At 35.5% G+C, this 131,399-nt stretch overlaps 3 protein-coding genes across 9 annotated transcripts; 1 reads left to right on the top strand and 2 right to left on the bottom strand.

The window, feature by feature from the left end:
- Positions 1–2,148: 2,148 nt before the first annotated feature.
- Positions 2,149–109,772, bottom strand: LOC123544851 (uncharacterized). Of its 7 annotated transcripts, none has more exons than XR_006685186.2 (7): positions 109,618–109,772; positions 34,278–36,029; positions 30,093–30,213; positions 25,321–25,490; positions 8,947–9,088; positions 6,806–6,983; positions 2,149–5,453 (listed from the first exon to the last, which is right to left on the bottom strand). XR_006685186.2 is itself a non-coding variant. In XM_053541237.1 (6 exons), the coding sequence occupies exons 2-6, from the start codon at positions 35,982–35,984 to the stop codon at positions 5,422–5,424; spliced, it is 2,172 nt and encodes a 723-aa protein (XP_053397212.1). In that variant the 5' UTR covers positions 35,985–36,029; positions 109,618–109,772; the 3' UTR covers positions 2,150–5,421. The 7 variants fall into 7 exon arrangements, 4 of the variants coding, with proteins under 4 accessions (XP_053397212.1, XP_053397205.1, XP_053397220.1 ...); XR_008370601.1 differs by having other exon boundaries at positions 6,453–6,983; XR_006685177.2 differs by having other exon boundaries at positions 2,150–5,550; positions 6,453–6,983.
- On the top strand, positions 75,471–77,675 carry LOC123524176 (uncharacterized protein F54H12.2-like). Its single transcript, XM_045302175.2, has 2 exons — positions 75,471–75,789; positions 77,221–77,675. The coding sequence occupies exons 1-2, from the start codon at positions 75,471–75,473 to the stop codon at positions 77,673–77,675; spliced, it is 774 nt and encodes a 257-aa protein (XP_045158110.1).
- A 4,725-nt stretch (positions 109,773–114,497) lies between the features above and the next one.
- LOC123544853 (GRIP and coiled-coil domain-containing protein-like) lies at positions 114,498–117,141 on the bottom strand. Its single transcript, XM_045330925.2, has 3 exons — positions 116,687–117,141; positions 115,332–115,424; positions 114,498–114,825 (listed from the first exon to the last, which is right to left on the bottom strand). Exons 1-3 carry the CDS (start codon positions 117,103–117,105, stop codon positions 114,756–114,758), a joined length of 582 nt encoding a protein of 193 aa, XP_045186860.2. The 5' UTR covers positions 117,106–117,141; the 3' UTR covers positions 114,498–114,755.
- Between the last annotated feature and the right edge of the window lie 14,258 nt (positions 117,142–131,399).

Below are 131,399 nucleotides of genomic sequence, written 5' to 3' on the forward strand. Positions count from 1 at the left end.
ACTTCGGATGGCAAATACGTCAGTTGGTGGAATAACGATACACAATCTACTGGAAACAAATGCCAGTGATAACACACAAAATGCAGAACCTACGTTAGATGAAGTAGTCATATATACTCCCCATGATATACATGGCTTTGAAGCAGCTTGAGGTAAAGATACCGGTACATATTTGGTTCTTGGTGTGGTTACAAGGAATATCCCGGAAAATCCAGTGATTTATTGATACAGGGATGGACAGGTTATAAATGTTGGACGAGATTTGCATACTAGTATGCCCCCGACACAGACAGATAGTAGGCTACCCCAGACACAGACATACACTAGTCTGTCTCAGACACAGACATATACCAGTATGCCCCAAACACAGACAGATAGTAGTCTGCCCCAGACACAGGCATATATCAATCTGCCACAGATACAGACATACACAAGTATGCCCAAGACATAGACATATAACAGTCTGGCCGAGGACAGAAGTTAGTAATTTATGTCCAGAATAGACATATACCATCATGTCCAAGACACAGACAGACAGTGTCTGCCGCATACAAAATATACCAGTCAGCTCAGTACAGACATATCCAGTTGCCAAATCAGACATTACCGAATGCCCCAGACACAACAGATATTATCTGCCCCAGACACAGCACTATTACCAGTTGCTCAGCACAGACATGTACCAGTTGTCCAGACACAGACAGATAGGGGTATCAAAGACTCAGACAGATTAGAGGGCCACAGAGCAGATAAAACATGTTTGGGCCAAGAAGTCATTCAGATTAAAGTCTATCCCAGCCCAAGACAGTCACTAGGGAGGTGAAGACTTATCTTTTGATGAGATATCAATTGCACATATTGATTTGCATGATACTGTCTTTGGAAATAAGATTGGAGAAGGATCATTTAGAGAGGTGTATAAAGGCAGTTGGATTGGCACTGATATCGCTATTAAAAATTCAAAGTTAAAAGAATGAGGTGTTGTAAGAAGCTTTGCGTGAAATTGATGCACACAGCAGAATAAGACATCCCAACATCAAGCCAGAGAACATTATTTTTTTAGAGAATGCTGATGTTGTGAAACTGTGCGATATAGGTCTTTAAAATTAAATGCATTAAACAGTACACTGACAACATTCGCAAATCAAAACGAACTTCAGCCCGGAACACCTGCCTACCAAGCACCTGAAATTATTTTGAACCACTCACCTGCTTGTAACAGCACTGATGTTTGGAGCTTGTCATGCATCATATCTGAGGTATTTTCAGAAGAGCAAGTATGGCCTCTAGAGGGAGATTCTCTGAAGGAAATCACTGAACTAATAGAAAAGAAGGAAACACTATACAGTCTCAGAAAAATGTTTGGAAGATCAGGCTATTCCAAGAGTGGTAAATGTGGTCAGTCGCGGCCTGAATTACAACAGCGAAGAGCGGCAGACAGCTATTGAATTTATTGCAGAGTTTAAATCTAGATAAATCTCAGTTGTATAGGCTCACATGAGTTTAGTGTCATTTATTTATTTTGTTGGGTTTAACGTCGCACCGACACATGATAGGTCATATGGCGACTTTCCAGCTTTAATGGTGGAGGAAGACCCAAGGTGCCCCTCCGTGCATTATTTTATCACAAGCGGGCACCTGGGTAGAACCACCGACCTTCCGTAAGCCAGCTGGATGGCTTCCTCACATGAAGATTCCAACGCCCCGAGTGAGGCTCGAACCCACATCGATGAGGGGCAAGTGACCTTAACCACTCGGCCACGGAGGCCCCCAGCTTAGTCTCATGTTAGATTTAACGATGTCTCATAGTTGATTGAAATTGTGTGTGATTTTAGCTCACCTGAGCCAAAAGCTCAAGGTGAGCTTTTGTGACCACACCATGACTGTCGTCCGTCAAAAATCTTCTTCTTCCAAACCACTGGGCAAATTTACTCCAAACTTCACAGGAATGATCCTTGGATGTGCCCCCCTTTTAAAATTGCTCAAAGAATTGAAATCCATGCAGAACTGTGATTGCCATGGCAACTGAAAAGAAACTCGTTAAATTTCTTCTTCTCGGAAACGTCAGCTTATTTGAAAAATGTTTTGTAGGTATGATTTTGGATACTCTCTAGTATAATTGCTCCAGCCGTTCTATTTCGATAAAAACATGGCTGAACTTATTTTCCCTATATGTCTCTATAGTAAACTTCAAAAATCTTCTTCAAAACCACTTGGCATATTTACACCAAACTTCACAAAAATTTGTTCCTTAGGTTGCCCTGCAATTTTCTCTGGATCTTCATGAAATGTGGTCAGAATGTTTGTCTTGATGAAGTCTAGGTCAAGTTGAAATATGGGTCATCTGGGGTCAGAAACAAGGACAGTCGGTGAAATAAAAAAAAACTTGTGTATGCAATAGGGGCTGCATTTTACACTGGATCTTCATGAAATTTAATCAGAATGTTTGGCTTGGTGAAATCTATGTCAAGTTTGAATACGAGTCAGCACGGGTCAAAAAGTAGGTCACCTGGGTAAAACCGTGTGTATGCAATATGATTGCATTTTACGCTAGATCTTCATGAAATTTTGTCAGAATGTTTGTCTTGATGAAATCTAGGTCAAGATCGAGTATGAGTCACATACTAGGTCATCCAGTCAAATAAAAGAAAAACATTCTGTATGGAATTAGTCCTCTCCAGGCTGTTCTTCGCACAAATTCTTCAGTCACATTTAAGCAAGATTATTCCAGGCGTTCTTAGGTGAGCGGCCTGGGACCATTTCGCCATCTTGTCTTAATTTCTCAGTGCAATTTTGATAATATTCCTTTGTGGTTTAAATATTGTAAGCATTATTCTTTCTTACTTTTTAAAGTTTATAGAGTCTTACTGAAGTTTTATAAGTTTATCTGGTTTTATTTGCTCATTTCAGCTACATTAACATTTGCTTCTTTGTTGTCCAGAATTGTTAGCACTGTTCGCAATTTCTCAAGCTGTAAAATGTGTCTATGTGGTTGTTTAAGCTCACCTGAGCTCAGTTTTTGTTAGATTTAATGAGGTTTTCTCTGGCAAGCGAAAGTATACACATACGTGTGTACACTTTCACAGTCATTTGAATAGTTCTAAAGTTTGTCTCGTACAAAATGTGTACAAAAATAATTGGCCGCATTTCTGATAACTTAATTTTTGACTTTCAAATTTGTTTAGAAATGATTCGATTTCTGTGTTTAATAAAGTTAAAAATTGTTATTGATATATATTGATTACTTTGTTGTAATATCTCCACTGGATTTTTTGTTACTTATAATCTAGGTTAATGATGACTGAGGCAGACTTTTTAAGTAAAACAAATTGCATGCAAAAGTTATTTCCCTTTCACTGCCAAAATCTCTACCAACATCAACAACAATAACAATATAAGGGTGATTACTATCAAGAAAGGAAATATTACTTTAATAGTCCGATTTCTTTATTTCCGAAGCACCAGCCTCAAATATTCATACGGCATTATCTTCACTTAACACATTGAAGTGCACAGCAACGGAAAACTGTCAACCAAACATACATGCTATCAGGTAGTAATAGAATTATACTGCATGTCCAAGTTTGATAATTTTGGCATATCTTTAATGGAAATCAAAGCAGCATGTTAGACCAACACAAACCATTATGTTCAGAAGTAAACATGCGCTTGCACAATGGATTATGGCTACTGACTGATACATTATTTTAAGACTCAACGAGATAGGAAAACTAAGCTTAGGGCATTGACTGTTTCCTGCAGAACAGTTTTCCAGATATTCCAAGGTAATGTATTGTAGACAATTTTCATTGTTGTCCATTTCGTTTATAAGTTTTAACATAGTTGTAAACGAGTTGGAAGAGCTTCTTCCGCATTTATAGTTACAGAGCAGTTTGAGAACTTGTTAACACTAAAATTTAAAATATCAAATCTTGCAATTTCATATATTTTATGGATTATTATTTGTGATACTTAAGTAATGGTATTATTAGTGGAAAGAGGATGGGAGACGTAAGAATTAATAAGATTTATGTTTGTGTTACAAATTGTACATCTTTATAAAATTTCTAAGCTCTAAAATAATGTTCTAAGTTGTAACGTCTAAGTTCCAAGTTGTAAGTTCTAACTTTTAAGTTGTAAGTTCTAACCTGTAAGTTCTAAGTTGTAAGTTCTAAGATTTAAGATTTAAGTGGTTTCTCAAAATATATGAACATATTTCTCGTGCTCAAAAGTGCAATTATATCAGTCTGAGCTCTGGGACTACTTGCAAAGATACTCTAGATTATGAACAGGACAAAACTAAAAGTTTATTTATCCCCCGCAAATGCGAGGAGTGATATTAGAAATTGTCCCAGTCTGTGCGTCAGAGACGCTTTTGTCCGGAGCATAACTCCAAAAGTGCTTGACGGATTTCCCTCAAATTGTATACACTGACAGAGTACATTGGGGGAAGTGAAGTTTGCCAGATCAATAACTCTACATTATCGATTTTTTTAAATTATTCCCCTTTATTATATTTACTTTAACATTTTGTCCGGAGCATAACTCCAAAAGAACTAAACGGATTTCCTTCAAACTTCATACACTGAGTAAATTAGGAGCAAGTTTAACCTTAAATTCACGTTTCCTGACGGGGGATTGGCCATGTCTAACATGGCTCTTGTTTTAATACTGATCTTAAAAACAATTGTATCATCTATTAACATATGTAAGTACCAGTATGCAAACAATTCATTAAATGTCAGGAAACAAATACATGTACATAATTATTTCAGCGCTACATGAGCAAATTGATCGAGGGTAAATAATATGATAATATGAACCAAAATAATACTCCAGATGCGAATAAATTACTCAAGACATAAGAAAAGTATAGTTTAATTTGTCTTATTTGTCTCCTGTTTTAAGAACACTGCTTATTTTCGCCTTATACGTAACGCTTAAAACACTTAACAGTTTCAGAATAGAGCTTGTGTGTACAAAACTGAAGCTTCTTCTGCAACCGTAGGTCTTACATGATCCAAAACAACAGCTGAAACAGTTCTTTTGTTTCGTCTGAATATAGCTGCTTTTGTTCTCCATACAACTCCATGCATATCTCGATATCTTCCTGGTCAACGTTATGACCAAAGTCGTGTCCGCCATATATTTCAAGTACAAAAATCATAACATTTGGCATTCCACACGGATTATCATTCCGGGACATTCTATTGTTGTCTAATCATATCGAGTACTGCTTGGATTAAATCCATGAAGCAGTATTTCAAACATTCATGTGCACCCTCTTTGTTATATCAATAACATTCGCATCCACCATGCCATTAAAATACGAAATCCACTAGTGAACTCCTTGTCTACGCAATATTTCCCACCAAGATTCTATTCGCTGGTTAGATACACTCTTCCCATACATAAAGCTTTTCAAACCAGAAACACTGTCTGTACCTTCGTATCTGAAAAAAAATGGCTGCAGCAATGCCTTTTTTGCATTTTCAGTTCCTCTGTCACAACGAAGTAGCCTTGGCACAATACCTAATTCCTTTACTGTTTCTAAAAAGTATGAAGCTATTACTACGGAATCCTGTTTCCGCCATCGACTTTTCGACCAGACTGATACGCGAAAACTTGAAATTAAGCATCTAATTTCAACTTTTCGCGCTTAAAATTTACCGCGAAAAGTCGAAAACTTGTCGTGCAAACGTCAACTTCTCGATCTAGAATCAAGCGCGAAAAGTAGAAATTTAAAAGCCTTAACTTCAACTTCTCGCGCAAAGATGTCCCACGAAAAGTAGAAATCTTGAAGATTTTGACCCGAGAATTGTCGTGCAAACATCAACTTGTGCGCGAAATGTTGAACTTAAGTGGCCTATCTTCTACTTTTCGTGCCAGTTTTTTGGCCGATAACTTCGCGATATTATCGCTTAAATTTCGACTTTTCGTTCTGGGACTAACTAACTAACCCTAACCCCAGCCCTAACCCTAAACTAATTAGCCCTAACCCCTACCCTAACCCTAGAACGAAAAGTCGAAATTTAAGCGATAATATCGCGAAATTATCGGCCAAAGAACTGGCACGAAAAGTAGAAGTTAAGACTTAAATTTATACTTTTCGCCCTACAAATTCAGTCGATAAGTTGACATTTGCACGACAATTGTCGCGTTACAAACTTCGACTTTTCAACTTTTCGAGGAAATATCTTAGCACGAAAAGTTGAAATTAGCTCTCTTAATTTCTACTTTTCGCGCTTGATTCTAGGTCGAAAAGCTGACGTCTGCACGACAATTGTCGGGTCAAAAACTTCAAGATTTCGACTTTTCGTGGTAAATTTATAGCACGAAAAGTTGAAATTAGATGCTTAATTTAAAGTTTTCGCGTATTTGTCTAGTCGAAAAGTCGATGGCGGAAACAGGATTCCGTATATTACAGATAGTGAATTATTACTGTTCGCTACCTCAAGCCATAACATTCGTCGGCTGTAACCATTGATTGCCCAATGTATACTAAACCCATATGGCTTAAGTTTATCATAACCATCTACATGCCATACGAAGTTTTCGCCTTTTCAGCCGGTGTGCTTTTCGTATGGATCTTTGTCTCTCAAAAGCCTTAAGACTTGATCTCACGATACCATTAGGCGATAATCTTTCACTAACTTTTGCCACAAAGATCGATAGCTCATATATTGACCACTTCGCTGGATTGTTGCATGAATATGATACCTCACAATATCTTCTGGTGTACGATTTTTACGTCTAGATAGATTATTAGCTTTTAAAATACGCTTTAGCTGACGCAATTTAATACCATTTAAAACGTATAGCATTGCTAGTATATCATTGTGTGGGAAGCAACACATGAAGTATGTTCTAATACATTCGAGTCTTTTAAGATGTGCTCCATTAATGGCATCGGTGATACCCATTTACTGTTGTTATATAGACGAACAGCACTCCAAAAATCATTGTGTAGTAAGACGTCATGGCTATTGTCCGAAGAAAAAAACAACATAAAAAATGACATTTTAGTAAAATCTGTAAAAGTATAAAAAAAAAATTTTTGTAAATACTGAAAACAAACCATAAAGATGTTATTTTGTAAACTGCAACTACTACTATCTTATGATAAGAAATTGAAGAAGCACGCCTGATAAACGTGCCGAAATGCAAAATGCACTACGGTACCAGATATCTTTAAAAAGTTTGCTCTAAAGGGTATTACTAAGTGTTTATATCCCGTAGTATTGAAATTGCATTATAGTAAGTTCTTGATGATTGAACATCCCTGTTTTATGTTAATGATATTCCTCTTTGTGCCAAACACGAGTAAATAAACCTACAGTGCCTTATCAAGAGCTGTTGACCTGCATGGTCTGTCATACTTAATGTCCAAAAAGGGGACCAAACATCGGTTAAAAACTGTGGAAAAACTATGGAACTGCAACTGTGCACAGCTGAACTTAACCACAGTAAACCTGCGAAAACTGGAAATTTTCCGAGTGCTGAAGTTTTTATGTGGAAGACAACCCTTGGTTAGCCGAGTTTAACTGTATAGGCATACACATATTTTAAGTATAGTACTATCCGCTAGTATATGGCTGAAAACGTGTTGAAAACGGTCGTTAAACTAAAGAAAACAAAATTAAAAACATCAAAAAATAGAATCTGAATTTTTACCTTGTTCTTTCTCTTTCGGCCCTCACTGTGTTTTCCTGTAAATTCGCGCTTTTTTATATTTCTAACATCTAAGATCTAAGTTCTAAGGTCTAAGCTTTAAGTTCTAAGTCAAAACTTCTAACTTCTAATTGTTTTCATCCAAGTTCTAACTCAAAACGGCCCTATTAGGCTTCCGTACTTTTCAATTTATGTGAAGGTACAGAAAATTGCGTGGACGTCCTCAAATGCTTTTCAGATTTCACTGGCCGCAGGGAAAAATCGAGACCACTTTTCTGTCATGTCTGTGGTACAACATGCATGTTACATCCAATTTTTAGGTGTATTTTGACCTATCTCTACCTGATAAAGAGTTTTTTTGTGGACTTACAGTAAATATATCTTTTTCTTTAGGAGAAATTGCCATTTGCTGTTACTATAAATAACTATTATGATAACTTTTTTATAAATGGCCGTAAAAATATCCATACGAAAACAACTGTAGGTTTTTATATTCATATATTCAAATTTTAATCCAAGTGTTTTGTCATAACATATTGTATATACAGTACAATATTGTTTATACTTATTGACAGATATCAGTTCATTATGTTATATTGCAGTAGAGAAAATTAGGTGCCTTCCAGTAGGGGATTTGTATTGCATGGCAATACTTCATTCACTTGTTTGTAGCTGTTTTGGTAAGTATTAGATATAATCTTTAGAAATTACTTAAATATTTTGTGAACTGGTAATCACATACAGGAAAGAAAGGTTTCCATTTGTTCTTATTTTTTCTCAAATTCCAAATCGAAACAACCTTACTTTTTTAGTAAATGGAGAAACAAAAAATCAATTTGTTGAAGGTTAGGCAAAGTGCAGTCTTTGTATTTTTTCAGATTTTTGACACTTTTAGCATAAGTTAATTCGTATTTCTTAGTTAAGGTTTTGTTTAATTCTATTTTCGATCGTTTTGGTTGTAGTTTGCAACAGTTTATTTTCACAACATGAGGAAATGGGTCAGAATCATGGCTCGTTTCTTTCTATTTGTTTTCAAATTCAAGTATGGCATTCATTAAAAACTGTACATGTATACTACTCCATATTCATACGGTGGAACCACAGTGCATTGTTTGGTAACCTTTGTATTCCCAAAATGCTTGAATCCGCGGAACTGACACTTTTTCTCGTACTGGCCCTGGTGTTTTCATATTGATCCTGATTTTCTTATATTGGAGCGTACTTAGGCCACACATGAATATGTTTGTATTCTAGTCAAAATAGCCTTCGACTTACCAATACAAATTAGAGAGCAGCCTACAATACCCGCGATTATGTTATTTGAATTTTCCCTATTGCCTTTTTCTGGGTCTGTGCAAGCATGTGTGTCACAACAGCATATTTCAGTCTCCGTTGCTTTGTTACTCTCATTGACATGCTGAAAAAGTATCAATTAAAACAACTTGAGGAATACATAGACATATTGCCTGGGCGTCATATTACAGTCAATATACTTTACAAGTAAAGAGAGGGTATAGGGTAAGACAACATTATAGATAACCTGTTGCACACTGCTTACCACATTTATCAAATAAAACCTAAACATATCGTAATACTACAAGTATCTTTTGCAAAATCTATTCACAATATCAAATATTCTGCTGTGCAATGATAAACATATTTTCAGTCAAATTCATGTCACAGTTAGCGCAATATATCCAACCTTATAGTGCTGCCTTACTGGAATATCACACAGTAACACGTGCTAAGAGACTCCATCCAGTTCCATTATATTGACACCAGTCTGTGAAGTCCTATTACTATCTGAGCGAGAAGCGAGGAAGCTGCTAATATCATTTATGACGCGGACAAATGGGAACTCACAACCACCCATACTCGAATTGGGCGAGGTAGACAGAAGAATAGGCATTGCTGACATAAAAACCTTTTCATATAACGAAAATTAAGACGGACGAGGAATGATTTTTTTAACTTTCTGTACCGAATTCGCATCGCTGATGATTCCGATAATTCTAGCCGCTATCTATTAATGACAAATAATTTTGGCAACTTCCTCTTACAAAGCAAAGTAAGTTCAAGTTGAAATGTGAACTAGACTAGACACCACTCTGTATCATGGGGTGTCAGTTTAAAGTTTGAGATAAGGGGCTTATATCTGTGTCTGTGCGTAAGGCTTTAGTAACATGTATAAACCTTTTGAAATAGTGGTGTCGTAACAGTGAGGTATTCTATAAATTGTTTATCGGATTTGGTCTTCTTACCCCATTCCTAACTGAACATTTTGTGAGATGACCATTTTGCTATTTCCTATTTTTTCGAAACAATTCCCTTGTGCTTGTTTTAGATTTAACGTCGCACCGACACATGATAGGTCATATGCCGACATTCCAGCTTTTATGGTGGAGGAAGACCCCAGGTGCCCCTCCGTGCATTATTTCATCACGAGCAGGCATCTGGGTAGAACCACCGACCTTCCGTAAGCCAGCTTGACCCAAGCAACCCAAAATAAAGCTAAAACCATGGTCTCCATGCAATTTTTGAAAATGCCAAGTTTGGTGGATATATCTTTTTCCTAACTGAAGATTTTAGTATTTTATTAACAGCGATTGTGACCTTGAACCAGTGATGATAACGCATACTTCAGTTTCAAACAAAGCTAAATACGTGTTAACCTTTGTCGCAATATATTACAGGAAAAATAGATTTTTGCCATTTGCAAAGAAAGAACCTGTATGGTAAACATTATTTACGTAAAAAAGAGGAATCACTATTTAAACATTATATATAATTACACATAGGTAAGAAGAGCGATAAATCTTGTCTTCCGCAAACAATCTGACTGAACCTTTTCTGGCCGCATTCGCTTATAGTTTATACCGTTTGTACAATGTTTTATTAAAATCATTGTCTGAATATGACTTCAGACGGACTGTAAATTGAATAAAACACTGTATAATGTATTATATATACAAAGACAAAGGGCAATAAATCTTGTCTTCCTCTACCCATGTTAATGAAAATTGCAGAGCTGCATGTCCTTAACTGTTATCATTTCTATTACATTTAATTGAAACTTCTTAATTGTGCGTGGGATATATGACTCCAAGCGTACACAAAATGGAATACAACAATTCATAATGAACTATAAAAAAGATTGTTTGAAAAGACCTTAAGCCTGAACATATAACATATAGAAGAATAAAAGGTCATAAATCTTGGTTTTCTCAGGCAATCCGATTGAAACTTACAGGACCGCATTTTCTGATAGTAGTTATTACTTTTGCACTGTCCTTCAAATCATATTTGACATAATTGACGCACCATGTCATTTTGGGTCCAAATTCTGCGGTACGTATTTGGGAAAAAAACGATTAAACTATGTTGCACCTCAAATTGGTAGAACGCGTTTTGGTAGTCACTACCAAAATTCGGCCAAGTTTTGGTAGTCAATACCAAAACGCGTTACACTCAACGAATTTTGGTAGTTGAGAACCAAAATGCGTTGGATATGTACACATCCAACGCAAAACGGTACTAAGAAAAATCTAATGATTTAAAAAAAGAAAGAATATTTTATGACGAATGGATAATATTATTTTAAAGAGAGTCATAATGGAACTTAATCGCTCATCTGACCTTGACCTTTTAATCTTGAGAATATATACAGTCAAGCAGGACCATTGGCATACACGTGAGTCTAACGTTGACATATATCAACAGATATTGAAGGAACTTGACACAACTGTTTACCACAATTATTTGATATGTCTTTCGCATGACCCGGCCCTGGGACAGGTTTCACAAACGTCGATAAGTAAGTATAGTCTGTCTAAGGTTAAAAGTCAGGCGATTCAGGAAAAAAGTTCACATAATACGGTTTGTATAATACCTTTGAAAGTATATACACGGTAAACATGCAACATTTATCCGGCAAAAATGTTTAGAATTTTTCAATTTAGTTTTATGTATTGAAATGCAATTAAATAATCCAACTTCGTAGAGAATTTAATTCCGAGAGTTACTGATTAATTTATTCATCGAGAGTTACCGAGGTTGACCGAGTAAATATCAGGCACTTGTATTTTTGTTTACCGGACATAACTTTCTCATATTTTCACGTGGTGCTGGAAGAACTTTTCGTACACCCCGGGATGTAGGATTGCCTTTGGATTGAATGCACAAATGTACACTCCTGAATTGTTACATCTGTTTTAAAGTTGAGATTCAGTTGCACATTTGCTAAGGGTGTCCATTACTCGACTAAATGTTGGTACCTTGGCTAAAATGAACCTTATTATCATAACTGAATGTTCAGGATAAATAATTATGCGACTTGGAACGAGAACCATATATCACATTAGCACATCCACAGAGCTTTTGGATATTTTAACTTTGCAACGATTAATTGAAAGACGGCGTCATAAGAATAAAAATACGCGTACTCCTATATTTCGCTTTGATATGCTACCATTGCACGTACAAATTCAAATAGTGAAAAATTGTCTGAAGGACAGTCCTGCAGTACGATTTGTTTTAAAAAATGTAGAGCATTGTAGAGAAATAATTAAGTTAACAGGAATTATAAGACCCAGCATCTACCTTTCTGAAGGCACATTAGAGGAAGTCCCGCAAAGAATCAGCATTCGGAATCTTCTTTTAAAATGTGGAAGAAATAGCGGTGTAGTTTTAGAAATAAAAATGTGATAAAGAAACCAAGATGGTCAATAGATTGGCTCCGTTTACGTGCATGTGAAGATCATATCAGGTCAGGTGGTATGAAATAGTTGACATTTGGCATCTACGATAGAAGGAATTAATTGGCCCTTGATAACAGATTTGATTTACCAAAACAGACTCTGTTGATACTGTTAGATATTTATTATTAAATCCATATATATAATCTTTTCCATTGGTCTAAATGTAGTCACATGTTCAAAGATAAAAAGCCGTATTGACTCGAAGACTGGGCCAAAAAGAATGCGACGTCATATTTAGTGCGAATAATTACCAAAGGCTGCAGATATTTGTATTAAATTTTGATACTTATTTAATTAGGCTGGATTTAATAATAAAACAATTGGTGCCTTTTAGGTCCAGTCTATATGTGGATTTATCGATCTGATAAAAGCGATATCAACCTCGGGCTGCGCCCTCGGTCAATATCGCTTTTATCAGGTCGATAAATCCACATATCGACCTTACTAAAAGGAAATAATTGTATATTACGTATATATGTGTGATTCATAAGTATGCAACCAACCCCTGTAGTCGCTACAATTCTTGATTGTGTTTTACAGATATTAACGTCTTAGACTTGACAACTTATATACCCTACAATTGATTAAGCGTTTTGTAATCAAACTAAGGTCAACTTCGCTCGCGTTGTGAAAGTAATTAACTTTCAAAGAATAAGTTAAACCACATGTTCAGCATTTCTCTATTTCTAAGACTATTGTAATCAAAGTAACCTATACTTTGCTTGCGTTGTGAAAATGATTAATTTTCATAGAATTATACATATTAACCACATGTTTCAGTATTTTCCTATTTCTTACGATTCTTAATTGAGCCGCACCATGAGAAAACCAACATAATGGCTTTACGGCCAGCATGGATCCAGACCATCCTGCTCATCCGCTAACGGTTTCTCTAATTGCAATAGACTATGAAAGCGATCAGCACGGATCCTGACCAGACTGCGCGGATGAGCAGGCTGGTCTGGATCCATGCTGGTCGCAAAGCCATTATGTTGGTTTTCTCATGGCGATGCTCAATTGTGTTTTGCATACATTTTTATATCTTAGACATGACAGTGCATACCCTACAATTGTTTAAACGATTTGTAATCAAGATAACTTATATTTTGCTTGTGTTGTGAAATTGGTTAGGTTTTATAAAATTAAACATTTTATTCACATGTTCAGCTTTCCAAAAAATATTTTTACTCCATATCAAATATAGAGAAAGCTGTTATACGTCTCAAAATCACCATCCAAACACAAATCGTAAAACAGTGGTGAAAATAATGTTGTTGACGAAACTGAAAGTGTTAAAAATCAATGATTATGTTGACAATGAGGACGCATGAGTCCAGCCCCTGATGTGGTCGAATTTTGGTAGTACTATTAAAATTCGGCCGAGTTTTGGTAGTCACTACCTAACTGTGTTAGCCTTAATGCGATTTGGCAGTAGAAAACCAAAATACTTGGAACTGACATTTTATCCCATATTCTGATCAAATTTATGCTAGAATTATAGAATAAATAACATTCCATAAGAGGTCACTTTATAATTCGAAAGAATTCAAAGTATTATGTCCGGGAGCTTCTGGGAAGCCTGCATATAATATAAAGACCTTCTGTCAAAATTTATAAAACGGGCATTATTATGACAAAAGGTAAGCCAGGGCTCAGTTGTTCGAAACTTTAACAGACTGTTAAACTAATCGCCTGTTAAAGTTTGATTCAAAATACCAGTCTTGGTGGGAAACACTAGTACGATGTTTTAATATTACTGAAAAGACGTTTTTGTGTTCATATTCCGTAAGTCATAATTTGTTTTTCTAAGTTTTCTAAATTGTTGAAGTATTACTTTAAAAGTTAATCAGCTGTTAGCTTAATCAACTGTTAAAGTTTCGAACAACTGGGCCCAGAGCTACGGTCCCTGTCCCGTGAGATCATCGCACGTTGCCAAAGACTTGTGTGGAGTTTGAAAGTATTTGGTATGGAATTATAATATATTTGGTTCAGGTTTCATGACAGGAAAGATATTTATCTTTTAGCGAATAAATAAGCTAATAGGCCTACTTCAATGTGAAATGGACTCTGGCACAAAATGATCCCTCGGAAATAAATAGAACAAAAAATAAAACAATAAAATGTTATTGCATAGGAAGCGTCGTGTGAGGACCCTTTCTCACTCTCAGGAATCGTTTTGGTTGTTTTTATACGAAAACTGTATTTCGGGAGGAGAACGCCGAACCCCCTCCGCGACCATTTTTATAGGATGCATTCACTCCTTTTATCTCTCTCTTTTATGCATAATGTAAAATGAGCTCAGCCCCCGGTGTAGAAAAACCCTACCAAAACACGTTCCATTCCATGATCCTTAACACATCATATGTATCATTGCAACGTTCTTTGTCGCTACCAAAACCCGGCCGAATTTTGGTAGCGACTACCAAAGCGCGTTGCTACAATTTTGAGGTGTAACCAAGCTACGTTACAAAACATGTTAGAGTTTAGCACGTGTTCGCGGCAATTAATGCAGTTTCGTTTTCAATAACACTCTCTCTTCGCACGAGAAATAAATGAAAAGACAAACAATATTTATCAAGTATGTATTTTAAATTTGCCGTGTGTTGCAATTTCGTTTCTTTAATCAAAATGATTGATAATTTACCGTCCTTTGTATCAATCCGCAATTTGTAAACATCCAAGATCGTGGAGAATATGAAACTACCTTAACAGATATTTGATGGTTTACTTTAAAGGAATGACAGTAGGATTTTCAGATTACATGTAGTAAATATTTAAGCGATATGTAGGGATTAAAAATATTATTTGAGTATATATCTATTGTTTTGCCCAGTACGTGCTGAGATTGAGAAACATACTTTGTCAACATCAAAATCCAAAATCTAAAATCTACCCATGTATAAACATAAAATATAACAAGAGGATCATCATGACCCTGGATCGTTCACCTGAGTTATATGAGCTACATGTTTCAAATGTCAAACTGATGCTTAAATATTAAGAAAGTAGGTCAGTATGTCAAATTCCTGGTCACTGAAAGTTAGGTTTTTGATCAGTGTGCAAAACTGCATATGTCCTCCAAATTTTAAGGCTGTCTCTTTAAAACAAGAAAGTAGGTCATTAGGTCAAGATCAAAGTCAAGTGAGCCTTACTTGCGGTCATTGGGTATTTATAAATAAACAATCTAGGCAATATGATCAGATAATTTTTAAAGGATTTTTACTACACAATGCATATAACTCGTATAACAAGTGACCCCGAGGCGGGGCATCTTTTCACCCCAGAGGCATAATTTGAACAATCTTGATAGAGAACTACTAGGCAATGCTACATGCTAAATATCAAAGACCTAGGCCCTGAACTTTCAGAAATAAGATTTTAAAGTTGTTTCCTATATAAGCTTATGTAAAACTTGGCACGCTAGGGAGGGGAAATTCTTTTCATCTCAGGGGCATAATTTGAACAATACTGCTAGAGAACTTCTAGTCAATGCAACATACGAAATATCAAAAGCCTAGGCCTTGCAGTCTCAAACAAAAAGATTTTTAAAGTTTTCTTTTCCTAATAGAAGTCTATGTAAAACTTGGGACCCGGGGCGGGGCCTCTTTTCAACCCAGGAGCATAATGTGAACAATCTTCATAGAGGACTATTAGATAAGGCCACATGCCAAATATCGAGGATCTACGGCTTGCAGTTTTGGACAAGCAGATTTTCAGTTTTTCCTTTCAGTTGCCATGGCAACCAAAGTTCAGTGTGGCATTCAATTCTTTTTTAAATTTTGAAAGTGAGCCAACCATAGATTACTCCTGTGAAGTTTGGTGTAAATTGGAATAGTGGTTTTGAAGAAAAAGATTTTTTAGAAATTGTTGACGGACGCACGACCCAAAGCGCCCGACGGTCTTGAGCCTTTGGCTCAGGAGAGCTAAAAAGGAAAATAACTCCAAAATGCCAATTTTGACATTTCCATTCTTCGCTAATGTGCTCATATGTACAACAACACACGTGTAAAGCCATACAATTTCAGAACAAAATATACTTCTATCACATCTAAAAGTGTCCAAAACTCATAATTGACAATTTTCTACAAAATATGTACCCGTCGTACATGAAGTCGTAAAGCGTTGACATGTACATGTACCTATAAAAGTATTGCACGAAATATCGAGAAATGTTATTAAATCTGGTCATAGTTTAAAAAAAAGCTACTAAATTTAATAACTACAAAAGATGTCCCACCCCTGCAAGCCTTGTTAACATTTCTCTTCTGACTGATAAACAATTCTTTTTTCCGCCATGACAGGTAAGCAGTAGATACTGGGAAAACCCGGACCACGGAAAAACTGAAAAGCCGAATCAATCGAGCTATATATCTATCTAAGATGACCCGGGCCATGCTTCAGAACATTCTGGGTCACCTGGGAAACGAGATCACACTTTTTAATGAAATGTGTTTTGGAATTCCTAACGTACAACCGCATAATTTGTGAATCGTGTCTTTTTCTCGTCCTTAACGGGGCTGTACTGCAGCAGATTTTGACTAAAATATTTAAGTAACAATAGAGTTTGGCGATGTTATGAACATTAGAATACGAGTTGTTTCTAAACTATTTCATAGAGCGAACACGAAATGCCCAACCTCTTGTTGATGCATTCAGTAATTGCACAAGGAACAGAAATTATTTGGTCACTGTACGCAAAAGTTCTATTGTGTTCCGGGTCACTGTGACCTTGACCTTTGACCATTCTGGCCTTAAAATCAATAAGGGTCATCTGCTGGTCATGATTAACCTCCCTATCAACGTTCACGACCCTAGGCCAAATTGGGGTCATCTGCTGGTCATGACTAGTCTCCCTTTATATTGTAGTGCCCCCGCCGTTACTGTACTGTACTTGGGTTGTTGTTAACTGTTAAAATAAATAGGGCAAGGGCAAGGGCCTACAGTCCAGGGACTAACTCCTCCAATTTCAATATTGTATGGGTTTACTTGTTTTATTTATTTGGGGTAATCAATAAGTTGATTAAACTAGGGTCTGGTCGAGACCCTATAGGCTGGTAGTGCCTAAGACAAGGCTGGTAGCGCCCAAGTTATAACGGCTGGTAGCACCCGAGTTAAAATATTTCTAAGTTCAATAAACTACAGACAACGTTCCTTTCGGCTTCAAACAACTTTTATTCCAGTGAAGCCTTAACAATAAATATTAATTAAGTCTAAATAGAAATCGATAAAGAACTATCGGCGAAAGTCGCGAAGCAGACGGACCGAAACTCTAGAATTTACAGTTTTTTTTTTCTAAGAGAAAAACAGCTAAATACAGCTAATAGATAAAACTGTATAATTTGATAGTAAAATGTACCTTGATGTTTCAAAGACTGAACACTTTGTACAAGTTTTTGAAGTATAAGATTTAAAATATCGGAGAGCGACCGAAATTATAGTCTAACTAGCCGAGAGACGGAGGCAAAGTGATGATTCTTGAGTTCTAAAAATTAATATTTTGGTATGCAAATGAGGATGAATAGCAAATCTAAATAAGGCCAAAGTCTGATACCCGGACAGATCCGTATCCGAGTTGAGGCTACGAACTTACTTCGGTCAACCATGACGTCATTTGGAGTACGATTTTTTCTTTATATGCAAATAAGGCGGGACTTAACCTCTAAACTAGTGTAAACAGCCTAAGTTGGACAAAAATAAAAAATAGAATAACACAGAACGCTGCGAACGCTGCGAATAATCACTACATGCCAAGTATTAAATATCAAACACTTGACAATAAAAAGCTACTATTAGTATGAAGAGTATTAGAGTTTGAAGCGATTTCGGTCCTCCTATACAGAGATTAGTCACCCGGTGCATACTTACAAAAATACAAGATGGTTAACAACTGTCAAAATTTCAACTGACAGAAACTTTTCAAAGTTAACAATGGACATTACATGAAAACATCGATTTAATGTTATACAGCAGGTAATTGTTGACTGAACTGTTGAATAAGCTGACATTGCGTACTTTTATAAAGAATCCCTGCGAAAGCTATAATTACAATTTACAGCTTCGCTAACTGAACAACCGCATAACATAAGTAAAGTTCTAATATTTTGGAATGTAATTTAGTAAACAACAATTTACCAATGCGACTTGTTATCTGTCAATACCTGGAATGTTACAGAACAATGAACTGTGATTTAAAAGTAGTTGACAGATAGCCTAACAAATTTAACATCAAAATGAAAAACAACTGGTAGACCGTAAAAGCAATACAAAACAATTGCATGAAAACAAGGTCGTGAGGCATCATGCCTTACACTATATTTTCATGATCCTAGGTCAAAGCATTTATGAGTAATCGTTAGGAAATCGTTTAAATATTCTGGGTCACTGTGACCTTGACCTGTGACATACTGACCTCAAATTTAATAGGGGTCTGCTGGTCATGATTAATCTCCCAAAATCTTTCGTGATCCTCGACAAAAGCGTTCTTTAGTTATCAACCGGAAATCATTTAACTATTCCGGGTCACTGTGAGACCTTGACCTTTTGCCTACTGGCCTCATATCAATCGGGGTCATCAGCTGCTTATGACTAATCACCCTATCAACTTTCATGATCCTATGTTTAAGCATTCTAGAGTTATCATCCGGTCCCCGTTTATCTGTTCTGGGTCACTGTGAACTTGACCTTCGTGATCTCAAAATCAATAAGGGTCATTTACTAGATATGACCAACCGCCCTATCAACTTTCATGATCCTAGGCCTAAGCGTTCTTTGGTTACCATCCGGAAACAGAATGGTCCACATACCGACCGACCGACATCTGCAAAACAATATACCCCTCCTTCTTCGAAGGGGCGGGGGTGGGGGCGGGGGCATAAAAATGCAAAATCAATAAAAACAAAAAGTTCTATATTTTGCCTTTACCCTTATGATTACAATTTGTGGAAAAAATGTAGGTAGGTTTTACTTCTGCCCCAAGATTATTTTTGAATGAAGTGAGCAAAATTTAAAACAGTCCCACAGGACTCGGCCATAATTTTTCAACGTTGAAGTTAGAATTCTGTCTCATTAAATCCGTTTACTTGAGGCACCCGAGAAAATGATATTGACAGCTTTATTTTGTGTTTTATTACTATTTACCAATAGGTTGGTGTTTCTTTTATTAAAATTGATGGTACAATGATTTTTCCTGCAAAGTTTTAGGACAGTGGCTATCACTTTGCAATTTATCTCTAAATGAGCTTGAGGAAATACCATTATCTATACAAAATTTATAAAAACAGCAAAGTAATAGTTGTTTAAAATTTGCAACACAATGCAAAACACAGTCAGCTTAAAGAATATTCCTAGCAAATACCATTTTTAAACATTACAATTAGGGGTCTAATACCTTAACGACTTCTTGTAGGACCAGTATACATTGTGTAGAAAATAGAAAATTATGACTTTTGAATATTTTATAAGGTGATAAAATTAATCATTTTCTGAAATTGTTTGACGTTACACGTGTGTTGTTGCACATATAAGCAAATTATTCGAAATTGCGGTGCGATCGAATGGAAATCTGTAGCACGATATCACATTTGGCATTTGGAGTAATGTCCCTTTTCATATTTTATGTTATTATATATGGGGAGATTTTTTTAGATTTTGGATTTTGATGTTGGCATTTTTCTCAATCTAAGCATGTGCTATACCCCTATGGTTTTGCCCAATATCTTTTTTTTAAACAAAAAAACGTTCGGAAATTAAACGCGTTTGACACTAATGGCAGCTTGAAGGTACTACAATTTATATTTTTGTCAATATGTCTAAGACTATATAACATTAATTCTATCATGAAGTGAACCTTTTTCTCAAAAAGTTTCGACCCAGTATGCAAGACCAGTATGCAAGACTTTGTGACCCTGATACCAGAAAAAAATCACAAGTCAGTCACATGTTTATTACATAATATAAGGCCTAATCATGTTTATATCTAACATTACGCATTTGTTACATGAATTGTGTGTCTTGTATGTCAGAATCTTAACTAGCTTTTGTATTCTTTAAAAGGTTACAGTTTTGTTCTTGGATGCATTGCAACTTATCAGTCCTGCTTTCATTCAGTTTAAACAAAACACTTTCTTTAAAAGATGTTTTACCGTCTTATATTATGTAACCGTATACTTATCTTAACATTTAGCCTGCTAAATGTCTATAATAGACTGCATCATTATTCTGTTTATGCTGTACCATGTATTCATCGAAGAGGTGTTCATTGAAAATTGACTGGTGCAGACCATTATCAGCCTGCACGCTGATCTTAGTCTACACTGGTTGCAAAGGCGGAATGATTTACCGCCAGCAGGCTTAAGGTAAATTACAAAGTGCTAATGTTGTTGTAATTTTGTTTTGCAGTTAAGTCAAGAAATAGTGCTTTATGAATATGTGAATGGAAATGAAACAAAAGGAATTAATACATTCTACTCATCTTCCAGTTGAAATCATGCCTATGGAATAGTGTACATCTTACAAATAGACCTTTTTACACAAGCTATTGTTTGCTATGCTATTCCACGGATGTTTTGATTGTAACGCGGGTGCGCTCTTTACGTGTGGCAAAAGAATTTTCAACGATAAGAAAACCTAGATAAAATTATCATTTCCTTACGAATTGTTTTGCCACTATAAACATAATTTCTGTCAAGTAATTCATCGTACAGTATGCTTTGGTTAAAGACATGTATGTCATTAATCATAACTTAAATGAAAAGCCAGCTTTATTCCTATTTTCGTCAGAAAAGAACAAGTAGTTTCAGTCTATTTCCACATATCATACAAATATAAAACTTGTTCCTTACATTTAAAAATGTCACATTTTTCATTAATTCTATTTTTCCCACAACTTCAAATAGTTGTTGTAAATATTTTTCCCAGACTTGAATGACATCTACATACTTGGAGGTCGCGGCTCCATGTCACTGAAGTTTTTAGTGATATACCGGAAATCATTACGAAACTATCGTGCACATGACATGATAAAACATAGCACATTTAGGTAATCAAGACCCTAACTTAATTTCGAGAGTGTCCCCTAAACAGGGCGGATGATAAAAGTTACTGAAGCATATAAGATGGCTTTGATGTGATATACTTTAATGCCTTCGGTCATCAATGCATTATACGAACGCACTCGGTTTAATATATCACGTAGCGGGGCTGTTTTGTGAATCAAAAATAAACATTTCACGTGATATCTAGTACTTTAAAATCTATAAGAATACACTTTGGAACTTAAATGAATATTTCCTTTTAAAACGATGGCAGTGTAGTTACAAAAATTCTAAATTCGTAAGATATGAATCAAATCAAGGACTATAACTACATACTGAAGGAAAATACCTAACATAAATCTCTATTATTTTTTTTTTTATTTCTTATGTATACATGCTGGATCATTTTCATATCGAAAATGTATCGTGCACAGAAGTCATTATCCATAATTTAATAGAATAATTATGATAAACTTGAATTCCGCAAAGAATAGAACAGATAAAGAATGTAAGTGTAGAACACCCCTCCCCGCTACCCGACCGCTCTCTATTAAATCTGACCGCCGCATTCACCATTCATACCACTTTCGTACTGTCAAATAAAACCTTTCAAATTCGAAGAATAAGTAGAAATGAAAATTGACAATTTTAATACGGAATGAACTGATCCCCATTTGTGTATAATTGGATACAAAATCAAAGGCTGAACTTTGTTAACTGAACATTTTATTTCAACTTCGACTTTTAATAATATTTCAAGTATCATGTAAGCTAATTGCGACAGGTGGTAAGTTATGTGAGACCACGTTAGGATATAAAAGAAAATCATTATTATTACTTTATTAATTCATGGAAAATACCTTTTTTTTCATTTTTCTTAACCTAAATTTGTCGAGATGAAAATTGCTGTAAAAAAAAAGTTTATTAATTCAAAATCATCAATGATAATGCGCATTAGTTAAAGCTGTGGGTTTGCAAAGATCCACATATAGTTTCCTTTGTCTTTCGGTGGATATTTACTATAAAAGAAACTCATGATTGATTAAATTGATTGAAATACAATATAACTGAAACGTAATTCATATTGTACAGCCATATCATTTTGTCCTAAGTAGAATGCTCATGCGCGAAAATTGTTTCCCGTTGCTAAGGAAATAGCTCTCTGTAAAAAGGTCTTTACTGAAAAGTAGTTCAATATTGCACAAATAAGGCCAACCTTCCTGCCCTCATGACCTGAGAAGCACAATCCTAATTGTTCTAGCACTACAGAAGTTAATTTTATAATCTTTCCTAAACTGCACACATGAAGTACAGCGACTTACCGGATGGATGAATCTTAGTTGTTTTGAAACTACATTCTGTGTGACCTTAAAGCATAACCTTTGGAGGAAACATTTTAACAATCAAAACCTGCCTTGCCAATGAAGGCAGGATTTTTCTAGAAATGGCCATGAAAGAAAACTTCCAATGTTGCAGAAAATATTTGTTACTGGCTAAATGTTATGCATTCTCTTTCAAGAATTAATCAGGTAAATCCATGTTTATGGGGCTGATTTTTGTTGCAAAATATTGTGAGTTGCCATGGTGGCATAAATTTGTTTGATTATGTAGACAGCATATTTCTTTTTCTCGATCATTATGTCAAATTATATTACATGAAATGACGTCTGCTTTTTTCATACATGATCATAACAGACCGTTTTGGTGTAAAACAGATCTAAACTGAACAGTTAATTTGGATGTTCTGAATTATTTATCATGAAAATTTACAAAAATATTTTTTAAAGAAAAATGTGCATTGTTGCTATGGCAACGTTCATTTGACATTAAATTATTTTGCGTATGTAAACAACACTTTTTTCGTTTATATGTTATATTCGTTAAGATGTAATATGTAAGTGAACATATTTTTATATGTAATAATTGCATTAACAAAACATTATGTTACCACATAAAATCTGTCTTAATATGGCAAGAGTTTTAACTGAGATAGGTGTATCAGAAAATCATGCATTTTTCAAACAATCATATTAATTTGCATGAAATGATGCCACACACTTTTAAATAAGAAAACAGAAAACTTTTGATGTAAATATATGAAAAAGAAACACATCAAATATTCAAGCTATTACAAAGAACAACAGCTGAAATTTCAGCTAACTCACAGTTGATAATATGTCTAATAATCATATCTACTTGCCTGACTGTCTTTCTATCTGTTTGATAAATCAGGTGTCTTTAACAATAAGGCTAATGTCCTAGTTTCGGGATGGTATCTAACTCAATATCCAATGTTATTCAAAAGAATGTCATAATCGTACATAAAAACAATTGTCTGTGAACTATGTCTATACACTTGAAAAAGTTATTTGTATATTTATTTCACATTCTAAATGTAAGTTATGGCTGGAATCATTAAGGGACTATTAAAATAGGGTTGAAAAAATGCTTTGCTGTAGAAGCGATTTTAGAACAAAACAAATTGATACTAAAATGAGAGAAAGAGACAGAAAGAAATAAATTTCATTAATTGCATGTTGTAGCACATGCTTCGCACTGTAGCGGTGGAACCCATACTTTAAAAAAAATGAAAATGAATTTAAAAGAATAACGTTGCTAGAAACATTGTAACATTGTTTAAAGCTGAATAAAATTATTGTATTGTATTGTATTGTATTGTATTGTATTGTACATTTTTAACAGTTAAGACTGAGTATAATACTTGTCTTGATTTGAACAAAACGAAGCACGTTATTAGAGGTTCAGAAACTTTTTATTTAATTTCCATTTTAGAGCGGCTCTTGCAGAAAGTCCTATTTATCAAGCCATTGATAAATCTTTAATCCTCAATTATAACTGATTATTTTACTGCAAAATACATGCATATTGTATAATAACAAAAATGAAATGCTTTCAGTCTACTGAAATGAAATAAATTCAGATCCGCTAATTTACTTGAATTTAGATATAATGATAAATGTACTATAACTTAATTGACATTACAGTGAAATGACCTGTCACTAAGTTTTTAACCACACAAGTACTTCATTATTCCTTTTAACTTGTTTCATACAGATACATATGTAAATGCTACGTAGAATTATTATTGGTGTACTATATCTTATCACTGCATATGTTTATATATAGAGAGCACAAAGTGCCATAATCATATTCATTAAACAAACAAAAAAACGTTTTTAGTGGTTGGCCTTGACCTTTGATGTGTGTTATGTTATGTGATATGATATCAATATGTGTTTTCTCTCTCAATTGAGTCTATTTGACTTTAGAAAACACAGTGATTTGTAAAACCGTGCCTTAACTACCTGTAATAATCAATGTTAAAACAATATCCAACTCGAGTAAATTTGCGCTTTACGATACCTTAACGTTAACAACAGGATGCTTTATGCGCAATACAAATCCCCTTGTGCTGGTTTGTGACAACTTGAGCAGTTCTTTGGAAAACAATGGTGAAATAAATTATGAACTTAGCAATAAAACACTGACCAATACTTAAACAATATCTGACCCCAGTGACCTTGTCTTTTTTTGGTGTAAATACATAATTATCTTGTTCAGCTCCTTAAGAAGGCCGACTCTCATACCAGGTTTAATAATGATAGCGGTATACGGGGCAGGAGTAAATAATAAATAGTGAAACCGAAAGTCATTACGATTTAACATGACAGTAATGGAGAAAGCAACGCCACGCCTGGACCAATACAATACCATCCTTATCATCCTTATTCAGCTGCACCAGACACACATGATAAAACTGAAACTTGAAATTAAAACACCAGCTGAAATGTAAACAGTTAAACAAGCTCGATTTCGTTAATTACTTAAGCTACTATTACCTGAGACATGTAGCAACACAAATGCATTATTTCTTTCGAGAGTGTCGGCATACAGGGTTGGTGTTTATTACAGCCAACTGCCTTTTCATTCACAAAAAGTCCAACACCAAAACGTCTCTTCTGTATATTCAGGCACGCTGAATCCGTCTGCAGACAGGCTAAGTGTCGTCCTGTGAAATAGCAGAATATATTGCTAAGCATAAAAAGTCGAAACAAAAACTAAATTATATAACAAGATCCTTCAGCAGCATTGAATGCAGACAAGCTGTTCAGGACAGGTTATGAAAACTACAACACCCTCACCGTAACCTAGAACAGGCTTAATCGGAACTCGATCATACGAACTTTAAATAGACTCCATGATCCCAAACGGCAAGAAAATATAGTAGCAACAGACAATATAATTTTATCTGTTGCGCATTGTTTCACATATTAACCACAGTTGTCGGAAGGTTCGAGTGGGTTTAGGTTTAACGCCTTTTCAACCAACAAATTTTCATTCATATAAACGACGGTGTCTACTTGCAGCAGTGAGCACAGTGCCCGACTTTATAGTACTGCCTTACTGGAATAGCACGCCGTAGACACGTGACATGTTATCCCACCCAGTCCATATTATACTGACACTGACTGAACAATCCTAGAACTATCCACTTCATGCTGAGCGCCAAGCGAGGAAGCTGCAAGTACATTTTTACGTCTATGGTATGGTACGAACCTAGGACTTTCCTAGCTCTTCCACTAGGCTACCGAGGCGGTTACTGTTGGAAGGACAATGCTCTCAGTCACATAATTTGAAAATGTTTGTGCATAGAGAATTGAACATGTTAGAAATAGTGGATGTGTAAATATTGCAGCTAGTCTTTTCACTTTCGAACGAAGGGTCGAATGAAACATTATGAAGATACAGGAGAATGAGGAAAGAACATTATTAAGGTTGTTCTCCACGTTAGGATCGAATTTTTTTTCTACAATGCAGAATTTGATAAAACTTCAGAATATACCTAGAAAATTAAGCAAATAAAAAGGACGGGTCGTGTGCCTGATTTTTTGCTAGACTGATTTGAAAATATTGGACCTCACGAAATTTTTCATAATGGGAGTCAATGGGAAAATAGCAACTTTCATAACATTTTCGCAAATAGAAAATTTTTCACAATGTTGATTTTCATGAAACTTCTCAAAATCGTAAATAAACATATGGCCTATAATATAGTGAAATAAAATGTACAGGTCCGTGTGCTTATTTCTGAGATATTTGGCCATGATTAAAGTGAACCGCCCATTTGAAGCTAATTTTAAGACATTATTTTGCGTGTCAGACGTTTTAATATCATATTTTAACTTAGAAAGATAGAGACTGTTACAATTTAATAAATTTATGCACAGGTTGCCTTTAATTCATAAACGGATTTTCATTTCCGTGCGCTGAATCCAGGCTTTATTCTACGTTTTCCGGATAAATGACGTTAGGCTATCAGTTCCGGTTTAACAAACGTGCAGCACTACCTTAAGCGAAGGAATTATATATAAATACACTAAGGAAGTGGTATTATCGGAAAGGTAAAAGTGCGTCAGTGAATGTATACTGCGATAACATAGAATCAATGCAACTGTTACATAGGACAACGATGAGGCATGAAACAAAACCTTATTACGGGTGTTCAATCACATCTGAGCAACATTTTATGACAAAATTTCAGTTTTCATGTATTCTTTTAGAGCATTATTTAAGCAGCAACAACAACAACAAAAAAGCTACATTACATACAGTTAAATCCCTTCTTGAAATTTATACTTTAATACTTTCAATAAAATTTTATAATTACTTCCCTTAATATAAAAGAATGTAAAAATAGACTATTACTTTAGATTTCGATATAATTTCTAGTTTTACATTTGCACTTGATAAATATTAGAATATTAATTTTCAAGTACCTGAAACAAAAGGCAAGTTATAAAAACAGTGTATAGCTTCGGAATTCATCTATTTTCAATCAATCTTGGTTGCGAAACCGAGATAGGAAAAGGGAGGTAATAACAATTTTATAAACTTACAATTCTAAGTTAATTTTGGCACAAATATGTACTTGTAAATGTAAATCTTTGACTATTTTAATATGATAGTGCTTATATTAATATCATCCATTAGGCAAAATATGATTATTAAATTAATACATATGCTAAAGTAACGGTTTCTTAGTTTGGCAACTAGATTAGGAAAATCAAATTTTATCAATATTTCTAGTGAAAATCTAACATTGATTTAGAACTTAGTGAACACAATTAAGTGTTAATGATTAGTTGTTAAAGTTTTAAACAAATCCATTAGCTGACCAAATGCTGACTAACCAGCTTTAAGAATTATGAGCTGTTCACAACAAATTGAAAGAGCAATGAAACCAAAAAAGCAAGAAACAAAGGAGGGTTGTAATAAGAGAGAGTCATGAGGGATGGGTGTGTATGAAAAAGAATAAGAAATTATATTTATCCTGTCACTTGCAGTATTTTCGACCCGATATCAGGGTGCCGTATATCTTTCTTGATATACCGTCAGTTGATCATGTGACCAGTGATATACGGTCAGTTGATCATGTGACCTTATGGTCGATATTGTTGTCATAAGAAATTTTGCAACGAAACCATCATCATTGTGTTGGAAATGTCCGAACTAAGAAAATGAGTGGTCAAATAATGAGTTTTCATTCAAAAACGAAGAAGTTATTGCGATTTTGCCGGTAATCACGTCATTATATAAGTGACGTCATTACGAATATGACGTCATTAAAGCGGTTGTCGCACACTTGTTTTTGTAAAATAAATTGCCAAATATCGGAAAATGACGTAATGACAAGATAAATAGAATAATAGGTTAGTGCCTAAGATGGAGAAAGTTTATCTGGCTCGGCTCCGGACGTTATCAGGTTCGCCTTCGGCTCACCTGATAACCTCCTCCACCTCACCAGATAAACTTTCTCATCTACGGCACTAACCTATTATTCTCTATATAGTAACATAAAAAAGTGCAAAGAGGTACTATGCCCCAACAATAACTTGATGTTTACAAACATGACAAAAATAGATTAAAATAGAACATAGGGAAATCAACATTTTTCTAACATGTTAAATTCTAAATATTTCTAGTTTTAGTACTAGTTACAAATTAGCTCAGAGGTAAAGCATACGTTCCATGTTAAACATATCTTTTGCCGTGTGGGTTTGAAACTCAGCATAGACATTTAATTCTTGTTTTATTTTTGCATAAAATGTTAGATTCCTTCATGTGCTCTGTGACAACACGACAGAGAAATATCTAAAGCCGATATGGCAGATGAGAAAAGTTTAGCATCATGTCAAAGATGATATTAATTAAATGCATGCACTTAAGTGAATAATGAACATTATATTATGTTATATAAAGACATATATGCAAATACAAACCATCAAAGAAAAAAACGAAAATATGGGAACAAAAATGAAAACGAACAGGAAAAAAGATCTGAAAAAAAAATCCGCATGAGGAATCGAACTCACAAAACAATTTGCTTATATCCAGTTGTTATCTGCATTTTCGACCCGATTGAGCTATGTTGCAGTATACTAGCCTGATAAGTAAAATGAAACAAATACTAATATCTACTTGTCAAGTAATGTGCAAGCACTATGAATTGTTATTTTAAAACTTATCATAAAATGGACTCTTTCTCGCGTTTCGGCGGGAATCACTTTCTCATTTGGAATTAGCATATGGAATAATAAAAACAAAATTCAGAGGAAAACATAGGGGAATAAAGGATCAATAGGAATGAAAAAATAAAACAAATTTTGAAAGAAGTAGAAGTTTGAGAAATATGTAAACTTCTTTTTGGGGGGAAACAATTGGGAGAAGAGATGACTGTGCATGGGATACTAATGTACAAGATGGAGCTCTAAAAGAAATGGTAAGAAGCAACCCGTCTTACATTCAGTGTAAATGGGAGCGAGGGAAGGGAGAGAGGGTATCAGACAGGGTGGTGCTTGTGTACTTGGATAAAAATAAAATATAATAGAATAAAACGAAAAATGACAGCGTTTAACTGTTACTCCCAGTGACTTTGATGTTTTTGGGCATATAAACCAAAGGCTGCATTCCACTTGCTAGAAACAGTCCCACCATGTGAGGTTGAAGGACAGTAGGGAAAGAATTGAAAAAGAAACTTCGAAATAGAAAACTGTTCCCCAAAAATAATAAACACTTATACAATATCCGACTCAAATAACCTTGCCCTTTCGGTACCTATTGTTTAATCAAGAGAAGCTTGCGCTTGACAAACAGAATTGACCATATAAGGTTTGATGATAATAGGGGCAGTACTTAAGATATAATTAAGTAGGAAAGTTTCATGACATATCTCACGCTATGGAACTGAATCTGTCGGAAACTTGACTCAATAGATATCTGCATCTTACCAAGTATCAACACCGTATGGGATTTAAAAATCATAGGGACAATACCTACGTACCGTTTCATAAAAAGGTTAACCTAAAACAACACCAAAGCCGACACCGAAGCTGACTCCAGACGATTACAAAAGCCTTCCTTATCTAACGACTAACCGAGCTAAAACATTTTTTTTATCATTTGTTTAACGACATGTAACTGCATATTTTTAATATAGCAAAAGATATAGATCTATGTTTGTATCTTTAAGATTCGATTCTTCATATCACTATAAACTTTACACATAGTAAAATGAATCATTTGCCATATCTCAAAATATATACATACATACCAGTGTTCTCCATACCATTTTCATTATTAATAATATCTGACAAGAGGTAATCGTTTTCCATCATGCTTTCAATATCAAGGGCGCTACAAACGAGTTGTTGTTCAATCCCTCTACTGAAGACCTGTCAAGATAAAAATCTGCTAATAGAATTATCATCAGTCTACATGTTTCTAGTGTAAGTGTCGTAGGGTAAAACAATTGAATGAAGTATTGCCATGTAATATAAAGTCCCAACCGGAACGCAATTAATTTTCACTACCGCAGTGTTACATAATGATCTAATATCAATGATATATAAACAATAGTATACTATATACAATATACAATAAATTTAACACAACATTTGGATTTAAAAAAAAATATGCACAACAATCAACAGTTGTTGATTGCTTATAACGCCTATATTTTATTTCATTGTATTTAATTTCAATTTTGATAAAATTGCATTTTGAAATTTGGGAAAAAATATTAGAATAATGTAAGAAATGCTCATTCTGAAGAAACTACACTAACAATTTTTTTCAGCTGCATCCATATGACACATGAGCTTGTAAGACTGGACAGGAAAAGATCAATGTTGGTTTTTCACCTTCAAGTGTATCTTTGACCATAGGGATGTCTGTTTCTAGAGATAGGGACAAGGGTGTTGCGTAAGACACATTGTCTCATTATGGGACACGTCCATAACTCCGATGTTACTTGGGTAATCTGAAACTTTACGTGCCGCATTTCCCTATAGTGGCGCACACGTATATGAAGTTTCATTTAAATATTCCAAACCATTTCCGAGATATGGCTCCGGATGAAAGGAAAAACAAGCGGCCTTCGGCGGGGGAGTATTATCAAATTTCTCACACATTGAAACAAATATGTTAAAATACTTAAGATTTCAACAAGATCAGTTTGTGCAGAAACATAACTGTATTCATTTCTGTACCTCTACCCATTTTTACAAATTCACAAAAGTATACACAGAAGTAGTGTTTATCAAGGATACAGAGGTGTAGATATTTACTGTACATTAAAATATGGTCAAATTCCAAACACAACTTTTTGCATTTCCCCCAATATCGGACAGTATAACAAAATTACTCCAATAATAGCTCATTTGTTTTAGGCACAAAACATAATATACTAAATATATTATAATGTATATGGTTAAAACAGGTTTTGCTTATTATATATGTCAGTGGTCAAAATTAGAAGCTATAATTTTACCGCGCTAAGAAGTTTTTTGAAAAACAAAAATATAACAAAATTCTGTCAATAAAGAAACTATCTGGTTTACTCTGAAGAAGAAATTCTATTCAGATTTTGAACGAAGTATCGGGCTGTCATTCACAGCAAAAGATATCCGGCCCCAAGATAAATCCCATGAGCCCCCAAAAAACTAAAATGGTCAACCCCCTGTACTGAAATCGGACTGGACGACATAATGATAGAAGTAAAGGTTCGTACTTAATTTGAACAAATTCATACAATATTTATTATCATAAAGCTGTTTCTGACCTAATCTATGAATAGTGATGATAGTAAATACAACATATAATTATTGGTACTTTTAAAGCGGCATGCTTCCAGATCGTTCGACAACAACAACAAAAAATATTTTTTGTAGATATCTTGCATTAAATGCTATATTTCTAAAGACGGCTTTAAAACTTAATTACTGACAAACTTTATGTTACGGAAACACAGGAGAATTGGCTGTTTTTCCTACTTTTTACGATGATAATCGAAAAGCGTTTGTCACGCTTTTACTCCAGGTAAACTGTCTCGATTATAAATATCTATATTTTGAAGTCATTATTCACTACTTCATCTATAGCGCTATTGGTTACGACGACGGAAAAAATGTCTTTATTGCCGCGACGGTTCGGGGTTCGATTCCGATGCGGTAATCTTTTTTTCTTGATTTGGAATTTTTAAAATATTTTAGAAACAAAAATTCCTATTCTAATTTTCATAATATGACCAAAACTTCAATTTGAAAGAAAAATTATTTTTAGCCAGATCTGGAGGCATGCTGCTTTAATCAAGTGAGGACTCATATTAAGTTCAGTATTTTTTTTTTGGGGGGGGGGGGGCGGTTTATGCCGTTTTTCAACACTATTTCAGTCATGTAACGACGGGCAGTTAACCTCACTAGTGTTCCTGGATTCTGTACCAGTACAAACCTGTTCTCCGCAAGTAACTGCCAACTTCCCCACATGAATCAGAGGTGGAATGATTTCAGACACAATGTTTTTTCTTAAATCGCCACGTAGAACATACGTCCCGCCCGAGGATCGAACTCACGACCCCGCGATCCGTAGACCGATGCTCTCCCTACTGAGATAAGAGGGCGGGTAGGTTCAGTATTAACATTTTTTCAATTAAATTGATGTATTGAAACAGGATGGCTGTTTGCTCAACGGGATTTAAGAAAGTTATGCCAGCCTACTTTTATAATACAGTTGTATGGAAGACATTGGTTATAGCCCTGCTCCGCGGGTATTTAAAGCCCTGCTCCGCGGCTATTCAAATTCTTTTGTGTGTATGCAACCCATTATTACAATAGGTAACAGTTAACGGCCACGTGCCAGACTTGTGCATGCAAAACCACAGGTATTTCATAAAGAATTTTATATAAAATAGACTCTATTTTGACAGGCGTCACTGTTCATAGTCAGGATTTTCATGCTTTTTCTATCTATCTATCTTCCATAACCGTCGAACCCCTTGCGGGGACGTAGACGTTTTGCGCGTCAAAATCATAAAGAGAAAGAATATAGTGATAAAAATTTAGAGTGGAAGAAACTAAAAAAAGTAACTTTAGTGAAATAAAAGGTTAAAACTTGAGTTAGCAGGATAACTAAGGCGAGACATGTTCAAGGCTGCAAACTGCGGCACTGAACTGCTCTAGGGTAGGGAGGTGGGCGACACTGGGGGAAGTTGGTTCCAATGGTACACTGTTCCCGGAAAATAAGAAAACTTGTAATAGTCAGTGGTTGCAGTAATTAACCTATAACTTAGGGAATGGCCATAGCGGACACTTCGGGTCATTGGGGTAAGGTAATCTACGATTGGGATAGCAACCAGATCATGATGAATCTTACAGAAGAGTGATAACCTAGAATCTATACCCCTTAAATCCAGTCGACGAAGGTTTAGGGAGTGTAGCATATCTGTTACACTAGAAGTACGACCGTAGTCAGTCTTGATCCAACGGGCGGCTCTCCTTTGGACGCTTTGAATTTGGTCTATCTGGGTTTGGGTGTGGAGTGACAATTCAAGGTTAAAAGGTAGGACGGGAGCAGGGCTTTTAATTATTTCGTGTGTATGCAACCCATGATTACAACAGGTAACAGTTAACGGCTACGCGCCACACTTAAGCACGCAAAACCACATGTATTTTATATAGAATTATATGTAAAATAGACTATTTTGACAGGCGTCACTGTTCAAACTCAGGATTTTCATGCTTTTTCAGTCACAATTTAAGGATAAAAGATAGGACTGGAGCAGGGCTTAAGCATGACAGGGCATAGAAATGAACCAAAAGATTAAATTACTATGTGGACCTGTTTTGTCTCTCATCGTAAACGATTTGGAAAATGAAGGCGCACTTAGTTTTACCTATCTTTCAACCGAGTTATTTATGTTCTTTGTTTTCGACACCACCATGCACATGGATACGATCTCATTAAATCTGTGTTTTTATACTCTCCAAAACAGTTTACTCGTAAAAAGAATCAATAGCAGATGTCTTTTTGAATATACATTTACACTATTTCGCCAAAAGAAAGTCTTCTGATAAAGATCATTGCTGACCGCCCATTTGTGTTGCATTCTACATGGTTAAGTAAGCATCAATACTATACAAAGCCGCAAGTGCGAATTCAATTGTATGACTATAGTCTAGAAAGCAATGTTTGAGATAACCCCTCACTTTTGATTCAAATGTCAATCTGCTAGTCCTTGTTACTTCAACAGAGAAGAAAGCGATGCGTTCGCCGGATTACATAACAAAACAAATTTGTTATGCGTTGCTTTCATTTCTAGAATATGTAACTACTAAGTCAGTAGTAAGGGAAATCCCTTGTTAAGATCTGTTTTAATTATATAACTAACTCAGTTCTTCATCAATCTCAGAAATATACGAATGTGTTACATTTCTGATAAAAAAAAAATGTTATTTCTTACCTTTAATTGGTATATGTTGTCTTCAGTATTGTTGTCTTCAGTATTGCAAGACCTTGTATCTCCACAGTAGTAGATTCTGCTAACATTTGCCATTGTCATGTTAGCTTGATTTTCCTGTGACAAGATATTATTGTATTCTATGCAGTGCATATTTCCAGTACTGATGACTGACGGAGTCTTGCCCTGATCAACAGTGGACATGTCAAACATATTCAAATTAGAAGTGTTAGAAAAAACACTAGATGTATAATTCATATAATCGGTTCCATTCCAACACAGATGCATCTGAACACCATGTTCTGCTACCTTAGAGTCAGTGTTTAACACTGTATATATCACTGAAGAAACACAACCAATAACTAGGATAGCGTATATAATGACATGAAATAAACTTAAGTTACGACAATTTATTTTTTTTTTCATCATATGTTTTTGTACAACAGGTACCATCTTTTCTGCCAACGTTATTTGCTCAGTCAATTGAATTTTCGAAATGTCATCTCGAATCTCCTTTAGATATTCCATAATTGTCAGAGATGAATTGTAATCATCAGCTATCTCAATCATTTCTCCTGTCATGGTCTTCACCGAAACGGGAAAAAACGTAATTCCTTGACGAAAGCTTTGTGATTTTACTCTTTTGCTTTGCTCCGATTTGAATAGGTTCAAAATGAAATTGACTACACTCAAAACACAATCTGATATCGTTTCCGAACTGTTGTTACAACAAAGACAGTGATGAAACATCGAAGTCTTAATCACATAAGACGAAAAATCATACACAACTTCTGAACGTAAAAGCATAAATTTTATAACCCGTAAGTTGTGTCTGCCCCTTATAAGTTTTCGTAATTTCTCTTCTTCCGCACCGTTGCTTAGAAGATATTTTAAAAGTCTATACACCTGTTTATGTTTCTCGGACATTTCCTCCGATATATACTGATGCTCCGATTCTGCAATAGATATTTTTATATTGGTTTTACGTTTTGGATGCCCTGCACTAAAGAACTTTAGAAGCAGAAAACTGCCTGTTGCTTGAACACGTTTCTTCCAATCGGGGTGTAGATCAATGTCAAACATTTTACTTGAAAAATTGTTCTGTGTAAACACTTTTAAGGCAGGGGAAATATCAACGAAAATGCTTTTTTTGTTACCTCTAGCATTTACACTTTCATAACGAAATTCAAGTTTTGCCGCTGGGCCATGTTTGCGTACATATCCTACAAATTCTATGCATGTCTCGGCAAGGAACGGTTTGACAACGGCCTTTTTCAAACAATCGTGGAAAATGTCCGCCATGGTTGACAGTAACTCTTTCATGATAACAAATTCATTTTCTCTGCATTCAGCAAATACATATATAAAATCGAACTCATCAGGATAACAATTCTTGGTATTTTCATAAAAACTTCCAACTTTCAGCAAATTGTTGTCATCGAACGCATAGGGAATATTGGGTGGAGTTTTGAACGATTCAAGTGTGCGCATGATTGATTTACCAGAAACAATTAATTCGCTGAAAGAAGTGTTCTCGTATATTGTCAACAGCAGAAATCTAACCATAAACTCTACTGCATGCTGGATAAGTGTAACCTCGTCTTTTGGAATAGAAAATAGACATTTCTCTTCATAAAACTTGTGCAGAGAGTCATCATTATTGCTTATCAAACTCTGCATTTCGATGTCTGTTTCTAGATTTGAAGCCATTATGTCAAACGGAGTTGCTGCGACAATGCCATCTCAGTCTGAAATCTGTAATCAATTTCATGTACATGTATAAATTATTAAGACAACAAAACAGCTGTAATTAGTAAGGGGAGACTAAAGTTCCATGGCTGGTAACCAAGAGTTGTTCTAGGAGACAGTGCACTCGAATATCCGATGCTGGATATTGAATTGGACATATATCTGAGGAATCAAGAATCGAAATGAGTTATTCCTACGAAATACTGCTATAATAGAGAGAAAACATTTTTGAATGAAGGTAATTCAGACAAAAGGAATTCATTTATGTGAAGAAAATTAAATTTATTTTAACAAATAATCCCTTGGGAATCACATGATCAAAATAATCTTTAAACCAAAGTTAATTTACGAATAATATGGGATAATGCTGAATTATTAATTCCTAACTTCTTTATCACGATTCTATTTTCAGACTTAATCAGATCTATAAACTTCATCATGTTCGGTCTATTCAAAAAGTAAGACGGTATGACTCGTTTTCGTAAGTCATTGTATAATGGACATTCAATTACAAAATGAAATTCATCTTCAAGCAAATTACAAATGCAACATTTTCTTTTATTTACAGGAATACGCATTGGTTTTATCCATCTTCCAGACCCGATTTGTAACCTATGCGAAGAAACTCTTAGCCTAGCTAATGCTTGACAAAATTTATTTACTGAAAAGCAGTCTAAATATGTTTGAAAATTGAAAGACGCAATATTTTTGTAAAACAAAGCTCTACTAGAATCATTTAATCTACTATGCCAATTTTAAATAAATTGATCTGTTAATCTTTGTTTAACTAAATTTAAAAATAAATCTACATCACCAACATTTTGTTCCAACCACGCTTCATAAAAACCAAGCGTACATAGTAAATTTTTAACCATAGAACACCAATTCACATTTCGGTGATCACTTTCAAAATCAGCTTTTAACACATTATATACCATTCTAATATATTTGTTTTCTGGTGTTTGTACAGTTTTCAACCAATATTTAATAATTTTATAACCATGTGTAACTTTCACAGATGTTCTGCCCAACTCATCATATACAAAATCATTTTGTGTGTAGTTTTTTTTCACACCTAAAAGACTTTTATAAAATTGTAAATGCACTCTTTCTAAAAACAAATCGTTTGCGAAACCACATACTTCACTACAATAGCTCAATATTGGCATTACTAGTTTATCAAATAACTCCAATTTATGTTTAGGCGGTATATATGCAAATTTGTACAAGTATTTGTTCAACTTAAATATGGCCTTCTGTGCCTGACCAGCTAAAGTACTTTGGGCTGTACTTATTATTATTATTATTATTATTATTTCTATTATTATTATACCAGATTTATATAGCGCCCTTTTCATGATCAATTTCACGTTCAAAGGCGCTTTACATAGTTCAATTGCAGCCACACAGGGCGCATAATTCATCCTCTACTAGTACAGACACAGAGCTATCTGACCAGAGGGACAGAGTGAGACAAAGCCGCCACGACAGAGAGATCAGAAATCAGATACAGGCTTGTCCGGCTAACTTAGTCTAGCTCGTTGCGAATAGACAGCCTGGTTCTTTAACGTGCCCAGTGTATAGCACTGATACACGCAAGGATTGCCTGGATTCCTGACCAGTACACCTCTAGTTGGGTGGGAAACACTGAAAAGCGTTTCTGAAAATTCAGGAGTAGCTGCCGGGGATCGAACCCCCGACCTCAGGATTGGAAGGTCAGTGTGCAAACCACTGAGCTATTCGTCCACCTACTTAAGGGACCGCCACATGTAAATACTACTCCTAGATATGAGAATTTATTAACAATTTCAATTGTTTCACCCTTATAATAAAAACATATATTTCTTGGTAACATGCCACCTTTTCTGAAAATCATAACTTTTGTTTTTGCTTTAGTTACTTTAAGTTGCCATGTTTAACAATAATAGTCTGTGCCGAATTGTCCGAAAATATGAATTTGTGAATTTTTTTTGCTATATTTTACGAAGTTGTGTTTTTTGAAAGTTTAAACACCCAACCTCTTAAAATTTATCGGTAACATTTTTTATCATATTATTTTGGCGACCATCTTGATTTCAAAATGGCCGCCTAAAATTACGATTTTTTCCATTTTCTTACCAATTAAATTCATCTAAAATGTACTGTATGTACTTTGTATGTTACATAAATGCTAGAGTGTATTAAACGAGTTTAAATGGAATATTTAATTCCATCTTGAGCTTTTAAAGTGGAGTAATGTGTGCTTAAAGGGAGACTATTCACTTTTAATGTTAATAAATTTAGTATAATAATTTAGTATAATTTGCAATATCTTCAAAATACAGATATGACATGAACAAAAATATATTTCTTTGTACAAAATGTCTAAATCAACCAATCTTTACAATTTAAAGCATAGCGATAACATGATAGACAAAATAAAGGCAGGTAAAAAGCAAAAAGATGTATTTGCTTCTTGGCATCCTATATATTCAATTATCGGCAAAGTGATTGCATTTATTACATGAAATAGGTCAATGTAAACTTTGTGTGTAATTATCATTATTTATCTTTTTGCTTTAATAAAAAGGGAAAAATACACAATGTGAGAACTACATTTTGGACCTGCAGTTATGACATATAATGCTTTTGTATAAAACTTTTAACTTGAATGAATTAAATAGGAAATACTGGGAAATAATTTTAAGATAAATTGTTGTTATTATTATCAAATATTCATTTTGTGGTGTTACACTTTTACTAAATGGCGACTGTCTCAGGGCAATGCATAACTGAGTGGTTAAAAGGCCTTCCTTTGCCATTCAAAGCTGGACATTGACTTTCAAATCACTTTTCCATTACTTATGTGGGGTTGAAATCCTTCAAGTGACGTAAAATTCTTTCAGTTAAGTTAGCAATGCAGCTATTTACCAAAGATTATAGGTTCTACCCGGGCATCTATAATGGCGAGCTCCTGGGCCTTCCTTTACCATTCAGAGCTGAAAATTGACATATTCCTAAGTTGTTTTGGTGGGACATAATCCCCAAACCTTCATGGTCTATTTCTTGAAGACACTCTTATGCTGTACATAATTATATACAATGTATGTTTAAAGTTATACATCACATTGACACAGTGCAAGATAAATGGCAACTTTCTATTTGTAATTGTTGAAAAAGACTCATATGCCCTTCTGTGCATTATTTCGGGCATATGTGGGCACCTTGTTGAACCGCTGTCCTTCCGTAAGCAGGCTGGATGACTCACATGATGTACAAAGCAGAGCTCGAACCCTCAGAGACTATGATCTAGTGATTTGGGACCGACATCCTTCACCACTTGGCTACAGTCTCAGGTACCTTACTAACTGTACTAGTTGACCAGTTAGATTGTCAAAAATAAAACCTCAATGAATAGAACATTTACATTTCTGTGCAATGTGATGTGTTATTCAATGAGTGAATTATGATTTCTTAAAAATTAAGGTTCTACATATTAAGTAGAAAGGTATTTTTTTCCAGTTTTTAATACATGTAGTAAATTATTTACATATAACTGGGTATTCAATTTGTATGTCAATAACATCTTTTTAAAATGTAGAAAAAGCTCAACATTAACTGGACCAAGATGAATGAAATATGGTCATAAGGGAGGACCAAAGGCATTGAAATTGGGAGAACAAAGCAAAGTACCAATGTAAAACTCATCTTTTAACTAGAAATGACAATATTTGTACATGTCAGCATGTTTAGTTAAAATTTTCCTAATCTCAGGAATTTCATACTATACTAAAGGCACCTTTTACCTGTGGTTGCTTACCATTTCTTGATACCACAAGAGGTCAAGGAAGTAAAGGCACTTCAGTTTTGTTCTGTGGCATTTGCTTTTGTATATTCAACTCTAGTCTCATCAGATAGACGACATTTCAAGAAATAGTTAAACCAAACTGATGAAAACAATATAGTACGCAGATTTGAACAAGCTTACTAAGGTCTAACCATGTTATTGCAGTATCTACAGTTGGCAAGCCATTAAACTTGCTTTGTTGAACAAATGTTTATATTTAATTAAGAGGTAGTGCTCAAAATGCATTTTTCTTAAAATGTTATAATTAGGCCTTGTTAAGGACTCATTCATTGAGTGATTGTAATACTTAAGTTCCCTTTTTGCAATTGTTAATACTCAGTCGGCTGAAGATATTGAATTAAATAAGACTGAACTCATCAGATCACGAAAGAACACCTATCAAATGTTTATGTGTATGAAATATATATCATTTTGTAGTTATACTGCATGTATTTATTTACAGTTTGCCTGTCAGTGATATCTTCCATAGCATAACAATGGATTTCTAATTCATATAGTTGTCTGGGACTATAATAGATACAGTTAGAATGAAATAGTTATCAAATACAGCGAGTATGTGAGGGAAAGAGGTTGGATGGAATTCTCATATTTCATACAGATATGCTTATCTTTATCCAAATTTAGATGCACACATGTTACACCAATAAATTCATAAGCTGAAATTTGTCTATAAATTAACAATGCTTGATTTTGTAAAGCTGCAGAAAGTTTGTTAAAGTCTTATCTTACTATTATACATAAAAAAATAAATCAAAACTGCTATTGCTAATTCATGTTGCCATCAACAGCAGTATCGGAGTTTATGACACTGTCCTATTCTATTTATAACAGGGTTCCTGCATCAGATTTTGGAAAAGTTGTACTCTTACATGAAAAGAGTGTTCTAAGTTACAATGATGATGTTTAAATGAAACGAAAATCTGATAACAACTCTAATTTCGTCACCATTATCCATATTTGTGCTTTCTTACACTATAATAGGTCTTCATTGCAACAGGTACATCTTTCTACATCCTGTCAATCAAGATTTATAGATAAAATTTCTTTAAATGATTGATACTATGTTTAAGATGAATGTCTTAAGTTTGTATTTGAATAAATATAATATTTCTTTTAAAGAATGACCACATTTTACCATTTGAAAATTAGATGTATAAAAAAGACGATTTTCTACCTATAATTTCATTTGAAAACTATATTTTCATGTATATAAAATCAATTCTTGATTAAAACTTTTAAGAAACCTTATTGATACAATCCTTTACTATTTAGAAATATAAATTTCAATTTATTAATTAGAAAAATAGGTGTATTTGAAGGCTAGATTGAATATATAAAGGCATACTAACTAAAATATAGCCGCCATTTTGAAACTCAAGATGGCTGCCATGATGATGGCCGAAAAAAAATGTTACCAATGGAATTCTTAAAAAGTATCACATAAGCTTTCATAAAAACATAACTTTTCAAAATATAGGGAAAAACATCACAGGATTACACTTTGCCACAGACTATAATCACTTAAAACAAATAGACTATGTTGTAATTCTTCTGCTGAATTAGAAAAAAATAACAATGTCATCTGCATATAATAGGAGAAATATCTTAAACATATTAACATCAATCCCCTCTGTGCCACTGCGAATAAAGAAGTCTTCTAGATCATTTATGAAAAGTGTAAAGAGAAAGGGAGATAAGCACTCCCCTTGTCTGACCCCGAGAATACAAGTATATTCTTCACTAACTTTATTTAAATAACTGACTTAACTGACTGGTACATGGATTTTATGATATCTAAAATTTTACCACAAAGTCTTAATTGTATCATTTTATACCATAAATTATCTCTACCAGATGATCAAACGCTTTTGTATAGTCTATAAACACTGTAAAAAAGTGTTTCCCCTGATTCAAAACATGGCTGATCAAACCGTTCAATACAAAGACATAGTCAATGGTACTCATATTAGGTCTAAATCCAGCCTGTGTCTCTACATATACATTGTAATATTCAGTCCAACTTTTCAATCGGTTATTAATGATACGTGTAAAGAGTTTCCCAAGACAACTCAACAATGGTATACCACGATAATTATCAACAGTATTAATACTACCTTTCTTGTGTAGCAACATATATATATTCTAAAACTACACAGATTCCATTCACAATCACCTTCTGATTGTTTAGAACACTTCATGAAACTAAGGCCTCTGATTTTCTAAGTGTTCGTAATTACCAGAAATCTAACATAATTATAAACTATATAAACATTTAACAATTTTCGTTCGTCATATGTTAGGCTATGTTGAGATTTCATATCTTATTAACTGTAAGAAATTCATTCATGTTCTTCAGAATGGCACTTTCGTGTAGAGATTATTTTAATCATGTGATTCCCCTCACTGGTCATGTCAGCAGTGCATTATTTAAGTTAAAATAAAAACATTGAAAAAGCAATATAACCCCCAGAAGTTGTGTGATTTATTTAACATAGCTAGAATATAACTAAAGTTTTGCCTAGAAAACGTTTGTCCACTCTTTTAGTTTTTATCATTTTCAAACAGTGCATTAACAAAAGCTTTCAAAAATCTGCTGATTACAGAACAGCCGAAAGTTGTTGAGACATTGGCATCTTTTCATGCGGCAGACGGTACTTTTACTTAACAAGAGGGCCATAATGGCCCCATATCGCTCACCTGTTATCATTGCACTTAAGGTATTAGATCACTAATAGTAATGTTAAAACAAAATGGCCTTTGCTTGGTATATTCTGAAAGGTAACCGTGTTTTGCACTATTTTGCAATTTTTAAACAACTTTTACCGTGCCGTTTTTTTTTTTTTTTGTTTTTTTTTATAACTTATGGTATCTCCTCAAGCTCAAGTAGAAACAAATTTCAAAGTGATAGCCACTATCCAAAACGTTTGCAGAGAACTCATTTTACCATTTATTTTAATAAAAGAAACATCAAACTATTGGTAAACAATTATAAAACACAAAATAAAAATGTCAATATAATTTTATCTATGGTGCCTCAAGTAAACGGATTTAATGAGACAGAATTCATATTTCAACATTGAAAAAGTAAGGTCGAATGCTTTGTTTCTGTTTTGAATTTTGCTTACTCCATTTAAAAATAACCTTAGGGCAGACGTAAAACCTACCTAAATTTCTTCCACAATATATAAAAATTAAGAGTGAAAGCAAAATAGAGTACTTTCACTGCGTGAAACTCAATATTTTTAAAGATGTGTAACTCTACCCCTTCTGTTCAAGTAGTAAATTCACTTTGAACACAAAGAAGTCGCTTATAAGATTTATCTTTTTCCATTTATGTACAAGAAATCAATAATATGTCAAAATACACCTAACAAATTGGAGGTACCATCCATGTTGTACCACAGAAAAGTGGTCTCGATTTGTCATTACGGCCAATAATAAAAAGGTTACTAAATAAGCTATTCATAGTAACATAAAAGGGAAGTAATTAAAAAAAAATATTGTAAGAGAACAAAAGAAGGATCTGCCAAATAAAAACAAGAGTACTGCAATGCAACGCAAAAAAAAGTCATATGACCTTTGACACCCTTGACCTTAAAGTGAGCCATCTGAAACATGTGCTCTGAACGCCGTTTTGATGAGGTGAACATTTGTGTCAGGTTTCTTTGAAATCCTTCAAGGGGTTCAAGAGTTACAGAACGGAAGGTAAAGTGCTAACCAATAGACAGACAGACTTCAGGGGCCATAACTCTCGAATCCATTATGGAATCTGACCGGTTCAAGACAGGAACCAAGATCTTATGATGACAAACGTTTTACGCCAGTTTTATTTAATTCAAATCATAAATGAAGCTGCTATCGTGCAGACAAGGTCAAAATAGCTCATTCTGGCCCTATCAGGGACCATAACTCTGGAACCAATAAAGGAATCTGGCCAGTTCAAAAAAAGTAACCAAGATCGAGTGGTGTTACAAGTTGTGTTTGGTTAAAATCAAATTATAAATGAAGCTGCTATTGTACAGAAGTTCAAAATAGCTGATTTTGGCCCTTTTCAGGGGCCATAACTCTGGAACCCATTATGGGATCTTGCCGGTTCAAAATAGGAACCAAGATCTTATCGTGACACAAGTTTTGTGCAAGTTCTATTAAATTCAAATCATAAATGAAGCTGCTATTGTACACACAAAGTCAAAATAGCTAATTCTGGCCCTATCAGGGGCCATAACTCTGGTACCCATAACGGAATCTGGCCAGTTCAAGAAAGGAACCGAGATCTTATGGTGATACAAGTTGTGTGCAAGTTTGGTTAAAATAAAATCATTAATGAAACCACTATCGTGCAGACAAGAAATTGTTGACACACAAAAATAGCAAATTCTGGCCTTTTAAGGGGCAATAACTCTAGAACCCACGATGGGATTTAGCCAGTTTCCAAAAAGAATCGAGATATCATGCCAATACAAGTTTTGCACAAGTTTGATCAAAATTGCTTGCAAAATGTGGCCCCTATAGTGTTCACGAGAAATTGTGGACGGACGGACGAAGGGCGATCACAAAAGCTCACCCTGTCACTACGTGACAGGTGAGCTATAAACAAACGACACCTTCAAATATATATGCACAAGGGCTTTTATATGTGGCAGATAGAGATGTCACTACAGAACTCCTGTCAGGTATAGAAACACATCAAAAAGCTGGGACTGACTACACCTGACTGAGACGCTAGTTATATGTTGTAAAGTCTGCCGATAAGAAATTCTATATGAATAATGTGCAATTCTAAGTTTTGTTTTATTTTTGGGCTCGGACAACATTTTTATACATCTATATCCAGTTATTTAACTCACTAAAATACATGTTAAGGACTCAACTTCTCATGACTCTTTTATGTTCTGGTCTACCATCTAGGCCAAGCAATAATTTGAAAGCTTTAAATTTGTCTTGAGTACAATTTTGTATAAAACTATGTACAATTACATATTCTCACTTTTCTATAAACTTTTATATGTTGGCTTATTAAGGACATTTCGTGTCTTCCTTGCGCGCGGCTTTTGAAGTCATTTCGAAGTGTCTTCCTTGCGTGCGCGCCAATGCGCTTTAATATAATTTTGAAAGTTTTGTATGTAGTTAACAGGCGAGCGCCAAAACAAATCTAACAACGAGACATAACAAAAGTTAGAACGCCACAGAAAAAAAGCAATTTAAGTCGCGTTGGCGTGTGCACCATTAACAAAGTGTTCAATTGGGCATGTTAGCCTGACACCAAGATGAAATAAAATATTCCGTTATGTCGCGTTTGCGTGCGCGTGTCTATGTAGTAAATTCCACTGTGTCGTCCAAGACGTCAAAACGAAATCTTTATCCAGGGCATTTCCGGGCCTTTAGCGCAGTACTTTTTCCAAATTTGATAATTTTATGCTGATTGGAGATTTAAACTATGATCTTTTACATAGTGTTAAAACAAAACCTTTAGTAGATTTTATTGAACTCTGTGATTTTAGCAGCCTGATTACATCTGCTACATGCTTTATGAAAAATTGTATTCCATCGTTACTTGATGTTATCATCACTAACAATAAAAAACTTTGTATGATAACTTTAAATTTTGCTACTGGAATTAGTGATTGTCACAATATTGTTTGTACAGTCATTAATAATTCTACTCCAAAAACTGAGAAACAGAAAATTCAGTACAGAAGTTTTAGAAATTTTGATATTGAATCTTTTAACAATGACCTTTCAACTATTATTGAACCAGAACCATCATATTTACTGGAATCTAATGATAATATGAATACTATATACACACTGTATAATGAATTTGAATCTAGAGTTACTGAAGTTATTGATAAGCATGTCCCCACCAAACAGATGTACCGTAAATCAAATCAGTTACCATATATGAATAGAGAACTTAGAAAAGCTATTTATGATAAAAACAAAATGTATTATAATAAGTATTTAAAATGTAGAACTTCAAGAAATTTGGAAAAGTATAGGAAATGTAGGAATCTTGTAAACAAACTTAAAAACAATCTGTTAATGAATATTTACAAGATAGATGTATAGGTGGTAGCAAGTCTGCTGATTTCTGGAGCACAATAAAACCATATATGTCCAAAAACTGCTTGTCTGAAAAGCCTAAAATAATATTAAATGAAAATGAAAAAAAAATGGTTAGTCAATAATAATAATATCAGATAATTTGGAAGTTTCAGAATTTTTTTATGACTTTTTCAAAAATGTTGCTGAAGATATTGGTAAAGATTATGTATTTGACCCGAAAAACCATCCAAGTTTAAACAAAATCAAAGAAAGAAAATTTAAACCAGATAGCTTTAACTTTGAGCATACCAGTCAAACCAAAGTTGCCAAAATTATAGACAAATTTAACAATATAAAAGCTACTGGAGCTGACAAAATTTCAGTTAAATTGTTAAAATTTGGCAAACAAACTCTTGTTGAACCTATCACAAACTTGGCAAATTTTTCTTTATCTACTAGTTCCTTCCCAGACAAATTAAAACAGGCCCAGGTCAGTCCTTTATTTAAGGAAAATGATGCTCTACTAAAAACCAACTACAGACCAGAAGTATTTTACCTATTCCATCAAAGAATTTTGAAAAAGCATTATCTGAACAGCTCACTGTCCATTTTGAACATATTTTTGATAATTTCCTGTGTGCTTTCAGAAAAGGTTATGGTTGTCAAACAACTCTTCTAAGACTACTGGAGGATTGGAGGCAGGCTCTGGATAATAATGAATACGTTGCAGCAGCTTTAATGGATCTTTCAAAAGCTTCCGACTGTGTGCCCCACGAAAGTTTATTATCAAAATTAACTGAATATGGATATTATCGGAGCCCGCCTCAAACCTTCTTCATTCTTACCTTTCAAATCGTAAACAGCAAATTAAAGTTGGAAATATTGTTTGTTCATGGGCAAGTATAAGTAAAGGGCACTACTGGATGCACTTACCATTAAACATGGCTTAAAACCAAGTAAAATATCCATTAAAATAGGAAAATCTGTTAATTAACCCCATTAATTTTTGCATCACTTTATTTAACATGTTTTACAAAAGTAATGGGTTACATGTGAAAATACCATTAAAACATCCATTTTTGACCATGAATCATGCCGTTAAAAATTTGGTTTGGTAGCTAAGCAAGTTAATGTCTTTAAAAAAATAATAAAATTCTGTATATTTTGAATTTAATAAGATAATTCATAGCCTTTAACTTTGATTTAATGCCCATTAAATGTTAAGGTTCTGTACGATTTCATTTAAGAGTAAAATTAATGGCCCTTAGCAGCAATGTGATGCCCATTAAATCATACATTCTGTAAAATATTATTCGTATATTTTCAAAAGAACAAGTTGGTTTTTTTTTTGGCTTGCACTCGTCCCATTGAATGCTTATAATTCCAGTCCCAGATTGCTCTAAAATGGACTTTAACCACAATAAATACATACTACGCACATATCGTCTATAATATATCATGATGTTATATTTAGTTGCATTAAAGTTATTTCCCCTTGATGCAGTTAGGCCATTTTTTCAAATGTTTGCCAATTGTGTTCCAACAAAATATCGGATTTATTTCAATGAAAGTCGGATAAAAACATATTAATTTTTTTGATAACATCAATCTACATTATTTTCGTAAGGGTAAATACATATTGATGCATGCCACTTTTTCTGATACATAATGTCTGTACCAATAAAAACTTGGTCAGAATGTTTGTCAATATAAAAATGTTGAATAGTTAAAACTATCCACATGGTCACTTGATCTATTAAAAAACAAAGATAAATATCAAACAGGGATTGCCACGTACCAAAAACGCAGCCTCCCCAAAACGAAACCTACAGCACGCAGACGTGCACACCACAAACACACACACACATACACATACACGCGCACACACACAAAGTCAACACTTGAGGACAAAACGAACAAACAAAGGAACACAGTGGGGCACCGCCTTGGAACAGTCAGTGGCAAAAACACCACTGGGGAGCTTAAACTGGTTTATGGTGCGCACCCAACCTCACTCTTACCCCCACCACGTTCCAAAGACACGGGACAGAGTAAATAAAAGTAATCCCCTCCAGGTGAATGTCTAACACACGTAGGGAAACAAAAAGGCATGGCATCACACAAAAATGTTCGTGTATAAATATATAAAAAGCAAACCTTTAGAACCAAAAACGAACCGGTACCTGTAAACCATTCTCACTACAACACAATACAATACAATATCCAATTATTTTCTCATTTCATATGAACATATGACAGAATGAGGATACAATATGACAAATGTTTGTACGAGGCTGTTACATGTGTTTACATTACAAAATAATGAGAGAAAAAGGAAGAATCAAATATTCTTCTAGCATTTTACAAAACAGTACATATGTATACTATTACATATGTAGTAATAAATACTTTAAATCAATACAGCAAATATCAATATGAAGTTGATTATCTTAAGATGTCTAATTCTGATGACAAATTTTCATAGCCCTTAATTTGATATACCATTAAAATATTACGAACTCATTAAAATTGAATCTGACATATTTAATGAGACTATTAACCATTTTCAAATAATTAACTGTCGTTAACAGTGTATTAAAAAAATTAATGGCCCCATTAGTTTTACTAATTAATCTGGAATAAAGGGGTACTTGTTTAATGGCACATTAATTTCATGGCAATAAAAACTTTCAAAGAGTTTTAAGGAGCCAGTTGACTTATTTTAATGGTTAATCTTAAGCAGAATTTCATGTCCATCAAAGTCATTTAAACAAGGTATATTTTACCAGGGTTTTAATATACTTATTTAATGGCTTTTAAATATATGGCATTAAAACTATGGTCATGAAAATCCCATTATAGTAAAAAGTAATGGGTGAATTTTAATGGTGATCTGTTAAAACTCTGCTAAAAACGTTTGAAAAAATTAACACTCTGACAACACTCTGTCATTCCATTCCCCAAATTTCAGTGAAGTTATTCAAGTCCTACAAAATGAAAGTAATGTCCTTATTGACTGGTTTAAAGTGAACAAAATGCAGGCTAATCCAGACAAATTTCAAGCTATAGTAGTTGGCAAGAAAGCCTTTCTTTAAAAAATCTGTTTTCCAAATTGGCACTAGCAATATAACCTGTGAAGAAACTGTTGAGCTCCTAGGTATAGATATTGACTATAAACTAAATTTTGAGAGTCATTTTGGTAACATCTGCAAGAAAGGTGGTAAACAATTAAATATCCTCAAAAGAATAGGTAAAAATCTAAATAAGCTCAACAAATTGACCATTTTCCACACTTTTATCCTAACGAATTTTAATTTTTGCCCAATGGCTTGGCATTTTTGCTCTGAAAACAGTACTAAGAAAATGGAAAAACTATAAGAAAGGGCACTTTGATCTGTGTATGATGACTATTTATCCTCCTATTCTGATTTATTGCATAAAGTAAAATCGCCTTCCTTACATATAAGAAGAATGCGTACAATGGCTATTGAAACATTCAAAATCCTAAATGGTCATGCTCCCGTTGTTCTTTCTGATTTAGTTGTAAAACGGAACTCCTCGATAAACTTTAGATATTCTAATATTTTACAGGTACTTAGAGTTAACTCTACAATTTATGGTAAGCACTCTTACAGGTATGCTGCTCGTGTGTTATGGAACTCTCTCTCTCAGATGATTATAGATCCTGTACTAACTTTAGTCAGTTTAAAAATCTTATACAGTCATGGAATGGCTCAGTTTGTAAATGTTCCTCCTGTTCCTGGGGGATTTCATAACACAAGCACAGCATATAGTTATGTGTATGTTTTTGCATATTGTATTCTCAAGCTTAAGTTTGCTTTTGTTTCATTGTCATTCTTTTTTTGTTCAAGCTTTGATTTTGATTTGCTTTTGTAAGTCTGCTCACTGCTTTTGTGTTTGTTGTATGTAGTCTTTTTGCCTTCCAGAATTTGCTTTAGCTTAATCTTTGTGTCTAATTAATTCCTGCTCTCATTTGCATTTAGGTGTTATACTTTGTTTTAGTTCATGTTAAATCTAACTAAATGATTATTATGGTTATATATACCTTTGATAAAACCAGTCTAACATGTTACAGTGTACTACTTGCCTCAATGTGAAGTACCCTTATTCTAGTAACCATACCTTTTCTGTAGTTAAGTCTAATGATAGAGTTTATATGAGTGTGTTTCTATGACGTAAATACTTTTAATCGAAATATATAAATATGTAATCTCTTATTTGCCTTTCATTTGAATGATTATTGAAGTACTCTATGAAAAGGATGCTAATCAGGTCATTTCATATTTGATTTGAGTGATATTCTGATTTTTTAAGATATTTTTTAAAATGGCACCTTTGCCATATATTCCTGGTCAGCTTGTAACTAATTTTTCTTTTAAGTGGTTTTAAGCCAAGTTGGTAGGATTTCTCATAGATTTTATGTCTGTAAATTATCCTTTGTTACTTGTAGCCTATTTACTTTTGTTAGCATACATATGTTATATATTCGCTTAAAAAGCTCATAAGAGCTTATGTTATTTGTAATTGTCTTGCCGACTCAAAATAATTCTTATCTTATCTTATCTTATCTTATCTGTTACTTGTTCTTCTTTAGGATTAAGTATAAAGTTGAATAGTTGGATACCGAGTCATTCTGTTTAATTGACTGAAAATATTTCAGCAAGTGAAAACTAAAAAAAAGCAGGTTTATATGTAATGGAAATGCAAATCCAATGAAAACCAGAGATGTCTGTTTACAAGTAAGAAGACAAAAATATAATGAAATGCTGGATATGTTTGTTACGGTTAACTTATTGCAGGATGGGCGACCATAACTCTGGTCTAACTGAGTAAATCCCAAAAGGAACACCAAGTGCACAACGTCACATGCTAAATAACATTCCTCTAATGTTTTATTACTACGGGTCAAATCATTTTTGAGATACATGTAACATAAACTTTTATGTCCTTATTCCATTTTTGACTGAGTCAAGGGCCATAATTCTGATCTTGCAGAGTGAAATCCAAAAGAAAACTCAGGTACACAAATTCACATGCTGAGGAGTGTTACTACATGGTTTCATGACTCTAGATCAAAATAATTTAAAAACATATGCAACACAAATTTTTTAGATGTTCATCCGTATTTTTTCACTAAATTGAAGACCTGGTAAGGCTGAGTGAAATCTCAAACAGAGCACCAGATGCACAACTTCAAATATTATATAACAATCCTCTACCGTTTTATGACACTATCTTAAATACGTTTATTGATACGTGCAACACATTTTTGTGCCCGTTTGTGCATATTTTAGAATAAGTCAAGGTCAATAACTCTAGTCTGGCTGAGTGAAAAATCAAACAAAACCCCAGGTGCACTTCACATAATCAATAACAATTCAACAATGTTTGATAAGCCTTAGTCTTTCTTTTTGACAAACATCCAGCACAAACATTTAGGCTATCTTATGCTGTTTTGACTAGTAAGTTAAACTAACCGCCAGTTATAGTTTGATTCAAATATTCATGGAGAAAACATTAATACGTTGTTTTGCTATACCTAAAATAAAACATTTTAGTGTTCAAAATCCATTACACATACATTCATTTCACTAAGTTTTCTAAAATGTCAAAGATAACTCTAAAAGTCAATCGACCGTTTGCTTAATTACCTGTTAAATTTTCAAACAACTGGGTCCAGGTGTCTATACTTCTTGAGATATGCACGACACAAATTAGACGGATGTACAGACATGGGCAAATCTAAGTGTCCCCATCCAAGAGGGCAAAAAAGCATAAATACCCATGATTTTTATACTTTCATTCTGTTATGTATGATATAAGACATTTATACAGTAAAAAGAAAATGTCGGCAAAACCGATGAATGCTCCCCGAAATATGATTATTGCATTTTAAAAGAACAGTGGAATTCACCGACTGGTCACATATAGTTTACTAATATTGAATAATCAAAGGGCAATATCTCATTGAAAACTTATCCAACTGAAACATGAAGAAACCTTTCGCACCTCCTCTTGGGAGTGAAGCACCCTACGTGTTTTTGCTGGTTTCCAGCCAGCTGTTGCTAAGAAATACTCCTGCTTAGGTTATTCACGTTGAATCATTCAACGGCATTGACTCAGTGAAAGTCATTCAAACGGAATATAAAACCAAGAGGGGCCATGATGATCCTGGATCGCTCACCTGTGTAATATGAGCTACATGTTTCAATGCTCTGCATCAATATTTCGCCAAAATGCTGGCAACTGATTAGGCACATAATTAATAGCAAGGTGCAATTTCAGTGTAATGTTTCCAATACTGCATTAATTGGACCGCCTCCGCTCCCAACACAAACACCCACCATATAAACAAAACAAATGATGTCACTGATGATATTATCAATATAAAGTGCCCCTTGCCGGCGGGGGGATAGAAAATGCCGGCTGTATCTCCATGCAGAAGGGTACGACTCCCCCGAAAATGGAGCCACCTGTTTGCCGTGGGTGGCGGCCCGTAAGCCGGAGAGGAGGGTCCTGGATGTTGAGGTGCCCGTAGCATCCAGGGGAGATGATGTGTACTTGTTTACATGTGTACTTCCTCTTTTTGGGATGTGGGTGTCAATACACATCTTTGGCCTCTGATTCGGTGTAGACGTTTTTGGCTGTCGTATTGGCCCGATACGATCAATCGGCTAGTCATGCCAAGCCCTAGGAAATCTCTTTAATTACGTTTGCATCTACTTGTTCTTCACTTTAAATATCATCTATGTGTTTTCATTTCTAGATTGTACAATTTTCTGAGCTTTTGCAAATTTATGTTATACAAAATCTGATGTCTCTCTCTATTGTCATATCTTAATGCGCTCAGCAAATTTCATTGTACGTTCACACAATTATTGAACACTTCACTGTAACATGTATTTCCATCTTATTTCCTAGAAGGCGGTGGCTTAGGGTCAATTGGTTGGGTAGAGTAGCAATCCCTTCAATCCCCTTATTGTTTTCTGCAATACAGCTGGTGATATAAGAAGATTGCAAAATATCTGGCCGAGTATATCACTACAGTATCCCTAACATGTATAAGCTGGATATCCGCTTTGTTTACATGTTCCCTTGTTGGACTCCGCGGCGGGTGGGGGCTGCGAGTGATGAATCTGAATAATTTAAATATGGAAAATACAAATAAAAATAAACGACCGCATACGGAAACAGACTCTGACTGCAAGGAAGGGGATAATTCTTCTCACCGACCATTTGGCTCAAACACTATTTACCCTAGATTTCTTCTGATTCAGTCCACCGACGAAACATTTAAAATGTCAAGTATCTCTCCTTTTGTGATTGAGAAAACAATCGAGAGTCTCTGCTCCAAAATCAGTTAAGAAACTACGTACAGGGGACCTGCTCGTGGAGGTTGACAAAGCAGCGCATGCACATAATTTACTAGGCATGACGTCATTTTTTAACCACCCATGCAAGTGTATCCCACACCGTTCTCTGAACTCCTCAAGGGGGATCATCCGTTGTCCTGATCTTGCAGGAGTATCGGAGACGGAAATTGTGCGAGAACTTGCTGCGCAACATGTCACTGCTGCTAGACGCATTAAAATAAAGAAACTAGGCAAAGAAATCCAAACGAACACTATCATTCTAACATTTGGCGTTTTCTATTTCTTCCTTCTGTTATCAACATTGGCTATCTTCGTACAAAAGTTTCCACTTATATTCCAAATCCTCTTCAATGTTATAATTGTTTCAAGTTTGGCCACAATGAAAAGAACTGTAAAGCTGACCACATTTGCCCAAAGTGCTGCCAAGATGGCTATTCTCATGAACATGACACCTGCAGATATCCATTGCGTTGTGTGAATTGCGGCGAGCCCCATTCAGCCAAGTCTCGAGACTGCAAGACATGGAAGATCGAAAAGGAAGTTCTCCATGTCAAATTCACACAGGGTATTGGATTTCCTTAAGCTAGACAAATTGCCAATGTAAATTCGTATCTCCATCACTGACATCGACATATTCTTCCATAACAAAATCTAACTCAAACAAATCAACTCAATGTATTGATGCGTCTACGCAAACTGATTCTGTGCCTGTTCCAAATGCTCAAAACGAAAAGTCAAAAGTTGCAGCAAAACCTGTTCAGACACCAGTAGTTCAAAATGCAGCTGCTAAACCAAGGCTGCCACCAGCTGTACAAAATGTTCCCAACTACACAAATTCGCATTCGTCAAAGCAAAATGTTACATCAAATTCTAATCAACGTGGGGTGAGTCAAACACCCAGACAAAAAATTGACTTGAAAACTGATGGGTTTGGAAATGGATCAAATGATCCCATACAAACCCATAACCGGTTCCCTCTTGATATGAACCGGTTGACAGGGGAGGATGATGACGATCCGCCATTATCTGCTCCGTCCAGTGTAACTTGCACAAAGGAGGGGAAGGTCAAAAGGTTCCCACCTCCTGAGTCAATGCAACACTAATACTTTAAATTTCCAGTCGTTCAGTTTTTGTTTACCATTGTAAATGGAAAGTAAAATTATCCAGTGGTAAATGGAAAGTAAAATTATCCAGTGGAATTGTCGTGGACTTAAAGCAAATTATAATGAAATTCTCCTTCTCTTATCAAAATATAATCCTTCACTTAAGTGTCTTAGTGAAACATTTTTAAAGGAAACGGACAAAATAGCTTTCAAAAATTATTCAGTGTATAACTTCATTAATACTAACACTGATAGAGCTTCTGGTGGTACATCTATTATAATTAATAATGCATGTCCGCACAGACAAATTGTTCTAAATACAAGTATTCAATCAGCTGCAATAAACGTTACATTGCATCGACCAATTACTATCTGTTCGACTTACATACCTCCCAAATTTAAACTAAATCTTGAAGATCTTGATGATCTTATAAAACAATTACCACAAACTTTTTTGCTTATGGGAGATTTTAATGGTCATCATGAATTTTGGGGCTGTTCTGACAGCAACACTAGAGGTCAAATTATTGAAACTTTTATTGAAAGAAATGCCCTCTGCTTATTAAATGATAAATCAAAAACGTATCTTCATCCTGCAACAGGTAACTTTTCTTCGCTTGATTTGACAATTTGTCAACCGAACATGTTTCTTGATTTTGAATGGAAAGTACTGGATGACTTGCATGGTAGTGACCATTTTCCAATTATTATTTCAAATACTTCTAATCTGCCAACAGACCACCCTCCATATTTCAAATTTAATAAAGCTGACTGGAAGCAATTTGAAACGTTATGTAAAAATGATTTGACTTTGGAGAATTTTACAAATTTTTATGATCCCATTGATCGGTTTTCGGTTCTTCTGTCCGATATTGCTGACAAGTCCATTCCTAAAACTTCAAGAAATGGTAAACATAAAAATAAGCCTTGGTATAATGATGATTGTAAGACCGCTGTTCAAAAACGTAAGGCAGCTATTAAAAGATTCAATATACGGCCGACAAAAGAAAATCTACAATCAGTTAAGATTCTGAGAGCAAAAGCTCGCAGAACTATAAAACAAGCGAAGAAAAGATCATGGCATTCATAGGTTTCAAAACTTAATTCTAGGTCATCGGTTAAAAAGGTCCGGGAAATGATTCGCAAAATAAGTGGAAAAGGAAAAACTTCAAATGTATCCCATCTAACAAAATCAGACCAGTCTATTGCATCTACAAAGGAGGACATTGCCAATAAACTTGGTGAAACTTTTTCAAAAAACTCTTCATCAAACAATTATGATAAAAGGTTTCAAAAGATAAAATCGAATAAAGAAAGTAAACCTTTAAATTTTGATTCAAATAATGATGAAGATTATAATAAACCTTTTTCGGTCACAGAATTGCTTGACTCTTTAGACAAATGTCATGATACTGCAGCTGGTCCAGACCAAATTCATTATCAACTTTTAAAACATTTACCACAAGAATCATTAGACCTCCTACTTGAAATTTATAATATTACATGGAAAACTGGCATTTTTCCAGATTCTTGGAGAGAAGCTACAGTTATTCCAACCCGGGAAAGATAGCACGAACCCCAGTAATTACAGACCGATTGCCCTTACTAGTTGTTTATGTAAAACTTTAGAACGTATGATCAATTCTAGACTAGTTTGGTATCTTGAATCTCAAGGCCTAATTACTAACTTTCAAAGTGGTTTTCGCAAGCAGCGCAGCTCAACTGATCATCTTGTTCTTATTCGTGATGCATGTGTTAAAAAAGAGCATCTAGTGTCTGTCTTTTTCGATTTGGAAAAAGCTTATGACACTACATGGAAGTATTGTATTATGAATGATCTTAACGACTTAGGTTTAAAAGGTCGTCTTCCAATATTTATATCACAATTTTTATCTGATCGCAATTTTAAAGTACGTGTTGGTTCAACCCTGTCTGACTCTTTTGAGCAAGAACAGGGAGTTCCACAAGGTTCTATTTTAACTGTTACACTTTTTAGCATCAAAATTAACAATATAGTGAAATGTTTGTTACCAGGCACAGATTGTTCATTATATGTTGATGATTTTTTAATATGTTATCGTTCCAAAAATATGCGTACGATTGAACGCCAATTACAGCAGTGTTTGAATAAAGTTCAAACTTGGGCCATGGAAAATGGTTTTAAATTTTCCCAATCAAAAATACAGTTTGTCCACTTTTGTCAATTACGGAAACAACATTGTGACCCTGAGCTTTTTCTAAATGGTATAAAAATACCCGTTGTTGACGAAGAAAAATTTCTTGGTGTTATTTTTGATAAAAAGCTTTCTTTTATACCACATATAAATACCTGAAAGCCAAATGTTTGACATCATTGAATCTTTTAAAGGTAATTTCAAATACTGATTGGAGAGCAGATCGCAAGGTTTTGTTAAGACTTTATAGAGCTTTGATTAGATCCAAGCTAGATTACGGTTGTGTTGTTTATGGTTCAGCCAGGAAATCTTATTTACAAATTTGGATACTATCCATAATCAAGGTCTTCGTATTGCTCTTGGCGCATTTAGAACATCGCCTGTTGAAAGTTTGTATGTTGAAGCAAACGAACCCTCCCTTTACACGAGACGTGAAAAACTGTCATTGCAATATGCTCTGAGGGTAGCTGCCAACAAATCCAATCCTGCTCATAAAATCATATTTAAACCCAAATACCACGATTCGTATGACAGAAAACCAAAACAAATTAAACCTTTTGGATTTCGCATCAACAATTCTATGAAGGAAACTGATTTTGAATTTGATGATGTAAAAGAAAATTTAGTTCTGAATACACCACCATGGACTCTTAATTCTCCAACAGTTCTTTTTGATATGAAAACCGCCTTGAAAAAGTCTGAAACAAACCCTGAAATATTCAAGTCCAAATATAATGAAATCAAGTTGACTTACAAAGATCATTTTCCTATTTATACAGATGGTTCAAAAGATGACTCAAAGGTTGGATGTGCCGCCGTTAGCCATCTGCATCAATCAAAATTACGTTTGCCAAATAACGCTACAATTTTTTCAGCCGAGGCAAAAGCTATTGATTTGGCCCTTAATTTTATTTCAGAATATAATGAAGAAAAAATTATCATCTTTTCCGACTCACTTTCTGTATTACAATCAATACACAACCGTAATGCAGAAAATCCTCTCATTCAAAATATTCTTCTCAGGGTTCATGAACTATCTTTTAAAAAGTCCATCATATTCTGTTGGATTCCTAGTCATGTTGGTATTTATTGAAATGAAGATGCTGATACCGCAGCAAAGAAATCACTTTCATTAAATCAATCTAAACTGAAATTACCATATACTGATTTTAGGTCAAATATCAACAAATATATTTTAACTAAATGGCAGTCTTCATGGAACAATGCTTCGTTCAATAAACTTCGTGAAATTAAACCTACTTAAGGTGAATGGCAGCAAGGAAACAGATCTGTTCGCAGGGAGGAAGTTGTTCTTTCTCGTTGTCGAATAGGTCATACTCGGTTGACTCATTCGTATCTTCTGAACAATGAAGATCAACCTGAATGTGTACCATGTCAAACACCGCTTACTATTAAACATATTTTAATCGACTGTATAGACTTCGATCCGCAGCGCAATTCGTACTATAATATTGAATCGTTAAAAGAACTGTTTGAGGAAATTTCAGCCGACAAAATTTTTAATTTTTTTAAACAAATAGGCATATATCATAAAATCTAAACCTTATTTGATTTTTATTCACAACTTTTATACTTTTTATGTTTGCAATTGATTTTTACACTATATATATATATACACTTTTACTTTAATAGTTTTATATATGCTTTACAATTAACGTTATCCATTTATTATTTTTCTCGGCGATAAATGACCTTTTTGTGTCGATTCGCCGTAAAACCCAACTCATTCATTCATTCATTCATTCATTATCAATATAAAGTAGTTACTTCCCCTTTTACTGGTTGTTTTAATACATTTTTGTGCAAACGGTTTAAACTGGCAGTTACAACCATTTTACACAAAAAAAAACAAAAACAAAAAAACGAAACAGATACAACCTTTTGACAAAAAGATAAATTAACACATTGATCTTCAGAGTTTAAACCTAATATTTTACAGTACACATGCAAAATAGGTTGGAAAGTGCAAAAAGGTGATTTTTGTAAAAAAAATGTCAGTTACAACCGTTTTGCGCTAAGCCGACAAAATGTAAAACTGATGCTAAAATATTAAGAAAGTAGATCAGTAGGTCACATTCATAGCCATAGTTTTAAGACCGGTGTGCAAAACACTATATGTCATTCAAATTTTAAGGCTGTATCTTAAACAAGAGGGCCATAATCGCCATATATCGCTCACCTAAGTTTAATTGGTTGCTTGAGTAAATTTCTTTACTAAGGCTTCAAAAACACAAAAAAACTAGGTGAGAAGGTCATGGTAAAGATTCCTCACTTGGGACCCCTGGGACGGGGTCTCTTTTCATCCAAGGGGCATAATTTGTACAACCTTCATAGAGGACCATTTGATGATGTCACATGCCAAATATCAAGGCTCTACGCCTTGTGGTTTTGGACGAGAAGATTTTTTCCAAGGATCATTCCTGTGAAGTTTTATCAACTCTGAACAAGTGGTTTACGAGTAGATGTTGTTTAAAGGAAAGTATGGACGGACGGCGGACGGACACCGGACGGTGAGCGATCACAAAAAAACAAGAATGTAGGTCAGTAGGTTCAGGTCACAGTCAAGTGTCCTTTAATTACTTGGGGGACCTAGAGGACTATTAGGCAATGCACAATGCAACATACCAAATATCAAAATCCCTAGAGGACTACTAGGCAATGCAACACACCAAATAACAAAAGCCTAGGTCTTGCAGTTACAAACAAGAAGATTTTAAAAGTTTTTTCCTATATAAGTCTATGTAAAACTTGGGACACCTGGGGCGGGGCCTCTTTTCCACGCAGATTAATAATATGAGCAGCATTGGTAGAGAATCACAAGGCAATGGTACATACCAAATATCAAAGGCTTAGGTCTTTCGGTTTCAGACAAGAATATTTTAAAAAATGTTCCTATATAAGCCTATGTAAAACTTGAAACACCCTGGGCGGGTCCTCTTTTCACCCCATGGTCATAGATTTGAATAACCTTCATAGAGGATCGTTATATTATGTCACAAGCCAAATGTTGTGGCTCTGTTGTTTTTTTGTTTTTTTTAAGTTTTCCCTTTCTGTGTGGAATTCAATTTGTTGAGCAATTTTGAAAGGGAGAAACTCAAGAATCCTTCCTGTTAAGTTTGGTATAAATGTGCCCAGTTGTTGAGAATATTTTCTGTGAAATTGTTGACGGATGTACAACGGATGACGGACATCGAGCGGTTACAAAAGCTTACCATGAGCCTTTGTCTCAGGTAAGCTTAATAATTTGTGTCATGTGTTTACGAATCGGATAGAAATATCCGTCCCGAGGGCACCATGCGCAAGTGGCCGAAGGACGGATATTTCTATCCGATTCGTAAACACGTGATTGATATTTTTTCTTGCATATCGTATACATACAAGCATTTTATTCTGATTTGTTGACATACCGTATTTAAAAAAATAAAATAAATAAAGCAAACAGAAATGCACTCTTTGAGTATGTATACAAAGCGCGAGAAATTATCGTCCGTTAGCAGAAGTGACGTCATGACGTTTCAGTGACGCACAATAACAAAGTCCCCCTTTAGTTTTATCGTTTGTGAGGTAACGGTATGTTCTTACCGTAAAAGAACGTAATTTCAATCGAGAAATATACTATAAGTAACGGAGAGAATCTATCAAGGTACCTGATTTTTTTTCGTATGTTACATATTCAATGCATGCATCGCTAGTTGTCATAACAGCACGAGAGTCATCTGGCATGGGGGTTGCCAGATGGGTTTTGCTGGCATGGGTAAAATCACCAGAATCGCCAGTCCGGTGTGCAAGAAAAAAAATATGCGCGTCTCCTCTTGGAAGTGGAGTTGAATTCCACCCAGTGGTTGCTGAAGAATGCTCCAAACAAGAGGGCCATGAAGGCCCTGTATCGCTCACCTGACCTATTGACCTAAAGATCATCAAGATTAACATTCTGACCAAGTTTCATTAAAATATGGCCATCAATGTGGTCTCTAAAGTGTTCACTAGCTTTTCTATTGATTTGACGCGGTGACCTAGTTTTTCACATGACCCAGATTCAAACGTGACCTAAAGATTAACAAGATTAACATTCTGACTAAGTTTGATGAAGGTACAGTCATAAATGTGGCCTCTAGTGTTAACAAGCTTTTCCTTTGATTTGTTCCAGTGACCTAGTTTTTGACCCTACCTGACCCAGATTTGAACTTGACCCAAAGATTATCAGGATTAACATTCTGACCAAGTTTCATTAAGATATAATCATAAATGTGGCCTCTACAGTGTTAACTAGCTTTTCCTTTGATTTGACCTGGTGACCTAGTTTTTGATCCTACATGACCCAGATTAAACTGGACCTTAATACCATCCAGATTAACATTCTGACCAAGATTCATGAAGATATAGTCATAAACGTGGGCTACGGAGTGTTAACAAGCTTTTCCTTTGATTTGACCTGGTGACCTAGTTTTTGACCCAGATGACCCAATATCAAACTCATCCAAGATTTTATTGAGGGTAACATTCTGACCAAGTTCCATTAATATTGGGCCAAAACTGTGATCTCTAGAGTGTTAACAAGCTTTTCGTTTGATTTGACCTGGTGACCTAGTTTTTGATCCCAGATAACCCAATATCAAACTCGTTCAAGATTCTATTGAGGGTAACATTCTGACCAAGTTTCATTAAGACTGGGCAAAAATTAGGACCTCTAGAGTGATAACAAGCTTTTCCTTTGATTTGACCTGGTGACCTAGTTTTAAATCCCAGATAACCCAATATCAAACTTATCCAAGATTTTATTTAGGGTAACATTTTGTCCAAGTTTCATTAAGATTGGGCCAAAATTGAGACCTCTAGAGTGTTAACAGTCAAATTGTTGACGACGGACGGACGACGGGCGGACGACTGACGGACGACCACGGACACAGGGCGATCACAAAAACTTCGTGCTCAGGTGAGCTAACAAAACATGGAAATACAGAACACTTATGTTGAATAATCAAAGGGCAAAAAATAGTGAAAAATAATGCAGCTAGAACATTCGGACAATATGCGTGTCTCTTCTTTGGAGTGAAGCTTACTATCTAGAAGATTTGATGAATATTAGGAAGTGGTTGCAGAGGAAACTTCGGACAAGAAATGGTACTTTTGTATACTATGTTGAATACAAAAAGGGCAATATCTCAGTGAAAAATCTTCCGACCAGAACATGAAGACAACATGCGCATCTTCTCTTGAGGTAAAGCTTCTCATTAAGTTTAAATGAATTATAGCAAGTGGTTAATGAATACTCCGGAGAAGAAATGGTACAATAGTATACTAATTTTGAATAATATAAGGACAATAACTTAGTGAAAAATCATCCGACCAAAACACGAAGGCATCTACATCTTCCCTTAATAGTAAAGCTTTCTATGAAAATTGGCTTAATTTCAAAGAGTGATTGTTGAGAAATACTCTGGAAAAAAAACTTTGCTATTTTTAACTAATGTAAAAAAAAATCAAAAGAAAATAACTAGGTGAACAAGTAGTTTCGATGAATCGGTATCCCCCGCTGAATGGGTTAGTGTTGAGGAATGACAAATAAATAAATCCAACAAAAAGGATGTTACTTAGAAGCAAATAATTTCATTACATTTGAACTTAAAAAATCTGGAAGGTGTATGGTGACGGAGGATGGGGGTTTAAATTTTCACATGTAGATAACTATTCATGGAAGATTTAAGATTTTTTTTAAAAAAAGAGAAAAAATGAGTAAAATATGGAGTGGTGAAGTGGTGGGGGTGAAGGTAGGGAGGGGTGTGACCAGGGCGGTTGGGTTACAAGGTGTGGGTACAGAACTTCATATGTTGATACTAAACGTTTATTGAAAAAATAAAAGAAGTTTAATTGAATTCTTCCAACTAGTTAGTTTGTAATGTACAAATAAGTGGATTTTTTTTTAGAAAAGGGCAATAACTCTGAAGTTACCTAAGTGATGCTGACATAATTGTGTGTTCATCACCACATTATGCTGATCTAAATTTAATTTAAGTGTCATAGTTCCAGGTCAAATATGTCACAAGTTATGAAGCATACATTGCCATATTTAATGTACCCCATATAGTTAACACTAGAAACTACTAAGGGCCATTACTCTAGTGCTACCTGGACAATCTGACTGAAACTTGTCAGGCCGCATTTCCCTATAATAGTGAACATATATATGAAGTTTTATTGAAATAGTGTAAACTACTTCCTAGAAATAGCTCCGAACGTACGGATGGAAAGACGGACGGTATGACGAACAGACAGAAGGACGAACGCCGCAAAAACTATATCCCTCTGTCTTCGTCGGGTGATAAAAATCAAGAACTGCACAGTAGTGTACTACCGTTGAATAGTCAAAGGGCAATAACTCGATGAAATTTCATCCAACTGAAAGCGAAGGCAATATGCGCATCTCCTCTTGGTGATGAACTTTCCTATGAAGTATGGCTAAATTCCAACCAGTGATTGCTGAGAAATACTCTGGACAAAAACTAAACAACAATATACCATTATTGAATAACAAAAGGGCAATAACTAGGTGCGACCGAAATATAAATATAATATGTGCATCTTTTCTTGATACAAAAGCTTCCTATAAGGTTTCTTTAAATTCTACGCAGTGGTTGCTGAGGAATACTGTACAAACGTATACTACTGTTGACAAATCAAAGGGCAATAACTCCGTGAAAAATCATCCGACCGGTACACGTCAGTGAAACTTCCTATGAAGTTTTGCTACATTCCAACCAATGTTTGCTGAGAAAGACTCGGACAGATGAAGCGGCTACTTTCTGTTTTCCCTTTGTGATAAACAAAAGCGAGGAACTGTTGTCCGTCGGAAATAAGTTATGACAGATGTGTTAATTTTATTATAGTTTTAGTACTTTTCGCGAGAAATTTCTCGGAAATAAAATTTTAAAGACTATTTCATGTTAAGGTTGGAAATTATTTAATTATTTGTATCAATTATGCCAAAAATCAGTAAATAATTTAAGAAACTTAGTAATCAATAAATTTGACTTGTCATGAAATTTTATTCATTGATTGTTTCTGTTCTTTCTTCTCATGTTTGAACACAAATCTCTGATTGGTTATTCATTTACCCTGCCTATAACTTAAAAGCGAACATAGCGAACATAGCTGAAATTGATAGAGAAAATATTGAAGTAGATATCTGACAAATAACCTAGGGACATGTTTTTAAAGGCGTGCAGGCAAACGCAACAGAACGGAACATTTCATTTCATGTTGCCGTGGGCGCCAACACGAATTTGTTGTTGACAGCATGCGCGCCATGACGAAATAAGATGAATGAGCAATTTTCTCTGGTAACAGTTCATTAGTGATTAACAAATATATAATAACTATTAAATCTTACTAACATTTTATCTTAAATTTAATTAATACTATGCCATCCCTGAAGTCAAAAAGACGACGTTCGACGGGACGACATCCGGCGGGTGACATTTAACGGGTCGACATTCGGCGGGGCGACGTATGTCAAGACGCAATAACGACGTTCAGCAGAGCGACTTTTGGCAGGTGAGTTTCGGCGGACCATGTTTGCCGGGGTATCGTTTGGAGGAGCGTTTAAATGAAATTTGTCACTGCGACAGAACGAAATGATACAAATAAGCCATCATAGATCGCAGTTGAATTCAAAATATTTATTTATTTTGCCGGGTATAAAATCACACCGACACATGGTCATATGGCGTTTTTTTCCAGCTTTTGATTATAGAGGATACCCCATGTGTCCCTTCGTGCATTATTAAAGGCAAGAGATAAGATGTCGTGCGCACAAGATAAGATGTCAAGCGCTCGAGATAGATGTCATGAGCTCGAAATAAGATGTTGTAGGCACGAGATAAGAGTGTCAAAAGTAATTGGAGCATACCATCATAACCAATAATGCCAGAATGTCACAATATACGCCCGTCATAGCAAATTACTTTACACTAGCACCTTGGGAAAATGTACATTTTTGACTATTTCAGAAGCCATAACGCTCAAAACAGGGGGTAGTTCATATCATGATAAAGACTCATGCAAGGTTTCATCAACTTATATAAAACACTTCTTAAGCTAGCCGCGTCACAAGGTGAAATGTGCAATATTTACTATTTCAGGGGCATAACTTTAGAAATAGAGGACGGAGCCGGACAAAAGGTAATAGCGCACTAGTGTATAGTATATCAAGATAAAGACTCATGCAAGGTTTCATCTATTTATATGAAATACATTTGGAGCTAGGCGTGTAACAAGGTGAAAATGTGCATATTTTACTATTTCAGGGGCCAGAACTCTTGAAATAGGGAGTGGGACCAAAAGAAAAATAGATGGTAGTCAATCATGATGAGCATTTTCGACCATTTCATGGCCATAACACTAGAAATAGGGGGCGGCGCCAGACAAATAATAGGAGGTGCCTAAATTCATATCGTGATTAAGACTCATGCAAAATTTTATCAATTTATATCATATATGTTTTGAGCTAGGCGCGTCACAAAGTGAAAATGTGCATTTTCGACTATTTCAGGGCCATAACTCTGGAAATAGGGGTCGAAGCCAAACACAAAATTGGAGGTGCGCAAGCTCATGTCATGATTAAGACTCATGCCATTTTCATCAATTTATATCAAACACATTTTGAGCTAGGTGTGTCACAATGTGAAAATGTGCACTTTCGACTATTTCAGGGGCCATAACTCTGGAAATAGGGGATGGAGCCAAACAAACAAACAAATGAAAGGTGCGCAGGCTCATATCATGATTAAGACTCATGCAAAATTTCTTCAATTTATATCAAATACATTTTGAGCTAGGTGCGTCACAAGGTGAAAATGTGCGTTTTCGACTATTTCAGGGTCATAACTCTGGAAATAGGGGCGGAGCCAGACGAAAAATTGGAGGTGTGTAAGTTCATATCATGACAATGCAAGGTGTTTTTAATTTATATCAAATACTTTTTGAGGTAGGTACGTCACAAACTTTTTAGGACGGAAGGATGCACGGACAAGACCAAATCTTTTGCCCCGCCACGCGCCCCCCACCCAAAACTCCCACCCCCACCACCACTCATATTGGGGCACAAAAATTACACAGAATTTCTATCGAACTTAAAAACATAATTGAATTACCATAGTAAAAAAATGTCAAGAACAACTCTTGTTCTAATACATATTTATTAATTAAATAAACTTACTCTTGCAAATGTAATTTATTGTAAATTATACATAACATAATACTTATTGCACGAGGAACGTCCCTGTCTAATTAGGGGACCTCTCCATTCCCAAGTAAACTTGTGTACATATATCGATTTTAAATATGGAGATAGTAAATCCAAAAAGAGAGGCAACGGCGTTTGAATTGTAAGGTTTTTTAACTGTACCACCCCAATATGAAAGCATCGCCTATCCGAACGAAACAAGTTAACCAACTTGAAAATATCATCTGGATTGAGTGGATTGTTTGACTGTGAATAATATTAAAGCCTCTCTTGACCATACAAAAACAGAGCTGTGATAAGTGAGACACAAGTAGTTCTTACGGAAATATCAATTACCTACCGGAAATCTGCAACCACTAACAGGATACAGACATTTGCGAATTAAGTCTACGTGGACTGTGGACACCTAAGACGATAGAGTTTTCAAGGGGACCGTCTCAACATAATTTGATTATATTATGCGCGGTAGGAAATTTATATTTAAGTTTATAACGGCAGTATGGTTTGGTTTGTTATATCATCACTATGCGGTAGGTGATATAAATTCGGATGTGCCTGTTTTTAGCTCGACTTTTCGAAGAAAAAGAAGAGCTATTGCACTCGCTCCGGCGTCGGCGTCGCCGTTGGCTAAAGGTTTTGATAAAGTCAAATATCTCTGTTACCATTCTTTAAAATTCTTTCAAACAGATCAAGAGTTAGATAGCGGACAGGAAACAAAGTCATATGACCTTGACACCTAAGTGTGACCTTGACCTTAAAGCGAGCCATCTGATAAGTCACTCTGCACGTCGTCTTGATGTGGAGAACATTTTTCAAGTTTGTTTAAAATCCTTTAAGGGGTTCACATGTTACAGAGCGGTGTCGACAAGAAATTGCTGACGAACAGACAGACAGACAGACAGACAGACGGCCAGATGAACACATGTGTATCCCAAAAATCGTCCCCTCGGGCGTATAAAAACATCAAAGGTATGAAGACGCAAGCTATTACGTTTTCCACAGTTTTCACAATGATTTACCTACTGACCTATATTTTGATCCCAGCTGATCCAGTTTAGATTTTTCATGTTGGACGACGACGACGACGATGGAATACGGATACATTGCGATCAGACTAGCTCATCTTTTCAACTTAGACGCAAATGCGCAACTTGTTATAGTAGTATAGGCGTCGGTTTACTTGTAAACAAACGGGCGCCATCTTGGATGACCTAGTTACTATTTATAGTATCTCATTTGCATATAAAAAATTAATTCACTGCACATGCGCGGTGACCATTTTGAATTTTATTTTTAGAATTTAGATGTATCCATGACCTTAATGAATAAATACATTTGATAATAAAACGAACAGTATTAGTAAATAAAGAACGAATAAATAATAGTTTAACAACATTAGTGAAAAAAGAAAAAACTACTTTAAAACAAAAAAGTATAACATGTCTAATTAAATTACAGAGAAATTAAAAAGAACTATATATGAATTAACTTTAAATATCATAAAGATTTATCCATAAACTAATTGAATTTATACATTTCATATAAAAATGAACTATTTTGATACCTAAATAACAAACAAATAATTATTTGAAACGAAATATTTATTCCATTTAAACTAAAACATAAAACATTCTTTAAAATAAATACATTATAACTGAAAATAAAAGACTGCTTTTTGCTTACGATGTTTCCTCCTTAGCGTCCACTGACAAAATGACTTCAATCATACGTGTATTATTCTTAAATGCGCATGCTCGGACCTAGTTTTCACAATGACTTCATATGCTATATCTAGGGCAGATCATGAGTGCATCAAACGTGATCACGGTCAGAATGTCTAGCGTGTTTTGATTTAAGGCCGGATGACCGTACAATAAAAATGTAAACATGTCAAAGTTAATCCCTTTAAAGTCGCCACAATGTCTGGCGTGTATTTATTTAAGAGCGGATGCGTTAACAACAGCCTATTCAACTGTCCAAGTTAATCCCTTTAATGTCGCCACAAGGTCTAGCGTCTATTTACTTATGGACGGATGCATTAACAAGGGCCTGTTGATCTGTCCAAGTTAATCCGTGTATTGAGTACGGGAAGGGAGATATACTGACTGAATAAAATGCTCCTTTCTGATTGGTTTATCAAAACATAACATGAATGTCTAATTCTGATTGGGTATTCAATCTACTTCATCGCCGATATGGGTCTGTGGGGAATTAAACAGATGTTTGCTCTACAAGATGAAAACTGTACTGTCTTCTCACGCTGTTTTGTTTGTTTGTTTGGGGTTTAACGCCGTTTTTCAACAGTATTTCAGTCATGTAACGGCGGGCAGTTAACCTAACCAGTATTCCTGGATTCTGTACCAGTACAAACCTGTTCTCCGCAAGTAACTGCCAACTTCCCCACATGAATCAGAGGTGGAGGACTAATGATTTCAGACACAATGTCGTTTATCAAATAGTCACGGAGAACATACGCCCCGCCCGAGGATCGAACTCGCGACCCCGAGATCCGTAGACCAACGCTCTTACCTACTGAGCTAAGCGGGCGGGCTCTTCTCACGCTGTGGAAAAGCACTTAGATGCTAGCAATCTCGATGCTTCTGTGTATTTTAACAGGAACATAATGAATGAATCTATTCAGAAATGTTTGGATAGACCTGATGAAGTGACATTGTGTGGCGAACGTTTTGAACTTACAAAACGGTTTAATTATGATATTGGAATTCAGGGATACACGGATCAGCCAAGTCACAAGATAAAAGTTGTGTACACCAAAACAAAGGAGGTACATTTTGTCATTACGGCCTATCCCATTGCCTGATTTTATTGCCAGGATATGTTTGAACTTGTCATTTTATAAATAGATATGACATCTGTTTCTAAAGATATCCACCAATGGTTGAACGGAATACCTATAAATAGACAACCAATCAAATACTCGTATTTATGAACCAATCAAATGCGAGCTCATTGTATATAATACGCTGTAATATTTCTTCTCATCATTAGAGTTTTGATACTCAACCAAGAAACATGGCAACTTCCAGATGTTATTTCGCTTTGGGAAATGATCGTTATGTGAAGGGGAACGAGTGGAAAGGAGAAATGAGAGCTGACATTAGGGAGTGGCAAGGCGACAAACCAACAAAGAAAGGTATCAGTTTAACTTTAATGCGATGAAAGAGTTTTTGTAGACCAACTAACCTATGCGGATAAGGCGTTACAAGATAAGCAGTCCTATTGGAGTCACCTTGGTGGTAATGTTTATTGTAACATTACATTGTAGACAAACTAACCTATGCGGATAAGGCGTTACAGGATAAGCAGTCCTATTGGAGTCACCTTGGAGGTAATGTTTATTGTAACAATACAGAAAACAGTGTATGCGTGGACATAAGACAGTATTGGAAGCCCGAAAATGAAGTGGTGCCGACAAAGAAAGGCATATGTTTGCGACCAAAAGAGTATGTCTGCTGAAAGAAGTTATGTCACAGATAGGAAGGATGCTTCCTGAATTAGACGCAGTGGTACCCTGTTATCTACAAATTTATCATATGAATCAGTTAGGGGCGCTTCAGTGCACAGAATGTAATCCAAATGATTGTGGGAACTACTGAGGTCATATTCTAAAAATAAAAATTATGTACGATGTCTAAAGATAGCAACCAATGAGACAAAAGTTCTAAAAATATATACCAATCAGAAATCGGTTTGAATGTATATAAACAAATGTACTACAGAGCTGTATCATTAACAAAATGAATGCCATCGACTGCACACCCCTCAACAAAAATATGGAATATTATGAAAACAGACTGAAGACGTTTGAAACATACCCGAAATAAATGCTTCCAAATAAGTATGAGCTGGCAAGTGCCGGACTGTTTTACAGCGGGAAATCTGACATGTGTGAATTTTTTCGATGTCAAGTGAAGTTGAGCGCTTGGGAAAGAGCGGACTGCGCATTGAGGGAACACTTTAAATGGTCTCCAAACTGCGAATATATAAGAATAGTGGGAGCCCCTAAACAAATACAGTATAGTGGCTTTGGAACAATAACAGCAACGAGACCATCTGGTGGGTTTGGAGCATTCAGTTTAACTACTGCAGGGGCAAATTTATTTGTCAATAATAGATGCAGTACAAATAACGCAACAAACTTAAACAAGAGGACCATGATGGTCTTGAATCGCTCACCTCTTCCCACCTGACCCAGTTTTGAGTATGACGTCGTTTTTTCTATTATTTGAAATAGTGACCTAGTTTTTGAGCTCATGTGACCCAGTTTTGAACTTGACCTAGATATTATCAAGATAAAAATTCTGACCAATTTTCATGAAGATCCATTGAAAAATATGGCCTTTAGAGAGGTCACAAGGTTTTTCTATTATTTGACCTACTGACCTAGATATCATCAAGGTGAACGTTCTGACCAATTTTCATGAAGATCTTGTGAAATATATGGCCTCTAGAAAGGTCACAAGGTTTTTCTGTTTTTAGACCTACTGACCTAGTTTTTGACCGCACATGACCCAGTTTCGAACTTGACCTAAATATTATCAAGATGAACATTCAGACCAACTTTCATACAGATCCCATGAAAAATATGGCCTTTAGAGAGGTCACAAGGTTTTTCTATTATTTGACCTACTGACCTAGTTTTTAACCGCACGTGACCCACTTTTGAACTTGACCTAGATATCACCAAGGTGAACGTTCTGACCAATTTTCATGAAGATTTCATGAAATATATGGCCTCTAGAGAGGTCACAGTGTTTTTCTATTTTTAGACCTACTGACCTAGTTTTTCACCGCACGTGACCCAGTTTCGAACTTGATGTAGATATTATCAAGATAAACATTCAAACCAACTTTCATACAGATCTCATGAAAAATATGGCCTTTAGAGAGGTCACAAGGTTTTTCTATTATTTGACCTATTGACCTAGTTTTTTAATGCACGTGACCCAGTTTCGAACTTGACCTAGATATCATCAAGTTAAACGTTCTGACCAACTTTCATGAAGATCTTGTGAAATATATGGCCTCTAGAGAGGTCACAAGGTTTTTCTATTTTTAGACCTACTGACCTAGTTTTTAAAGGCACGTCACCCAGTTTCAAACTTGACCTAGATATCATCAAGGTGAACATTCTAACCAATTTTCATGAAGATCCATTGAAATATAAGGCCTCTAGAGAGGTCACAAGGTTTTTCTATTATTTGACCTACTGACCTAGTTTTTTAATGCACGTGATCCACTTTCGAACTTAACCAAGATATCATCAAGATGAACGTTCTGACCAATTTTCATGAAGATTTCATGAAATATATGGCCTCTAGAGAGGTCACAAGGTTTTTCTTTTTTTAGACCTACTGACCTAGTTTTTGACCGCACGTGACCCAGTTTCGAACTTGATGTAGATATCGTCAAGTTGAACATTCAAACCAACTTTCATATAGATCCCATGAAAAATATGGCCTTTAGAGAGGTCACAAGGTTTTTATATTATTTGACCTACTGACCTAGTTTTTGATGGCACGTGACCCAGTTTCGAACTTGACTTAGATATCATCAAGGTAAACGTTCTGACCAATTTTCATGAAGATCTTATGAAATATATGGCCTTTAGAAAGGTCACAATGTTTTTCTATTTTTAAACCTACTGACCTAGTTTTTGACCGCACGTGACCCAGTTTCGAATCTGAGCTAGATATTATCAAGATGAACATTCAGACCAACTTTCATACAGATCCCATGGAAAATGTGGCCTTTAGAGAGGTCACAAGGTTTTTCTATTATTTGACCTATTGACCTAGTTTTTGAATGCACGTGCCCCAGTTTCGAACTTGATCTAGATATCATGAAGTTGAACATTCTGACCAACTTTCATGAAGATCTTGTGAAATATTTGGCCTCTAGACAGGTCACAAAGTTTTTCTATTATTTGACCTACTGACCTAGTTTTTGAAGGCACGTGACCCAGTTTCAAACTTGACCTAGATATCATCAAGGTGAACATTCTGACCAATTTTCATGAAGATCCATTGAAAATTTTGGCTTCTAGAGAGGTCACAATGTTTTTCTATTTTTAGACCTACTGACCTAGTTTTTGATGGCACGTGACCCAGTTTCGAACTTGACCTAGAATTTACCAAGATGAACATTGTGACCCATTTTCATAAAGATCCCATGAAAAATGTGACCTCTAGAGATGTCACAAGGAAAAGTTTATGGACGCACGCACGGACGCACGTACGCACGGACGACGGACGACGGACACCGCGCGATCACAAAAGCTCACCTTGTCACTTTGTGACAGGTGAGCTAAAAACAGATATGTTTGCATTTGTATATATGACTGTGACAATGATAAATGGCTGGATTAGACAGTATCAGTTTAGACAAGAATATTGTGAAGCTGCAGAACATTTACTCGATATTTTGGAAATGTAATTTAGAAAAATCTAGAACAACATCTAGTCTGTATTCTGCTGTATTATAATATATTAATAACAACTTTATAAGAATATGCTATACATTTGTTGTAACTTTGTATGAATAAACTTGTTATATGATATCAATAATAAAAGATGTCCAATTGGAAGTAGTATTTATCTTCTCTGTATTTTGACCCCGAACAACCCGCTAGTTTTTCGGGTGTTGAAAAGTGTACTAATATATCAAGTCCGAGGTAAAATATAAAATTGGAAGACATAGAATAAGGAAATGGCTTCAAAGTCAACAGTCTTATTCCCCGACTAGAGGGGCCAGACGAAAATTTCCTCGATCTCGTGTAATTGTCCAAGGGATAGACAGCCAAGGCGATATGGATCTAATGGACATGGTTGACTTAGCCAAACGAAATGAAGGCTACAAATACGTGTTGGTGTCCATAGACATTTTCTCTCGTTTTGCTTATTGTCACCTGATTAAAAGTAAACAAGAGGACCATGATGGTCCTGAATCGCTCACCTGTTCCCACATGACCCAGTTTTGAGTATGACGTCGTTTTTTCTATTATTTGACATAGTGACCTAGTTTTTGAGCTCATGTGACCCAGTTTTGAACTTTACCTAGATATTATCAAGATAAAAATTCTAACCAATTTTCATGAAGATCCATTGAAAAATATGGACTCTAGAGAGGTCACAAGGTTTTTCTATTATTTGACCTATTGACCTTGTTTTCGAAGGTACGTAACTCTGTTTTGAACTTTACCTAGATATCATCAAGATGAACATTCTCACTAACTTTCATGAAGATCTCATGAAAAATATGGCCTCTAGAGAGGTCACAAGGTTTTTCTATTTTTATACTTACTGGCCTAGTTTATGACCGCACATGACCCAAATTCGAAACTGACCTAGATACCATCAAGGTGAACATTCAGGTCAATTTTCATGAAGATTCATTGAAAAGTATGGCCTCTAGAGAGGTCAAAAGATTTTAATAATTTTAGACCTACTGATCTAGTTTTTGACCGCAGTTGACCCAGTTTCAACCTTGATCTAGATATCATCAAGATGAACATTCAAACCAACATTCATACAGATCCCATGAAAAGTATGGCCTCTAAAGAGGTCCCAAGGTTTTATATTATTTGACCTACTGACCTAGTTTTTTACGACACGTGACCCAGTTTCGAACTTGGCCTAGATATCATCAAGGTGAACATTCTGACTAATTTTCATGAAGATCCATTCAAGGAATTGGCCTCTAGAGAGGTCACAAGGTTTTTCTATTTTAAGACCTACTGACCTAGTTTTTGATCGCAGTTGACCCACTTTCAAACTTGACCTATATATCATCAAGATAAACATTTAGACCAACATTCAAATAGATCCCATGAAAACTATGGCCTCTAGAGAGGTCACAACGTTTTTACATTATTTGACCTACTGACCTACTTTTTGATGGCACGTGACCCACTTTCGAACTTGACCTAGATATCATCAAGATAAAAATCCTTACCAATTTTTATGGAGATCCATTCACAAGTATGGCCTCTAGAGAGGTCACAAGGTTTTTCTATTTTTAGACCTACTGACCTAGTTTTCGATCGCATATAACCCTGTTTCAAATTTGACCTAGATATCATCAAGAAGAACATTCAGACCAACTTTCATACAGATCCCATGAAAAATATGGCCTTTAGAGAGGTCACAAGGTTTTTCTATTATTTGACCTACTGACCTAGTTTTTGAGGCACCTGACCCACTTTCGAACTTAATCTAGATATCATCAAGATGAACATTCAGACCAATTTTCAGATATATCCCATGAAAAATATGGCTTCTAGAGTGGTCACAAGTTTTACTATTATTTAACCTACTGACCTAGTTTTTTACGACACGTGACCCAGTTTCGAACTTGACCTAGATATCATCAAGTTGAATATTCTGACCAATTTGTTTGGAGATCCATTCACAAGTTTGGCCTCTAGAGAGTTCACAAGGTTTTTCTATTTTTAGACCTACTGACCTAGTTTTTGACCGCACATAACCCTGTTTCGAACTTGACCTAGATATCATCAAGATAAACATTTAGACCAAATTTCATACAGATCTCACAAAAAATTTGGCCTTTAGAGAGGTCACAAGGTTTTTCTATTATTTGACCTACTGACCTAGTTTTTGACGACACGTAACTCACTTTCGAACTTGACCTAGATATCATCAAGATAAACATTCACACCGATTTTCATACAGATCCCATGAAAAATATGGCCTCTAGAGAGGTCACAAGGTTTCTCTATTATTTAACCTACTGACCTAGTTTTTGAAGGCACGTGACCCACTTTCAAATTTGACCTAGATATCAGCAAGGTGAACATTCTGACGAATTTTTATGGAGATCCATTCACAAGTTTGGCCTCATGAGAGGTCACAATGTTTTTCTATTTTTAGACCTACTGACCTAGTTTTTGACCGCACATAACCTTGTTTCAAACTTGACCTAGATATCATCAAGATGAACATTCAGACCAACTTTCATACAGATCCCACAAAAAATATGGCCTTTAGAGAGGTCACAAGGTTTTTCTATTATTTGACCTACTGACCTAGCTTTTAACGGCACATGACCCACTTTCTAACTTGACCTAGATATTACCATGATTCAGATTAACTTTCATACAGATCTCATGAAAAATATGGCCTCTAGAGAGGTCACAAGGTTTTTGTATTATTTGACCTACTGACCTAGTTTTTAAAGGCATGTGACCCAGTTTCAAATTTAACCTAAATATTATCAAGGTGAACGTTCTGACCAATTTTCATGAAGATCTTTTGAAATATATGGCCTCTAGAGAGGTCGCAAGGTTTTTTCTATTTTTAGACCTACTGACCTAGTTTCTGAGGCACTTGACCCAGTTTCGAAACTGACCTAGATATCATCAAGATGAACATTCTGACCAATTTTCATAAAGATCCCACAAAAAAATGTGACCTCTAGAGTGGTCACAAGCAAAAGTTTACGGACGCACGGACGGACGACGGACGACGAACGCCGCGTGATCACAAAAGCTCACCTTGTCACTTTGTGACAGGTGAGCTAAAATGGGATTGATGTAGTAAGCGCATTAAAGCAAATACTCTCTGGCCCACGAAAACCAAATACAATGAGAACGTATAGGGGTATGGAGTTTAGAAGTAAGGAGGTGAATAAATATCTCCAACATGAGGGAATTCATCATTTCTACGCAATTAACACTGGGACAAAGGCTAACTACGCTAAAGCAATAATCAAAAATCTGAAGAAAAGACTATTCAGGAACATGTTAAAAAAGAGAACACAACGATACATTAATGTTCTCAAAAATATAGTTCAAGGATATAACCGCACAATTAATAGGAGTCTAGGAAGAAGACCCATAGACTTAATGAAAGAGAATGAAGGAGAGAGTAGGCTTCAGCAGTATTTACTTAGGACCAAAGGGGGTAAAACAAAACTAATCAAGAAAAAGTACAAGTTCAAAATAGGTCAAACGGTGCGCGTATCTCGCGTGAAAAGTGTGTTCGATAGGGAATCTCACAAAACTGGACGGTGAAATATTTAGATTTAAACGCGTTTCAAAGGATAGCGTACCTGTGTATACTCTGCTGACTGGGATTAATAACGATCAGGTAGACGGGACATTTTATGAACAGGAAATACAAGCGGTCAACGGAAGAAACCACAGAGTACTGTTGAAAAATACTAAAGAAAAGAGTTCGAAACAAGCAAACAAGTCCTTGTAAGGTGGTTACACTGGCACGAATACGATGTGGATTCCCGAAAAAGACGTGTACGCAGTACTCCTAGACCAGTGACGATTGTACTAATGACAGATAAGGTCTATTTATCTTCATTTATAGCCGGCGATTGGAGGTCAACACCATGATTATCACCAACGTTGTGTACAGTGCAATTTGGGACTGTGCTATTGACTTGAGGAGCTTGTGTTATCGTATATCAAACGCTCGTTACGATCCTAGAAAATTCCCTGGACTGATCTGGCAACATAAGGCCATAGGAGGAAATTGCTTAGTCTTCTCCAACGGCGTTATCAACTGTAATGGAAAAGCGACCAGTATTCAGGAGGGCCACCAAAGACTACGACGTTATGCCAGACGTAAACAATGTTTATGGTATTCAGTGTGTCTGAAAGATATCAAATGCATAACCGTGTCAGCCAGTCACACCTTAAGTACCGCCCTAGACTTAAATCAGTTGATAAAAGAAAGACAGATCGTGTATGAACTGAGCTATTTTCAGCTGTGAATTTTAAAATGATGTGTAAACTTTGTTGTTTCCACAGTAGTAAAGTGTCATTACTGGTATCAAGATCACATCAACTAGATGATGTAGTCTATCGGTCTTGATTGAACTGGAGCTCTACACTCGTAAGAGGAGTGAGAGTACAAACCCATAACAACATGATCAGTCTCAAGTGTACCTTAAACTAACTATCTTCTCCATCTGAAAGATGCTACTATAGCAGTCAGAAAACACATGATATCAATATGACATCGATCAAATGCAGGTATAGTCAAGTGGCAATAGAGTGGTCAATGGAACGATTAATCCAGCAAGAAGATATGTCCATCTATTTGAAAGGAAAGGACTTTTGCTACGGTCTCTGGCTTCTGGAAAGGTGTCATTAACTAGGAAGAAAACACTGTTAAGACGCCATCACTCACTTATACCTGTATTGTTGAGAGCTCCCCATCTTTTTGACACTATTCAATTATCCCTATAAAGCTTACATAGACACGATTTTACAGTCAAATAGAGGAATACAGGAAAATCTGTTAACAAGTCAACTTTATTATAAAGATACCGGAAACGTTGGCAACAATGACGGTAAAACAGATGTGCGCTATTTAAAGGTAGTAAAATTGTGGAAATGGAAGGACCATTACATATTGATTTGTTTCAACAACCCAAGTTACTCATCAATGGAGTCAGTGTAGGCATTAAACTACACCGTGACACCTTTACACTGATCACTGATGCCCTGTCTCCTGACTTTCGCGTAAAAATAGTGGATGCGCATTTCAGACTTTGTATTCAACGATTGAGTAGCTGTGTATTAGTAGCACATGACAGACTTATTCAAGACACGCCAGCCAGTTACCCTTACCTACGTACAGACATCAAGACAACGTCCATTGCTTCCGGCCAGTTTAGTTACAGCGCAGATGATATATTTCAAGGACTTGTACCAAGTAAACTGATAGTAGGTCTCGTTCCTAGTGCGGCATTTAATGGCGATTACACACAGAATCCGTTCAACTTAAAGCATTATAACTGTAGTTCCATAGGCCTTTACGTCGATGGATAATCTGTACCTTAACAATCGATGCAACCAAATTATTCAGCGGATCAATACACGGAATGTTACAGAACATTGACTCTGATTAGAAGTGACATTAACATTTCAAACCAAGATTATAAGAAGGGATGTTGTCTGTACGCTCTTGATGTAGATCCCTGCTACTCGCAAAACACTAAAAGGAAAGGACATTGTAGGCTAGAACTCAAGTTTCCTGAGGCTCTACCAGAGAGTGTGACCCTGATTATGTACGCCACCTTCCCAGAAATACTCAGTATCAACAGTGCCAGGGGAGTCTATTTCAAATGAATAATTTAGAACTTGAACGTTTACTCAGTAAATATCCAGTAACTGTATGCGCCGTTGATTAAATTAAGGTTCAAAAAGGACAGTTTGTCATTTCTAACACGGATACGAGTGATGGACCAGGAAAGCACTGGGTCACTTTGTACTTTCCGATACAAGGACCTTATGAATTCTTTGATTCACTAGGAAAAATGCCTTACGACTACGATGTCGGTTTTGAAACCATATTAACACACAAATACTGGATGATTCGTGATCCTATTCAAGGCTCTAAATCGGACACCTGTGGACTTTATTGCGTGTATTACGTCATGACTAGGTGTACAGGATTGAACATGGAGGATCTTGTCAAACCTTTTAATGTGTATGATAGAAACTGGAGTGATATCTATATTGACAGAATTGTAAACAAGAACAAACTCTAGAAAATATTTATTTATATTCGTTTATTTTGTATGTATATGTATATAGCAATAGAATAGAAATCAAAAACAAAATATTGTCTTTGTTTTAAAACGAGATCCAGTCTATATTTGCTTTATGAGTCTTTCTATTGTTTTTCTTTTTCTTAATCACACGTTCCCCCGGTGGGGTTAATGAGGCTCTGCCCACTTTTGGAGGTATGGGCTCATCATCCTTTGTTTCTCCAGATCCTGTATACTTGAACTGCTGCATACGCTGATATTTTTCGTAGGGAACCAGAATAAATTTCTCCATTATTGTAACACAGGTTCCAAATAGACGGAAGCAATTTTTACCAAAATATTTGACCGTTCGTAGTTTATGTTGAATGGCTTCTTTCTTTTGTTTGAATCCAATTTGTCTGCTTCCCAAAAGATGAATGAACCGGCTTTGACGTTTAAGACGAGCTTTTTCAGAAGGTGTCAGACGTATTTTAAATCTGAGAATATTGTAGACAATCTGAGTGAGTGCTTTCAGTTGATTTCTAGTAATTGTACTCAACAGTGCTTTCCTTTGCGACGCTGTAGTGTACACAAGTAAGTTTAAGAAATGACGTTGCTGTTTGATTAGTTCAACCATGGTTACTCTTATGTTGATTTCGTCTTCCTTCTTACGTTAATTTGTAAACGATAGGGTCTTCTCCTGGAAAAATATGGGTTCTTAGACGATATTTATCCTCGGCGTGAGGGCTCATATCCACCAAAAAATAACCGTGTTTTGTGCTTAACGCATCTTGATAGGCTTTCATGAATCCCTTTGTTTTACCAGGGTAGAGTTGACGTCCTAGAATGCCCACCTGTGATATATCTCTCAAATTTTTCATAAGCAGCATATACCATGTATTCAAAGCAATCGTTCTGGCGTGCTTACCTCCGGGGTATAGGTTCTGGGTGATCAGTATGACAGATACTTTCCTATGGTGACAACCTTGCGTGAAAAGCAACACCATGTCTTTGTTTTGCATTACTTTGTGCATGAGATCATCAATAATAATCAACGTGTGCCTCTTGTCACGGGTAATGTCATCCACTTCTTCACCTGTTGGCAGCCTTTGTTTGCTATAAAAGTTTGGAATGGACCTTTCCATGTCGTCAAACAAGTCTCGGTGTATACCGTAACAGTATAATACGTGCGAAGGTGGATCTCTCGAATATATTTCCTTCAAGTGAATCAAAAAGTTATACACCCATTACGTTTTTCCGCTCCCAGTTTGACCACTTACACATATACTTGAATAAGGTTCGAAAGGTAGGGATGATTTCATTATTTCTTTAGTTTAAGACTTGGCAAGGCGATACAACTGCTGAGTAAACTTATCCACAATTCGCTAGTGCCGTTTTGAAGGGATAGGTTGACAATGGAGGTAATGATAATCACATACACAATGGTCATTTGGCAAAAGTAGATGATTTCTGCTTGTGGAACACGAGTTCCTAATAAATGCCAACGATCACTATCGGACCTGTTTTCGTCTTCATTAGAATCAGGCAAACGTATAAAGGTTTCCCTTTCAGGCTCGTGAGAGTCGGTAGCATTCATATTCTTACGTACAAATTGGAATAATACAATCGAGAAGACAGCTTCTTCTTACATATTTTTATTCATGATATAAGACAGTACCAAAGTTATACAATTCTTTGAATTATTATAGACAAAAAAAAAACAGTGTAGACAAAACTTAAAATTTAGATAAAAGAAACAGTAACACAGATGACAGAAACTGTAACACAGATGACAAAAACTGAAACAGACCCTACGGAAAATTACATGTTAAAGTGCAAAACCTGGAACGTAGATAACAGAAACAGAAATGCAGATGACAAAAACTATAACACAGATGACAGAAACTGTGACGCGGATTACAAATATTGTAACGTAGATTACAAAAAAGTGTAACGCAGATGACAGAAATTTAATTTTAACACATAATAACATCAATACATTGTATCTTACTTAATATCCGTATGGTTCAGTGTCAGAATCTGCAATTTTTCTAAGGTTGTATACATCTCTTCATATTTTTTGTTTTCTTCTCGATTGACTATTTTCCTTTTTCTCTTATCTCTACAAATTTTATGCGGATTAGTCACTGTAATGCTTGGGCAACCTTTTGGATCGGTAACAATATGTTTTACATTTTCAAAATTGATCAACTGATTATTCTTGTAATTTATAGTAAAACCTCTAACCTTACACGTCTCTTTGTTTTTACTGGTTTTGTAAGCGCAATTTTTAGGGTCACCAGACACAAACTCTACAATGTACTCCCCATCGTCTAGCTCATCCGTAAGTTCCCCCAAGTAATCACCTACTGGAGGATCATACTGTCCAGGGCGACTTACATATATCACACTGTCTGTATCATAATACAGTACCCTTCTATTAAGCTTTTCGAGCACACTGTAAAGTTAAAGTCTGGCCCAACAAGTTGTAAAAGTAGCTAAATAGATGTTTGTTTTATTATCTTCAGGTTGACAGTCTTGTTTGAATCGCCATTCTACTTGTAACATGTCATTGGAAAGGATATGAAAATTGAGTGGTTGTTTCATAGGATCGGAAAACAATTGGAAGAACTGGTTTGCCTGCGTTTCGTGAAAGAACTCTGTCTGACGCATATTGAGACGTTGACCAAACTTTCCCCAAAAGCTATTGAGACATAGTTTAGTCAGAGCTCTCAAACCCGGATTCTTCCTAATGTTTGACCGATCCAATGAAACACATTCTTTCTCCATATATTGTGTTATGTAATTCTTCATGTCTTGTTTATTTTGTATCCAGTCAAGGGTGCCGCTTGCCTCTTGCTTAAACTTCAAAAATGTGTTTATGTAATTGGCAAACAGTCCCCCTTCACTGGTTTTAAGATCATATTGAGTGGTTTCCTCCCAGTGGTATACTTCATATATTTTCATAATTGTATAACCTAATCTTAAAGCGGTCTGAATCTCTGGAGTACACCACGTGCCATTTAACGCTCTATCATCATCCGGACAATTACAGGGGTTTTGGTTTTCAGTATCTGCGCAGGTCCTACATAAAGGGAATTTCAGCTTGCCATTTGACCTATAAGGAAGGACGGGATGGTATAGACCTCTTGGCGGTACTATTTTTACTTTGGCAATACCAAAGTACTCCTTTAACACATTACATTCTTTCGTTATTATGACGGGGTGACCTACAGGATACTGGCAATACTTTGGACCCAAGAATACAAACTAGAGAAATCCACATATTTGACTTGCTCGATTTCATCAACTTGGTAGTAGAGTTTACTGGCATTGGTGCGTCCCCCGAAGAAACTTTCCCTATGATCTAATCTGTCTAATAAATCTAAATTATCAATGAAACGCTTCATCTCAGAATTTTGTTTCTTTTGTTTTCTGAATTAGTGGTCCCAAATACAAACATATTTCTAAAGATTGATTGGTCAGTGGATGACACGTATTTTTGCGATTATCAGTGAAACAATCTCGGCATCGTGGTAGATGCACCCCATATACTCATACGCTGTGTTTGTTTCTTCACAATACCCATCTAATTTATATCGTGTACCTGGTGAAGATTTTTCGCCAATATTTAATGCGTGTTGAATTTTGATATTTTTAGTATGTGCCAACCATTCTAACCATTCTATAGAGACCTTAATATATTGATCATTATAACCACTAGGAGGAATTTTTGCTATTTTAGCACGTACAATTTTTTCTCGTTCACTTCCACCCCGGTCAGTTTGGTTTCATGGATCCATTCGTTTTCGTGTAATACATACAGCTTTCCATCTACTAATGCGGGTACCCAATCATTTTCACCCTCTAATTTTACTTTCCATTCTTCTTCTAAAAATTTGGTTCTAAATATGTTCATGCAGACGGAAGCTATAGTCATGGAATCGAATGGATGCACGGCCCGTACTAACTTTTCTTTTTCCTGCCCTTTCTCATTCATCTCAAACTCTGTAGCACTCATAAGTAATTCTCTAAATTTTAAACACGCTTGTCTCAAAATATCAACATCACTTCTACAATATTCCAACATTTCTTTTCTAAAATCAAACACATCATTCTGTTTCTCACTTAATCATGCTAATAAATCACATCTCTCTTTCTCACTCATAAAATCATGTCCGTAAAATTTAGCCTCTGGGTAGGGTCCTATATAATTTTGGTTTTCTTTTGTATTTAAATAATGAGGGAATCACCCCTCTTTCAATTCATCTAATCCAAAGGCTTTCGGTAACGCAGATAATTTCATGGGTAAAAAATTGAGACTGTCAATCACTTTAATATGCAAATCTTGCTCCAACGTCATATACATAATTTTTGATCCACTATAAATGATTTTATCTGGTCTTAGGGATTGGTCTATAAGATATTCTAAAAAGAAATAACCGTCGTAGCCTTTCATATTGTGGGCAACAACTTTTATAACAATATTGATGTTGATGAGAAAACAACCATTCGCCAAATTTTTCCGCAGTATCGATTCCTTCAAACGTGACCTTTCTCTAAACCCACAAGTTCCGGGGCATGGCCCTTCATCTTCGTTAGCAGGCAACTCTGAGTTGTCACATTTGTCGCAACGGGTACCACATTTTTTACATACAGACTCGGGCGTTAATTCTTTATCAATCATCCGAACACACAGTATGGGCTACTACAAAATTGGGACGATGTGTGGTTTTACCGCACCATGACGTTTTACAATTTTGAAATTTGGAGCAAGATTTACATACCTGTTGCGATTGGCAGTCTTTACAATCAATTTTTCTATTAGGTATATATCCATTTTCACACACTGATGTTTCATCCTGGCTACATTCAAAATAAAAAAATATAAACTTTGGTATGTGATCTTCTTTTGCTGGGGTGGCTCTTAAATAACACAGATGTTCATCCAATACATATTCATTACATGAACTACACATATACTCTCCGTACTGGTGTTCTTCTTTCTTGCGTTGATCTAATCTTTAAACTTTATAGTATAAGGGGCACTTCCACCTTTTGTCGAACTTTGAGGTTCCGCTGGGTTTTCCTTTATTTTTTCCTTTCTTATGTACTGGTATTTGTTTATGTTTTTGATAGCACTCTTCTGATCTACAGTCCATATTACAATCGCCACAAGTCACTTCATTTTCCGTTTTAGGACATTGGTCTCTTTTACAGATGATACAGTGTGTTTCGCACTGGTGTCTTTCTTTGTGGTCGTAATGTTTGAGGCATTTTTCGCAAAAATACATGGCGCAAAAGAAACCGGTGATACTAGTGATGGCATGATAGTGATTGTCGTCCACTAAGTATATGTAAATGCATGGACGCTCGTCGGAACTGGGATTTGTAATGAATATGTGGCCCAGCATGGTGCTAACCACTATTACGCGTACTCCCAGGACTTCTTCCAACGCCGTTAAATCTTTTAAACTCGCTGTTCTATCCATGGGTACTCTGGCTAACTGGCTTATTGCAGCTGCTACTTGTTGTTGTTGTTTCAGACTTTTATTGACCAAATCATTGTAGTAAGTTAAAGGTACTTTTTGATTTTCTAGTATGAGCTGTAGATTACTCTTCTTTTGTCTGTTTTTGGTTATTTCTTTCCATTCATCTTGCGTACATCTTTTTAATTTGGCCCAGCTGACTCCAATCGCTCTGGCCGTACAGATCTGGTCGTCATTTTCTATGGTAACTATAGATTTTTTCAACTGTAGCGAATTGTTTTTCCCTTTGAGTTGAGTTATTCTTCGTCTCTGTCCACCACTTCCTTTAGTTAAATCAATAGATCCTACTGAAATGTCAAAACTTTCGTCGATGGACAAGTCTTTGTTGCTATTCAGCACTTTCTCGATAGTCCCCATCATTTTATCGGCATTCAGTTCGTCCCAGGGCTGTAGGGGAACAACAATCAGATCGTGTAATCCTTCATGATGTATAACAACACGACCTAAATTGTTCCCCGCCAAATCGCCCAGGGCTTCATCTAACACTTCGTCAAACATTTGATGGAGACCTTGCCTCACATCTTCTAGTCTTTCTCCTCTAAACTGTTCATTGATCTTGACTTGATACGTATGATCGACTGCAGCACTTTTCGCGTACGTTCTTTCCTTTTTCTTTTGTATGGTATACTGGAGTCCCTTAAGGTCGGGTCTATGAGACAGACCCGGCTGGGGCTCTTCTCCGCCATCTATCTGTAACCCTGGTGATGTAGGGTGCCACTCCCCATCTTGAATACAAGCAGCCGCCGTTTCTTCCATCTCGTCATCAAAACGTATCGCTTTAATACACTCTTTAACTTCTCCCTGCTCTCTTACTTATTCCAGGGCCAACTCTATATCGTTTGTATTCTGGACAGTTGGCTCCCCAAAATGTTGAAGTATGTTATTCAACTCTTCGTCAACAAAGTCATTACCGTATTGTGGGATCCTCAATTGAAACAAACGGAACCGCACCCCTGGGGAATCCTGCATCCCCCACGTCGCCGCAATATTCATCAGCTCATCTGCGTCGGTGAAAGTATTTACCATTATCTCAAATGTTGCTGCTATATTTTCAATGTTGCCGATATGAATTCTAAAGTAAGAATGATTTATCTGACTCGAGCGCGTTCTTATATACTCTCCACAAAGCCTTGATTTCAAAACGAGGCTTGTATGTTTAGTAAGAACGTCATTTATCTCAATTCTGATTGGTCAATTAAAAAAAAGTAATACTGGTTTAAACTAGTCAAACTTGAACTGTCAAAGGAGGGACAAGTTGAAAAAGTACCTTTGTTAGAGGATTAAATCTTTATGTCAATACCTCACTTGATAAAATCCATGTCCATTATACTGCGTCCGGCCTTAAATCAACATAAGCCAGACACTACGGCGACTTTAAAGGGATTAACTTTGATAGTTGAATAGGCTATTGTTAACGTATCCGCTCTTAAGTAAATACACGCCAGACATTGTGGCGACTTTAAAGGGATTAACTTTGACATGTTTACATTTTTATTGTACGGTCATCCGGCCTTAAATCAACACACGCTAGACATTCTGACCATGATCACGTTTGATGCACTCATGATCTTATCTAGATATAGCATACGAAGTCATTGTGAAAAATAGGTCCGAGCATGCGCATTTAGGAATAATGATTGGAGTCATTTTGTCAGTGGACGCTAAGGAGGAAACATCGTAAGCAAAAAAGTAGTCTTTTATTTTCAGTTATAATGTATTTATTTTAAAGAATGTTTTATGTTTTAGTTTAAATGGAATAAATATTTCGTTTTAAATAATTATTTATTTGTTATTTATGTATTAATATAGTTCTTTTTATATAAAATGTATCAATTCAATTAGTTTATGGATAAATCTATATGATATTTAAATATAATTAATATATAGTTCTTTTTAATTTCTCTGTAATTTAATTAGACATGTTATAATTATTTTGTTTTAAAGTAGTTTTTTTTTCTTTTTTCACTAATATTGTTAAACTATTATTTATTCGTTCTTTATTTACTAATACTGTTCGTTTTATTATCAAATGTATTTATTCATTAAGGTTATGGATAAATCTATATATTTTTTCATGGTATCTCCCCGTTTAGGGCTGAGCACCTGACCCTCAATGTGCGCAAACACGCCCTAGATAGGTATATAAGTCAGCTCTATATATTTCTGGGAGATATAAATAGCAGAGTGAGGTCATTCTTAAAATAGGAAGATGATGTCATTCTAAAAGTAAAATTCAAAATGGCCGCCAAGCATGTGCATTGAATTCATTTTTATATATGCAAATGAGATACTATTAATAGTAACTAGGTCATCCAAGATGGCGCCCGTTTGTTTACAAGTAAACCGACGCCTATACTACTTGTAAATATTAAAGAACATTTCAGGAAAGTGTTATGACGCTAGATCAAATGCGATATGTATAACAAAACATTTCTCTGGTGAACAGACGGACGGAAAGACAAATCTAAATCTTATCCTCTTCGATGACATGATAAGCCAGACCTTACCATCATTATAGGAATTTTTTCCAACCAAACATAAATTAAAATTATCATGCTGAGACGGTCCCCTTGAAAAATCGATCGTCATAGGTGTTCACAGTCCACGTGGACTTAATTCGCAAATGTCTAATAACTGTTGATCGATAAAGATGAGAGGGTGTTTCGAACTATTTCATAGATTCATATGGTAAAATGTTTAACAAAGCTAAAACCGAAAAAAATGTTATATGCCACAAGTGTAACAGTCTCTCCGACAAATTAACTCGGGCAGGTAGTTTATCAGATTTTGTGGTAAAGTCTTATTAAAAGTAAAAAGTAAAGCAATCATATGTACTGAATAAAATACCTTAATTTGTAAATGTTCACTTTTTCTAGATTTTCGCTAGAGTTTGTACTGACCGAAAAGGTATTTGCCAGGGTTTGCATATACATTTTCACAATATTTCTTTCACACGATTAAATAAATTAGTAGTGCTGTAAGAGCTTGAAGTAGCTATGAAAGGAACTTGATGTGATCTTTTACGTTTCCCCACTTACACTCTTCAAGAAAATTCTCCATAGGTAAATAAATTTAATAGAGCGTATTGTAGGTTTCGTCTACTTTCAACACTTTGAAAGAACCTATACTGAACTTTCTTTTGTCCTTCAGTAAATTAAAAATACAAGACTAGCCAGGAGTCTAAAACTCATGAAATAATCTCAGTGAAAGAGAATCACATTCTCTCTATTATAGGCTTACAAAACCATACCAAAATTAACATGAAAAACGTTTTCATGGAAACTACGTATATCTAGTCCAACTGGTTCTGTTAGTAATATCAGAAACAAAGTACGCACATATAAATTGTTTAAACATCAGTATGAAACTGAAAAATATGTATATTTATCAATGCCTGCAAAGCATCGAGCTTCATAAGCGAATTTTAGATATTGTGTTGCGCCCCTCCGTCTTGAAACGAGAATTTAGATGTTAATAACAGGATCTGTCCAATTTGTAAACAAAATGTTGAAACTGAAATACATGTGTTAACACAATGTCCTGCTTACCAACCTCTTTGAACAGATTTATTTGATAAAGCCAAGGTTATCGATGATGATTTTGTTCATATGAATGATGAACAAAAAAGTATGTTTGTACTCTGAAACACTGATATTGCCAAATTAACTGCTAAAACCTGCTATAATATACTTCTTACACGTTTAGATACTTTATATCATTAAAATGGGTTACATTTTATCCAAATTGCATTTTATTCAAACGTAGTATTCCTTTATTGTACATAAATGCTCTATCATTGTTTTAAGGCAATTAATTTTATGTTTGTAGTTAAATGTAGATAATCATTGCTGATCAGTTCACTTCTGATCTGATCAGGGTTGATAAATGATTTTTTTGAACATTTCTTATTATGCGCAAAGGTGCCACAATTTTTCTCTTTTCAGTATCTTAATCTTCATTATTTTATGGCAGATCTTAAAATATGGATTAGCAATGGTAATCTAATTTTTAAACATGTAAAATTTAGTAATTGTTACTGTTCATACATTATAATTACAATATCACATGGCTTCTATGTTAGAATTTGTTACAGATCTTAATCCTTAATTGTTTTAAGATATTCACGGGTCTTTTCGTTTATTGTATTATTTATTTTTATTTATTTATTTCTTTATTTATTTATTTATTTATTTTTACATAGTAATATACATTGACAGCAACATTGAACAACTTTTTTTTTACTTAGTATTTTAAGTTATGTAATGATAGTGTCCTATAAATGTATAATAGATTGGCCATGCTTTTTAGAAAGATTTTTGGACATACTTTAAAAGCAAAAAAGGCAATGATATTGATATAAACACTTTCCGGGAATGTTTTTCAAAGTTGAGTTCCGAAATTCCCGAATGTAATAACGATGAAGCAGAATATTTTTGTTATAATAATGATTTCAATGCGCAAAATAACCAATTTCCGAAACTTGACCAGCCTATGACTGTCGATGAAATTTTAAAAGCTGTAAAATTACTGAAACGAGGAAAGGCTACGGGAAATGATAATTTGATGAAAGAATGTTTTATTGAAAGTGAGATATAATAGCAATGCATTTATGTGATTTATTCAATAGTATTTTAGATTCTGGGTTTTATCCGGAGAAGCGGACCGAAGGTGTTATTTTACCATTGCATAAAAAAGGTTGTGAAAAGGACGTGAATGATTATCCCGGAATGACATAACTAAGTTGTATGTCTAAGCTTTTACTACCGTGTTAAACTCTCGTATAGATAAATTTTGTCAAGAACACGATATAATTTCGGATGCACAATTTGGATTTCGTAAAGGTCGTTCAACTGTGGATGCAATATTATACTTATGTCCTTAGTACAAAAAATATCTAAATGAAAACAAACGTTTATATGTGATATTTGTGGACCTGACGAAGTGTTTTGACCCTATATATCATAATGCACTTTGGCTAAAACTATATAAAACTAGTATTGGTGGAAAGCTATTGCGAATTATACGAAATATGTAATTTAAGGTAAAGTCATGTGTTAAATCATGTTCATCTTACTCTGAGTATTTCAATTACGCTGTCGGTTTAAGACAAGGTGAAGTGTTATCGCCCTTGCTTTTTTCATTGTTGAAGACTTGGAGTTGTATCTACAAAATAATGTCAACTCCGATAACCAGTTAGATTATATTATCCTAATAATATTACTTTTTGCAGATGACATGGTTATTTTAGGTGAATCACCAGCAGAAATCCAGAATCATTTAGACCGTCTTTATACATACTGTAATACCTGGGGACTGCATGTAAATACTAACAAAACTAAAATTATGGATTTTCGTAAACGTTGGGGACTATTGCTTACGACTCATTGGATGTAATGGTTACAAGATCGGTGTTGTTAACGATTTTAGTTATTTAGGTACTATTTTCAATTATACGGGTAGTTTCACGCTTAACCAAGAACATCTTGTTGGCAAAGCTTTGAAAGCATTGAATGTGCTGTTTTGTAAATGTGACGAGTTTGATTTTTCACCAGAAACATTGTGCCAGCTTTTTGATTCTTTTGTTGGGTTTTCATTAGACTATTCGTCGGAAATATGGTGCTTTACAAAATCAAAGGAAATCGAAAGACTTCATTTAAAATTTTGTAAACGTCTTCTTAAGGTAAAAACAAATACGTGTAATGCTACTATATATAGCGAATTAGGTAGATACCCTTTGTATGTTAACAGATATATATGAATTATTAAATACTGCATTAAACTTAACAACACTGACTGACAATATTATATTAAAGTATGTTTACGAGAACGCTGTAAATGATTGTAGTCAAGGACGTATTAACTGGGTGTCAAATGTAAAAAAGATATTAGATAACTTTGGTTTTTCATATGTATTTGACAATATTAAATCAATCGATGTAAAAGTGTTTTATCAGAGTTTCAGTTCCGACTATTTGATACAGTTTAAAGTGATTGTCCGAGGACTCTTGAAAATAGTACTGTTTTAACCCTCTATAAAGATCTAAAAACACAATTTGGTTATGAACCTTATTTAGACATTTTACCTAGACATCTGCGATTTTACTTTTGTAGGCTTAGATTATCTGTACATCCGCTTTGAATACAAACTGGAAGATCCGATAGAAATAGAATACCACGTGAAGAGAGATATTGTTTAATTCGCAATAGTGTTGATATAGAAGATGAATATCACTTCGTATATATTTGTCCTGCATATACTGATATTTCAAGAAAATATATATGTAACTTAAACTCCATCCGTCCGTCTGTTTATAAGTATTTACAATTGTTTAGATCAACTGATAAAAATATTCTTGTGAAACTATCATTGTAAAAAAAGCTCTTACTGTTAGAAATTCCATAATTAATCACGTTGTTAACTCTCTAACCTCCTATATGTAAACTGTTGTACCAAGCTGTTTTACTCTTTTTGTCTAATTGTCTATTTATTGTAAGTATTTCATTTACTTGATGTTATATATTTGTATTTATGTGTTGAGACGATGTACTTTGTATAAGTCTATAATAAAATATATGTTCTGTTCTGTTCTGTTTTTTATTGATGTATTTATTAAATGTTTTGTACTATGCAAATATGCATGGATGAGACATAAATAAACTATTACACTGCTGAAAAAAGTTTGCAGTTTGCAGCAAAGAAAAATGCTTCAAAATGAGTAAATTTAAATATCTGAGGTAAAGTTTTTTAAAGTCCTAAAATTTCTTGAATGGAATGTATGCATTTTATTCTATTTTGATGATGACCTACTAAACTTTCAAGCAGGACCTCAACATGACTTATAATATAACTGTCAATGTAGCCATGAGAAAAGTGTGCATGTAGTGAATTGATAACAAAGAATTTTAAACAAATGTAGGTCATATTTTTGTCTGCTGGATCAGTTATTGGGAATAGCGCCTATTAAGTTTTTCTTTCACTTTTGATCATTGTTTTATTTTGGCTTCAGTTTATTGGCCAATTAAGGTATTTTGGTAGGTAACACACCTTACCTTCACGCATTACTGAATGGTTTATCTATTTTCTCGTATCAAAGTAGTAGCTTTTCCATCTACTCGCCATGTATAATAATTTCTCTTAGTATGCGTTCTATTATAAGCTTGCATATGGTAAGAATATCGTTACTGCGTATTATTTTAATCCGTGGTCGAATGTCCTTACATACTACGAAACTGTCTATGAATGACATTCCTATGTCTACTACACATTTAAATTACTACTTTATCTAAGATTTTCGCGTGCAATTTCTTCGGTTCTCTATTCTTTCACAAGTTCAAGTTCATTTAATCTGTCCGATAAGCAGGTCAGTATGTTATTTTTAAACGAAAGATAGTATTGTATATAATTGTTGTTTTGTTTTGTTTTTTTGTTGTTTTTTTTTTATATCGGTTAATATAAATCTTTTCTTGGTAGACACAATATCCTTTTTTTTCTTTTTATTTTTTGCATGGTTTTGTTTTTGTCTGTTTTTTGTTTTATATTATTTTTTCTTTAAAATATGTAATATGCATCGAAGACTATCCACCTTCCCAAAGAATAAACATAAATTTGTTTGAAATATTGTAATTTCAAGACAATTATTCAAACCCATAATATAATAATAGAAGGTTTCTGTCAATTATTAATTTGTTTACATGTTATTACACTTAATTAATACCTGTATTTTCTAATCTCTGTCTTATCTCTGATAAGGTCTATGCTCTGTTCTGTTCTGCAAATAGGGCGACAATGAATAATGCAAATGAAAATATGCATTATAACGAAGCATTACAGTCTAGTATTGAAGCAAAACATTACCAGGCATTGTAGTAATATACAATTTACTTTAAAACTCCGAAAACATGAAACAGTTTATGTAAAAACTTCAAAGAGAAACATGTATGACAACAGAAAACAAAACTATTTACAAATCCCTGGAGCTGTCAATGAGTGCTCGAACCAAAAACTTCCAAACAAAACTAAACAAAATACTGTTTTAAAATATCATTGTGCAACTGTACAAAAATAAAAATGTAATTTTGTATTTTATGAATACAAGGTTTGTTCACATGCAATAAATGTCTTGTAAATAAAGTAAAGCCCAAACGGTGATCATCAACTTCCTTTACCTACTGAAATGAATTAGCATGCAATTCTCATGCTTATAGTAGTTTTAAATTGCAACCATTCAACTTCCCAATCATTTTGTAGGCTCATAATCTTTACTTGTTCACCGACGACTAGTTCCCTCCGTCCACTTATGCTAAAAATAGCCAGGATAAAATTTATACGCCACTAGTTGTAAAAATGGAAGAAAAAGATCTTACTATTTTGTCAGTTGGACTATAATAAGTAACATTTTATTGCTTGTACTTGAGAAAGAAGATTAAGAACGATTATTCATCAGTGTTGTTTCATCGAAAACAATGTATTATGTTTTTCTAGGAACACAGCGGCAGTTGTTTTGCTAAACGGAAGTAAATACATAATAATTAATATGTCTGGTTCCAATCAGCGCAACGTAATTTTTTATTGATGAGAAAGGACACTGCCTTTCAAATCATGGCGGCCGTATGAACTCAGTCAGCGAGTCTGTGGACATTTTGTTTACACGAAATGAAAAATATATATTACATTTGTATATACACAGTCGTTTTATTATGTATGTATTATTTGCCCTGATGAGTAATAAACGAAACCGGTAGCTAGGGAAATACTAAGTAACTCATGTAATGTTGTTTTTTTTTTCTTTATAATTTACTTGATCCGGCACAGACTTTTTGCACATATATATATATATATATATATATATAGTCGAGAGAATTTATACGAACTAAATCACCACCAAAATATATACTAGTACCAGACTAATTACGCAAAGCGCCTAGAAGTCGAACGAACACGCACCTGCCACAGCTAGTCCACTTACCCAATAAGATTAGGTTCGACGCTACTTTATATACGAGCCCGAATTGTACTACACATTCGTACTGGCTCAACATTTGCATATAAATACTCAAATCTCTGTTTTCATATCTCATAAATCAGTAGTGACATTTTAGTCTTTTTAACTGACTGGGACCAGAGAAGCTATATTTTCTCTCTCTGAAAGTTAACTGGATCTAGAGGATACATTGAATATATAGAGATATTTTGCATTAAGGGATATAATTATATTCAGAACAGTTGACTTTCCCATACGTGAGATCCGCTAGGATACAGGTTCGCATTTCAAATTATTATATAGTAGAGAGAATTAATACGAACTAAATCACCACCACAATATATACAAGTCTAATAACGGCAAAGCGCCTAGCAGTATAAACGAACACGCACATGTCACAGCAAGTCCACTAAATCAATAAGATTAGTTTCGATGCTGCTTTATATACGAGCCCGAAATGTACTACACATTCGTACTGGCTCAACATTTGCATATATATACTCAAATCTCTGTTTTCATGTCTCACAAATTAGTAGTGACATTTATGTCTTTTTAACTGATTGCAGATTGGGACTCTGAAAGTTAACTGGATCTAGAGGATACATTGAATATATAGAGATATTTTGCATTAAGGGATATAATATATATATATAACCTGATCTGTGATGTATTGCCTGCAGTGTTACTCTGTATATAAGCTTCTATTATTTCCCAATAGACGACTGCAGATATTTTGAGGCAGGCCACAAATAAACGTACTCCAAGGTAAACTAGATGAACAACAGAAATTAATTACTTATTGATTATTCAATGTATTATTTGTTTTCATTTTATACCTTTTACATGCTTTTCATTTGTACTTGCATAGTAAAAAATATAGAAATAAGTTCTTTTTTAATGAATGCAATGTTTAAACAGTGAAAGGAAATCAACCATATCAATAGCCATTCTTGTGGTAATCTTTGCATCAGGACATTGATATAAGTATACTGAACAGCAAAAGAAACTATCCAGAAGTATAACTGGTATATTTTGAAATAACAGATTAATTTTTAAAATTTGAATTGTTTCTTAATACCAAAATTACACTTGAAGATCTTCACGTGATAAAGCTTTAAAATCAATCAAGCGTGAAGTCAGTTGTCTCACAATAGCCGTTCGAAAGGCAATATCTTCTGCGCGTCAGTTGCACTGTAACATCCCGATTGGGCGCTCGCGCTAAATTTGACTCAGTCGTGCGGTGCAACGAACAATATTTTTAAAACTTCATGCTGTTTTTCGAGTTAGCCAATTATCAATGATTCCAATGACAATAAAGTTTCACAAAGAAAATTGTTAATTACAGGCGCACGTGAATTTCGTGCAAAACGGCTATTGCGGGACTACTGACTTCACGACTGATCTATTTTTTAAAAATTTACACTTGAAGCTCTTCAAGTGTAATGTAATATGAAAAACACAAATAATTTATAGATTAAGGTATTTAAATAGAAAATACCCCAGTTATAAAACTGGATAGTTTCTTTTGCTGTTCAGTATATATTCGTAGGTGGCATTTGTGACATTTTGTTCTGTTGTGACAATTGGTTACAAACATAGACAGCGAGTTCACGGTGCAGCAAGTTTGGTGATGCAGGAGACCTACACAGTTTTAATGCTAAAAAGGGAAATGCAACGAAAGAAAATATTACAAGAAACTCTGAAGACAGTAGAAAAACCTGTTGTCATGTGCATAAAGCAAAGTAACAAATTGGATTTAACATTTTTTACAATATTAGTGCAAAATGCAAAAGAGTACGTTATTGATAAAGAAAGTGATGCTAATATATAATATGATGAAAATAAAATTGAAGGCAGCGGATGCGTCACAAATAAATGTGCTCAATTTGAGTAGTTTGAAAATGCATGTGACTGAAATAGCTAAACATTCTGCTTTATGCGAAAAAAGCCGTGGACTTACTTTGAATGGAACAGACCCAATTGTTCTTGTGAGTGAAAGAAGGGACGAATCACAAGGGATTGTAAAGGCACAGAGTAAAGGATGCGGAAAGGATTTTATCATGAAAAGTAGTGAGTGTGCGAATGATGATGCTGGGGCATTTCTGAAATAAATGTAAAAGGTGTTTCGGGAAGCATGGTGACTGGTGGTGGTGGTTGTTCTATCATGCATGAGTTCTTGGGGACATAAGGCATTTTGGTGTCGATCAGAAAAAGTATAATTGACAGAAGATCAGTTAAGTGAGTGGTGGAGAACAGTTCTTGAGCATGGCAGGATCCGGCAGGGAAGAAAGAGAGCATGCTATAAAGAATAATTCATTTCAGGAGGTATCAGCATTTTTTGTGATGGTGGATGGTGTAAGCGCTCTCATAAGCATATATACAATGCAATGGCTGGTGTAGGCGTAATGTTTGATTTGCATACCAAACATGCCACACACAGTATTATAAACAAATTATGTTTGTTTTTGTTACATTTGTAGCGCAGCTGAAAATAATAAAAACAAACACCTAAACATCATAATTTTTTCAGAAACTAGAAAGAATCTTCGCAAACTATGGAAAGTAACATCATTCTTGAAGGATTTTCAAATTGCGAAAACTACACGGTGCTAGGTACATGATGCAATTGCAGACGGAGACAGCCCGCTGTATGCTAATACTGTCGAAAATGTTGCTGGCAGGGGTGCATATGTTCATAATATGGAGTGTGTAAATCACACCTGTAAATGTTTGCGTGTTCAGCTTGAAGAATTGGTTAATCGCAAACCATGTCATGGAGGAAAGGGAAAACTAAATATGTTGAATAGGAAATAAACTGCCCAGGTGTTAGAATGCGAAATGACAAAAGAGATAAAGCATCAACAAAACTGAAATTGAAAGTGGACAATAGAAACTGTACAAGACTTTGTTTGGCTTACATGATATATGATCTACAGAAATCTGTGAACATAAAGTGTCAGATGTAATAAGTAATGATAACGAATGTGATGCAGATGGGACAATTATTGAAGAGGATGTTTTTGATACAGAGGCAAATGGCATGTGGACTGAACCATGAAAAATTTGACAAGCGATGAATTAACACAGATAAAGGAAAGATGAAACAACAAATGGATATGCGGATAAAGCACTTCTCAGATATATTTTTTTAACTCTCGATAGGATGGCAGAAAAGCCTGACTTACTTATCTCAAATTTTACTAGAAATCTTGCCGAATTGTGAATGAATGTCAGATGTATGTTTGATGGTGGTAAAATGACAAACAGATGTTTTCTTAGGTCATTTTATGCACATTGTTATGGGGTTGGCCTTAGATCAAGTCGAGGGCCAGCATGGTCTCCAATGTCTTTGCAAAAGTAACCAACAAAAGGTCTGATGATATTTTCATACAGATGTATAGACAATGGTCTACGTTATATGTTCGAACAACATAAAGACAATAGAAAAGTATTACTAAAAGCAGTAGGAGTAAGAGAAAGATGTTGGTTACCAAAAGTAACCAAGGGAAAAAGGAGGAAAGATCCTATGGGGCTAAGGTATTATCGGATGTATCTGATTTGAGTAAAGATGAACTCTAAAGAGAATATGAGATATATTATACTCAAAACGTAAAGGTATCAGATAATAGCAAACCGGATTAAAGTTGAAACAACAGATCATTCAATAAATTGAAAAAAAGAAGACTAAGGAAGAAAAGATTAAATAATTCTGTGCTTGGAGAGGTGATGAGCAGAAGTGTTGATTACAATAGCAATTCGCTGGCAAAAAGATTACTCTACACCAAAGAGCTATAAAAATAAATAGATCGGCAACTAGAAAGGCATATAGAGCAAATCTCGCCAAAAAAACGTAAAAACTGAATGAGATCTCGTTTACCGGAAGCACGCCATTTTTTTATGCACGGTCAATTATTCATCGGTAAATTAATTATCACCGTATGACCACGCTTCTTTTGATGGTAAGAAACGTGTATTTTGTGGCTTGAGACAATTTCACATTAAACTAATGTTGTTTTAGGAGCTAACATGTATTTTAAATGTAGTTTTAATGGTACAAATTGTAACTCCATGCTCGCTGATGTTTGTTGTGACTAAGATAACGCCGATTCACGCTCTGACACGAGATCACGCGAGATTACAGCCAGTTGCCATTCTGTGTATTTTATACTTCTTTGTCTACACCAATTTCGGAAGCAATTCGTACGCAAGAAAAAGTATTATGGAAGAAGAAAATGCCCGAAAATAATACTGTAATATCAAAAATACAAATGACAAATTAATATTACATATTCATGTACCTGGACTTTAAGTTTCTTAAGATGGTATATTATATTTGTTGGATAGCACTGATGCTGATGGTTTGATTGCAATCAAGAACGTGTTGCAAAACAGTGATTATGCGAAAGAAGAAACTGCCTGAAAGGAAAAGAGTTTTGCCTTTGCCCTTATTATCTGTTTGTCCGCCTGTCCCTCGTTAGCAGCCTAGCAGCCTAGCGGCCGTGTAGCGTGAAGTTAGCAGCCTAACGGCAAGGCAGCATGAAGTTAGCAACCTTGCAGCCTATACGTTATCTTGTCAAACATTTTAAAGCATAGCGTTCTAGCAATTTTGCAGTCTAACAGAACAGCAGCCTAGCTGCCTATACGTTTGTTGTCCACTTGTTGAAGTCATTGACCAGTTTTAGATGTTTAAGCGCACTTAGATCAGACTGCATGGTCGGTTGTCGCACAGCGTTGCCCATATTGACCTGCCATCGAACGAGTCACTATAGCCGATGTTAAATGCAGCATAAACGTTCAAGTCGGAATAAATGTCTACAACATTTTAAAAAGCCTAGCCGTTCAACATTTTTGCAGCCTAGCGGCTTAGCATCCTACCAACTTAGCAGCTTAGCGGCCTATCGGTCTATATGTCATCTTATCCACAAATTGAAATCACTGACGCCTCAGAGACGTACTACACGGCTGGTTTTCGCACAGCGTTTTTATATCAACTTGTCGTCGAATGAGTCACTATACTCGATGTTTAATGCAGCATAAACTTTTCAGTTGGAATGAATGAATGAATGAATGAATAAAACATTTTTAAAGCCTAGCAGTCTAGCAATTTTGCAGCTTCGCAGCATAACAGGGCAGTAGCATAGGAACCTCTCGGCCTAGTAGCATAGGGTCCACTTATTTAAATCACTAATGCGTCAAATACGAATTAGCAAACTTATGGATTTAGATCATATTACACGGCTGGTTTTCACACAGCATTGCTAATATCATCTTTTTCATCGAATGAATTACCATACCCGATGTTAAATGCAGCATAAACGTTAATGTTGTAATAACTGAATGAAACATTTTTAAAGCCTAGTGGTCTAGCAAATTTGCAACCCAGCAGCCTAGCAGTCAATTAGCCTAGGTACCCCACAGTCTGTCCGTTATCTTGTACTTTTATTGAAGTCATTTACGCGTCAGAGATGTTTAAGGAAATTTTATGATTTAGACGAGACTGCACGATCGTTTTTTTTCTCGCAGAGCCCTACTCATATCCACTAGTCATCGAATGAGTCACGATACCCAATATTTTATTTGCTTTGTAAGGGAAATATCCTCTATCAATGCTTACGCAACTAGGTGGGAGGAGGCGATTATGGCGATCCAAATAGTTATTGTTTTAGAATTGATCAAGTATTGAGATAAGATGACAGCTACAATAAACTTCTTGATACAATGTGTGTCAGTGCAACTAGACATGTAATACTTCCAGTCATTTTAGTACGGTGTTCCGTTTGGACAATCGTGACATTTTATTGAATTCTAAACTGCGATGTACGATGGTACGATGACGAAAACGCAATGGTGCGATGGTACGATGATGAAACAGCGAGCGATGGTACGATGGTGAAAACGCGTTGGCACGATGATGAGGCTTTTGACCTAGGTTCACAAATCTGGTTACCTGACCCTGCCAATTTAAGAATGCTGCTAGATTCATGGTTCTTGTGCATTGCTGTCCTCCTTGTCACCAGCTAGCTATACATTAAATATGAAATGAATCCCTTGAATAGTTTCTGCGAGTTTTATTCCGAACAAGAAAAATCAGTTATGATATAGAGAGGTAATTCATAAATTTGGTGAGACAGTGTTATGTTTCTTGTGTGCTGCACCCTTCCTCATCGCCAATTACCTATATCTTAAATATGTGGATTTTCTGTTTAAAAAGTGAATCAAAGGAACACTTCAGACAAGACAAATCGTATATACAATCTCATAAAGAAATTTCAAAAATAATAAAGAGGCAAGCTAGTATGTTTATACTTCACCAAACTCTTCCAAATCCATTGAATTGTTTTCAGTTAAGCGACCATATGTTCACCATTCGAGGCGCATTATAAAATAGATAATCATCTCGGTACAGGGTCAACATAAAACAATAGGCTATTTACAAACAAATGTAATGAGCAACTTCCTGAATCGTGACACTACTTAAGTATCTTTACATCAAACATGATACATGTACATCTTTATTTCATGAATTTTATGTAAACATGCAAAATATTACATACCAGAGAATTACAAACAAGTTTAGAAATAACGCTAGAATGAAAATTCCCAGTCGACCTTTTACTGCCTATACTTCATGTAAGTATAACGGTTTGTACAACATACTGAAAACAAGTAAATCGTTGGAAACGAGGAATGCACTGAGGTAATTGCTTGATCACCACAGTCCACAAAATTGCTACATGGAATAGTAAAGAGAGACACAAGCTATTTGTTTGCAGAAGTAAAATGGGTATAAGTCAACATTGAGACAAGCTACAATTGTGGTTTTATCACCCTGCACTTTCTCTTAAGACTCTCCAAAACTGCAATATGCAACTTTAAAAACAACTTTTCTTCAATAGCTTTCGGGTGATACTTATAATATGAGAGATAATTAAAACGTTTGGCAGGTCGAGTTATGTTTCTTGCACAGTGCAATTCCTTCCAGTTCCCTCTATTTTTGTGTGAAATAATCAGCTCAATCTTTTGAGCATGTTTCGACCTATATTATAGGACTCACATAATATTGCAAATTAAAAAAAAGTGTATAAGCTTTAGGTTTGGCCGAGTTTTTCTTAACTCCCTGAGGCCGATATCGTAATATATCTGCTGCGGCGAGATAAGAATTACCACCTAAGGTCGAAGAACATTTTCTGATCTTATCACGACCTCACGCACATGCAGTCAATTGAAATCATGCAGGGAATCATTGGTGATTAAAATAAATTAAAATAAACTTACAAAATCTTCGAAGTTTTAAAAAATATTTTATATCCTATTTCATCCGTAACCTATATCCTTTCCGCAGCCTTAACGTACTAAAACGTATTAGCGTCTGATGGCCCTTCCGTAAAAACAACATTTATTACACGAAACTTATTTTGAAAATATTTCTAAAATGTCTAGGTCTGCAGCTCTCAAATACGGTTATATCTTACATCTGAGGCATATACTGACACTCTCAGACAACATAAAAAATGACATTTTGAGCGATTTGATGAAGTTCCAAAATTATCAATGTAACCTTGGTCCGTTACGAACCCCTGTGGGATTTCTTGTTTATCCAGAGATTAAATATTTTTTCAAAAATTAAAAGCTGACATGTTGTACTAAAGCCCATGTAATTTCAATTCGTAATAAAGTGCTGAAAATTGGCTCCCCAATAGCAAAAAAAAACAAACAAACAAAAAAAAAAAAAACAAAAAAAAAGTCCACGCGCATACATTTAGACGGGGTGACCCCTGCGCGTGACCCCTGACTATCTACAAATCAAAATGCGGCTTTCGTTTTCAAGTTTAGCATTTCTACTTTCATTTTATTTACTTCCGGAAATAGCTGAAGGTCGAGTGACGTCATTTTCTGTGTTGTCAAAAACATACATATGCCTGGCGAGATTGCATCAATATGTGCTGGCCGTCCTAAGGATATCCAAATAGAAAAATATTTTCACTTCGAAGTATTCACAGTTTTAACAAACCTACTGCGTTGAAAATATTTGAACGTTTCTGGTTCGCTTACTTTTTCACATGTAAAGACATTGAACTCCATTAAATAGAAATACAATATTAACAAAGACTTTGTACAAAAGCATACTTAAAATTGATACCCGTTATTGTGTGAATATCGATCATGCCTTTCTTTAATTTTGATGTATACATGTACACAAACGTTTTGTGACACGCGGTGAGACAGTTATGTTGTAATATCGAGGGTTCAGCGCAATAATGACGTATCTACATATAATAATTATATGTAGATACGCCCTTATTGCGTTGAACCCTCGATATATACATTTACCTTTGAAAGATTATTAAATTTACAATCATATGTTTATGTAGTCACGTTGTTTTTGTATTTTATAAAATATGTTTTGTTGTGTTCATGTTTTTCAGTTTGTATCGTATTCGATGTAAGTGTACGAATATTTCAGTCTTCTAAAACTTAACATTTTCCGACCATTCATTTAACTGATAATGGAATTTCATCGTCTGAATCATCATCGGACGGAACTGATATGTCAGAAGCTGCATGATAATGAATATTTTCTTTATTTTAAGAAAGATTTTTGGCAGACGACATTATTTTCCTTTGAAATATAGAATGAACGAAACACAGTAGATGTCGTCTTTACATCATCGGGCCGCATAATGGCAAACACTTGTTTCAACAAGGGAACTAATTAGCACTAATTATAAAAAATAATACCCAGTATGCAAAATAATTTTGCTTTTGCCAAGATTATCAAAAATTAACAAGTACATGTCATAATCAGCATGATCTCGGTGCCGCGAATATACTCGTCAATCGCCGTCCTAGGGAGTCCTGATAACGCGCGTATAGTCGGATATCGACGCTACGGGGGTAGAAAATATAACGCCTATAGTCGCATTTCGGCCCCAGGGAGTATTTCAATTATGTTACATCGGGCAGATAACCTATCAAGTTTCCCTGGACTCTATAACATTACTAACGTGTTCTCTGCAAGTAGCTGCCAACTTTCCCGTATGAATCAGAGGTGGAGGACGAACAATTTCAAATACAATGTCTTTTACAATCATCACGGAGAATAAAGGGATAATGTGAAAAGCTGCTGCAAAGTAGAATGCAATTCCTCCTATTACATGTTGTCTTTGTGTGAAATTAACAACTGAATTCATTAAAACCTTTTTGAGTTATGTTCTTGACAACCTTATAAAATTTGATAAAGGAAGATAATATTTCCCATATATTTTAAATGCTCGCAATTTTAATGATTTCTCTTTTTTCAAATATACAAAAATCTCAAATTGAGAGGTATGTTGTAGACTATATCGAGTTAAGACTAATTACGGACTTGGGCCATCTAAACGTAAATAATGCATCATTAAAATTTTGAATCAAAATTCGTTTATCTGTGTTAAATCGAATAAAATAACATATCAAACATGGATTCAAGTTGGTGAACTACATGTAGCTCTTTAAATTATTTTACATGAAATTTGTAGATCTGGCTCTTTGCTAAAGTTTTGTCTTGTTACATATTGATCTCATAGTGAGAAGAAGGCCGCGAGAACCCTTCTTATTATAATATCTTACAAGTGTATCTTATACTTAAAGAAGTAGGATATCTTTCATCTACTTTGGTACCACAGCCCTATTTTCCATTTAATTCACGGCAATGCAGACGATCCAGCTAAGCTTGTTTTATTTAACTAATTAACGTTACCGTATGATCGTAATTCTGTGATATATTTATTTGCACGTTTGTATTGTGTTTTAATTTAATTTGTATAGAATGTTTTGTATTAAGTCTTATGTAGGTTTTTGTGTATTATACAGGCTTCCGTGCTTTGTGAAGTTTTCGTCGTAATGAATACGAGTACAAACCGTGACCTGAAATCTTCTGATTACTAACCCTGGTCGACCCGGTTACATACATTTTTGATAGCCTAACACTGAGGCATCAGTCAATTTGGCTAAATTATAGGCTTTTTGGATTCTAATCTATGATAAATACAGGTCAGACTGAACCCTTTAAATTAAAATCTGAGAGTGCCTACCGTCGGATTACCAGGAACTCCGCACTCTCCCAAAAGAAAATGCTTGAATCCCACTTTATATAATGCACATTTTCACAGTGTATTAGAAGACATGTGGCATTTTTAGAAAATACAATACAGTAACAACCAATTGATAAATAAATCATTTTATGAATTTGTTGTTAAATGTAACAACAGTTACAGAAAACGTCGCAGTTTTTTTCCTGAAGACTTCTTTTATTTGATCTTTACCTTTTTTTTTTAAACACTGACCGCTGGCATATTAAAAGACTTGCTCGCTGTATTTTGCCCATATACTAATATCGTGTACACAAATTGTAACAACATGTCGAACTCACTGAACCGTAAAACAAGTTAAAATTTGCCCATAGACTAATATCGTGTACACAAATTGTAACAACATGCCGAACTCACTGAACCGTAAAACAAGTTAAAATTTGCCCATAGACTAATATCGTGTACACAAATTGTAACAACATGTCGAACATACTGATTCACGTGCGAAATTGTGACGGTTCAGTGAGTTCGACATGTTGTTACAATTTGTGTACACGATATTAGTCTATGGGCAAATTTCAATTTGTTTGTTAGTGGTAATTAAAAAATTATGTAAAATTAAAACCTATGCGTTTCTTTTTCCTTTCAGTATATATGTAAAGTGTATATTAAATAAGTTATAACTTAATCTACTCAAGGATCTCGCAAAGAAATAATGTATGAAAAGGTAAAAATCAGCAATAATAAAAGTGAAATAATTTTTCTTTCTTTAAAAAAAATCCGAACAGTTTTGACATATATATATGTATGTTGGTAACTCCCAAATATATATGCAACAAAAAATTCCAATTTATCATTATAGTGACAGTTACAGGGTACTTTTTTGTACCCCACCCACCCATTTCAGGGAAAAAAAAAGAAAATTCAGTAATATTTGTTCATTTCTGGAGCCTTAATGCCATGTATACTATATTTTTCTGCTGAATGAGTTGAAATAAAACATAAACTGTACATGCATGGTGATTTATGTAAAAACTGACCCTGCTTTAAGACCTCTTTCAGAGCTATTTAGTTGCACTGCAGCCTCCTGCTGATGTGCCATAAGTGAGTCACTGGCCATATATACAATGATAGACCTATCTGCATTGCCCTTATATACATAAAAGTTATACCAAAATACTGCTATAATTCTGAAGAAGTGTTGTCACTAGTGTTCTGTTACAAAATTTAAGTCTAAACAGTTTTCTCTGCATAAATTGGAACTAAACTTGGAGCTAAACTGTAAAAAAATAAATAAAAATGCCGAAAGATGAACGAAAACGGTGGCGGAATAAAGTTAAAATGGGAAATAATTTGTCTCCAAGGTGCGGTGGTGCCTGTTCAAATCAGAAAAAAAAGAGTTTTTGTTAGACTTGTTGAAAAGATGACGCAGCTAGTCAAAGAAGATCCTGTGCCTGCGGAAGCTTTACCGCCAACTGAAAACCATGGAAGTCAGAAAGCGAAGTATGTACTTCTACGTAGCAAGGCGAAAAAAGCTCCTGACAGTAAATCTAATGCGGAATACAGGTTAGAATATTTTAAATATGTATACAAAATAAAGAATCAAACTAGTTTTCAATTTTTAGGTCTGTTTTTGTTTATTTTAACATAAATATGCAATTTTTCCTTCAAAAAAGCACAATTTCAAAGTCATGTCCCCTGTAAACCCTTAAAAAAATAATATATACCGTAATCATCAAAATTCTCATCTATTATGCATTACAGTACCCTTAAAAGGATATCTTATATATTAAAAGGAATATAAAAATGATTTTAAACTTCTCAAAATTATCACAGTTCAAGGGAGACAATTCAAACAACCTAAATATTTTTTTTTTTATTTTTTTGTTTTGTTTCTGCTTTTACTAAAATGTTTCAGCTGCCACTAAATTTCTATTTTTCAGAGAAAATGAAGACTGTTACAAGCTTCTGCACACTGGTAAGCTTTGGGAAATGCTTAACACTGCCATGTGGGACCATAGGCAAAGAAACCCAGAATGCCAAGGCAACTTTGGATTTGAACCTACATCATCACAGCAGTGGGGCTTTGGCTGGAGGGAATGTGTATACTGTTACCAATGCCGGTACAAGTCCCCGCGTTTTAAGCTTTATAAAGAAATTAAAAGTAAAAAGCGGGGACCAAAATCTGCAACAGTGAATCGCGGCATCACGGTAGCTATGACACAAACACCTATTGCAACCAGCAGTATAAGGAAAATTTGCCTCGGAGGCAACATACCGGCTCCCTCTGCGAGTTGTTTACAAGAAAATGCAAATAAAGTAAACAACATTGTAGTTAATGAAAACCAAAAAGACATGCAAAGAATACGCAGTGAGCTACAAGAAATAAATAAGTACCGAAACAGGCCGGCAAATAAAATCAACATCCAAGCCGATGGGATGTACAATAACAATTTATATGGTGGGGTGGGACGGACACCATTTCAGCCAGCAACACAAGCTACTTATAAATACAATTGCAGAGACAATAACAAAAAGAAGCAAATAATTGCTGCAGAAGCAGTGAATAAATTATGTTCAAAGCATGGATTCCATACAAGTTCTGATGATGCATGTGACATGAAAAGTGCACACTGTCCTGCCACTGCTAGTACTGAGACTACCATAGGTGATGAGCACAGATGGGCAAGAAGCTGTCTAGAAGATTTGCATGAAGATTGCCTTGAAGTCAGCTTCTTGACCACTGATGCAGATACTGGAGCCTATCGGGCAGCAGTGGATCTGAACAACGAAACAATCACGACTACAGAGCCGTGCCATCAGTTCGATACCAGGCATCTTGTGGAAAATCACAGAAAACAAATGCGTAACTGCCCAAGGATTTTTAGCATGATGCCTGGGCATGATTCCGCATACAGAAACTTCTCGGCCGGTTCTCTTTTGATTTGAGCAAAAGATGTACTGCAGAATTTGACGCGTTTTTCTTAAGGGAGCACGGTGATATTACTAAAATTAATGACAAAATGAAATACTGTGTTAATGCTATCAAGCGGTGTTATGCAGGGGACCACTGTGGCTGCAAAATGCATTCTTTAAACTGTAAAGGTCTACCAAATAATAACTGGTTATCAAACAGCCCATTTCTCACTAAAAATTTCAGAATCAGTTTAACTAAGCCTGAAAACCATGACACAATGTTAGACTGGATTGAATTTCGCCTTGGTGAAGACATGCTAATGAAAACCAGACTGAATTCTAACACACAAAAGGTGGAAGGTACAAATAGAGCTATTAAAAAAAGCCTACCCAAAAATGTTACATTCACTAGAAATTTCCCAGGCAGACTAAACAGTACTATCAACTCAGTAAATAATGGACCAGGCCAATCGGTTATAAAACTCTGTCGGGCTGCGGACTGACCAATTCCAGAAAGCGGTCGTGTCGCTTCACAGCTACAAACTGAACAGCGAAAAGCTGAAACAAAACAAAGAAGGGAAATGACTTTAAATTTCGAGCACAAAAGGAGGGAAAGAAGGGCAATAATGTATAAATTACATGAAAAAAACAGGGAAACAAATAAGTACATGAAATCACAATTACTTAAAGATAGGATGGCTGAGTTGACTAAAAGACGACGACAACTACAACATTTACAGAAACCTACCACACCAGTGCCTAGTACCAGCGATCACGAACAATACACAAGCCCGTTTCACGCCAAGCGGGTAACTAACCAAGGCGGAGCATGCCGGCAAGGAAAAACCTGAGCCCCGAAACAGTGGATTCTGCTCATATTGATGTCGTGCGTTTCCAGTACTAGATGTTGAACATTTACGCAAAGTTTATTATTGCAAAGATGGCTAACATCCAAGGCGGAACCATCCGGACCGTACCTTAAGATTTCATGCTTTAACAATTTCTTATTTAGCATATAAGCCACTCTATGTGCTCTTTCTTCACTACATGTTCCATCTAGCCATTTCACTAGTAAGGATTTACTATACGCTCTTGCATACTTTCGAGCCGGTGGAAGTCAGTGCGTGCGCAAGCGTATTGAACATCTCGCGTTAAGTCCCGCTCTCGTTTAAAACGTGGTTGCTAGTGGAAAAAATGCCTTAATATTCACATGTAGTGCATTTTCTCGATTAAATACACATAGTCATACCACAATATTACCTGTATTAATTGACATTCACGTCTTTAAGAACAACAGAATATATCGAACCCTTGAATTGTTGTTTGTTTGGATTTGTAAATTTCGTCGGCTGTTCTTCAACATTCATTTTCGGTTTAGAAATCGGCCTTGTTCCCAGAACAGAAGATCATGCCCCCATAACAACCCTATATTAATACGCGCGAAATTCTCCCTAGATTCCAGAAAAATTTTGACATTTATGGACAAAATTCGAATAATCACTACACGCGACTCGGAAGTTGAGACTTCTCTCAACCGCCCGAAACATGTCCTGGCTATTTTCCACCTTGCAAAGCTTAAACTGGATCAATTTTCATGCAGTTTCTTTTAGGAGAATAAAGAATAAATATGTCACGTAGAACTTGTTTCTGCGCATAATTTATGCAAATAAGCTACTTTCCAAAACAACTGCGCAAGTTAATATGCCTGGGCAGACAGGTACACGAGGGGAGATAATTTTGACCTCACGTTAGAGTTACTTGTTCTTTTTGTTGTTATTGTAGCCGGTAAAAGCTTGGTAAAGAAGTTTGTATGTGCATTTTACTCTTTTTCTCCCATAGCCATATCTATCAACACCCCCCACCCACTTTACACACTGATTTTGGTCATTCTGAGCTGTATTTTGAACACTTTTCATAAAATTAAGATCAAGTTTCTGCCAAAAGTTTCAGACATCTTTCCTTCTAAACTATGTTTACTGTTCAAAACATATCAAAACAACAACTTTTACTTACATCAGAGGCACGAGACAATTCCCACCATTTCAGTCTTTAGGTCAGACACTGCTGATAATTTTCCCATAGGCTTACATTGTAAGAAATGACAGTGTAGGACCCTCTTAAAACTTTCATTGGCACATAAGGGGTCATTTTTCCTATCAAATAGCCTGCCAGGCACAAAAATACCATTTTCATATGGGCATGCAGGATCCATTTTTTTCTATTTCCATTCATAGACAACCACCCTCAACTGTGCATGGAATTAAGTGGAGTACTTACTTCACTAAATTGCTAATTCCAGAATTAAATATATAGCCAGGCAGCTATAAAATACCTCAAATTGCACAGAAAACATTACATTTCAAGATTTTAAATATATTTTCATGATCAAAGGCAACACCTTTTAACCAATCAGCTGATGTCTCATTGACTCTTACAGGTTCCCCTACACACTTCTCAGCCAATCCGAAGCCTTGTTTCTAATAGCATTATCTGACCTCATGTGCAAACTCCAAACCCTTAGCTCCAAGGTCAAGGTCACACTTAGGAGTCAAAAATTAACAGGGTATGTTTCTTGTACGGTCAGTAACTCTGCCATTCATAAAGGGATTTTGAAATTACTTGGCACAAATGTTTCTCATAATGAGACGACGTGCCCTGCGGATGACCCGGACCCCTAGCTCTAAGGTCAAGGTCACATTTAGAGGTCAAAGGATAACATGGTCAGTTTCGTGTCCGGTCCATAACTCTGCCATTCATAAAGGGATTTTGAAATTACTTGGCATAAATGTTCCCTTTAATGAGATGAGGTGTCATGCTCAAGACCCAGACCCCTAGCTTTAAGGTCAAGGTTACACTTAGAAGTCAAAGGCATTTCTTGTCTGCTCCATAACTCTGCCAGTTATGAAGGGATTAGAAAATAATTTGACACAAATGTTAACCATACTGAGGTGTGCCACGCTTATGACCCAGGCCTCTTATGTCAAGGTCAAGATCACAAACTGATATGTGATTTTTTTTGCGCATACAACTTTGGTATTCTTGCGCGTACTTCGGGGGCATTTGTCACCAATATTGACAGCACTTGTTTTGTGTTATGCTTTTATTTCTAGCAAACCCCAGACAAAAATGTTGGACACGCAATAATTACAAACAAGGAAGAAATAGTTTCAATTCTGTAGAAAAGAACACTAACAAAGAATAAGAGGCAAAAAGGCAAAACTTCACTCCGACCTTATAAGCTCTGCTGAAAGTGAATCGTGTACATATTCCTCCAAGGTGTACCTTTTAGCTATGGTTAGATCTGTTGTGCTCGTCGTTCGTTGGCGTCGGCGTCTCGATTTATTCAGGTTTTTTTTATTTGTTTGATTGTTTGTTTGTTTTGGGTTTAAAGCCACTTTTCAACAATATTTAACGACAAACAGTTAACCTAACCAGTGTTTCTGGATTCTCTACCAGTACCAACCTGTTCTCCGCAAGTAATTGCCAACTTCCCAACATGAATCAGAGGTGGAGGACAAATGATTTTAGACATAAGAGTCTTTTATCAGTTCCTCAAAGAGAACATACACCTCTCCCAGAGATCGAAGATCTGTGATACACCTATTGAGCAAAGCGGGCGGGCTATTTTTGTATGTAAGCTGGTATCTCAGTTGCCGCTGTTAGGTTCATACTTTCGTTTACTGTGATTAATACCGACGAGAAATATAAGGGAAAAAATCCCTTACCTTTGCTGTAACCTGTTAATATTCCTGTGAATAAAAAAGATATCCGTTACACAAAGTTACAAATGGTACATCTTCATTTACAACTAATTGCTGTAAGTCCAAACCATACTAAATGATACTATTTTTATTTCTGTTAATACAGACGGAAGATGAAATCTAAGTACACTTGAAACTACTCTTGTTGTTGCAATGAGTAACTGTCTGAGGCACCATAAGGGGAAATATATTTAAAGTATTCCCAACTAGAACACAATGAAAAATATACTTATGATATTTTTAAATTTGGAATTAAACATGAAATTTGAGCACTCTTATGGTAAATACTAAAAAATCCTTATAGTACCCGAAACAATTTGCAGACGTTTACATTAACATTCAGAAACATGATTATATGGTGGCTGATTTCTGCCATTTCGTGTTTTCTTGTTGGCGGGGCGAAAAGTGATGTACGCATATTTTGCCTGGTGTCTCCAGCCACTAGCAAAATAAGGTATCCAGCGTTTCGCACGTTGAGCCAGGCCTTCAGATGCCTGATTGCAGCCGTTTCCATATTTGAAAAGGTGGCTTTTGGTACTGTTATATTTGCCCACGCCCTGTGAGGTCTCCGTGACACTCATACGCAATGAGATGGTCACTGTGATGTACTTATTGTATTTTCTGCCTGATGTTTGCAGTCACTGGTAGAAATAAGGCGTCCAACGTTTTAGACGCTGTAGTAGGGGTCGGAGACCTGGGACCCGTTTACTCACTGTAGGCTTTGAGAAACCCACTAAGTCTTATATTCGCCTCGCATATGCTGTCTGGTGTCTGCAGTCACTAGCACAATGTAAGGTATCCAGTGTTTCGAAAGATGACTCAGGCCTTCAGAGGCATGACTGCTGCCGTTTTCTGTTTGAAAAGGTAGCTTATAGCGGCTTAATATAGGTCAGCGCCATTAGTCGGTCTCGTTGGATCTCTAAACGCATTAAGAAGGTCACTGTGCTGTACGCATCGAACATTCTGCAGCAACTAGCAAAATTAATGTGTCACATGTTTCAGACGTTGAGTCAGGCCTTCAGAGACCTGGTTGCAGCCGTTTTCTCATCGCGCCGTAATATGGTTCGGCTCCCTGGGACGGTCTTGTTGGCGCTCTCTACGCATTGAAACAAGGTCACTGTCATTTACGCAACGTATATTCTGCTTACAAGAAACTGACAATTAATCCACATGAATAACTATCTTGTTCTCTACAAGTAACTGATAAATTCACTACTGTTCCCTGCAAAAATAACTACTTCTCACTTGAAGAACTGTCCTGTTCACTGCAAGAATCTAGCACCTTCTCCGCATGAAGAACTGTCCTGTTATGTGCAAGAAACTGAAACATGAACTACTTAAGTGTTCTCTGCAAGAAGGCAGCCTTCCACAAGAAGAACTATACTGTCACCTGAAAGCAACTGACAACTTCTCTATATGAAGTAACAAACTGTTCTTTGGGAAAAACATGAACTTTACTGTTCTCTGCAAGAAACTGGCACATTCTCTATATGAAAAACTGCCCTGTTATATGCAAGAAACTTGTAACTTCTAATAGAGTACTAACCTGGTCTTTGTAAGAAAGCAACTCTCCACATGAAGTATTAAACTGTTTTCTGAAAGTAACTGGCCACTTCTACACATGGAGATTTAAAGTTCTTTTTATGTAACTGACAACTTATCCACATGACGTACTTTACTGTTCTGTGTAAGAACCTGATAACTTTTCCACATGAAATACAGTTGTAAATGGGTTTTTTTTTTCAATGTTTAAAAAATAATCATTAGGATAAACTTAAAACTAAGAATTATATGAGGTAGGTTGCTGGGATTGTGTCAATAATGCAATGGCGGAAAATGGCGATTTTTTAAAGAAAAAAAGTAAAACCACGCATTATAGATGCGTGTTTATGGCTGAAGGTTACAATTACAAATGCATTTTTAGTTTTAAAGTATTGTTTCGTCGGGAATTTTGATATCAAAGTGATATTGTTTAGAGTTGTTTCACAGCAACACAATTGAGGTCATATGACTTGAAGAAAATTAATAAGATACTGTAAACAGTACTTAAAATCTTCATGGTCGCACGGCTTTATTTGTATATGTTCCATATAAAATAAACAATTTTTGAGAGCTGTCACACATAGCCAATCCAATTCTAAAACCTATCGTCAGAAATGACCGTGAAACAAAAACAAAAAACACCAACAAAACTATACAATAACAAGTTCATATAATCAGTATGTTTAATTTTATGGCATTTTCAGTAACGTGTGTAATTGCATCAGTTTCATCGAAAATAGTTGTTACTTTTAACATAACATAAATGAGACAATATGTATTAAGATGTAGATATGTAACAGAAAAAAGGCAAGAATAAATAGAGGATATTTGTTTGTTTTGAATGAATATGGAATACATCTCACTGAGAAGTGAGAAAATTTCAAATTGTGAACATTTTCTCACTTCGAGGGGAGATATATTAAATATTCACGAAAAACAAACAAAGTTTCTTTTTATTTATGCTCAGTTACGTTGAGATGTGCATTTTGCAACAATTATTAATCTCAGCGCGTGAAACAGACGCGCGTAAACAGACATGGCGTCAGACGTGTTGTGACGTTAGAAAGACGCACACAACATAAAGTTTCATTTTATTTTATTTTTTGCTGCATAACGTTATGAAATTCTCATTAAGTAAAATAATTTGAATCGAGGAATATACTATTAAGAACAAAGTGCGACTGTTTTAAGCAAATAATTTAAAATTCATACACAATGTATGAGGGGGCGGAGCTATATCTCTCACAGTGTGAAAATATAGATTTCATATTTTCACAGTGTGAGTGATGAGATATAAAAATATTTAACTGACAGAATACAGTATTTCATTAGTTAGCATAAAATAAAAAGGAAATATCATGTTGCAAGAACGCAGCCGCCTTGGATCTACCAGTGTATATATGATTTTGGACATTTGACAATTTACGTCCAGCTATGCATTCGGCTCTTCTTTGGCTGCTACTGTAATTCATACGAGAAACCAGTCGGAAAATGCCTAAATCGCATACAGAGAATTCCTTATGTGTAGATTAATAAATTGGAAAGCGGTGCCTTTGAGTGATAATGGCCCTACAACGTGATAGTAGCCCGTGGGCTTCAGCCGAATGGGCTATTGTCTCCACGCTAAAAGGCACCGCTTTTTCATATATTTGCCTGTTTATTATAGTACCAAGTTTGTGTTACACATTCTCTTCTTATATTATGTTTGATTCATTATCGTTGTATATCTAAATTGCTTCCAGGGCCTCAATAGTTAGCGCGAAAAATTTACGTCCGTAAACAGAAATGACGTCAGCTCGTTGCGGTTTCTATTTTGCTTTATTATCATTTATTTTTCCACCTGTTGCACGTAAAAGGAATAACAAGAAAATAAAGAAATTGAATATAATTAAGTCACAAATCTTCATATGTTACAGGGGAATATGTAACAAAACAAGAAAATATTTGGGAGAGCGGTGCTTTGGAGTGATTTTTGCCATGGAAGAAGATAACAGCCCTCAAGCAAAAGCGCACGTGCTATTAGAGATCTATCAACTTGCCAGGGTCATTATCATTCAAAGGCACCTCTCCCCACCAACCTATACATATCTTCAGACACTGTACATTATAAAATCAGCGTTATCATAATGCATAGAGGATAGAATATGTGTATTTTCTTTATCAGCTTATTGAATAACTTGAATATACTTAGGCGAGGCTCTGTCGAACACTTCATGGCTTTTATTCACGGGTTTAATAGTTTAATTAATTCCGAAAGCAATTTTCTTCTTCTTTTCACACAAAGCTTTTTTCCTAAAATATCGAAATTTCTTCTTTCTGAGCAATTCAGCCAACGTTTTCAATACTTAAAGACCCACCACAACCTAGTGACCTACTTTTTCCTCCCACGTGAACTCCGTGAAAATCATTCTGATAGTACTGGTATCATATATTTATTCTACAAGATGTCAGTTTGACAATTTAGACCCTCCCTGAATTAACGTGTTTTCGCAACTTCATCTGAAACCTAATTCGGTCAATCTCTTTTGGGTATAGTTTTAAAAACATAATAGATGACTATCTTACACTGAAAAAATATAGTGTGGTCTGAACTTATCTTAATACATCAGGTAATGTGCATATTGCTACTTTAATTTCATGATATATTAAGACATAAATATGTTGACTTGACCTTATATATGTCACTGTAAACTTGTAGCGAGATACTCGTACTTCTCAATTTTTTCATGCAAATGATGTATAATTAGTTAACTATTTGTTTCAAGATAAAGAGATACCATTTTTCATTTTGAAATAGTTACAGGTCCGTTTGAAAGAAACCAGGAAGACTTCATTTCACACTGAGTTCGAGGGCATTGTTTAAAGTAATCTCTACTACATATCTATATATAAGCACCTGAACGATAGACTGTGGTAAATTACCCGACAGACCACAAGAATACTAAGATTATTCTCACTCTTACATTGTCTTTGCAATATTTTGAAAACAAAATGCTGGACTTCATTTAACCAATTAGTAATTAAATGGACGGCATGCGGCAGAATGACGTCATAATGCTTTCTCACCGGTCCGCGTGTCAACCGTTGTTTATCGCAGAATATACAGAGCTTTATTTTCTTCTTTGTTTAACTGAATATCTTATCCAACCATGTTAGAAAATTTTATATTTTTGAACATTTCGAATGCATCAGCTCATACACCTTCGACATTATTTAACTGCTTGAATTCTTTGATAATCCGTCTGCTATGCATTCACTGTTCTAGTTATGGTACAATGCAAGAGAGCAACAAATCACTGAAAAATGCGGAAGATACGTTTTATTCTGTTGTTTTCTAAAGACATCTTCATTGAAATACATGTGTGAGATAATAACAATAGACATTTCAGACGGCAATATAATGAAACAGTTGCTTTTTCTTGTTAATAAAGAATTTCTTTGTATCAAATCAATTAATTAAATGCCTAATTGATTCTTGTGGGATCAGTAGCTATGAAAGTCATGTGATTAAAAACTGTATTTTAAATCCATCTCCGCCGTATGTATTGGTACAATCCTTTTCATTCGTTAGCGTCCTGTTCGGCCGCTCTGTTGACATCATTCCACTTTTCGTTCTTTTCACGAGCATTCCTGAAATAACAAGAGATATATTTTAGCGACTTTTTAAAACTTTCGATAAAAGTTAAACTAGTGCGTTTATATCCATTTGTAAAAGTGCAACAATGTATTGCTGTCTCGTAGTTTTTTTAATGTGATTTGCACGCCGGGGGAGGCGCAAGCGTGAGACAAAATGCAACATGTTCTTCGGTGAGATGTACTTTCTCAAACAAATCAATCTTACAGGATATACATGTAAACTAATCTATGTTTATTGTGTTTTACATGTAGACTAATCTATATTTATTGGGGTAGTCTTTAAAACTTCAAATTGATATATATCTTTAAGGTTATCCATAAATTTAAGCAAACACATGTTATTGACTATTCCTGAAGTAAAGAAATAAATTGTCAAACTAACTGCGAGAGTTGGTTAAGGTAATGCACTTTCATCAATACGAAATGAATACTGTTTTAAACAATTAGTGCAATACAAAAGACGTTTATCTACAGTAGAGACCGATAAATTATCGAATTACCGTATCAATACTGCGGCGTTCCTACCACCTTGTCCGCGTTCGACTGTCTCACGGAAGTTGTCTAAGGTCCTCAAGTTTGCTTCTCTCTTGCCACTGTAATAGAAATATTATGACGTCACATAGCTGCATGACATCTGTTTGCTTGCCACTTGGTTATGAAGTGCAGGGACTCCATGGCCAGGTGGTTAAGGTCTCTGACTTCGGACCACTTGCCCCTCACCGATGCGGATTCGAGTCTCAATCGGGGCATTGAATTCTTCATGTGTGGAGGTCATCCAGCTGGCTTACGGAAAGACGATGGTTCCACCCAGGTACCCGCCCGTGATGAAATAATGCACGGAGGGGCACCTGCAGTGGTCTTCCTCCACCATAAAGCTGGGAAGACGCCATACGACCTATAATTGTGTCGGTGCGATGTTAAACCCGGCGCAACAAACGGTTGCGGAGTTCTACTTACTTTGTACAAACGTATCATTATCATTTTTAGTTAGCACGAAAGAATGAAAATACACTTTTTGTGTTTTATTGTCTGATTTACCATGGTTTATAATTCAGATACTGAATATTTATCAACCCGGGCGAAAATCTTCATAGTTAAATTCCATCGCATATGAAACTTGAGTCGTGGCAAAGCATTCGAAAAAAAAATTCTAACTCCTTTGTTATTGATAAATATACAACACTTGACTTCCTCCACTGTGTTACTGACAATGCAAGCCATGTTAGCACAGAAAACAGAGAGATCAAACGGGGTTTGTGTAATTTGTACTTTTTTGGAAAAAAACAATTAATATGTATATGGAGTCTTAGTGCTTTGATTTCTTTTTGAATACAAACTAAGGCGTTTTAAAAGATAACCAGGCAGAATGTTTCTTTGAGTTTAAACAGACCCCCTCCCCCGAATTACCTTTGTAGAATTTGCACAGTGAAATAGAAAACAACCACTTCAGGCTGGATACATTTCATAATTTCAATTTGACATTTTAAATATAAAGATTTTATGCAAATTGTTTGTTGCAGCCTAAATAGTCAAACAATTAGAACTCTTGTAAATAAGTATTTACTTAAGTGTTACGTACAAAGAAGAGAGATTATACCCAAATATAGTGTAATCTGCATAAAGGACAAACCGGCTAGAGTATGAAATAGCTCCAGATCAGAGTCATTACGCTGTCTGCAAATGCACAATCATTTTAGTTGTCTTGTATTAATAAATTTTATAAAATATAATGTAATAAAGTCAAGAGAAAGGAAAATAACACCATCGTAAAACTAGACTCGTCAATTAGCTAGACATGCTATTATTCTTACCAATTGTTTTAATTTTGTGAACAAAATAACTTGTTTGTACATACATTTGTTTTGCCTTTTCTTTAACACTGTCCCATACATCTCCACCTTTGTCTTTGACATTGTCCCACGTATTTTCTGTATTTTCTTTAACATCGTCCCACACATTTCCGGCATTTTCTTTAACATCGTCCCACGCATCATTAGCCTTGTCTTTGACATTGTCCCATGTATTTTCTGTATTTTCTTTAACATCGTCCCACACATTTCCGGCCTCTTCTTTGACATCATCCCATGCATCTTCAGCCTTGTCTTTTGCTTCGTCCACTACATTTCCAGCCTTTTCTTTCGCATTATCCCACGTTCTACCAATCCATCTACTGCCGCTGCTGCCACCACTTCTCCTTTTCCACCAAGCGTCAGATGTACTTGCAAATAAAACAAAAAGTACAAGCACTGTAAATACACGTCTTTGTAGATCCATCTTTTCCCCCGAAGACCAAGGAGGAAGTGTCCTAAAATATTTTAACCAGCTTTGATTATATACTTGTTCAATGACAAAGGGTTTCTTCCTCGTTCGTAAAATTTTGTTTATTGTTTTAGTTTTTATGTGGGACGTTCCAAAATTGAAAGTATAATTGTTTAATTGATTTGTGTTTAAAAATGCGTATATGCATGATTATGAAGTTATCAATTCGTTATATATGAGTAACAATGTTAACATTAGAATTGAACTAGAAAAGTCTATATGACAATTATTACTAAGTATTGTTAACAAGTTAATGCTAAGAAGTGTCCTAATGCTTGAGAGTACGCGTTTTTCCATACACCTTACAAACAACAAATAGTGCTGCGTACAGAAATAGAAAATTAAAAGTTTGGTAAAGCAAAGTTTTGTTTTCAAAATAAATGTCTTGTGGAAACTTATCATCTGTTAGTTTATTAATAGAGCATGTACATAGCTTTTCATATGGCTAATTTAGTTACTGTGATTTCTTCTTGATAAACTGTTCTCGTTCACGGTAGAAAATGTTTAATAAGTATATTGCTGTTTGACATTCCATAACTCAATACCATATGTATTTACCTAAGCTATAATGCCATGAGCAGATTACGATTGTGTGTTAATTTAAGTACGGGCACTTTTCTACAATATGCAAATCAGTGACTCTTGTGGCTTTTTTGTTTTAATGTATAATAATGTTCCGAATAGTTTGTGTGTGGTTAAATTCAAAGTTGCGCTAGCATGCACCCTGTAAATCAGGAAGTGTGAATGATGTAAAACAAGGATCGCGTGACAGAAATATCTACGATTTATCTGTAGTCATTGGGCATTCATTCTTTCAAACTATTTTTGAATGTCTTTTGTGTTTAAAGTATGAACAAATTTACTACGATGTATAGGTTATCATTCAGTGATAAACTTGAGCAGTCTGGATGAAAGTTACAATGACTATCTTGTGCGTTAAACGAAACATCAAGTATGAAACTTTTTTGATAGACTTTCTAAGGATTTATAATGCTGAATTCCTAATGTTATAAAAACAAGACGATTTGTCATGGGTTGTAACTTGACTGATCAATCTCAGAAACTGCTATTGTTTATAATGAAAACATTTTTTTTCGAAAAGATTTTTACTTGTGGGCTTTGACAAAATGCGAAGATTGTTATATTTCATTCGTACTCAAGACGCTATAAACCAACGTATTATTGGTGACGTGATTATTTGCATAATTAATTAAGAAATAATGAGTATCAAAATAAGGTTTATCGTAGAATAACCGAAGTTTGAAGGCCTAGGTAATATATTTCTACGCATAAGAACGACAAACGAGGGATATTCTGCAATAAACCTTATTTAGATACTTATTATTTCGATTTTAATACGACTTATTTTAAATAACGTTAGTCGAGAATCTGAGAAGAGTATTTTCATCAAACGTAAATTACAACTGCGTGCTACGCCGCAGCATTTGACCAAAACACGGTGCGCGCGCAGTATAGTTTCAGGTCGGTTTATAACCCGAAATAGAGTATGTAGGTTATTAGCTGGTCGTGTTAGAATTATGAATAAACCCATAACATGACTGCTATATATAGAAAGATAAATAGATGAAAAACTTAAATCTAGATCATTTAAAAATCGTATCAAGTAGTCACCAATTAAGTTACAGAAATTTAATCAACCTCTATTTTTTCTATTTATGTGCACAAATGGGGGCGGGGGTCGAAAAGGCCGAATATAGACTATCTTTATCTGCAGTTGTATCAAAAAGTAGTCTCAACTATGGACACGATATGCATTTGACATTATATCTATTATATACGAAAAATATGTCATATCTAAATTCAAGCTAATAACTTTGGCCAAAAGAATATATTTTTACAACGAAAATTAACGATATTGTGTTAAAACAAAGTTTAAAATGTACACAACTATGACATAATTTAAGATTGGCAGGGAATTTATGGCGGAAAAACATCCCAGAGAAAGTCGCATGAACACATTAATTTATAATTTGGGCAACCCGACTTTTTCATTTGATATTAATTATTTTCCCGTCCTTAAGGTGCTTACCCGATCAGTTTATGCAAGAATGTCTGCAACTCTTAGTGGGATATGTCTAAAACTCTCCTCTTTCTAATTTGCAGGTTCATCTCGGGAGCGTTATCGCTAAAAGGTGTGTTTAAAAAGACGATGTTGTCAGGGTACGAGTTATATGACCCAGGGAAGTGCCTACGCTTTTAATATCTTGAACAATAAAAAGGGTCCTATCCCTGACAAACGAAATAGAATGTCTTTTGTTAAAACGTATAGCTGGTGAGACCAAATATCTCATATATATAGAATTTTCCTCTGGCTACATTGCCTAAATGATTCGTGTACCAATGATTCGTAAATGATTTTAATTATGAGCTAGACAATTTCAGGGATCAGGCAAATAACTAAATGTTTCAAACTAACAATTTTCAATTAGCTCAAGCTCCTATAGGCTGGAGACTCTATACTTGACTGGTCTTTTTGTTGAAGTTCCCGTCAGACAATGTCTTTGAATCAACAACATAATAGTCCTATCGCATAGATGCTCAGCCTCTGTCCACTCAACTCTATATGATTGCCCTGACTCCTGGATGCTCAGCGCCTATATGCTATCACATGTAGCATTCAACTACCATTATAGGTATATCCCCGATGCCTTGGCTGTACTTCGCCAGTAACGCTGAACCGTCTATAAGCTGGAACTCTCTTACTATCTCAGTAGATTACCTAGCTCTGGGTCTCTGTAACAGCTTTCCGATGCTCAGCCTATATTTGCTATCGTCTATAGCATTCAAATACCCTTAAAGTAAAACTCCTATGCGCTGGCCCTATAGCTCGAAACCTTGTTGAAATTCTGCAACTCTTCTTTAGTCTATGAAATTCCAAAGTCTTCTTTTTAATAATTTATCCGCCCTGACAGGGTAACTGCAATAGTCTCCTTATCAAGGTACTGGGATAAATTATTAGTTGAACCCTTCCACCGCTGGATACCGAATGAGCTCTCTGTCATCCATCTACCTATTTATACCCCAGCAGAGGTGCTATTTTTAGAACTTGTTTCTGATTGGTCCAAATTTAAACATAACATTTTACAACGAGTACTTGCTCTATCAAATATCTGGTTCCCTTTAACTTTTGTATATGACATAATGTGCGAAGCTGGGACCCAGCCATCCACATTATGAACCTAAATCAGCCACAAATGACCCAAATTCTATTATTAACAGCAATTCAATAATAATTATAGCAATGATAGCATGGAAAGGGAGCCAAGCACTATCTGTGCTTAATGTGTTACGTTATCAATATATCAAACATACAAATTATTCTGACAGATGTCATGTGAATGAATCAGAGATAAAACCCTAATTATATGCGTTTAGTGTATGCCCGCCAGTCGTAACTCTAAGAGGTCCAAGGTCTGAGCACTAGCGATGTCCTCCAGGAGCTGATTTTAAAGTCGGATGCCATCTGGGAAGAAAGGTTAGCGGTAAACATCAGTTCTACAGAATGGAGCCATATACATAAGAATCTTTCACTGGCCGAAGGTGGAGATGGAAATACCTGGCTCGAGGGTAAATGTTTAGGCGGGAACGAGTCTCTTTCTAGTTACCACAAACACAGTTACCCGATACCCAGATATTTCTATCCGCACCTTCAACTAGTGACAGATTCTTTTTCTTGCATGCCTTATTCTTCCATTAATGGGAAAAATAGATTAAACGAATGCTTCTCTTCTAGGTACTTTTTCATTACAGTAGCGTTTGAATTTACGCATTCATTCATAGATTTCTGCACGTGTGTCATCTTTCACCCCGGGGTGTAAGGCGAGTTTTTCCAGCACCGGCAAAAACACTGGAAAGTCCTGTCTAGGATGCAAGAAAATTGGCAACTGGAATTTCTACGAGGTTAATGATGCAGTATATCGTAACTGCACAGATATCGGAGCTCCTCTATTGGAGTGACTGCCATTCTATGTCCACATTCACTTTGCTATAGCTGTTGGTGGTCTTGTAGTCTCCCACGAGAAACCTTGCTATCCACCGTTGAAACGCTTCAATCTTTTAAGTACTTCTACGTACATGTATATGGAAGTCCCATACTGTTGCTACATACTCAAGGGTGTGAGGCACTAGGCTTGAAAAGCCTTTAGCTTTAATGGGCTTTCGATATCTTGCCAGGTTACGTCGTAGAAAACGGAGACTACTGTTAGCTTTCTTACAGGTTTATCGACATAACGGTTGCAGCTTAGGTAGTCAGCTTTGTTAACACCGAGGTACTTTCCCGCGTTTCACAAAGGCTAGGCTGTAGCCGTGAATGTTGATTACTAGATAAAATATAACAAACACTTTTGTAATGAGAACTACTTATATTTGATGAAAATGATAACCTAACCATTTATTACAAATATGCTAAAATAAAATCAAGTTAAAGCACTAGATGATATGGTATTCAGTGCAAATATAAATGTACTTTTGCATAAAATGCAAATAACTTTATGTTTGTACAAATTTATTTTGATTTTGAGTGGGCTCGAACTCACGGCCTCCTGGATGAGCGAACGACATCCTAACCACTAGACCATCACTGTCCTCTTCAAGTTGAAGATGGCAAGCATTTATGAACTTAAACGTCTATCTATTTAAATGGCATTTGCATTTACTGTTCTAAAAACTTTAGATAGTGTCACAATACCTCTTTAACAGTCTTAGAATAGAAGGACGCGATCCTTCATAATGTTAGGGATCGTTATATAGTAATCAAACTGTTCTTTCCAGATTTATAAAAATGCAATATCAACTTCATCAAAATTCTATTCTGACTACTCTACAAGGAGTATTGAGGCAATGGGGAGACCACTCTTGGTGAGAAAGAAGGTGTTTGGCGTAGGTTCGAGATGTAGTGATTATATTGCTATGGTTATTGGTTCGTCTATGAGCTAAAAAGATGACGTGTAGTTGCGTTGAGCAGAATCATCTTGTGCAATGGTATCAAGACGATGTGCTTGCTTGACTGAGATATATGAGACACTACATGTGATTTGATCGATATTACTCCTGGTAATCAAAGCACCTGATGAGTGAGTCCACTAATGGAAATGCGCGTTCAAACCCTATGAAGACAGACTCCAATGCTGACGACAACATGGACTATGAGAGACATCGAAAGAGGACAGCTGAGGTGTGCGACACGAAGATGAATATTTCACTTTTGTACGTAGCAAAGGACCATCATGCGTAGATGATAGTGATGAAGATAACGAAATGCTAGAACGGATGTAAAACATTACTCAAGGTGACTCAACAGAGGCAGCAGCCTTAGTATGCAGAAACATCATATTGGATGTAACCGTTCTACTGTTGTGTGTTTCAAGTTGTAATGTTCAATTGTCAATAAAGCAAAGAAATCATAAATATTTGTTTCTTTGTTGTGTAAACATAAGAATTCAGATCCAGACAGATTTCCTCTGTTAAAATTTGGTAAGACAATTTGCTTCATCTCAACTGTGCGTGTACTTTTCAAGCAAAACGTAGAGACGAACGTCACATACATGCATGTTTGGTCTGACTTTCAAAACGGGGCTCCAAACATATACATGTACCCCTCTCTCTTCCTGTCTTCCCATCCCGTTTTCCCGTCTCGTTTTCCCGTTTTATGAGACACGACTTTATTCTATTTATCTATATAATAAGGTAGAGTGTAGTATCGAAAAACGGGAAAATGGGACGGGAAAACGGGACGGGAAAGACTAAAGGAGAGGGGTGTGTATCTGTGACCCCGTTTCTAAAAATAGATCCTACATTGAAACGGTAGTATATCTTCAACCGTGCATGTACTTCTCAAGCTAAACGTAGAGACGAACGTCACATACATGCATGTTTGGTCTGTACTTGTAATTTTCATCTGTATGAGACGCTACATGTGATTTGAACGAACGTCCGATCTTGTTAAATGGTGCCAATGATATCATTGAGACACTTAATGCCTGTTCGATCATTTTACATTAGAGAAGATGGTGTCAACCCTTTTCAGCAGCCGCTGCAAGACAGTTGACAAGTAGGACTTGTCGTTTTCGTCTAAATGAGACACTACATGGGATTCGAACGAACGTCCGTTCTTGTTCAATAAAGACACTTCGTGTATGTTCGGGTTTTTTTTCAAAGCCAGTTGGTGCATAGCCATATGTAAAATTGACGGAACAATATCCCCTGTGTTCATAGTTCATCACTAAGGAAAATAAGACTAACTTCACAGTTTTAACAATTCAACAGCAAACAACTTGTCCTAGCTCTTACACAGGGACCAGGAACACGAAGAGCCGATTTCGTTTCGGTAAAAAATGGGTTTAGGATTAAATGTGAATTGAAAATTGTGTTTGTGTGAAAGGAGAAGTGTTGAAAATTTTTGCGATTATAGAGGAGTAATGGATTGGTAAAAGATCCCCGCCCTATAAAATGGGGGTGTATTTTCCAAGAGTGTTCGTTCATTTTCAATCCAAGACAGCTGCAACCAATACAAAAATACTTTTTGAGTAAATTGAATTGGCACGGGTATAACAGATGCGTGTTGCCTTTATCAAACATCGACTATGAAACGCAACATCCGATCTTGTTAAATTGAGACACTTCATGCCTGTTCCTTCTTTTTACAATTAGAGAAGATGACCGCCCTCGCAAAGCTGTGGCTCGAAATGGGCGACCGGCTTGACATGCCGTTTTCATCTATATGAGACACTAGACGTGATTTAAATGAACGTCCGACCTTGTTCAATGCTATCATTGAGACACTTCATGCCTGTTCGTTCTTTTTACATAAGAGAAGAGGTTCGCCTTTTCTCATTTGTGGCACTTGCTTCACTTCTCGTTTTCATCTTTATGAGACACTACATTACTTTGAACGAAAGTCCGATCTTGTGCAATGGTATCATTGAGACACTTCATGCCTGTTCGTTCTTTTTACAATTAGGGACTCGTTATATAGTAATCAAACCGTTCTGTCCAGATTTATAAACATGCAATATCAACTTCATCAAAATTCTATTCTGACTTCTCTACAAGGATTATATAGACTGTGAGGGGAATCCCCTATTAGTAATACGGTTGTCTTTGACCAACGTGCTTGCTTGACTGAGATATATGAGACACCACATGTGATTTGACCTTGTTCAATGGACACTCCATGCCTGTTCGTTCATTTTACAATTAGAGAAGATGGCTGAGATATATGAGATACTACATGTGATTTGAACGAGCGTCCGATCTTGTTCAATTGAGACACTTCATGCTTGTTCGTTCTTTTTAGAATTAGAGACTCGTTATATAGTAATCAAACAGTTCTGTTCAGATTTATAAACATGCAATATCAACTTCATCAAAATGTTTCAGACTACTCTACAAGGAGTATTGAGGTAATGGGGAGACCACTCTTGGTGAGAAAGAAGGTGCTTGGCGTAAGTTCGAGATGTAGTGATTATATTGTTAAGGTTATTCGTTCGTCTATGAGCTAAAACGATGACGTGTAGTTGCGTTGGGCAGAATCATCTTGTGCAATGGTATCAAGACGATGTGCTTGCTTGACTGAGATATATGAGACACTACATGTGATTTGATCGATATTACTCCTGGTAATCAAAGCACCTGATGAGTGAGTCCACCAATAAAAATGCGCGTTCAAACCCTATGAAGACAGACTCCAATGGTTACGACAACATGGACTATGAGTTAGAGACATCGAAAGACGACAGCTGAGTTGTGCGACACGAAGATGAATATTTCACTTTTGTACATCGCAAAGGACCATCATGCGTAGTTGATAGTGATAAAGAGAACGAAATGCTAGAACGGATGTAAAACATTACTCGAAGTGACTCGACAGAGGCAGTAGCCTAAGTATGCAGAAACATCATATTGGATGTAACCGTTCTACTGTTTTTGTTTCAGGTTGTAATGTTCAATTGTCAATAAAGCAAAGACACCATAAACAGTTGCCTCTTTGTATAAACATAAAAATTAAGATCCATACACATTTCCTCTGTTAAAAGGACCATGTGTGATAAGGGATGTTTTGTGCCCCCGATCCAATTTTGTTTTTAAATGCATCATTAGATTATAAAATATGTCTATTTTCTTGATTTAGTTGCCAAATATCTGAATAAAGTCAGTATTTTTTTAAAAAAAAAAAACTGATTTATATATACATGCGTCCAAGCGTGTGAATATTTGGTTTATGAGGGGGTATGCTTACAAAAGTGCCATACTGAAGTTATTATTTAATTAAATTAGAATTTTACCTGGTCATTCATTGCTAATACAGTGTACAATTCATTTTGACATTTAATACCCATTATAATACTTGAAGAAAAAATATAAAGGAACATAACTCTTCTTTTACTCAAAACAGCTGAAAAGTAAGGTAAAAATTGTATTTTCTCAATTTTCCAAAATAAAGACACATTGAGAAATGCTTATTGTTTTATATCTATTTTATCTTATTTTGTGTGTTTAGAACTTGTCATGGTTACAAATCTAATGACTTGTTACCATGGTAAAAGATTGATTTTTATGCATTGTTTTTTAAAAGCATCCATTATTTCTCCCCAATTACTCAAGTTTGGTTTGAGATATTAATAAGAAGCTTCTATAGGTAAACTATAGTAAACTATAGTAAGACAAATGTGTTGGTGTCATATGGAGTCTGTGGGGTTAAAATAAAAACAAGAGGACCATATTTGTCCTAGATTGCTCACCTGAAAAACACTGCTTGCTTGAACAATTTTGGTAGATGGTCATTAAATTTTTTCCATAAAGACATATAGGAAAACCAGCCCTACCCTCTTTATAGGACCAAAATGATCTGAAGTCGGTAGAGAGTCACCAAAGGAATTTCTGTAAAATTATTTCAAAATCGGGCCTTTGATTCCTGAGGTTATTCCTTTCGGTTGCCATAGGAACAAGAATTCAGCATATTTTAAAGGAATCTGAATAGGAACCACACAAGGAACGTACCTGTGAAGTTTAGTTGAAATTGGCGTAGTGGTTTTAAGAGAATTATGTTTTTTAAAGAAATTATGGACTGACATCCAATGATCCTAACACCACATGCTCTGGTAAGCTAAAAACTAATATTCAGACATAAAACTTTATTTTGATAATGTATACCAAGTTTCATTTTAATTTTAACTGCACGAGTCGAGTACACAATACTTCAAACAATATATACGCCTCGCGGTGGACACAAAAAAAAAGTAATCGAAAAGACATAAACAAGAGCTGTCACAGGAGACAGCACGCTCGACTATTTGATTCTGGATATTTAAACTGGGCACATCTTAGAAAGCTGGAGCTGTCACTGGAGTGTCTAATGACTCCAATTTGGATGAAGATATTGGACAATAGCTTGAGTCTGTGATAAAAGTATTAAGTAATAAGAGAGATAAAGTGTATCAAAACATTAAATAAGCATAATTCTAAGCAAATAAGGGGCATAATACATGAAATATTGGTGCAAAAGTGATGCACCTTGTGTCATATGATGTGGGTGATGATGTGGAACAACTACTTTAAGTTTTAATCAAATCCATTTAGTAATAACTGAGACAGAGTGAAAGTGCACCAAAACTTTAACCTGAAATTCTAAGTGAAAAGGGGAGATAATTCATAAAACATTGGGTGGGAGTTATGGCCCATTGTGCCATATGATATGGGTGATCATGAGGAATAACTATTTAAGTTTGAAACAAATCCATCAAGTAATTACAGAGATAAAGAGAAAGTGTATCAAAACTTTAACCAAGGTGCGGATGCGGAAAGATGCCGACGCATATTGAAATGCCACTATCTCTTTACTTCTGAAACAAAGGGAGATACAAAAACATTTTCATCCCCCTTTTTAGCCCACCATCATCAGATGGTGGGCTATTCAAATCACTCTACGTCCGTGGTCCTTCGTCCGTCCGTCCGTCCGTTCGTCCTTCCGTCCGTTAACAATTTCTCGTTATCGCATCTACTCAGAAACTACCAGGGGGATTTTGACCAAACTTTGTCAGAATGATGTATTGGTACCCTAGTTGTGTCCCCCTGAAAATCAGACTGGTTCAACAATTTTTAGTGAGTTATGGCCCTTTGTTTATTTCTATAATTTACATAGATTTATATAGGGAAAAACTTTGAAAATCTTCTTGTCCAAAACCACAGAGCCTAGGGCTTTGATATTTGGTATGAAGCATCATCTAGTGGTCCTCTACCAAGATGATTCAAATTATTTCCCTGAGGTCTAATATGGCCCCGCCCCAGGGGTCACATGGTTTATATAGACTTATATAGAGAAAAACTTTGAAAAACCTCTTGTTCAAAACCACAGGGCCTAGGGCTTTGATATTTTGTATGTGACATCATCTAGTGGTCTTCTACTAAGATTGTTCAAATTATCCCCCTAGGGTCAAATATGGCCACCAGGGGTCACATGGTTCATATAGACTTATATAGGGAAAAACTGAAAAACCTCTTGTCCAAACCACAAAGCCTAGGGCTTTGGCATTTGTAACGTAGCATTATCTAGTGGCTCTCTACCAAGTTTGTTCAAATTATCCCCCTAGGGTCAAATATGGCCCCGCCCTAGGGGTCACATGGTTCATATAGACTTATATAGGGAAAGGCTTTTAAAATCTTCTTGTCAATAACCTACAACATTCAAATTTGGACCACATGTATAGTTTTGAGTTGACCTTGATTTTGACCTAGTGATCTACTTTCACATTTCTGTAGTACAGCCTTCAAATTTGGACCACTTGCATAGTTTTGTGCACTTGAAAAAACTTTGACCTTGACATTGACCTAGTGACCTACTTTCACATTTTTGAAGGTACAGGCTTCAAATTTGGACCACCTGCATAGTTTTAAGTTCCGAAATGAAATTTGACCTTGATTTTAACCTAGTGACCTACTTTCACATTTCTCAAGCTACAGCCTTCAAATTTGGACAACATGCATAGTTTTGTGTACCGAAACAAACTTTGACCTTTACATTGACCTAGTGACCGACTTTCACATTTTTAAAGGTACAGGCTTCAAATTTAGACCACATGCATAGGTTTGTGTACCAAAACAAACTTAGACCTCGACATTGACCTAGTGACCTACTTTCACATTTTTGAAGGTACAGGCTTCAAATTTGGACCACCTGCATAGTTCTGTCTTCCAAAATGAAATTTGACCTTGATTTTGACCTAGTGACCTACTTTCACAATTCTCGAGCTACAGCCTTCAAATTTGGACCACTTGCATAGTTTTGTGTACTGAAATGAACTTTGACCTTAAGATTGACCTAGTGATATACTTTCACATTTCTGTAGCTACAGGCTTCAAATTTAGACCACATGCATAGGATTGTGTACCAAAACAAACTTTGACCTTGACATTGGCTTAGTGACCTACTTTCACCTTTTTTAAGGTACAGGCTTCAAATGTGGACCACATGCATAGATTTGTGTTCTGAAGTGTAATTTGACCTTGATTTTGACCTAGTGACCTACATTCACATTTTTCAAGCTACAGCCTTCAAATTTGGACCACTTGCATAGTTTTGTGTACCAAAATAAACTTTGACCTCAAGATTGACCTAGTGACCTACTGTCAAATTTCTCAAACTACAGCCTTCAAACTTGATGCACATGCATAGTTTTGTGTACAAAAAACTTTGTCCTTGAAATTGATCTAGTGACCTACTTTCACATTTCTCAAGCTACATCTTTCGAATTTGGACCACATGCACAGTGTTGTGTACGGAAATGAAATTTGACCTTGAGCTAGTCAATAAGTCTTGAAATTTCAATTTGGAACACTCAAAAATGGCACATTAGTGGGCGCCAAGATAACTCTGTGATCTCTTGTCATTAAACAATATAGTATTAGCGTCCCGGTATTGTTATGAGTCAGAATCTTATGAGCTATACACATTGTCGCACGATTCGTTACGGTTTGTGTAATATGTATATAAACTGATATTTCGGGCTGGGATCACGTTACTTAGAAAAATGTGAAACTGTATTTTTTTATTTCATTGCATACTGCCACAGGCATTGAAACAAATCCGTTGAATCTTCTATGAATATTAATTAAAATTAACCTCTAAACTGTGGCATTTATTAAAGTAATCAAGAGTCAAGTGAAAGAAAAAATATACAAATAAAAACATTGGAAGTTAAAAGGGGAATAGTTAGATACTGATTTATCTTTGACATCTACATAATAATGTTCTTTACTCTGAAGGTCCGTTGTGCGTATCTGCTATTATAGTGACAAAGTATCAAGTTACATCTTAGCATATTCTTTTTTAGGTTTCATAAAGTCAAATATTACAAATTGCCCGATTTATTCCTGTGCAAAGTTTATTACTGATATCACATCTCACACAAATATTATTGCTGTATGATGCGAATAGTATGCAAATATAACCCCCATATACAAGAAGGACGACAGTTCAGACCTAGCCAACTACAGGTCCATATCCATTACATGCGTACTTTGCAAAACCATGTAGGATATAGTGTCCTCATCAATTACAAAACACATTACAAACCTTGGCATTCTGTACCATCTCTAACATGGTTTCCGAGAAAGATCCTGTGTGGCACAACTAATTATGCTTGTAAATGACCTTGTCAAATCAGTGTAAATCAAACAACAGGTTAACCTGATACTATTAGATTTTCAGCAAAGCATTTGATAAAGTGAGCCATGAGAAAGTCCTGTTTAAAATGCATAACTATGGTATACGTGGTGAAACCCTTAAATGGATTAAGAGCTTCCTGGACAACCGGCTTCCATCCGTAATCGTAAACGGTACAAGCTCAGAGCCCATACCTGTCTCTCCTGGAGTTCCGCAGTCTAACGTGTTTTTTCGCAGATGACACTGCAATATACATGTCTCTTACCTCTGTCAGACAATCAAATATCCTCCAAAACGACCTTAAACACTCGAAAAGTGTCAGCTGGACTTGGATATGGAATTCAATTCTTCCAAGTGTCAAGTTATCCGCGTCAAAAGAAGGAAATATCTTATTCCCTCACAATACCACCTGCATAATACATTACTAGAATCTGTCACCTCAACAGAATACCTTGTCGTGGATATCTAAAACGATCTTTCGTGGGACGCCCATATAAATAGGTCAACCAAAAAGGAAAATCAAACTCCATGGCATATCAGACCCTCGTCAGACCACAGCTGGAATATAGTTCCGAAGTCTTGTCTCCATACACACAAACCCAAATAGACCGAAATAGAAGCGGTCCAAAGACGGGCAGCACTTTGGGCTATGTCTGACTTTGGCCGCAACTCCAGTGTCATTGACATGCTATACAGTTTAAAATGGCGCAGGCTAGATCTTCGGCGCCTTAACACCCGACTCTCTCTAATGTATAAAATCTCAAATCAAATGGCTGCATTCCCAGTGGAAGATTATCTCATCCCCTTAACAAGGCAATAACGCCATTATCATTAGCTGTCTTACAGGTTATCTCTGTCACCAGTGACTACCACGAATATTCCTTTTTCCCCCAGGACTATAGTCCTATGTAATAATCTTCCACCTGAAATTCCCTTCCTTCCAACCCTTGAGCAGTTCAATGCCGCTGTTTGCAACATTGAACATACTTCGCCATAAATATTGCTCTTCATTCCTGTTTTTTTTTTTTTTAATAACTAACAAATGTGTCTTTCAATTTTATTTGGCTCGATTTTCTTTTATTTTCTACTAACAGTTTTTTTGGGGCTTGATGCGCACGAAAGTGTCTACGTCCCTGTAAAGGGCTGGTCAGTATCGGAAGATAGATAGTATCGGAAAATAGTTTGTACGAGCGGTTAGAACAGGACCTGACAAAAATATGAAAGGAGTTCATGTGACTTTAGCCCAATTTCGCTCAAAACACAAATCCAAGGGTACAACAAGATCTTACATAACAATTTTAACTTTTCAAAGTAGACATAACTAAACAATCCAAGCCCTTTGCGCTGTGTAGTTTTATAAAATGAAAAATAAGACAGGAAAGGTTTACAATATTAGTAACAAGGTACCAAATATTTTTTGTTTTCTGCCTATTATACATTGTAACTCAATTATTTAACAAACATACATAAATAATATGAGATTGAAACACACCACTTAAACACTTGACCCATCTTGTGATGTAAAAGAGCATAATTATGTACGTTACCATTTACTTCCTGTTGCAGTTCA

Source organism: Mercenaria mercenaria, chromosome 1 (genome assembly GCF_021730395.1).
Source record: "Mercenaria mercenaria strain notata chromosome 1, MADL_Memer_1, whole genome shotgun sequence".
Lineage (NCBI taxonomy): Eukaryota > Metazoa > Mollusca > Bivalvia > Venerida > Veneridae > Mercenaria > Mercenaria mercenaria.

Coding starts and splice junctions, on each gene's coding strand:
- LOC123544853 (XM_045330925.2), bottom strand. CDS start 117,105: ATGGATCTACAAAGACGTGTATTTACAGTGCTTGTACTTTTTGTTTTA. Junction 115,425..116,686: donor AAAGAAAAGGCAAAACAAAT/GTATGTACAAAC, acceptor TTTCTATTACAG/TGGCAAGAGAGAAGCAAACT. Junction 114,826..115,331: donor AACGCCGCAGTATTGATACG/GTAATTCGATAA, acceptor TTGTTATTTCAG/GAATGCTCGTGAAAAGAACG.
- LOC123544851 (XM_053541211.1), bottom strand. CDS start 35,984: ATGGCTTCAAATCTAGAAACAGACATCGAAATGCAGAGTTTGATAAGC. Junction 30,214..34,277: donor ACAACATATACCAATTAAAG/GTAAGAAATAAC, acceptor TTATCTTGACAG/GTCTTCAGTAGAGGGATTGA. Junction 25,491..30,092: donor AAATGGTATGGAGAACACTG/GTATGTATGTAT, acceptor GCTATTTCACAG/GACGACACTTAGCCTGTCTG.
- LOC123524176 (XM_045302175.2), top strand. CDS start 75,471: ATGAGAACGTATAGGGGTATGGAGTTTAGAAGTAAGGAGGTGAATAAA. Junction 75,790..77,220: donor TTTACTTAGGACCAAAGGGG/GTAAAACAAAAC, acceptor CGCTATTTAAAG/GTAGTAAAATTGTGGAAATG.